This window comes from Plectrocnemia conspersa, unplaced genomic scaffold, assembly GCF_051122295.1.
Source record: "Plectrocnemia conspersa isolate PC_06_02 unplaced genomic scaffold, ASM5112229v1 ptg000003l, whole genome shotgun sequence".
NCBI lineage: Eukaryota > Metazoa > Arthropoda > Insecta > Trichoptera > Polycentropodidae > Plectrocnemia > Plectrocnemia conspersa.
Window position 1 is genome coordinate 15,011,247 of NW_028277167.1, and position 118,053 is coordinate 15,129,299.

The 118,053-nt window shown below is 28.2% G+C and overlaps 1 protein-coding gene across 5 annotated transcripts; it reads right to left on the reverse strand.

The window, feature by feature from the left end:
* Positions 1-8,294: 8,294 nt before the first annotated feature.
* Positions 8,295-111,870, reverse strand: LOC148236727 (homeotic protein distal-less-like). 5 transcript variants are annotated; one of them, XM_088183065.1, is made up of 8 exons: positions 111,577-111,870; positions 95,695-96,394; positions 77,117-77,304; positions 14,390-14,537; positions 12,780-12,991; positions 12,652-12,693; positions 12,423-12,574; positions 8,295-9,146 (listed from the first exon to the last, which is right to left on the reverse strand). In XM_088183065.1, exons 2-8 carry the CDS (start codon positions 95,987-95,989, stop codon positions 9,128-9,130), a joined length of 1,056 nt encoding a protein of 351 aa, XP_088039191.1. In that variant the 5' UTR covers positions 95,990-96,394; positions 111,577-111,870; the 3' UTR covers positions 8,295-9,127. The 5 variants fall into 5 exon arrangements, with proteins under 5 accessions (XP_088039191.1, XP_088039192.1, XP_088039193.1 ...); XM_088183066.1 differs by having other exon boundaries at positions 111,509-111,870; XM_088183067.1 differs by having other exon boundaries at positions 12,780-12,988; positions 111,577-111,869.
* Positions 111,871-118,053: the final 6,183 nt, after the last annotated feature.

The following is a 118,053-nucleotide window of genomic DNA, read 5'->3' on the forward strand; positions in this document are numbered from 1 at the left end:
CTACACTATCGTATTTCAGAAGCTTTTGGACCATTTCACAAATCGAAATTCGCCATACTCTGAAATATAAATTATATAGAAGCGCTTGAACGTGTCAGAGGGGTCGCATTCCCAAGGGAGACCCCAGACGTTGACCCTACGACGTTTGATCCGGTTTTGAACGAATTTTGTTAATAAATAATAAAAAAATATTATTAAGAATAGGCAAAAAATATAAGTAACACTACCACATGTCACGCGAAAGTTTTAGTCCATCAATGGGGCCTTGTGTGTGGAAGCACGCGAATTTTTCAAATGAAACAATGGTTTCAGAAATATAATACACGGTTTATTCGCAGATGGTCCTTTTGGGCCCTCTGCAATGCTTTCAACTGTATGTATTATATGGTACATGCAGGGGGACCTCAAAAAACGGAAACGCCTACCATTTCTTTATTTTCGAAAACACACGGGCGTTTCTTATGCGGCGGTGGCATGTATGTTTAAAAAATTCAACCGTAAAAAAATAATATAAAAATATATTTAGTTTTAAGTAGCAATGAAACGAATTAACGATACGAGCGTCTATAATAGAGTTAAACTATATTAACGGATGCTGCGTCGAGATAACAACACAAGCGGCGTGTCCTTTTGTAATTGTCGGGATAACCAAATAGATAGAGCATGTATGCATTATACAAACATATATTTAAATAAATATATGATTCTATAATATTAAAATAAATACACTATATATAACTAATGATAAATCAATAAAAATGGGGGAGCTTCATAATACTTAAGATATAGTAATAAACAGAATACTATGCTTACATATGCCATTGAATAAATTAGATCGCAATCTTTGCATTTTCTTACGATAAAATAAATACAAGGGGTCCTTGGAGACCCCTGAGCGTCGCTTATTTCCCGCCTTCGTTTCAGTAAAATCTCAAGAATGAATATAAATATATTTTTTTCTTATTGTTAACGATCAAAACGGGTGTTTTTTCGGCCATTGTGCCGTGGGGGAGTGGCGGAATATGTCCGGTTTATTTTTTAATGTCGAACGAACGGCAGCCGGTTATTGTTTGGAATAATGTCAGACTCGATGTGATGAGGTCAGGAATTCAATCTCGCTCACAATATTCTATTATGCTGATATTTTTTATTATTAAGTAGGCATCGTACACACATGATATATGTTACTCATGATACTTTATGATAATAATATATTTATACAATTAAGATACCTGATTGCGGCCAAATAAAGAGTTGCTGTTAAAAATGCATACATGAGTGGTCATATGATATTGCAACAAGAGCGACGTATTATTGACAGGAGAACCGGTGATCTTCCCAACAATGGATTTCAAACCATGGACCTTTCCTGCTCTTTTCATGCCCGCCGCAAAGAATAATGCATGCTGTGTACTACCAAAACAAACGTTTATAAGAGGACACCGCACTAAACCAGAATTTCCAAAACTAATACTTAAATGAATGTTAAAACCTTTTTTAAATATTTTTAAAACACAAAAGGTACGAAGAATCGTATTATAACCACTCATCATTCAATTAGATAAAGCCACAAAGAAAGATGCGTGTAGCACATATAGTCAACAATTTGAAGGTCTAATTAACAGAATGAGATGAAAGAATGTTTATTGATCAAGTTTCAGTTACCAAATCATCGTTGATACGTTGACAGCTACAATGTTGCTTCTCTTTCGATGCCGCTCACCGGTTCTTACTAATCACTCCTCTTTTGCAGTCGTATCAGTTTTTTGTTAGACGTTATAACGCACCTTATAATTATATTTAAAAAAAATGTCACAGATGGTTATAATATACATTTCTACAAATATATAATTAGGATTATTTTGTCAATAAAAGCACTCATTAGCAAAATCGGAAGCAAATCTTATCAAGTGTCTTAAAATATAATTTTAGTAGCTAGTATATCTAAATAAAAATAATCTTATTACCATAAATAACTTATAACTTTGTATAACCCTTTGAGCGGTATCACCGTACATTTACGGTGGTCGATATTTCATTGTTTTAAGCGTACCCCAGATGGCTATATATTTACATAATATAAGAACGGAATAGCGTAGTCCGTAACGTCGCAGACTAGTAACTCTGAGGTTTCTGGTTCGAGCCCCGGCTGCGGCCCTCGAATTTTTATTTATAAAAAATGCGTTACTATTATAAAAATCGGCTCCAGCTGCAGTGAAATCTATTGAATATAAATTGATATTTTACACATAATAATTTATAATTAATAATATAGATGTCACCGACTCCCAGACTTTCAGTCTGGTGGTTAATACTTACTTGTGGGTATTAATTATGTCTGATTGACTTACTCAGTTGATACAGATTTGCCCTTTGTAATGCATTGGGCTTACGCCTGTGAAGTAAGATTTATTAAAAATAAAATAATATAACTAAAAAATTAATAAATAAAAAACATTATATTTGTATAATATTTTTTTTAATTTGATTTATTGAAAATTAGTTTTTATAGAGAAAAATATTAATAAAAAAGTACTAAATAAATTATAATAACAAAAAAATAGTGAGAGTTTCTAAATTGATATAAAAAATCCATTAAAGCCGAATAATATATAATATAAATTAATGACATTTAACAATAAAAAAGTGTTAAAACATTTTTTTAAAACATACTTAAATAAATTAAAACAATAATTTACTATAAATTCAATATAAAATAATAATAAAAAAAACAACAGAAATAATTATGGAAAAAATCATAAAATTAATTCACTACTCAAAGGGTTAATACAGAAAACGACTGTTCATCACTTACAGTGCAAATGGGTATAGCCCTCACTGTCCTTATCTTCCCAAATAACGTCCCCATTTAAAATTCACGTCAAAAACAATAAAATCGTGCCGTCGGCGTCGTAATAGAAACGCTCGGTTGTCTAGTGTTCATATTAAAACTTTTTATAACAATATTAAGATTTATCTATACCGAATTTTGATCAATTGAAGAGCGCAAAAAACAATTATCCTTTCTTAGAAGCCAAAAATTCACGTCAAAAGCAATAAAATTGTGTCTTGGTAACAAGCGTTCCCACTGACCAAAATTCAGTTTAAATTTACTTGAACCAATACGCTCATATCAAACGTCCATAATAATATCGGTAAGAATAGCTATCATATTTTTAAAACTGTGTAATGTCGAAGTGCAGATAAACTATGGAGCAATATACGAGATGCAATGTTTGGCGGTTTAGTTTTTTGTGTAGTTTAGATTTGGGTTTGAACAGCAAATGTTTCGCAAACGTTTCGCAACTGTCAAATTAAGTTTCGTAGACATTTTGGAACAGCGTCAAGCATATTATATATTGGCTAATAGAAATACATATATATTAATAAAAATGTATTTGGACTTCACTAGTGAAAATATAACTACACCGAAAAATACACATTTATGTAACTTTTATACATTGAATGTAAATAAATATTGATAATATGTAAATGTGAGTGTATGTTACTACGTATGGAAAATTTAAAATCATTATTATTACTAGCACCTACCAGATAAAAAACATTTTCACTAGTTAAAATATATATATATATAAACATATATATATATAACGGTGAAAATGTATTCTAATATTATTTGTTTTTTGTTTAGATTTTCATTTAGGGATAACCGAAAAATTCAAGGTTTAGAATCAGAAACGTAATTTTAGCTTTTTCTATAGAGGGGGGGGGGAGTGACAAAATGATTTGAGATAATAAAGAAAATCATTTTATTATAAGAATAAATCGAATAAAAACACAGCGAAATATTTCACAAAACTGCCGTAATGTTGTACTGGTTTCAAAAATACACCTCCAATTGACTATTTCATATTTTTTAAACATTTATAAATTTAAAAAATAGGGTTAATGATTCGTTCATAGGTTAATAAATAATAAATAAAATACCTAATATGTTTATTGCTATTAAGATAGACTATATTAAATTAAGTAATAAATTCTAAAGAATCAGTAATAATGATTTATAAATTAATTTAATAAAAGCATTATTTAAAATAGATATTTATTTTTAAGCATTAATATTGTGATTTAATACAGTTTATTTAACACATAAATAATTATAAGTTACACTGAAATTAAATTAACAAGAAAAATTTGCTTTTGACAAAATAAATTTCACGTAAGTAATGGTTTAAAACTATTATTAATTTAAAAGAATTTTATTCCAAAATATTTTTGTATATAAATATTTGAGAATATGTTGCAAAAAGGCACATCCTTTATATCTCAATAGCTATTTACTGTTCAATATTTTATTTCACCTTTTTGAACATTCACAATGGAACTATGAGTGCGCTCCGTCCACAAAGAGGACAAACAGGGATTTAGGGGATAATCCCATATTTCACGCGCCGACAGAGCCCATTTGCCACAGTAAACATAGGGACACTATGTATTATTTATATACACAGTGAATAATAATATAATAGTCGTTGAATGTGTTTAATGAATACACACATCGAAGCCAATCTTCGACAAAGGCTATATCCAACATCAAATCTTCGCAGATCTCAGATAAGGAGATCAAATTATATAGAGACCATTTATCGTCAATTTAGAAAAGTTTCTGGATCATCAAACAATACGGACCAGTTCATAACATAAATACATCGATTCAAAAGTGGAACATTTATGATTGGCTTTTACGCTAAAATCGATTCTTAGATTTAACGGAAACTGCGGATTTCGATTCCGTTATTTGTACGGTAGAACTTTTCTTTAAGACGTGTGTTATTATCGAGCAGTAGGTAAAGAATTAAAATTATCAATAATAACATATAATATTGAGTGAATAATTAAATGTACATTATGCTCAACACGCGATGGTCACATGCCAATAAAGTAAAAATTAAATGACGTAAGTAAATGTGATAAATATTTTTAATTATTATATTTATCTAAATAATACATGATTAAAAAATACACTGTTTGTGCTCTTTTTTAATCATATATAGCCAAAATATTTTTTTTTTGGATTGTGGTAGATTTTTGAGATCGCGTTTTTTACAGTAAACCGATATTAAGTGACCTCGAAAAAGTGAAATTAAAATTATGGGTTTAAAAGCTTTGATCATCAGAAACGGTGCACCGTTAAAACGTGCCAGGGCCGCACTTATCGTAGGAAAAATGTCGGTGATTACATCGACAACCATTATGAAAAAGAGGATGACAAATAATTGTATAAAAATGACATTGCTATCTTATTACATTTTCAATATATGTGTAAATCATTCGAAGATATCCTTAACAAAAATATTTTAATTAAATTAGGTCAGGAACTTAAATGGTTAAGCCATTTTCAATTTGATCCTTACATGATTTATATTGTAAAATTGTTGTGAAATAAATATATTTTTGTTGATAACGTATGAATAATTTCAGATAGGAATTGAATAAATAACATTATCATTAATTTAGTAATTATTATAAATTACTCTTTTTACATAAATTAATCAGAATATATTTTTTTTAAATGCTAATATCAAACTTATATAATATTTGTAATTTTTTTAATAAAATATAGCTTTCAGTATAAATTGTTTTTTAATTTAAAATTATTTATATAATTAAATTCAATATGACTGAATAAAATAATTCATGTTACATATATTATATTATATAATATTCATATTCAAGATATTGTAGAAGATTTATTAATAATTTCTCTTAATACAAGAGCATTTTATTTTATATTTACTTATAGTACTTTTATCATGCGTTATAGAAGTCTCATTTTATTTTTTAAGCGCGACGCACGCAGAATTTGCAATTATTATAGCATATAAACCTATTCCTAATTTTTTTTTATTTAGTTAATCAATCGTTAAACACGCATTGAAGCAAAATTTTTAGTTTATCAGTAGCAGGTAGCGGTACACTCATTTTTTCATAATAAAAGTCGATTATTCGCACTGAGGCGTCACGTGCATCTTAACGAAAATGTTTGAAATTTTTAACTATTACTCGTGAATAGAAAATTCACCAATTACGAGATGTAATAAAAAAAATCACAATAGTTTTTGTTTTTATCAAAAAAATTTTTTTTTTTTTATATATTGATTAAGTCTTTTTAGATCAAATAACTACACTTATGTTAGCGTTTATTAAAATCTGCAAAACATGTCTGGAATGCACTTTTTTGTATACTTATTACCTCAGTTTTGCCTTTATCTCGTCTTCTTTGTTATTTTAATATCCTGTTTATCTGTGGAAATAGAGTTATGGATAAAAAAATCGAATACGTAATGAAGTGTGAGATGGTTCGCTGTCGGGGTGCAAAATTGCTTTCAACACACTTATGGTCGTTTAATTTGAATTACTTCAAATGTAAATCTGAAATGACGTCCCTGTAAGTAACATGTTACAGCCAGGTATACACTATCAGTACCCACAAAATAAGTAGTGAGATAACAGACTATTAATAACTATAAATTACTATCAATATTACTAACTACTTTTTATTTTAATTATTCATCAGTGAAAATTTATGTAAACCTAATCTAAGATGATCGATCGGAATTATAATTATATAATAATATAAAATTACGCCTTTTTAATTTGGCAATAAAATGCAAGTCATTTAATAAAATACTATTAATCTTAACGAAATCGATATATTAAAAAAATAACCGCTGACTGATCAACTTTTGCCCTTATAAGCTAAAATGACTGGGTTAGTAAAATTATATGATTCCTTTGAATCGCATTAACGAGCGTACTTTAAAAAACATTTCTTAAAGCTGATGGTAAGGAATATATACAATCTGAAGATTTTGGAAGAATATACCTAATTACAAGCGCATGTATTTTTTTCCAAAAATGTTTTTTTTTTCCAAAACACGTTTAGTGTTATGAGTCGATCGACCCACCATACATACGCTCATAAGACTTGCAATATAGTTAAGGTCAGTGTGAGCTTATTTATACATATTTAAAGTTGAATTTTTGTGACAGTATAGAATTCTTAAGCATCCTGTATATGCTTGTTAACAAAATCCAATGTGTCAATTTTTTGCAAAATGGCGACAAGTTTAAAAATTTAAACAATTGTAACTTAGTAGGTTTAAATTTTAACGAAAAGATCGCTAAACATGAAACGTTTAAAACCCTAAACTACATACAAATAAAATATAAAAAAAATAGTTTTTTGCTTCAAAACAAGCGATGTATCAGTTTGATCGAGACTTTCAGAAGAGTTAACGCTCTTAATTGCTAGGTTTTAAAGATTAAAAATTGAATTTTTAGTATCTTATAGAACTACCAAGCACCCCCTATACCTTCTGTATGAAAAAAATATATAATTTTTTTTTACAAAATGACGGTCAATGTAAAAATTAAAAGTGTCATAACTTTGCAAAATAAAATTCTACTGAAAAATGTCGTATCCAAAAAGTGTTTAAAAGCTTAGTTTGCATTAAAAAAATTTTTAATTATTTTTTTTTTAATAAAAAACGAGTCTTACGGTAAATTGACCGGGCCCCCGTTGTGAAAAAAGTAGTGCTAGACACCCAAGAGTGCCGATTGCGTTAGTATGAGTACCACATGTAAGAATGTGAGTATTGGACAACTTGGATAATATTGATTTTTCCTGATTGTAAGACTGTCTGGTGCATAAATAAATAAATAAATATATCATAGTTCATAACAATGCATTGTTTTATATTTTATATCGAATATACAGTGCGCTTAATAAAAATACTTGCCTTGCTTACGTCAAAGACCTTACCTGAAACAGTTCTATCCTCTCACAGAAGGGCGAAGAGCAGCTTCTTCTCCTGGAATCTCCTTCTCTCAAGTCCCAATTTCATATCCGAAGGACGTCGCCAGGGACAGGAGGAGAAAGTCGGCCAGATCATATCCAGACGACCATGGCTCGGATACCACGTACGAAGAATGCGGCCCAGTACGCACGCGGTATACACCCTTTCAATTATTTCACATGGCGGTCTCTTTGATGCGATTCCTTGGCCGATGGAAAAAATTCGCACCGCGAATTGCTCTCGCAAGGAATCTTTAGTATTTAAATGGTACCGAGAAAATACAATCATTGATGACATTTCTGGATAGAAACGACGCGCGCATTTTACATATATGCCTACGCAAAAAAATCTCCTCGGCGACGGTCCGTCATACACAGCATCCTTACATAACCATAACACCACGGGAATTCATTAAAAACGTTCGGGTTGGAGATGTTCGCACATAGTACGCAACACGTAAGAAAAAGTCTTTGGTAAAATTCCATTTTTATTTCTTCACATGAAATATTTTGAAAATTAACAAATTGGAAATGTAAAATCAATACAATAATTCTAAACTGTATATACGTCTATGAAAATTATACAATCATATATATAATATATTCAAACGTATTTTATACCCATATAACTATATCAATAATTATACATATATAATCTTTATACAATTAGCTATACAAAAACATTTACACGTTTCGTTTCATATTTTTATATTTTTCATCATGTCGTCGCTCGAAATGGAAGGGTTTGTCCGATTTAGCTAAATGATACAGATTTTTTAATAAAACTTGGAGATCATAATAAAAAATTAAATTTCGAAAACAAAGACCTCACCAAAAGGCGAGGTTAATACTTTTACATTTGTGTGAACAATCATTCGCATTCCGACACGTCAACTCAACATAGATACCCTGAACGTATACACAAACATATACATATACGCGGATAAATATATACATATTAAATCGATATAAAAATTTGTTACTTTCAATCTCTTCTAAGCTTAAATTTACAAATTTGCACTTTTTCGTTTAGTTGTATTTTTTATTATTTTCCTCGTCAATATAATAATAGTATACAATAATAATAATATAATAATAATTAAAACAATTATTATTGAAAATATGATTTGTGTTAAATTTAATTTAAATTCACGGTAAGTCTTTTTTAATTAATTAATTAATTTAATTAATTTAAATCGTCTATATAGAATATTTGCAGCATATATTCATTTTAAATAATGTACACAATGATCACTATAGTTCGTTTATATCACTATACAGAATGTTTTCATTATGGTTCATTAGAGGTTACACAGCCGGCCATACCCTGTGAAAAAAAAACAGATTAATTTTTTCATCCACCACATTACAGTTATAATCACAGTAACCACCAATATATTTAAAATAATTTATTTTTGTTTTTAATAGTTTTAAACAAATATTTTTGGCCCAATGCTAAAAAATTATCCTTCGGTAATACCAGTATTACAAAATGAAATAAAAATATTTTTTTATTTATTTTAAATCGATATTTTTGTACGATATGTGCGACGTGTCAGAATAAATGGAATACATTTGCTTTATCTTAGGTAAGTCTAACGGTACCAAGCAGCTCCCAATAATTCTGTTACATAACAGAAAAATAACCGCGCCATTGCGACCTACCGGCCCCTTTTTTATTATAGGGAAAATAAAAGTAGATATAATATACGTGAAATTCAGACATATTTTTACCCAAATAGTGAACTGAATATGCTTCACAAAGCATGGATGTTAAATATTAGCAACAAGTGAGTCTCAATAATTACTTTTAACATTAATATAAATGAATAAGTATACGAGAGATCAATAATTGAGATACATAAAAAAAATAATAAATATGCACAAATTAGAACAAACAAATATTCAATTTTCTACGCACTCCTTTCTCATTCTTTTGTATAATCGTAACTGACAAAAAATAATAAGTAATATATTTTATTAGAATAAATTGACAAGCGGTGCTGTTGCTTCTGATATAAGAATTTAGGAGGCATCCAGAAGCGGATGATCAAAGACGATGTTGTACCAGATTCATTGTTCCAAAAGAAGAAAGATTTGGCGCACCTATTTTCAATTATTTTTATAATTAATAAAAGTGTTTAAATTAAAATATAAAATATATCAAAAAAATACTTGCCGGGTATTCGAATGCTTTGGTTTTTCTAATCAATAACAATGAATCATGCGAGCTATACCCGGATTTTTTTTTCGGCCAAATAAAAAATGTCGATAACGGTAATACCGGTATTGACTGTTTTCTCTCTTGATAATACCGGTATTGAAAATAATTGATTATAATTCTGATAAATCTTCACAAATCGGATTTTCTTACGGATGAATAATTGAAAGAAAAGCGCGCATTGTGACATTTATTGATTTTAAGCTGTCATCATAGTTTATTAATTAGTCTCACTACTTATTTATTGGTTGTATTTATCTTGTTGCTAAGCAATATGCTAACGTCAATCATATTGCAATGAAATATTAACATTGAATATAAAAAATATTATCTACACACATTTGTGTAAAATATACTAATTCAATGTGCAATTATTTATCTCATTATATCGATAGCCGGGTGTTAAGAACAATTGGTTACGCTTAATCATGACCTTGCAAAGATTGATAATAATAATAAAAAAGTGTTATTGTATTTTACGCTTAGCATTAGCCATTAAAACAATAAAACCATGAGAGAACGATAATAGCAACATATGTGTGATATCTATAATATAATCAAAAGCAGATTTTTTACATTTTTGCCTTTGAAAAAATTAGAAAAAACCTACATCATAAATTAAATATAAAATATTTTTTATTTAAATTCATCATTAAAAATTTCTACACTAGATTAAATAAACTTATTATAAATAATCGAATTAACAACCAGTGGCGTCATGGAAAAAACTGTATCGCATTATTTGCTAATTGCTTATTTTTATTTGTGTTACTTATAAAGGTTATTAGATTATAAAATTAAATATCTAGATAAATGTCTTGAATTTATGTTATACGTTTGATTAGTGAGCTACAAAAGGCCATACAAAAAAAATATGAATACAAATCAGCTGTTTCAGTCTAAGATGTATAAATAAGTATTGACGCTAGATTAAATGTCTAAAAATCAGTGATATATTTTCTTAATTTTGATCTAATATATGAATTAATCTCCTGCACTTTCAGTATAGTGTATGAAAATACTCAATTGTATGTATTAATTGTTACTTCATTGTAATACATTGTCATGAAATGTAATGCATTGAAATGTAATAAACTTATTTTGGTAAAACTAAAGTGAAAAATAATCAAATTGTCTGACCAAAATCTGGTTTCTGATTGCTTTTTTTTATTTAATATATGTTTTTGATTCATTAGAGTATAAAATTAAATGTTTTACCCTTTCAGCGGTATCGCCGTACATGTACGGCGATCGATATTTCACTGTTTTGAGGTACCCCAGATAGTTATATGTGTATAACTGAAGAAATAATATATAATTTATTGATTTAATGTAAATGATTTTTATAAATTGTTAGCAGTAAATTAAAGAATACGAAATAAATGAGCATAACAAAAAATATTTTAATTTTATAAAAAATATTGAGAGCCTCTGAATTGCTATAAAAAATATTTAGAATAAATTATTGAAATATAATAATAGGAAAGCGTTAAAATATTTTTTACAAATATACTAATACACAAAAATAATAAAATAAATCGAAGCAATAAAACGTTGAAAATCATTGATTTATTTTTCTATAATTTACTAAACTAATAATTAATAAATAACAACAGAAATAATTATGGAAAACTCCCAGGCTCAACTAACAAATTAGCAAATGTATATAAATTAACTCACTACTCAAAGGGTTAAAAAGCTAGATTGGCGTGCTACAAACGTCATTTAAAAAAATATAATATTAGTACAACGTTGTTCTAACCTAAGACTGACTTCAATAAACTATAGATGAACAATATTTTCTAATCTGTGCAGAAGATCAAATAATGAACATGTTAAATATTGATCGTATATGTCACATGTATGTATAATATAATGCAATTAAAAGATAAATGATTTATAGGTTTACAGAAACATATCTAATAACAACTTTCTTGTTACGATTTAGACCCCATATAATTTTTTCTGCTTTGAAAAATCCAGTATTAAATTAGTTACATTGTTTCCAAAAAAACTGTAGTTTAAATTTCATTGAAATAAAGTTATAGTTTATTCTTATATTATATAGTTCATATTATTTTAATAAGCAGAATTATCAGTTTTTTTATTAGTTTATTTTCAATTTTTTAATCAGTTTTGCTCTCAGTGAATCGTACAAAGGAAGCAAGTTTATGTATAAAAATTCTGAGAGCAAAGTGGCATCACTAAGCATTTTTCAAGCAAAAGTAAAGTTAATAATTTACAACTTAGCCTGAAGTCATAAAAATTACTTTTTTTTAAAAAACTAAAATTTTTCTGCTGCGTGGTTTGAGATGCTTTTTATTTTTTTCATTTTGGTGGATACTGTGAAATACGTTGATTTTTGTAAGATGTAAGACTTACGTTAACAATCCCGCAGGTCCCGGATCGGCGGGTTGGTACCAGGAGTACTGAGGAACGTACCCTGGATGGTGGGCGGGTTGAGGAGGACCTAAGGGCGCCCCCAGGGGTGCTCCCGGTCCTGGTTTCATGTCCCACGCGCCTGCCGCTCCTCCCTAATCGACAACAAACAAATTCATCATTAATATTTTAATACAGCAATATTCGATCATCTGCCCGCTAAAAAACTGACCAGTAAATGTGGATATTGGTAATTGAAGGATTCACCGGAATACTTGAAAATAGACAAAACATAGATACATTATGCGATATAATGATTGTAGGTTAATTAGTTTTTTTGTGCTCGTTATATGTATTTACCTTTACATCCCATGGCACAGGCGGAGGACCTTTGACGTCCCAGGGCGCCGAAGGACTGAGTCCAGGTGATAGTTCGCTCACTGGCGTCGATGAGGGCGTCGGCGAATGTCCTCCAGCTCCTGATCCTCCTAATGGCGCACCGCTACCACTGCCTCCAAGGTAATGGTTTGGTGAATGTTGTGACCCACTACTACTTCCACCTCCACCGCCTCCTAGACAAAAACATATAAATCCCTTAGAAAATGATATTTCTGTACATCTTAATCAATAATGAAGTATAAGAAAACGAGTACGGCTAGAAGAATAATATACGGAGGTATGAAATTGCATAATAATATTTCTGGAAAAATCCGCAAAAATAAAAATTTAGCAGATTTTTTAAATGAAATAAAGCACCATATTCGTGCTTAAGAAATAAATTATAATATTCTTAAGTATATTTTTATTTTCTGTTTATATTTATATTGTGTATTATATATATTAAGTTAAAAAAAAAATAGTGTAAGAATTAGTTATATTAGCAAAATAAATTATTAAAATTATTATTTGAACGATTTAGCTGATTTTATCATCACAATATTAATAATATTGCATAGCCTTCCAAGCCTTCCAATTGTATGCGTATTATGAACTGTGACCAGATTATTGCATAAACAAGAATTGCGCCCACGAAAATTGATGATGATATTTTTAAAATAAAATCAAAATAACACCTGTTATATGTATATACGCATTATTTTATATATATATTTTTACATATTTTTAAATATACATATATGTGTATATTGATTATCTATGATCAGAATTTTAGTTGTTTAAAATTCTCCGAACCAATATGCACAGAGGCGAGACCATTATTAATTTTTAATTTATTTTTAAATATCAATATATTGATATTATTTAAATATTTTATAGTACTTATTCATATTTTGAATAATACTTGAAAATATTAAACTAACAAATGAAAGATAAAAAAAATAATTGTGTGATAACGGAACAAAAATTCAATTCAAATATTCATATTAATATAATAAACACAGTTTTACATAAAATTAACCGTAGTTAACTAATTATCATGCAATTTTTTTTCTTAATTTTTTATAATATACTAAAAAATTATGAAATTTAAGTTTAAAAAACCACTATTTTTCAACTATAACGAGCGTAAAAAATAAATTATGTTTTGATTACACAATCAAAAGACTAAAATAATTATAAATTTACTTTATAAACTTAGTTAATATGTAATTTTTAAACAAGACTAAGATATATTTATATTGTTATTATTATTTTTGTAATTAAATTATTATCTGTATCAGAATTATTTATGTACAAACATATATATTTTGTGATATTTATGATTTTGAATTATATTAAAATAATAAACTACCCCTCAGATAGAAAACAAGTATATATTAACAGTTTCCAAATAGCGGAAGACTTTGCTATGTATTATATTTAAAAAAAAATTAAATAAATAACGTGGAATTTTCTTTTAAAAATATTTCTGAAGTAGTATTTATTTGCTAAATGATTAGTTTTATATATTGTGTTTAAGACCAGCTAGTATATAAAATTTGTATTATAAATTAAAATAATTTTTTAATTACCGTGCATTATGTGGTTGCTGTTTGGTGATCCAGCCGGTCCTCCTAATCCCGGCGGATGATGTCCAGGCGGTCCAGCTCCTCCAGGTCCCTGCGCAGCCTTCATCATCTTTTTATATTTACTCCGTCGATTTTGGAACCATATTTTAACCTGATGAACAAAAAAAAACATAAATTAAACAAGAGTCACACATCGACAATTCTCCAACCGAATGCGGGTTGATCAATTACGCAAATTAATTCGATCGAGGGTGGGTCAGCAGAGTTGACCAAAATTCACCAAAATTTTGGTTACACAACGCACAGAGCAGAAACAAAGAAAACTCGTATCGATCCGGCGCCGTTTATTACGCAGTAAAAAATGATGAAGTTTAAAGGTAAAAGAGCGGCAGGGGTGCGGTTGACCCCGACCCGCCATTTCTTTGTTTAACCCCCATGAGTTGGAGCAAATGTATTTTTCTTCTGTCGAGGAGGGTGCATATATAAAATCGCTCATATTCTGAAGAATCAAAAAATCGCTGGATTGGCATGGAATATAAAAGTATAATCGCTTGACCCGCAACGACAATCACCGGTCAATCGAGGGTTGATTTTTTAATGAAATTGGGGGAAAGCGCAATAAGGGTTATTACATAGACACGTGAACGGCAATTTAAGTAATTACTGTGATGATGAGTATAAGTTTCTGGGAATAAATACGATTTTGCGCTCGACATAAACGCGATTAACTATGTATGGCATGTGCACAAGGATTGTATACATAATAAATTATTCAAAGCTCACTTTTCTATGAAATTTTCAGAAAGCAACATCTTTCGTGTTATTTTTATTGTGGTGAACGCAAAAAAATAAAATATATGTACAAAATAATATTTTGAGACTTAATCGCATTTACAATAAAAAAAAAGTTGAGATAATGATTTATGTATCCTTATGTTGTAATATTATAATTATTTAAAATACTATAAATATCAAATTTATTCTCTAAAACGAAAGAAGATCTTTAATAATTAAATAATTTATTTAAAGCCTTTGTATAAATTCAGTATTAAGCTACTTATAATTGTTTTAATGAAATCTTACATTAAATTCTAAAAAAATATCTTAACTTTGATTTTGTATATAATAAAAAAATAAAGTTGTCTATACAAAATAATTGCCAATTATATATTTTTGAGCTATACGTATTAAATGATTAAAAATATTAATACACAGTAAATAAAAACTGCTATTGATATATTTTATAACAAGTATACATTACATAAACTCGTGCGTGCTTTAATTGTGTATAAAATTTGAGCGATTATCTATTCTTTTTGTAAACATAAATAATACATACATGTTCAAGCTGCACATATCTCAAATTTTATATTGTTATGATTCAATTGAGTAAATAAGCGAAATAAAAACGCTACAACGAATAAACGTCATAATTATCCTGAAGAATTGAGCAACGTTTTTAAAGGGTTATTTTTACATAACGAAAATAACTCAAAGGGTGTATATACTTACAACAAAAAAACACAAAATTGGATCGGTTTTTTATTTCAAGCAAAAGTATGGCTACATATACCGAATTTCATGTCATTACAGATAGCAGACACGCTCATATAATAATTGAACTGGTTACAATCCCCAAAACACCTTTTAAATCACCGGCTATCGAATGTCGCGGATACTGTGGATAGGATAGAAAGCAGAATTTTGTAATCCAAAGCCAATTAGTCGATCTTTTGTATTCCATATTGTTTGCGTTCGTCGCCGGTGTCCTGTTCACCCTCTTTTGAGGGAAAATTAGCCATGGGGGTGGAGAGGGCACGACATGAAACTCTCAGATCGGCAGATTATATATGAGCTTTGATCTAATTAGTGGCCTTATGGAAAGGAAACGATAGTTACATGTAAGTATTTCGATCTCGTATACGTATCTTTGCGTATGTGTGTGTTTTATACATCGGTTTTTACGCTACATTTGCGGATTGAGAGCGGATTGTTCAAAGCATTCCTTGGCACGAGAAAAACTGCCGGTGGCATTTCTTTGAAAAAGTCATTCGAAACAGGGTTAACAACCTTGCGAAAAGTTGCTAGGTGTTATAAAATAGAAAAATCAACAGCTTTATAATGAAGCTTTTTTTAAAAATGAGGTAAATCCATGAAACACTGATAAAATGCTTGTGCTTGTTGCATTGCACATTTTTATTACACTATAAGTATATATGAGATTATATTTTATTATATAAATAAGTTATATTGGAATAAATTACGTAAATATAATTAATTGAACAACTAATTACTTAGGCTATTGGTCAACAGATGTCACTATTTCTTATAAAATTATACTTAATCTAAAAAATTTATTTATTGCTATAAACAATGGTATTTTAATTGCATAGTAAGTCAATTTATCAATTATAAGTACATATAAATAATAAACATTGACATAACATATGTATTTAATGATAACAAACAATTTATGTTTAGTTAAAACAAACAATATATTTTTATAATAATGTTTTTTTAATATATCAAAATTTATAGTATTTAAATTTTATTTTACATGTTAATTTCTTGAAGCAAAATATTTCTCTATCTTTTATTATACAGCTAACTAGGACATTTCTTATCAATACTATCAATTAATTATTTATATTATTTGGATGTTTTTTATGGCATAAAAACATATGTTAATCTTTTATAGCGTTTCCATTGGAGCGACACACAAAGTATATCTTAAATACATGTTACTTCATCAATGTTTTATTAGCTATTAGGATTAAATTTTTAAGCTAACAATAGCTTTACTTTTTTTCTACTACTGAAAAATATTATCTTGTTTAATTAATCAATTTTTTGTAGTACAATTTTAATGTTATTTTGCAGCAAGTTGTATTCTTTAATATATCTATATTTTGAGAATCTAGTAATAAATATTCTCGTACTGTTCCTATAAAACTATTTTCTGTAATAATTTCGTCTCACTCAATACAAACATTATCTTCGAATAGCTGCCCAAATATTTGAGTATAAAATTTAAAAAAAAGGCTAAATATATTTTAATATCAAATATATGTATAAGAATCTATTCTGTAATTTATCACATTTAATTGTATAAAAATATATTTGTTCTTGATCGATAGTATCTAAAAATCTATAGTCCGATCTTTATTCATTCAGTAAACATAAACAAGATTTAAGATATTTTTATTTTAAAATAAACTTAGCAATTCTATATAATAAATTATATCGAAAGTTATAGAAATAGACAAAGTTTAAGGTGAACAGATAAATGTATGAAAAAGAAAAGCAGATTTTCATTTTAAATTTAAATTTAAAACTACATAAAAAATGTACCTACAATAAATTGCAAAAAACTTAAAGCCACAATTCGACCGATTTTCCCACACTTTTTCCCATCGCATTTTTTATCCAGTGTCAAAGCAACAAACCCCACGAGTTCTTGGTTCGCCAAGCACTCGTCGCTTTTGGTCACCGAACCGAAAACGGTTCTTTTGTGATTCAAACGCCAAAAACCCTTTCTGAATCACAGATACTAATATTATCATCGAATAGCGCAGTTATTCTCATACGGAACGACATCAATCTTTGACCGGCATAGTCCACGGACGGACACAGATGGGCGATAAAGGACGGAGATTTATGCGTTGAATGCATGGGAGTTCTCGTCAAGAACATGAAAGATTCACGTGTCGCATCCGGTTAGTTTCCATTTTCTCTCAAGGTATTGTCACGCGTTCCGCATGGTGGACCGCACTAAGGACCGCTGCGCACACTAAGCTATCAGCGAATGTTTTCAAACGGTGGGGCGCGACATTTTTCAGCTGAAACTCACGTGAAGATTCAGTACTATTTTTTAATATCGGTATTTATATACATTGAATTGTAAAGTGGAACTTTGTTGTGGTGATCACACATATCAACATTAAAAAAACCAAAAAGATTGATATAAACCAGTTTTTTTATATATCTACGAAGGATGAACAAGTCTTTTTACTAGGGTCCTCGTTTCGTTTGCAATTTTAATAGTCGCAACAATATGATCCCTGTATCAAAACCTAATCTTGTCAAGTATGCATAAGAAGAAACTGTTGCTGAAATTTATTTATTAATGGAAATTACGATATCATTTAAAATAAGGAAGAAGTGACGTTCATTAAAAAATGTAAGACCTTTCCTTGATACTGTTATAGTACTTTTTTTTAAATGGCTTAAAAACGTCTGGCACGGACCAACCCTTTCCTATGCAGCAATTGCAAAACATTTAAAATATTCGTACAATTTTAATTATTAACAAAAAATGCTGTGATAATTTTCTAGAGAAATTTACTGATTTTTGAAATGAGAATTCACAAAATAAAAATTTACGATTTAACTCAGGCATGACCAAAAAAGGGTTAAAGACTGCTATTATATGCATATAACGATTTATAAACTTGAAGAACTGCTCTTTATGAAACAATTATCAAAATATAAGACTATCGGAAACTTGTGTTTCGTGCCAGAAAAGAGAAAAGCTAGATTTTCTTTTTGATCAAACATGCTTGTTTTTTTATATTAGTTACTAAAGATCTCGAATTATATGACTGAACTAATATATTTTAATAAATACTTAAATCATATTTTTTGCTGTGTTTCACCTGGTTTCCTATTGAGAATTAGCAATTTTGACCTATAAATAAATGATACGTAAGCAAATTATCTAAAAATCTATGTAAATAAATAAAATATCTGTATATTAATTACATTGAATTATTTAAGAAATAAATTTAATTGTAGTTTACAGCGTTTATTTTTAATCCACCATTTAAAGGAATTGTTGTTTTATATTTTTATAATATAAATACAATCGAATTAAAAAAAACGTTTTAAAATATACGTATATTATGAATACCTTATTACGATTTATATAAATTTAAAATAAGATTTGCACAGTTTATTTATATTAAAATTTTTCTTTAAAATAACATTGATTTGCATTAAACTTTTTTATAACATATCTTAATCCTCATTTATTAACAAATTATGTATTATTATTCCTCAATGTGTAATTAAGGCTTTAAATAAAAAAATATAAAAATTGCAATATAATAATAGCAACAATTAATTTAAATCATACTTTAAGAAAAAACATCAGATTCAATGAATCAAAGATTCTTTAGCAATAGATAATATTTATACATGAACGATTTTATTGCCTAGAACGATAGAAAAATGGTCAACAGACTGTTTATATATTTATTTAGAAGGTAATAAAAATATCATAGATTGTCAATAATTATTACATTCCGACTAACCTCGATTAATAATTTATTCATAATCATATATTTAATTGTGTTATTAATTATCCGTGTGATTGCGTAAAATACTGAACCTTGCTATGCGTATTTATTAATATATTGATCAGATATTGAGACGGTAATTTTGATGCTATAAAATATATTTTAAAGGGGTTCTTACAATCAACAGTTTGACATCTAGTGTCTCCCCCATCGCCGTATTATATAATGATACTAAAAAATAGACATAATATGGAAGTAAAGGAAAAACAACATATAATTACATCGGTCACAGTTGGATGGGAAAGAGGAGTACGGATGACAAAACATTACACACACACACACACACACACACACACACACACACACACACAAACACACACACGAATACATATAAACATATTCGGTCACGCCATGTCCCGTTTTCACAAGGTGAGCAGAGTAAGTACCCACGGGGCATAGATCAGCGTCAATTTCGACATAATTTCATGGTGTACAGAAGGGAAGATCGATTCTTGGAATGCGATGGAAATGAAGAAAAAGAAACGGCAGTACTTGGTGATAATAACGAAGAGAATTTTCATCCCACGCTATTTAAACGGTACATACATATAATACATACCCTCGAGGATTCATTAGTAGATATCTATTAGAAGGCTTTCTTTAATATTTTCTGCTTGTCATTTTTAAAAGAATAGTTTCAATAATATAATCAACACTTAAAGCAACTTTATATAAATATAAAATATATCATATTTCGTTACTCAAAATAAATATATGTCTGCGGTGCCTCACTAACGCGAGGTACCGCAGCTAATAGGTGTGCGAATGCCGGACACTCGGATTTTATCGATTGAATATTTTTAGTATTTATTATGTTTTTTTGTGTAATTACGTTGCGTAGAAATATACTTAATAAGATATTATTTTTTTTACAATTACGTGTGCGCGAGAGTGAGACAAATTTAAGACGCGTTAGTGATTTTGATTGTCGTGAAACATAATTGTCGAATAATTTTGTAGTAGTACTTTTCACTATCAGTTTAAATGCAGGACTAAAAATAGCAAATGTATCATAGTAACATAAAATATGTTTCTGTAAAGAGATATTTTTTATTTAATTAATAAATAGCTCTATATATAAAACTGAAACATGTCATTCTTTTTTTTAATTTTCGTATGCTTTGCCAAAATTTTGAAAAATATTTTAAGGTGCATTATAATATTAATTACGATAGGTAATACACATTAAATCATTTTAAAGCATTTAATATTTAGAATAGTGCAATAAAATTATAAAAATTAATATTTTTTATTTATATTACATTAAACTATTATGTTATTAACTTTTTCGTTGCCGAGTTTTTACTGTATAATTTACTGTATATTTAAAATATTATTATTTTTCCTGTTTTAAATTCACGACACTTCTTTATAAAATGTTCATAGCATCATTGCCATAAACAGAAGCAAGTTAGTAATTAATTTTAGCAACAGTTTCTCCATTCAAATAATCTCGTACTTCAGGTGAAATTAAGAATTAAAATTTGTTGTTAATCGAATAAAAAAATGCTTCTATTTTTACTTTCTGAATATATCAATAATATAATACTTTTATAAGCTTCATATGTCATCCCTGAAGGCGATGCACAAACGAATGAGATGTCTTATCACAATTTCCTACATTATCATAGCGTTATCAGTGTAATTGCCATTCTTCATCTCGTCGCATCGGAACAGGTCGTTACGGTTAATCAGCGATATTCAAATAACTCGTCGGACTGGTATACTGTGTGCGTACATACAAATGGATCAAAGTGTTTTACACACTTTTACAAATCGGTGTTGTGTTATTAAACGTCGCCGTTAAATGAAGCGAAACTCGGTCAATAAAATGTGAACGTCACACTTTACATTTACTTGCGCGTATACGTAGGTGTACATAATAAATATATACACACCAGCCGGAAGGATCGCAATGATAAGAATCGAACTTTTCACAAGCCGTTCACCCTCTTTTTAGAAAACGGAAGCCGCTAACAATAAAATCAACACGGTGGAGCAATGGGCGAAAAATCATTAATCATCCGAATATGTTCGTGCGCAATTTATCTGTGTGGCATCTGATCGTTTCATAGGCCAATAATTATCCGGCATAATTTTTAATTAGGGTCAGAATCGGCGTCATTGTAGGTTAAAATATTATATTTTTAAGTTATATATTATAGAAATCGATGAAATTTAATAACGACTTTTATGTGTAGTGTTTTTTTCGCAATATGTAATATATTTATGCATATTTTATGTGAAAAACATATACTAATCAATAAATATGTACTCAGCTTAATACACATAATAAAAGGGATGGTTCATTGACCATTAAATGTTACTTATAATCGCAACGTGCTAATGAGTTTTGCATTATTTTGATGTTTAGGATACAAAAAATACTTTATGACATGTTTGATTTCATTGTTGATTATTGAATTCGATTCATAATAGTTTATATTAAAAATTTGTCGATTGAATTAAATATAACAGATACGACAAGATAAACATACATTTAATTAAGAATATAAATGGATCGACTATTTAATTAAAAATAAAAAACATGAAAATTTCTTTGATTAATGTGTAATGTCAGCGTAATAAGAAGCCGGATGGCGATAGTCTTTGGCGATTTGGCTAGTGCGGACGTCCTGGCTCTAACGAACATCAGAGGAGTCCGTGATTCTCGAAAATGTTTCAAAACCCAAAACTGAAATTCCTCGAGAAGTTAATCTACTTACATATTTTTTAAGAATTTTACTTTAGAAAAGGAATTACATTTATTTTATCTCAGTCAAATCTAACGGTACCAGTAATTATTTTATGTAACAGAGAAACGCTTTTTTATGATAGGGATGGCTGGCGAAATGAAAACAAAAACAGGTATTGCATATACGTAATTCTATTTGAATATTTTTATCCCCATTCCGACATATTTTTACCCAAAAATTCCTCGGAATATGCTTCACTAAGCACTGGGGTTAAATATTAGCAATAAATAAGACTCAATAATTATATTTAAATAAAAAATGTATTTCAAATAAATTGCGGGAAATGTGTTTTATTTTCATTAGAAAATTTTGCAATGTATTTTTTTTGTTACTAACTAAAGATTGGTTGTACTAACGAAAAAATTGAAAATATATAAGTAAAAATCAAACTTGATTTATATTGTTTTATAATTTTTTAAGTAAATAAATATGAAAAAAATATTTTTTATTTTTTATATTTTTTTTTGCATAAACTAAATATTATCACATCATTGAGAATGCGCAAAAAAGATTAAACATTTTAAAGACATATTACATCATTTATTTAAAAATGCAAATCAATTATTTAAAAAAAAAATCGCGTATCGAACTAAAATGATTAAATAACCTAAAAAGCAAAAGGCCCAGGTTGGATTCTTGAGAAACCCTCGAAGGGGTGATATATTCCTTCGATAAGTTACAAACTGTCCAAAATTGCTCAAATAACACAAGAATAACCGAGTTAAATCATCCGAGCAACCGAGATCCTACATTTTTTTTATTATTTCTCAATATTCGTATATATGTCTACTTGAATTCCCGCATCGAGAGATGTTGTCACCGTTTTAGTGAAAGGCAGAATGTTAATAAGTGAAGCGGGCAGGACGAAATCAATGCTGTTGATTCAACAAAAATTGCCGAAAATGACTGAAGACGACTTTATTGATAATACGTATTAATCAGACAACTAAATATAACACAAAATCTATATAGTATCGGACGTACTTAGATTGATGATTCAAAGAGCTAGGCACTTGCGTTTTTTAGTAGGTAATTTTGTATATTAGATTTGTGTTTCTAAGATGTTTTTGTATTCATAATATAACAATATATGATTAAGTTTTATCGTATGGCTTTTAAATTTGAGCACAATAGTATTAAATTGGTACGTTGACCCTCAACATATGCTATCAAAATTGGCTTTATCCACAAACTGTGTCCCCTCTTTGAACTGATTCGCCTCAAACGAAGCTCCCCTTCGCAGATAGTCAGATATGAATTTGCGTGCATATCTTTTCGCACGGATACCATTGTCAACTTGCAAGAGAAATGGGAGGTGTGCGTCACGAAGGTGAAAGAGTACAAAAAAACCCGGATAAAAGCGCATTTCGGGCCGAAAAACTGCACGGATCCGTGAGTCTGTCCGTCTGTCCGTCACGCCCGAAAAGCCACGTGAATGATTGTATGAAACGTTTGGCGGAATGATGGGAGAATAGAGAGAAAAAAATATGTAGTACCGTGACCAACGGAGCGTGCCGTCATTTGTTTCAAGTGTAGGCATCGCTGAGGCGAGCTTACCTTTGAGAACCGCCAATATAGGCGACACTACCTGATTTCTGAAGAATTCATAAGTAAATGCGATCTTAAACTGTGATCTTCAAAATTGACCGGATGTGCCTCCACGTCATAAAATAAAACATCTCAATAAATATTCCAGGAAATAAGTGATAATCGTGTACAATGAAATATTCTATTTTTTTAGCATTAATGTTTTTTGTTGCTAAAAAACAGATGTATCAATTGCTTTTTTTGCTATTTGGAAGGTCCTTTAGACAGGAAGTTAGCTTGTGTATTGTAAAATTCTATACAATCTGACACTGTTATTTGAGTAAACGCGAAACAAGATAGCAAGAGTGAATCATGAGATTCTTTCATCCCATAAAGAAGATTCTTTACCTAGTTAAATTTATTTAACAACGGGAATGTATTATTAAATCTTTGTTAAGGAAAATTGCTACTAATATGTATATAAATCTTAAAATATTTTAAAATATCAGTCAAAGGGATAAATGATGAAATATCTAAATAACTTTAATATAAAAAAAAATTTGCGCCAAAAACATACTTATGAGAAGCGATAAATCAATATGCAACCCCTATTATTATACAATAATAAGATTATTTTTAATATGTCACTTATTGCTCTTTTATTACCACAAAATTGAATTTTTGTAACCCGCAAACCATTCAATTACTTTTTACGTATTTTTTAATAATCTATGTGGTTTACAATTTTGCAACGTGCTTTTGTAAAAATATATGTTGTAACAGATTTAGTGAGAGGTAAAATAATTTCCCAATATTTAAATAAACAGCGTATAAATCATAAAATAAGCCAATTTTTTCAATTTAAAAATTGATTATTAAAAAAAAACGGTCGAAATAAAATCGAGGTTGTAAATAGTGTTACTGATTGATTGTATGTTGTAATTAAATTGATATTAGTTGTTGATTGTGTTTACATGGTTGTAACAAAACAGACTAGCGCACGTCATGTTGCAACGAAATATTTACAATAAATAAAATAAAAATAGTAACGCCATAATGTTTCTTCTTTGGAACAATTTAATATGTTTCCTTTTCTAAAAACTAATATGAATAAAATTCAAAAATCGTTTCATAATAAATTTCAATCTTTAACGACACATTTGATTTTAATTTTCCACCTCGCAAAATATCTGTTTAAGATTTCAAAAGATTTTTGTAATTTATTCGCGATTGGTTTAAGACCGTAAGCACTAGTTAAAATAGTATTTTTTTATTTTTGGGATATCGGTTGTATACAAGATAAAGAGGAACGTGAGGAACTGCAGCTGGAATTTTACGCGGGATTGAGTGTTCATTATTTAGTGAAACAACATAGCTTCTACTTTTCATGTATCAGCGTATTAAACGTAGCAGATAGTAGAGATACAATAATGTTAACATTTTGTATCAACTGTGTGTGTGTGCAGAAAATAATTATATTTGTCGTAAATTGTTCAGCAAATTGAACAAAAAAGAAACGATTCCCCCATAACATGTCGATTTGTGTACGCATGCGCACACGCACACAACGCGTAATTAGTATCATCGTCATCATTATTGTTAACTTTTTCATGGTTCCGTATTCTGTGATTGATTCAAACAATGCGAAGCGGCGAAGAACCGACAAATGATCGTTTTGTCAGACACACCGTTCCCTTCCTCATGGGAAGCGCCATTGTTTCTGGCTATGTGTATGTTCGTATATACGTGGACACTGGTCAACAAAGGATGGAACCAATCACATAACAATAACCATAAACGCATTGTTTTTCCATATGAAACGACACAGTGGCCACGGGCGCCGGCTGCACCATATACCTATAAAATATTATATAGATATGTCCATAAAATGTTGAGAGCGACTGCGAGCTTGAACTATGAACCGGTGAGAATCGTTATTTTTAATTAGAACCGTACCGGTTTTTATAACGGATGACGTCAGAGATAACTATTTAATATTTTGTTTTAATTTCTTTCATTCTTGCGATCGTACTGTGAACGTTGTGCTAAGAATAAGACATTATTCGGAAGAGAATACATTTTTGTTTATTATATTATTTTACTGTAGATTAGAATGTGAGTGACGTTTTCCCTCAAAGGAAAACTTTCGAACTTTATCTAGATAGAGGTCTTATCAAAATAAATAAGTTTCTAAAATGCGCTAAAAATAATTGTATTTGTATATGCGAGGTTGGGAAATTTGATAATAAAAACAAATTTTAAGTATCTAATATTTTTTAATAATAGTAAGACTCTTTCAAAATAGCAATACTATCAATTCTAACGTACAAAATGCAATAGATTACTAAAATGTAATTTATTTCTGAGTTAAACTTTTAAATTGTAGTTATAAAAGATAAAAATGTCTTTACGATTTATTTTATATAACTAATTAGATTTTACTTTCTGTACAAGATATGTTAATTACAATATTTTTTTAGATGTTCTTGTTTGACTCTCACAATAACTTATATTTTCCTGTGATGTACACAAAGTGCACATGACATCTAATTATGATTTTAACTTTTTGAGTTTTGATTTTTTTCTTCAACACCCTTAAACGACACAGATCAAAATCGACATAAATATTTTATTAGAAAGCTTATCCATAAATTAGCAAAGCCTGATATTAAAACAGAGAAAAATATAAGAGTTAAATATCTACAAAAACAGAAAGATAAATTTAAAACGCTGCTATCCTACAATAATTAAGTATAATCCAAATCTAATTCAAGTCAATAGTACAAGTTAATTCATTATAAGAACATCAAGATTAAATACTCGGGAACAGTCATTTAAAGCGGACTTTACGATGTCTGAATCTTCTCATTTGATATTATAATTATAATGTTTTATCAATCTTAAATCACAATTTTTTACACATTTTTACAAGTACACTGAGTATACATCATCGGATCATGCGTTATATTTGCATCATAAGGGTTAGAAAATTTTATTGAAAATGCAAAATTACAAGCGTAAGCCCAATACGTTACAATTGAGTAAATTTCTATCTGCTGGATAAGTTAATCAGACATAATTAATACCTACAAACAGTGACCGCTCCGGGCGGCACATGCTTGGAGGCGGAATTTCGCGATGGAAAGACCGTTCGTGTAGTTTGCTTTTTAAACCAAATGCGCTAAAAAATATATATCCACGAATAGCTAGAGCTAAGTTAAATATGTAAACCATAAACAACAGTTATGATAATTTGCTCAAAAATTTAGCCAGATTTGTAGAATCAGTAACAGTCAAAGTTTCACCGGATGTTCCCTTATGTTTGTTTGAGTGGAGCACGTGCTGATAACCATTAACACATTTTTGTTTATGTATATATAGCGTAGCTTGTGGAGAAGGGATGGGGGGATAAAAGGGGCCGCTTTGTTTTATTGAAGACATTGCGTAAGTTTTTTAGGTAGGTCAAATTTTGCATTGGATAATTATATACTGCGGGGAGTATTGTTAAGGATCGCTCCACTGCCTATAATAAATATTAACCACCAGTTTTAAAAGTATAATCAATAGATGTCTTTGCAGCTGGAGCCAGTTTTTATTAATAGCGCATTTTTCAAAATAAAAATTCGAGTCTGCTATCATGGCTAGAACCCGTGGCCTCTGGGTTACCAGTCTAGATTTTACGGACTACGCTTTTCTGAGATTATATGAATTATCATTATTCAAATAAAACAGCATATTAAAAAAAGTTCCACTTAATACGTCTAACAAAAAATAACCAAATTCATATAGAAAACAATTATATTGTAGTAAGATATAAATTTCATTATTTTGATAACTAATTGAGAGGTTAATATACAACTGCGCTGTTATCAAAATATGCTGATATTATACCCTACGTATTGAAAAATCAACGAAGAACACAAAGTTTTCTATATTACATGTGAAAAATATCATTTACAGTATGAATTAAATAAAGTTTTCTATATTACATGTGAAAAATATCATTTATTTTATTTTTTATGGACTGCTTAAATGTTGTTTTTTTTTATATAAAACAGTCCAATTTTTATTTGCGCGAATGATATTGTTTAATTTATAATTTAACAAGTTAAGTACCTAAATACTCAAGTATGGAAAAACTAAATTACTCAAAAGTACCCAGAAATCAAATTACAACCATGTGTAAACTTGAATGTAATTAATTGACAGCAAATTCGCGACTTTTCATAAGATTTGTGATTACTTAAGTGACGATATTTTTTAGCCATCTAATTAAGCAAAAGAAAAGTCGGACTGAACATATATTTTATAGCTTAAACTTGGTTTAAGCCCCAGCTCTTCTCTATTCCTTCTCTCTGTTTTTACAGATTCATAGATAAAAAAATTGCTTTTATAAATGTTTCCTAGTAAGAAACGCATTCAATCTTTAAACCGAAGGCATTTTTACACACGAGTTAAACCTCGATCATTTTTATACTATTATTACCATGGGACACTAAACCGAAGATTTTATTTGTACCGTATTTTATATGCTTCTCATCACAAATATCCAGATCACGCTTTTATTGCGGCAGTAAAAAGTTAATAATTTTATTGCACCCATATATTTTTTTCTCTCTCTCTCGTCGGCATAATATCGTATACGTAAAGCCGCCTTCGTGAAAATCCAGTTTTGTCATGAAAGTAATGAGAGTAAATAAATCCGTAAACTAGTCTGGATTTGATCCAGTAACCGCGGACGACCGCGCAATTACCGCTCGCAACAATTTTTTGATTGAAGTTTAACGGACGCTCGGGATGATTTATTTATATATTATTATAATTTTATAAATAAAATATAAAACGCGCCACGCGTCGTAATAATCGATGTGACGAAATTTATAGGTGGGTATAAATTATAGACGTGACAGATTTATACGGCGCCATATTATTTTTGATTGAACTTGTTCGTCATGCGTGTGTTCTAATTAAGGTATCATTTTTTTCAAGCTTTACTTTAATTGAAGATTATAAAATTGTATACTATATATCTACCTGAGCATCAAATAATATATTTTTATTTATTTATACGTATATTATACATATATATATATATATATATATATATATATATATATATATATATATATATATATATATATATATATATATATATATATATATATATATATATATATATATACAATGAATCAGCTTTATTTTAAAAAATATTCGTTCAATATTTATTAATCATGTTTAATCAGTAACAGTAAAATATTTTCCTTATTTATATAAAATACACGCTTTGATAAAATCCTACTGATTAAATAAATACAATATTTGTCAGTATGTACTGTAGCATTCATTGTGTGTTTAAAAAAAACATAATGAAATTAAAAGTTTCATGTCATGTGAAGACTTTTAAATGTATGTAAATCTGTATCAAATTAAATAATAACTATCTTTTAAATATTATTAATATGTAAATATAATTCTATGAGACATTTCAAATATAAACACAGTTAATAATTCATGGCTTATCAACCTAAAGGTTATGAGTTCATATCCCACATCAACAATCGTGGCTGTATGATATAAATTGAAATTGATATTATATTAGTTTTATGATGATCACCTCAGATTTGATTTTTATTATTTCTTTAAGATCACCTATGAATATCAAGATGATTAAAGTCACGCTAGATAACTATATAATAATAATTAATAGTAATAAATATTTTTCTCAAGCATAAGTTCCTTCGACATTCATATATCTGCTTTTTTATAACATATACAGCATTAAACAAATATTTTATATTTATTATGTACAATAAGCTATACATTAATATGTATATATGTAGAAGAAGTAAAAAAAGACAATAGATTTTTCACTACAAGTCCTTCGATTTATATATACATATAAGATAAATGCCAATGCACCATTGTAATGGGCAAGAGAGTCGCTTGAAAAATAATCAATTAATATTTAATTTATTAATTTACTCGTACTTTCGCATAGCATTAGAACTTTCATTCTATCCACGAATTTTTTCATAATTAATGTCGCATATGTTGAAGCTCTAGTTTTCCTATTATGTAAATATATAATATGTATACTTAAATTAATTATTATTCAATGACTTAAAATAAGTTGTTATATAAAATTATTTTTAAAATTTATTTCCATAGGTTTTGATTTAAAGTTAATTCCATTACTTAAATAACGAACTTATCAAAAAATAAACATTATAACTAAAAATGGTACTAAATAAATATTTTAAAATGTAAGTTTAACCTTTTCGCTGCCATGCTTATTTTGCGCGAGTGTTCCTCAACGCGACTGATATTTCCAGCGCAAAATTTCATATAAACTAAATTTATTATATAAACAATTTTTTAAATCGTATTAATAATAATATGACACAAATAAAATTATCAAAGATCGAAGCGCTAATTATAAACAGTTGTAATACAATATATGGATTTATACAGCACAATCAAGCGAAACTAGAAGCACAATCAGCAAATCAGCTGTTTTAATTTATTTTATATTGATTATAACATATAAAGCATTTTATAACTAAGATAATAATATCAATAACGATGAAATCGGCAAAAAAAATCTGAATCTTTTTTTAACCCTCTGTGTGCTATAATGTTTTTTTTTTTAAATTAACATTTTTAGTTTTTGCTATATATTATTTTAATTAAATTTATTCAAAAGCTGTTTCATGTGATTGTCATACTAATAGGATAACAAATTAATATTTTTTTTTGAGCATCATGACGTCAACAGTTGTTTAGCATATAACTTATATTGACAACCAATTCCCTCTAGTTTTAATAATTGTTTGTATGCCACGGAGCTTTATCGATACGCGACCGTATTCCGAGCTTCCTACGAAGCTCTCGCAAATGATACTACAAGACTTTAAGTATATGGAGAAATGTTTAAAATTATAATCATTGCGAAAATTAAATGTTAATTTTTCAACGCCGCCATGGTTGTCATAAGCAACTTGTGCCTTTGTAATTTTTAATAAAAATTGCTGACATAACGGTCCTATATAACGTAAAATACTTTGGCACGTAAAGGGTTAAAAAAAACATGCGATATGACGCGTCGCGCTAGTGGCGCAATTTCGCATTGAAAGAACTATAGTTGTTTCATTAAATAATGGCATTTTAAACAATTTATAAAATTGTTTATGACAACAGATTTTTTTTATAATTTTGATTTTGATCTCGATAATTAAAATCAGACTTATATTTATTTTAAATAATTTTAAATAAATTTAAATTATTGTGAAGAATATGGTGAAGGTTTTTAGTTTTCAAAAAATATTTAAATTCTATTATTTACACACATAGTAAGATAAGGATTAAAATAAATAAAACATACGTAACTATAACAAAATAGCCCGGTGTATTTTGAGGGCTATCCCTCAGGGTGACCGACCAATCACAGGGCAAAGATTAACACATCATTATCACGCGCTAAACAATATTTTGGAGCACTTACTGTTGAAAATAAATAGATTATATGGTAAAGGTTTGACTATACTAAAAACACTTTCTAATAAAACCTTTCTTCATGTGAAAGTTAATATATAAGTAAAATATTTCATTACCAGACCAATACATAAAATGCAAAAAATATTTACCAAACGATCATGAAAGAAGTATAATTCTAACCAATTTAAGGACTATATTTTTAAGTACTATTCTGCACACTATTAAAACTCCATATTAGTATTTAAAATATTTCCCATTTTCAATGATTATTTCATTTAAACTACAGTGTGTGAAAAATTGCGAATATCACATTTCAATGTGTTTTAAACAAAGCAAGACACAGAATTAAAAAATCATGAATCCGTCCAAAGAATCGGTATTCTAACAAGTACACCTTTTAATAAAGACGTTCGTGAGTAGTATGATATTAAAATAGAAGCGTACAAGTGAAAATATTCAGTATTTAGACTAATTTGAAAAATAAATTTCAACACCATCGTTGTAGCAAGTGAACGGTCAACCGACGCAAAAGTATGCAAATCCTGCCATAAAAGTGAGAATCGAACCGGCGACCTTCCGACGCGCGTTCCGCTGCTTCGGGCCACTGGGCTACCGTGCACATACGATTAATACACACGTAAATACGTGCATACAAGTGTGTTCAGAATACACGCTTGACCATGCCATGTGACCTCAGCATGAAGCAACTCGTGGCGGACGCGCTCAGGAGGAAGTTCCTCATTAACGTTTCTTTTGCGTCCATCTACCCACCAGCGGACGGGCAACGTAAAGAAATAAACATATTCCACACTTGATTTGATACACCGTGTACGGCGGTGTGTGCCAGATACGCCACAGTGATTGCACAATCGAATTTCACTCGGCGAAAATGGTGAATCATTCGCCAAACTGAAAGGAAATCCCTTGAAATATGATGAATCCAGTGACCTTCAAAGAAATGATCGTAGTGGGAAAACAACAAGCCCATGAAAAGACTCGGACATTGCCTAATTCTGTCCATATATATTACAGACTTATAAACTAATATACGTTTAAAATATTACAAAAAAATCAGCAGTTGTTTAACTAAAAATATGTATTCAGTCAACGTAAAACAGCGACATCTGACAGTTGAGAGATTGCACGATTTCACGATTGCATACATATTTCAAGAAAGGATTTGAAACTTTTATTACTAATTCATTTTTTGCGAAAGGAGAAATCGCTGTTGATATATGTACATCACCACTTGTCTCTCTTTATGGCTAGTTTTATAGCAAATTTAAAACAAAAATAAGTTACGCTCATGATTAAGAAATGACTGGAAAGACATATGTTGTTACTGAAAAATCCATTTTTATAGTCGTTTAACTATCGATAATCCTTAAGAATTAACAAACTGTTCTTTATGAAATGTTAATAGAAATATAAGTCTAACAGAAAAAAAACAGAGATGTCAAGTAAATAATGGACTAGTGCATTGATAAAACATAAAGCAGTCAAAGCAATTTATATTGGTGCTGATGTTTCAAAAGCTAATATTAATAATAGTAGCTCTTTCACCCTTTGAGTGTAATATTATTATAAAATATGTACATTTTAGATTGGCATCTTTTAGGCGAACAAGAGTGATGGTGCCTGCGCGAGATTAACAGCCGCTCGAGATCAACCTGCCTCCAGCATCACGCCGTATCCTTGACCGAGTAGCAGCGGCCGGCAATCTCCAGCAATCTGCATTTTCATAACTGCAGACATTGCACAACATCACACAGGAAAAGCTTACCTCGCTATAATATTAATAAAAAAAAACACTATACGTGCGAAAAGTCATGTAAATAATAACGAATTCAAAATAAGATTAACATAAAAAAATATCTTTGAAGCAGATAGTATGACAAAGATTCATCAGAAGTTAAATTAAATCACAAAATATCCAAAATAATTAATTATATGATATAATGAGATCAAAACGTGCAAGGCATAAATGTTTCGTTGCATTGTGAAATAACATGTTCCTGAAACATTTAATTGTCCATAAATGTTTTATATAATACTTAAAGCTGCACGATATATTATAGCAATAGTATTTAGTCAGTGTTATTCACTTAAATTTGAATGTGGGCCGCAAAACAATTTTTTTTTGAGAAAAATGGTATATTCATATGAATAAGTTAGTATGTTTTCATATTCATAAGCTACAACTATTATTTGAAAAATGTATGTTTAATAAAAAATTTCGTAAGAAAATTAGTCATAGTCATTTATTTTTAACAGTAAGTGCATAATAACGTCATTTTAACAGCTCTTAAATTTGTAACCTGTTATTGTTCGAACGCCGTAAGGGATGTGACGGTACATGTAAATACACAGAGCATTATAAAATTGTTTTTTATTACAATTGTCGAGATTATTAACTAAACGCCTTTTTCACTAGAACATATTATCCCAAACTCACTGTGAACTTTTGAATTCAAAAACAATAGATTTTGAACTATAATTTATTTTAATAAATCTTCCTTTGTAACCTGACAGGCGTTAGCCCAATGCGTTACAACGGGGTAAATCTGTACCAACTGAGCAAGTCAATAAGATATAATGAATACCTGCAAGTAAGTATTAACTACATGGTGCAAAAACTAATTTTTGAAAATTTTCGAAAATATTTTTTTAATAATCAATGAAAGAGTTGTAATTTGAATATTAAATATATCGAAACAATACTTGCCGGGTTATTCGAATGCTTTGGTTTTTCTAATCAATAAATATGATGAATCATGCAAAAGTTACTTGGATTATTTTTTTTGTCAAATAAAAAAATAAATATTAGTACCGATAATTTATATCTTCGGTTGTCACCCAGTGCGTAAGCCCAATGCGTTACAGCGGAGTAAATCTGTACAGATTTACTTCGCTTAATTAATATATACAAGTAAGTATTAATCACCTGATTAAAAGTATTTAATAATAGCACATATTTTCAAATAAAAATTTGAGTATGCTGTTGTGCCTCGAACCCGTGGCCTCTGGACTACTAGTCTAGACCTTATGGACTACGCTATTTTGATCTTAATATTTGTATTACAATATAACAAAAAAAATGTATTTTTCTTTTTTTTTAAATTATAACTTAAAAAATGTTTTAAGAAGACATGACTGCCCTATTATGAATCAGTGCATCCAATAAAAATAAAATTTTATATACAGTATTTTGCCGATACTGTAGTATTAAACAATACATCATTTATAATTCAATCTTATTAGGACTGTAATGATTAAAATTTAGATAAAAACGGAAAATCAATACATAGCTGAAATTGTCTCTACTGATTATTAAAGTACTGCAGTTATCAAGATTTTTCTTAATAAATAGGTTTTCATTTTTCATTGAATAAAATATATATTCACTGCTTTATACATTTAAATTAATGTATACGTTAATCATTAACAAGATGTTTCAGAGTAATAAAATAAATTAAACGACCGTTTAACTAAAATGGATAACACTTAAAAACAATTCATTGTTGGCAAACAAACTAGGCGTTCGACCCTTTGAACATCTAAAAAAAAGTTAATGCGGGCTTTTTATTACTGTTTCGTTTTTTCTATGTATATTTACATGTGCCTCGTTCGCATTCTCGAATTCATTATTATAATTTTTGTATCGGAACGTTATTTGTGCACGTCGAAAGCCATCGAATGCTCACAGGGCATGAAGGAACGTCAGCGCTTCCTGGATGCACACAACAAAACTTTATTATTATTATACGAATGTTTAATATATAGAATTTTTATTGCTTGTCCATTCGATGGACACGCTCCAGAGAATCTCCCACAAATATCCTACGCTTTGCATTTCTCATCCGGATATATGATGTAAAGTTCCGATCGGCGAGCTCAATGCGAAATGACGCTGGGAATGTGAGTTGAAAATCGGCGGTTAATTTATTTAACCATCATTTTTCAATCTGCGCGTAATAAACGTTACACAATGTGTGTTTTGTAAAGTACATGAATTATAAACGCATTATTTTTCCATTGTAACCATTGTAGCGCGACACTCGTCAAGGAACCGTGAAGAAGTGTTTTTGACAATATAAAAAATCACTCGAGTGTTTTCTTTTATATTGTACATATATATAATATTTTTTTTAATAATATTAAATAAAATCGAAATATTGTTTTTAAATAAAGGCACAATAGCGTATCGTTACAAACAGATGTACACAGCATATGGCATAAATAACGGTACGCTGTGTGTTAAATAACACGAAAATATGCACATCGCAAAAAATGGTGTATATCAATAGATTTTTTTTATATATATACATTATCCGCAACAGCATAAAAGAGTTGCTTATTTCCGCCCGTTATTCAGAGAGAATAAATAAAAATTCCGGTTCGAATCCCAGTTTCTTATTTCACCGCGGAATTTTTGGGTTCCTTACTTTGAGCGCTGGTTTTTTATACACAGCGTCGAAAACCAATGGCGTAGAACGAATCGATCCATAGTTTTTAATCTATTTTAAATATTGCTTATTGAAAAAAAACAATATTTCATCCATGTTGCGCGCGGGATGTTTATGTTGTATTTACAATTGTTTATTGCACGAAAAAATAGTTATAATAGCCAATTATACTTCGACAACCATCAATTATTTAGTAATAATTGATTTTTTTATCAAGCATACTGAATAATATACGCATTGAGGTGTCAAATAATATCACACCAATAAATATCACCAATTAATATACAAGTAAATTAATCTTATAGTATTTGATTCAATACTTTATATAGTTTTATAGACATTCTTTCCTAGTTTACTTTCATACAAACGAAAAAGAGTATGTCCAATTTTATTAATTGTTATAAAGATCATTTTCTCTGCAAGCTTATTAAAAATTAAACTATGAGAATACTTTATCTATACTCGATTTAAAAATCACAGATAGTATTGGGCTATAAAAAAAGATACAATATTTGAGTTACATATCCCATAAGTCAAGACACGTAAATATGATATAATAGATATTTATTTCAATTAAATTAAGACCGTCGTGACCCAATGCGTCACGATGGTCAAAAAATATATTGTTTTATAACATACACATAATAACAAATATAATAAAAAAATCATTAAATTTTGAAATTAAATGATACTAAACGGACCAGCGTCTCATAGCTGACATTAAATAGATAAATGTGCAATGCCAGCATATTACGGAGCCAGATGGTGACAACCATAGGCGAGTGGGCTACTAAGGACGTCCTGGCTCTAATGGTCATCAGAATAGGACATGATCGCGATTCTCGAAGGCGTTCTGGAACCCAAAACTGGAGAATAGTTCATTGTCGACAGTACCCTTAGTAGTTTAAAAAAATGCATAATGACATACAACTTTCTGTGAGAGCTCAGTGGATGGTATCCCAACACTCCTAAAAAAGGTGTTGAGATACAAGAACAGATCATAACCAAAAAATTCGTTCCTCATAACAAACCGAACATTTTGGAAGATTTACCGCATAAATTATTTACGTATAGAGAGACCTCCACTTACTCTTAAATGTGATTTCAAAATATTTAGTGAAAGTTTTTTTAAGCAAAATGTTCCTATCGAGATCATAAAAAAATTTTGTCGAACAATATTGATAAAATGACACAGTATGGCACTTTTCGACACTAAATAATTTTAAATTATCTGCATACAGCATAAAACTAGAATTCACGTTATTCTTAAATAACGTGAGTAGAAAAGGGCCCAGATTGGACCCTTGAAGAACCTCTAAAGGAGCAAAATATTCTTTCGACAATCGACCGTAATATGTTACAAACGATCGCTCAAATAACCGAGTTAAATCATCCAAGCAACTAAAGTCAGACAATTTTTTTAATAATAACCTATGACAAGCCTTGTCGATTGCTTTCTCAACGTCTACTTGAATTCTCACATTGAGAGATTTTGCACCGTTTTGGTGAAAGACTGACGATTTTTAAAAGTGAAATTGGGCGAAACGAAAGCATTCTGTTGGTCCAACAAAACCTTCCTCACTAATTTTTATTATTGCTATATTTCATATTATAATAAATAAAGCAAAATAAATTTAATTATTATTCCTTATGTACGTTTTTTTAAATGTATATGTATGACTTTAATGAAAATATGTTCTAACAAAACCCTTTATCCTTATTATTGTGAAGTGTATCTACAGATGGCTAAAATATTTTATTATCAAATATGAAGAAATAGGGGATGAAGTTTTTAATAAAAATAAAAATATATAAACCACTATTTACTATTTAAAAAATACTAATCTGAAATATGTATTTTTAAGAACTGATACTATTATGAAATATGAACATTTTTAGAACTTCTTATGAATACATATATTATTTCTTGTTATAAAAAATAACGATTTCTCTATTTCACATATTGCTTTTTCTTTAAAAGTCTCTTTATTTAATATTAATTGTTTAATCTAATATATTACCTTAATTTATAATTAAGGAAAAATATTTTTTTCTGACTGTATTTATAGAGAACAAGTTAGATTGCTAAAAGTAATAATCTCTTTGCGAATTTGATCATATATTTCCTGTTATCAATTGTTAAGTTATATATATATATATAGTTCATATAAGCTACAATATAAAGCTTTATAGCATTTTAATATATTTTAATCAAGGAAAAAACAGCAATAAAAATCTGGATATGATACATAGATCGGTCAAAATAATCGGTATTTTTAAACATACACCTTTTTATTAAAACATTAATTTATGACCTTTACAAATGCCCACTGACTGTGATTTCTGAACAGAGTATAGACTAACAAAATCTTAGACTTACCTTTTTTCACCCTGATGCTTTAGTAACATACACAACTTAGTTTGATTGTTCATTACCTGCGAATAAACAAAAAATAAACGTTAAGTTACAATAAATCACCACATTTAAAACATAATTCATTACTAATTATTTAAAAAAAACATTAAGTTTTTGTAGTTTTTTAAATCAAATACAATTAATTGAATGAGTTCTACAGATCCCCCGATAACACAGTAAATTAGGAACGTGCTATTTGGGTGCGTGTAGTTGGGGAGGACTAAAAAATACAATTTTTGCAATACGTATGTACGAATCAGGCGCGTGTAGTGAGATATCCTCTATTTGGCTCGCTCACACATAAAGTAACTGGTACCTAAATAGCACGTCCCTAATTTACCATGTTATTGGGGAGTCTACTGTTATTACATTTTAGGTGAAGTACGACTTTAAAATGATATTTTTCAAAAATAAGTGTAATATATTTTATTTAAGAACTTATCTGCAACACATATCGGCTTATTTACTAAATAAAAAATATGATATTTAAGTATATACAGTGGTTATTCGAATAAAAACTTTAAACTTGCAGTTAGGATTGTTTTATAAGTTATAAGTGTCATTATTAATTACTCATATATTCATTATAATTGCTTAATATTTTTAATTAGATTTTTTTTATTCATTGTCTTCTCGGTGAATTTTTGTGTTCTTTAAATAAAAATCCAGATATTTTGATATTGATAATTATATTTTTTATCAATCGTCCTTTGTAACTCATCGTTATTAGAAAGCGTATAAAGTTTTTAACTATATCATCTTTATATCTATATACATAAAAGTATGTATTGAAATATATTTGTTGGATTCTCGTCACGGACGTCTCGCGCGAGTTACTTTTTTAGGGGCGTGCGTGACGGGGCGGGCCTGTGTTTTGTGGAATATTGAAAAAAAAAAGAAATTGTACGTACAAAAAATAACTTTCTCATGAAGGTTCACGCAAGATGGATTTTTTTCCGAACTCGAACCCACCCACCGAAATGTTCCCGTTGAACGTTCAGGCACCACCTACATATAAAAGCGGGTAAAAACTCGCAGGATTCGCACTGTCTGATACATTTTATATTAGACAAAAAATTGCATCACTCGTTTCTAGTTTTAGCCGTCAAGACAAGATATTTTATAATATTTGTTGTTATTGGCTAACGCTCTATTGAAATTTGTACGTATCTAATAAATATTAAGATATTCCGTTAAATATTATCGAATAAATCCGGTATCGGTTTATTACTCTTTGGATCGTTAAGGACGGCGCTATATAGCTTGCAATAATTCAAGCTAACGAGCGTGCAAATTCGCTACGTACGTATCATATAATATATATTATATATGGTAAGGGTCCAGGTCCCCTCGTGAACGTTAAAGTGATTGAATTATTACTATCCACGTGGAAAAATCATAGGAGATGTCAATGCAAAAGTCACTCTGGCGATTGATGTGTTTATGGTTTAATATAAATAGATATTTGCGATTATCATAAAACTCTTCTAGTACTACTAAAAATATTCCATTAATAATTTAATAAAATTACAATACATTTAATTTTATTAAATTTCATGTTTCAAAATAGTAAAATCATGAGTTCATACTAAATTAATGAAGGCCGACATTTTCGTTGAAATCATTAAAAATAGAGATTGAAGTATATATTCATATATGTATATAAATATGTACATGTATGACGCAGAGTCTAAAAAGATTAACGAATGTGCTTAACTCCGCCTTGTTATATGGAAATTTTTGGAATTATATTGATATGTTGATATGGCAGGCGCTTAGCTCAATGCTTTATTAATATGTTAATATGGCAGGCGCTTAGCTCAATGTGTTACTTCTCAAAAACTATTTCTCGAAAAAATGGCAAATTGAGAATTTTTTCGAGAGATCAAAAAAATTAATTGCGCCTTTTTTATCAAAAATGTAATTTGAGCGAAAGATTTTAAATGTTTTACAACCACTGCATAAAAATGTAGGTCCGTTCTAGATGTTTGAAAATATGCAGTATTTTAATATTAAAAAAATATTAACAATTTTCTCTACTATTCTCATCAGCCTTATCTTTGCTTTGATAATCTAAAAACTACATTTATAATCAGATAATAAGAAATCGCTCAGAATGCAAAAATGCATGGGGGCGTTCCATAAAATTAGCGAAAATAAATCACGTTTTTTCAATAATCATGATAGGCTTATTTCTATCTTGTTCGAAATATAAAAAATGTAATGAAGCAACATCTGCAATTGACAATTTTCACTACGGTTCAGTACTGGAGCCCGAATTTAATTTGTAATTAATTGAATTAGATCGTTCCGTTTCGGCTCTTTGATTATTTGCGTCTATTAAAACAAATCATCATACTATTGAAGTTTGTTTCAATAGGATGATGATTCAATATAATGACATATTCTATTTACCGAAATTTCTCAAATAAAGAAAAAACATAGAGAAACCAAAATACCTAGCTATTACGGAAAAATATAATCAACGCTATGCATGAACCATCTCATCTTTTTATAATTGTTCATCCGTCATTTTAAGAAAAATTATGATAGCATATTAGAATATAAATATAACTTTATATAGGATTCAACCCAAAGATTTTCAAATAGATAGGCTTGCTAAAGAGGGGGTGGGACAAATTTCAGGGGCCCGACTTTGGAAAAAATCATAGCAAGAATATATTCATAAAAAAAGTAAAAACCGACCTCAAATAATGAATCTAAACTAAAATTATTGTTTGAGATGAAATCAAAATGAATTGTTTAAATTTAATGTTTTTACAGATTGTATTATCAGTAATTTAACGCAGCAAAATAAATAAATAATATATTTAGTTTCATTTGGTTATTCATAAAAGAAAAAATAGTCTCAAAACTATCCCGAAAATATTTTTTAAAATATGACATTTCAGTAAAATCATATCGGAATACATTTTCACCAGTAAATACATATTTTTTCAGTGAAAATATAAGTTATCTGTCAAGTGCTAGTACAATTATATGATTTCAACTTTTCTATATGTAGTACTATATATATTTACATACTTATCATTATTTATTGCAGTGAATATGTACTTTTTGGTAAAGTTATATTTTCACTAGTAAAATCTAAATACATTTTCACCAGTAGATATATATTTTTATTAGCGAAAATACAATTTAACTAATAGGGGCTAATATGCTGCTCTAAAATATCTTTAAAATTCAATTCGACAGTTGCGAAACGTCCATTTGCTGTTCAAACCCAAACCTAAACTAATGAAAGTTATAATATTAATTAAAATTGTAGAACTTTTGCCATAGTCCAAAATACAAACTAACCCAACTCATCTTTCAGGAGAGAATAAGCGAAATTATAAGCACAGACAGATATCGCATCTCACATATTGCTCCATAGTTTGTCTGCATTTCGATATATCACTATTTAAAAAACATGATAGCTATCCTTACCAATATTACTATAAACTTCTAATATAAGAGGGCTGATCAAAGTATATTCAAACCGAATTTTGGTCAATAGGAGAGCGCAAAAACAATTATCACTTCTCAGAAGGCAAAAATTCACGTCAAAAGCAATAAAATCGTGTCGACGCCGTCGCAGTGGGAACGCTCGGCAACGAGCGTTCCCACTGCGACGGCGCCGACACGATTTTATTGCTTTTGACATGAATTTTTTACTTCTGAGAAGGGATAATTGTTTTCTGCGCTTTCCTATTAGACAAAATTTGGTTTAAATGTACTTTATTCGATTCTCACTCTATATAAAGTTCGATTGAATGTACTTTATTCGATTCTCACTCTATAATATTGTTATATAAAGTCGTAATATAAACGCTTGATAATCGAGCGTTTTCACCGCGATTTCACCATTTTATTGCTTTTGACCTAGACTAGAAGTTCTCTGTATAGCAACACTGAGCAGCAAAGAAAACACGACTAATTATCAGTTAAATATTATGAGTAGATATTTTTAATAATTTTTAATGCCTAAATACAATATTTCGCACAATATATGATTTTATAAAATATGTCGCTATTATTATTTATTTAAGAAATTATATCATAGACATACCACTATTCTGATAAACATCCCTAACGATAATTGTGTCTGATCTTACGTTGTGAATTGTGTATTACAAATTATTCCTACTACCTTTCCCTTCTTTCCTTTTTTATACAATGTTCAACAAAAGTTTTATTTTTATTAAAATTTACATGTAATTACTAACAGCTTTAAAAAATTGCATAATTAAAAAAACTTTACGTATGTAATATATGTATAACTTTTATTATCTTGTTGGTTATGTTAGGTCAGTTATGTATAGTTTTTTGTCAGTTTTATAATTCTAGCTTTCCGTTGATTTTTCAACGAGCTACGTAACTCATAAAACCATTCAGTGTTCATATATAATGATTGGTAATGAATGTATTGTTATTATAAATAAATATATATTGGAAAAAGGTATTTTAGAACCTGCATTTACAAGCAAGTTTATGTATAATAAATTGCCCAGAGGCGAAGTGTGCAGTTGCATCGAGCGATTGTTCCTTCAAACAATGTTTTTTATTGTTGTTGTTTATAATTATGAAAATGGAAAATGATTAGTTCTCAAATTTGATTCCCAATTAAAATGCCCATTTCCTACAAAACCAGCCATTAAAGATTCAACGCCTGTCGCCCTCTCGGGCTGCCTTTCTACGGCGGGTGACAATTTTCAAAAAACACGCGAAAATACGTGAAAACATCGCGTGATGTGCTTTGTGCATTTCACGCATGGGGGCGTATGACACTGAAACGTTTCTGTCGGTGTTCCGCTAGAGTGCTCTGCCGGCAGAATTCACTTGAGAAGATGCAATCGCCACGAAATCGGTACAACGATCGCGATGCAAGCGCGAGAATCAGGGTCGACAACGTAACAGCCTAGCTCAAATTTATTCCAAAAGGAAGCATTAAATTTATTAATACGTGAGCGCCTGGCGCCGTTCAACCATGGCGATTTTACCGCCGATCGAACACCATGCTACCAACTTCGACCGCAGGGCGACTTTGCCCCCCTTCCAAGATGTTGCTTCAACGCGTAAACGACGCATGGCGAATCTAATCGACAGTTAACACAGATAAGTTATGATTATCAGCTAGCTTAAGAAATGTCGATAGACACAAATTATGGTATTCGTAGCTTCAACGAATATTGTACTCGTTCTTGAGTACCACAATGATCCAATTTAGATCCGTTGTTTTCTTTGAAAAAATACATGAAGTCACTGTGAAGATAGTCGATCGATTAACCAGCTATTGTCACATTGCTTGCAAGACGAAATCAGGCGGAAGAGATTTAATCATAAATATTTGATGAATATTTACAATGCTCGTCTGAGTTATGCGGAGCACGATCGCTTTATCAATTTATTTTATTTAATTCTTAGCGCCCGCAAATATGACTTCATTGTCAAGAATTCTAATGAAGCGAAGTGCTCCTTTTTGTTACAGGTAATTCAAAGAAATCGTGATGGTCATATTTATAATAAATAATAGCAATTTATTACATATTAAATAACTATACTATTTATCCTTTGATTTATATATTAAAATTTATCATATTTCTCTACAAGAGAAAGTATGGAATGTATCTGTGTTTATATCTACAATATACATATAATATCAAGATCTAACTGATTGATTTCTCGGTGTAGTATGTATAAAAGTTGCTGAGGGATAATGTCGACAATCTTTCTACGCTCAGTTATAGTAAGCTACGAAATATAAGAGTGTCTAACTATTTTGACTATGACAGAGATTAATTTAGAGCGTACCCCTGAAAAAGTGAGATCGACTCTTTTAAGAATATCCGAATACATCGCAGTTGTCAATTTCACGTTTATATAATGTTTACGATTGTGTACTTAGGGACAGTAGGGTCGCGATGGCGACCCTTATTCTTGACCGTTGTGCCCACGACGTCAGCGCTTACGAACCCTGCAAGACACTGTTTTCGTCGAGGTGCGAGAAGCTATATATTTTTTAAAAGCATTTTTATGCTATCAGCATCAAAAATATATTTTTTATAAATTTAAGCAGTTTATCTATATGTGAATATGAAATGTTTATTTAAATAAATAATTAAAAATGTGGAGCGGAATGTGTGCGGAAACATTATTTGTGCGGAATTTAAAATCTATAAATATGACATTTTTTTTATAATTGTAATTGCCAATTTTTATTATTCTCGCACGAAAACGCTATCACGCGTTAACGCGTGAACGGACCATGATGTATTAAGATTGAGAAAATCAAATCATGATGGTTATATTTTTAATAAATAAATAAAAACCTGACTGGCAATTTATTACATATTAAATAACCATACATATTATTTATGCTTAACCTCATTTATACATTAGATTCTTTTAAATATTGCAAAATTTTCAATGAACTATTTTAATATATGGAAAAAAAAATATAGAAGGACATATTTTAAGTTTATAAAATACAACATGCCTGTTTTATAGAATATATCAATATAATAGTTATTTATATTTGGTTGAAATAAAAAATAATTTAATTGGTAAATATATTATTAATAGATTGATTATATATTATCAATAAAAATGATTTTTTATTCCACTTTAATGTACTCTAAATTTTGTAATGGCTAAGATGCAAATATATGATACAATAATATAAATTTTGTTTAAATTATATTTAACCCTTTGGGTAGTGAATTAATTTATACACATTTTTTTAATTAATTAGTATACACCTATGAGTGAGCTAATTTTACGTATTTTTCTATAATTATTTATAGTAAATTATAGATAATATTAAATGATTCTCAACGTTCTATTGCTTTGATTTATTTTACCATTTTTTGTATTAGTATGTTTTAATAAAATATTTTACATATTATTCGGCTTTTGTGATTTATTATACTATACTTATTCAGTGGCTCTCAATTTTTTTTATAAAATTAATTGACGATTGATAAAATATAAAGGACTATAAAATACGTTACACTAGATACACAATATGTGTTTTTTAATATGAAAGTTTCAATTTTAGTACAAAAATACTTATTTACAACAAATAATAAAAAATATGATTGAATGATCTGCGCATCAAATCAGCATGTACATCAAAACCTTTAAATTATGCGCAAAACTTGTTTAGTTGCTTTTTATGGTCTATGTGTGTCAATGCAAAATTTATGTTTAACATTATTAACGAGGAGAATATTCGATCAGATTATGTATAGATAACGATCGTTAATCTAAATATTATACTAAAACTTAAAGAATGCTTTAATGAACTATTAAATACCGATTAAAAATTACACGTGAAACACGAACAGATATGATATATCAGGTAAACATCCCCTTTAATTTGCGTTAATGTTTGTAGATAAAACATGTCGCTGTTAATAATTATATACATTTTATAAAAATAATATATATTGTATTGTCACGTCGAAAAGGCGCACGCATGGCAATTTTGAGATATATCTCTAGATATAATATTATATTAAATTTCAACAATAAGCATATACAAATTTGTTTATGTATTATATTAAATTAATATTTTGTGCCAACCATAACGTAATAATATCATAGAAATGGTTTCACGAACACACATATGCACGAACACTTTAACACGTGTATGCAAATACGTGCGCGCAATTGCATTAAAATTATGGGAATGCAATTTATGTGTATGTATGTATGTATATATGCGTGTCATAGTCCTACTGAACAATAGGGAAAAAATACACAGGTATTTTTAATAGAAAATTAACACATACGAATATAAAGCATAGTATATTGTATGTATATGTGTGTTATGTATAAACTTATGAATAAAATTATAGTCAACTGCTATATAATATAACTGTAAAAGTTAAACCGATTTTCTGAATATCCTCAATGAAATTACGTCCGTTAAGCAAAAACCCAGTATAGGACCGGTTTACAACAGGGTTTTCAAAAAGTGGTATATCGACTTGATCATTTGCTATGACAAATCAATAGGCGTAGATTTAAAATATTTATAGTTCATTAGATATTTTTCTTAATATTACTAAACGTCTTATTTAGACGTATATTTTACTGAAATTATGAATTAGTTAACATCACAATCTGATTATTTATATCTTAGTATTACAAACATGTTTTTTAACATAGCTATTTTGCATTAGATTGAAGGTAGCGTGTTTTCAATGTTATACAAAAAAATGATTAAAAAAACATGGCTGTGTATAAAAAATATGTTGTATATTCGAAAAAATAGTTATTTTTGCGGCAGAAAATAAAATATAATAAATTTTAAAGCATTGCTATTTCCATCTAATATTTCTATAAATAAAAATTAATTGATTATGTTGACAATCAGTGTATTTAAAAGCCTAATGTACTGCTATAAGTGTATATAAAAACGGAATAACTAAACCAATTATAAATATATCATTACTTAACAATTTCAATAAATAACATAATATGTATTTAATTTTCATTAAAATGCAATCAGCTTACACCATAAAACTTTATAGACATATTAATTTCAATTTATTTTTTCGATACAGTCGACTTCGGATATAAAGACGTAATTATTACCGACAATAAAATTATTCATAAAAACGACGAGCAACTCGATTCGCGTATTATCTTAATGTTAACCGCTAATTACACGCGAGTCGAACGAGCGTATCAACACGAAAGGGTTAGAAAAAATTCATTGTTAATATAAACATGTCGAGATATTTTTGACGATGTATTTTTTATGTTTGCATAATCTAACGCATGTCGTTGATTGACACATGAGTGAGTGCAAAAAGTTGCATATAAAATTGAGCACGACTCATCGAGAGACAGGTGCATGTACATATGTATGCACGCAGCGCACCGGGTGTTTCGAAACTTTAGTTGCATCCTTTCAAATTAGCAACGGGAAGCTCATCAATCTTGCTCCGGTAAATACGCACTTCTCGTTTAGAGTCAATACAGCTCTGCAGAGTATCTCGTTTCGAGCGATAATGAATTTCTCTCAATTATAACATTTTAATAACCATGCATACATATGCATGAATTGAAAGTTCCCGGAAGACACAATTAAAAATAAATATTTTTAAAGGAACCCGAGGGACAACACTGACATATTAAATATAATATTTTTAATAATTTTTGCCATCAAAATTTCATGGATTTCTATACTATCAATAAAGATAATAACAATATTTTTCATACGCCTCAAACCTTTTATAGTTTATAGCCATTATAGTAGATATCTATAAACTAGACTTAAAAGTTTTCATTTTCTGTTTTTCAATAAAACGGTAACAAAATATCTCAATGCGGGAATTCAAGTCAACACTTTACATACGGATTTTGAGAAGGCTTTCGACAATGTTTGTCATGGTTTTTTTTTTTAACAACGATTTAACTCGATCGTATATATTAGATTGTAACATAATTCAACCGATTGTTAAAAGAATATTTCATCCCACAGGTGTTCCTCAAGGGTTCAATCTGGGCCCTCTGCTGTTCATATTTTTTTTATTAATGAGATAAATACGGCAGTTACAAATTCAAATTTGTTTCTATATGCAGATGATTTAAAAGTTATTAAATGTATTTTACCTGTTACAGTTCAGTGATTTAGATTCTCCAAAGAGAGACTTTATATTGTCATAGTTAGGGCATTCGAACCGGGTAGAACCGGAACCGAGTACCCTGTTACCCGCCATGTTTTTCATGGAACCGAAAACCGGGTAATTTTTTACGGGTATCCGGTTAATTTCATTTAATTTTTTTTTTCCATTATTTCAAATTAAATGGAAGAGCCGAATTGGCGTTCTTAAGCGACTAGCGTCTTTGAACGACAAAAAAAGATATAATTTCTTTTATAATTTTAATAAAATTTATTATTTATACATATACTTAATATTTTTTATGTGCAATTTGTATTATTATTGCCAAATATGTGTTAAAATAAATATTTCGGTTTTGTACTGTTACACATGTATGTAGTATGTAAGTATATGTATATATGTACCTACCGATGGAATGTAAAAATATTTCGATTGAGTAAAGTATTAATAATTACATAATATATTGATTTTATTTCAATACCTTATTTTTAAAAAAATTATATTAATTATTAAAGTAAAATTAAATATATCACGTCATATTTAATCAAATATTTAAATATAATAAAAATTGGACTCTTAACGGCTTACAAAAATTACTGGGAACAGAACCGGGTACCGGGTTATTTCCCGGACAATACCCGTAGAACCGGGTAATGAATTAGTCCGGGTATTTGGATGCCCTAGTCATAGTGTCATTTTATCGATCCCGTTTGCGATCAGATTACTCCTACGATCTCTTTGTCAGGATTTCGGATAAATAAACTTTCATTAAAGATCTCGAAATCACTTCTTAGAGCAACTAGAGCTTAAATGGCATATGGTTGATGTACTTTTTCAATCATCATTTAATAAAATACTGTAAAATGAGCTACTTAATGAAACACGTTATAATACCACTACTCACTTCCACTTTTCAGTATAAAAAACAACAAAAAATATTGCTTTTGCGGCTCTGAAAACTCAAGATAAACTATTAAAGTATCTATTCATTCATAACTAGTGATAGTGTAATGTGTTTTATTTTTAATAGACCGCATTATCATATATTTTTTGATCTGAGGTTGATCCTTTGGACTTAGACTATGCCTATTTTAAGCAATATGTACATATAATCAAAGAATTAATCTAGTTATTGCATTACAAATTTAAAATAACAGACTTCAGAAAATTCTATGTAATCAACAATTGTTAAATAAAATATAAAAGTATAGTAAAACCCTTGCTCTAATATTTTTTTATCGATTTCTTAGATCCTGATAAAATGTTAAGAACACCAATATTATGTTATATATTTTAATAATAACCATAATTGTGAGCCCAAATATATGTATATGTATTAATATATAATAGATTATCCTAGAAAAACTAATGAATCACAATACATCGTTACTTAAGTGTTACTTATGATGTCATTATTACGCAAGATATATGAAAAAGCTCAAGTATAATGTAGTATTTATATTTTAAAATATATTTTCAAATATATCCTCTGCTAAAAATTTTATATTGTTTAAGATTAACTGTAAAAAAATATTATAAATTTTACTGCTTAGACAAAAAAAAACACATATATATATATCTACAATATAAAAAAAATGCATCTCAATCAAATGTCTCATAGATTTTTTGTATATTAGTTTAATTAATTTGCATAAAAAAAAAATTATAGTAATAATAAACAATAAGAGCTTTTATAGTATTTTAATAAAGTGCGTTCTTAATTAAATATATAATATGTATAGAGAACTACACATTTAAATGCAAGGGTATTTTATTAATAAGAATTATGAAAAATTGCTTATGTATTATTTATTAAAATGATGCAGTTAATAGGTGATAATTTCCTGAATGAGGTTGTATCATTAATATAAGTTCTTTACAATGAACAAATTTAACACATAAAAATAGTCCGTTAAAATATACATGAAAATATAATATCACCCCCGTTATAACCCACTAGATTTACTGATCCGTCTATAGATATAATATTTTTACGTGGCATATATTTTAGTTAATCCATGAACTTTTTAATCGCGCTATATATTACGTACACGCGTACGTTTTCAATTTAAACACAGTGTTTATTGTTGATATTGTTAAATTTATCGCGGCACAAACGTCGAGCAGCGTTTTACATGAAAAAATGACATTTTACACGAAGCCCACGTTGTAATTTATTGCGTCTGACATGTTGTTACCTCACCGGCGGCGTACACACAAAACGTGAGTTGAGTTGCCATATCATAAATACGATTATACGACTATATCTCTCCATATTATACAGCGTATCAAGTTCGATTATATTAGGTCTATTACCATTTCGAGTTTCCAACGGGGCTATATACAATACAGTCATAATAAAGCTCATTACGGTTCAACGGGTCGGACAGGTGAAGTGCATCATTCGTGTTTTGATTTATACATATACCCAAGAAAATATTTTACGTATATTTTCCAAATTTTGCAAATATATTTTTAAATATTAGTGATACTTGTATTGTAAATCCAGTGCTTCATTGCAAAACCAAAGCTTTTGATTAAGTGCAACTAATTGTTTTTAATATGTCCATTATTTTTTTGAGTTTTTGATGTAACGAGCTCAGTTTGTATCAAATTAAAAAAAATTTTGATTATATTAATCCAATATTAAAACGAAAGCTTTTCTACAAATATATAATTACTTTGATAGTTTTATTTGTTGAAGGTAATGTTCAATAGTAACTAGTGTTTTATAAGATATTTCACATGTGAAGAGCGCACGTGTATCATTTAAGATAATATCACGTGCGAAAATCAAAAATGTGACTCGAAAATAATTAATGAGCTCATTTCTCATACGCGTGTCTCGATGGGGAGGAGTTGGTAAAGACGCGATCTGCAATACCAATGGACCGCGCTAAAGATCAAACTCTCAGATACCACGTGGGTGTTGTGTGTGCGTTCTCGTGTGATTGTCTTTGTATTGTTTTTTTATTATTATTGCTGCTTGTATATATTGTAAACATGTATGAGTTGACTAATTAAAGTTTTAATTATTAATTAACCGTTAGTTATTCGACAGATAAATGTTTTGTATATAGAGCATTGATATAAAATTATTATACAAACAAAATCATAATACACTAAATAAGATTATATTTGCGTATGAAAAATTTTAACATAAACATTACATTAAAATCCATTAAAAAAATTACAGAAAAACCCGTGCGATCTCTAATCAAATTTGTGACAATTGATTCAGCCACGCAAAACGGATCACGAACCATATATTGCAGCTTATGCCTGTTAAAAATAATATTAAAAAAACATCTTTATATTTATGGTTTATTTACTTGCAAATAATCATATTTATTAAAGTTTATTTAAAGATGTAATTAATTCCAAATATTTTCATAAAAAGTTACATCAAAGTAAACAAATAAAAAAACAAAGTGATGTTTTTAATAATTTTTAATATCTAATTCAAAAGTAAAAAAATATTACATATCAGCAAAATATTTATAATTCTAATCTATTGCATACAAGATAATATGTAATTAAATCCATGAAATATCGACTCAAAATTAACTTAATATTCTACTGCATAAATTGAGATTTTGATCTATTCTATGAAGAATAACTTTATTACCCGGCATCGTCTGGGATAGATTCAAATTCTTAAGTTTTTCATTTTAATTAACAAATTTATTCCAATATTTTTAGTCTTTTTTATAACCGTATTGCAGTAGAAAGTAATCGGCCAACGACACAACGCTGTTATGCTTCATTGAAACCTATAACAGCAGCACGTAATTGGTCCTCAGCGCGTCGCTGTTCAGCTCAATTTTCAAAAGTTGAAAATGGCATAGTTGACATAGAAATGTAAGACAGAGTGACAAGTGCAAATACCACATCGCTACAGTTCACCGTTTGGTAGGAGTTCTTATGACACATATCGATTCAATAAAACAGAATTTTCTGTTTTATATTATCGATATCTGTATATAAATGCCCTTTTGTTGCTTATTCCAAATAAAAATTGCATAATAAATACCGTAATTTGATATTTAAAGTAACAAGCTGTAAAAAGTCAAAGATGATCTAAAAAGCCAAAACAGTATAAGGATTTTTTTTGTAAGTCAACAGATAAACTGTGTTGAATTAACATTTTCATGCATTATAAGAAATACATATAGCAGTAAGATAAAAGATATTCTTACTACCCAAAAATAAACATCAATTGCCTAAAAATATAGCCGAACGCTAATCTGCACTTAAGTGTACAATCTTAGGAAAGTGTAAATTTAATAAAAATATAATTAAAATCTTGACCTTGCTATCTAATCTGCAAACTAATAAAATCATTTATTAGTTAAGCACCTCAATTCATATTAATATAATGAATAAAGTGACTAAAAACATAAAATTATTAAATGGATCAAAAAAATTCAGTAATGCACCTTGTTCAGTTATATTAATATAATATTTATTATGGATATGTTTTGAAGTTTTTGCTGATTTAAGCAATCTTGATTTTGATAAGATATTGAAGATAAAAGCTACGATTCGCCTCTCGAATTTTCAGTCATAAAAAATTGACTATCCCTGATGTGAAAAAACCATTTACGCATCATTCGTTTTTGATTAAGCCCATTTTTCATATGTCTGTGATGCGCATGTTAATTTTCAGTCATAGTTTATCTTTTACAGCCAAGTATAAACAACGCATTTTATCACGCTCAACGATTTATTTATTTTTGTGAAAAAATTGTGATTTTTAATAAAAGTTTTAACGATATGTTAAAAAGGGTTTATAAAGTGTTTCTTAGACATCTAAGATGACAGGAGAGGTCGGCAGACTAATAAATTAACCATCATTGAAAATGTTAAAAAAATAAGTTAGTGTATCGTAAGATTATTGGAGAAGAAACAAGACAAATTTATTCCATGCCCTCGAAACTTTCATATTAAAATAACATTTCTTAACTTTGTGCTTTAATTTATTTAGATTCAACTTTTTTGTAATGCGCATGTAAATTGTTAGCTGTGTTGGACGTGTAGTTTGCGTTTTACGGCAAAGTATTGATGACGCATTTTATCACGCTTGATTTTTTTATTTTTAAATTGTAGGAGTTTGCAATAAATATTGAATTAAAAAATAAATAAAGTAGCGTAAATATTATCTAAGAGCTTTAGTAAGAATAATATGTCAAAATTAAACCACTAATGAAAATGTAAAATAATTAAGTATATTTTGATTAGTAATCGCCGAATTGCTAATTACGAGATTTTTAATGGTAATTTTATCTTGTACGTTTCATGCAAAGCATGAAGCGATTAGCAGCTAAATTAGTTATAAAGCAACATCGTAAAAAATTGCAATTAAAAAGATTTTTGAAGACATTTGTATATTGTACGATTAATGTAAAGCATGAAACGAGATAGCAGACAATTTTTTTTTATAAAACAGCATCGTAGAGAAATTTTTATTTGGTAGATTTTAAAAGACATTTGTATCTTGTACAATTCATAAAAAGCATGAAACGAGTAGCAACCAATTTTTTTTATAAAACAGCATCGTAAAATACAGATGGGTAATCAATGAATGAAGTCCTTGACGACCTAGAATTGATCTGACAGCCAAGACTAAAAAACACCTGTCAAGTTCGATCAAATGTTGAGCACCTCCTTGCTGTTAATTTATGTATTATGTTAATTTATGCGATTTTTGTAAGGTAATCAGAATTTTATATAAACAATTTTGTACCACTAAAGCGCACTAATTCAAGCTTTTATGATTTTTTGCTTTTTAAGGATATCATCATAATCCAAACAAACCGTATTAATCTTTTTTATGCGAGTTTTTTTTTTTGGTAGATAAAAATTACATTGAAATAACAACTTAAAGGCAATTTCGCTGATTGAATTGTATACTGTACCAAATAGTGTGTTTTATAAAAACGCTACTATAAGTTTATTATATCTGATTGAAGAATAAATAAATAAAAGTAATAAAATAAATATGTTTGAGAATCAGTATATGTTTAAGATTTTTCAAATTGTATTTATATGACCTTTGCACATATAGAGAGGGTCTTTAAAAAAAACGAACAACTCATGCAAAATGAGCGACCTCTTTCATGCGGGTCATATCATAAGCATAGCACAACTAGAGATAAGAGCTAAAAGCACAAAAATGACAACAATGGAAGCTGAGCGTCAGTCGCTGTCAAAATGACATTATTAAAAAAATAGCGAAAACACAAATAGCTGACACGAGACTCAAAGATTGAGAAATTAGCAGTAAAAACGCAAGAACAACAAAAAGACAAGGAAAGCTAGACGAACGTTTGCACCTGCTAGAAGAGGCTGACATTACCCGGTACATGGAAGTTTCAAGGTAAACAACTATTACTGTGTGTTTCTATACATACACATGCATGAATCAGAAAAGACCATTTGTCAATACAAGAAACGTTAGTTTGATAGCGTTTTTTTTTTTATTTCATTCGGATATTTTTTCGAACGTATATGGGTCACGCGAGCGTCCGAAAACTTCCCGAACTACATGTTTAATTCATGGCGCGTTCGCAAGGCGCGGAATGCGTAATTCGAAAACACGTTCGTTTTATATTGATACGCCGGCATCGAAATAATGAAAACGCTTAACGATAAATAGGTTTTTTTCCTCGTCATGGAGTTAATTATTCAAAATCGTGATCGATGACAACACGTCACATTTGTGACACAATAGGCGACAAAAAATATGCATATTGTCTGTCTATATCCACGTTTAACAATGTAAACCATTTTTTCGCATATTTTTTAATAGCTCATTAATAATGCTGTAAAACTATTAGTAACGCACTATAATAAATAAATACTAAAAGTCATTTTATAATAATATTTTTAGTTACTTTATATATTTTTTATTAATTTTATAATATGAGTAACACGACAAAAATATGTAAATATTCACTGTTTAAATAAACAACGCTTAAAACTGATAATTTTTCTATTTTTATATTAAAAAATATAAACACTATTATATAAGCAGTTAATAACTGATTTCTATGACATGTTTATTAACCTTAACATTTTAAAATGAGATAATAAAAAATTAACAGGTACTTATATAATCGGTTGTTTACGCAAAATATATTTATATAATAAGTAAATATTTTTTATGCATTTTTTTTTATATATTTAAATTAGCATTAAGTTTGTTAATATGCAATAAAACTTCCACAATCGTTATGATATCAAATATAAATAAACCGTAAGAGTTACCATTTATATACAAAGCAAAAAATATACATAAACTTTGAAGATTTTAATAAGATCTTCGATCAAATTCAATATAATATATTTATTTAAACATTACACAATATCTCAAACTCAAATATCATTGGAATCAGGCATTCTGATTTTTCGATGTTTTTAATTTTTTGAGAAATGAAAATTCTTAATTCAAATTTTTCCGAGAACTCTCGAGAAATTTTATTGAATGAAAAAATAAATATAATACAGTCAAGTATTGCAGTTATCTTTATATATACATATTATATATTACATATGTTAAATATATTTACTGTTATCGTTTTTTCGTTATTTTTTCGATTCGAGCATTTATTAGCATAGTATGTAATTGAAACATAAAACTAGAAGAATGGTAAAACATATATAATTTATTCAGTCGCAACAGTCAAGAAAAATGAACGCGATTGTGAATCTCCAGGCTCGCAAAAAGAGTGAATCTGAAACACTTTCAGGTCACTGGCATATAATCAATATTCCGAACTATAAATTGCTCTATGTGTCAATAATAAAAATAAGAAATAAAAGAGGACCCAGATTGTATCCCTGTGGTACTCTACATATTAACGGCGATGATTTTAATAACTCGAAAAAGGCTAAAGCTATATTGCCTAATTTTTGAAGAAGTATCTCATGACAAACTGAATTTTAGAATCGAGAGACTTTGGGAGTTGTTGATCTACTGAAGCTTACTAACGATGATTGTGGATATATCTGTACATTGATACACTTTTTATCGATCGGGGTGACTTTCATACATTTCCACAAATCAGAAAACGATGAATTTTTATGCAGAAAAATGACAATGAATCGAAGGAAGCACAGCCCTTTAATATAAAGTCAGGATGTCTGTTTCTGTAGAACTACGCAAATATATGCATTTATAAACGTATTAATACATTTTTTTAATTTGCAGAATATTACCAACAATCTAAACAACAGCACGTCATCTAAAGTTGCAGAAAATATGCAATCACTGATGATCAGATTCAGACCAAATTATAATTAAATGTAAGTTTATTAAGACGCCAAAATGCATTAAAACGACCCTGCATATAGTATAGCATATACTTGTGTATGTATATATGTATGTGCGTGCTTCAAATAGGCACGTTCTGAAGTTCACATGAATTTGTCGCGGTATTTCAAGCGCTTCTACAGGTATTTGCTACTCGTTTTCAGCGCACGCTTTGAGTTTCGCCGGCCTATTTTTCTACTATATAAATTAATTTAATCTTAGGTATCTACGTGCGTATGTATACTTTACAAAATTATATAAAAAAAATAAAATAAGTCGTTGACCGTAAGCCTTGCGAATATAATATAAAATACGCATCCTTATCACTGTGATTATTTTATCTATACATTCGCAAATAAATAAATACACTGTTCCGGGTAATTGGAGTGAACACGCGCGCATAAAAATAAAGCAAATCAGTAGCTAAGCAAACAGAACAGCGCTTCTCGATCTGTAGGTCGCGACCCTCGGGTCACTTTTGCGATAAAATTGTGCGCGATGATTCAGTGCGAATATTTCATACACGTATGTGTATGCACATACTAGAAAGAACCGCTAATTAAACGACTCTTATTGAATCGTCACTAATTACTTACACGAGGATTTTATACAGGCTGTATTAAAAAAATATATGTATAGCTTTTTTTAGCAACAAATTTGAATTAAAAAACTTATTAAAATTCAATATATTAAATATATACGAATTCTAACATATTTTTACAGAAGGAAACTAATTATATAGTTATCTGCGGAAATTGACGTTATGTAATATGTCACAGATATGCGGAATCAAATGTATAAATATGATCTTAATTATTTTTTTATCTAAGTGACCTTTCAGTCTGATACACCGTCTAGGTAGATATGTCTGAGTATGAGAAAGTTTCACTTTTACCTTCGATTATAAATGCATATCGCAAATGCTATGAAGATAAATGCCAAAACCTGCTGCTGCTTGTGTACTATAGAAACGCGATCACTAATTTAAATAGAACATGTTTCTAAGTAACAATAAAATAAGAAACCACTAGTTTTTCTAATATAAATATATGTTTAAAACACACGCTTTTACTATACTGCATCTTTACCATTGCAAAAATACAAACATCATTAGATGTTGTTTATATATTTCTTATCATATTGCACAATACTATTATAATTATTATTATTATTTTGAATATACATCTGAGTAATTAAGATTGATTTGCTTGTCAATAAAATCTAATAATCATTACTCATTGTTTTCTAAGAGATCATATTTATATATTTTTTTTAATTATCAATAGAACTATTTATATATAAATCTTATTTTCTAGCACATATTTTATTTATTCACATGCAATATAAAAATTCTAAAGGCTTACTATAAACGATATAGAGTTTATATAATATAATTTTGGAGTTGCCCTTTTTTTTAGTCAATCACGATCAGGGCCTTTCAGAGAAAATGTGAGGCCCGGGAGCGGAACAACTAATATTTAAAGGCTCCAAAAAAATTATAGAAAAAATATTAAATATTTATATGATTTTTACACTAAACTATTTTGAAGAAGCTTTACGCGCTTTTCCATTAAAAAAATCGGTTATTAGTTCAGAATAGTCTATCTGGTATATATTTGAGTATTGGTAGTTCATTTAGTCGCTCCTGACTTATTCTCAATCAATGAAAGGTTTTAATTATTTTCAGAACACTAAATAATCTTTCACTTTGTGCTACGTTCACAAAGTTAAAAAAATCTAAAGCTCTTTTTTGTGAATTTTTCCATAAAGCATAATTCTCTTTATGTGTAAGAATATTTTCGTGGAATTGTATAAATAAATTAAATCAAATTACGAACTATTTTTTCATCATATTGAAATAATGAGATGAAACCTCTAATAATGTGAGACCCGAGACAGCTGCCCTTCTTGCCCCCCTCCGCTCTGATAGACCCAGATTATAGTCATCACTGAGGTCAGTACATTTGGTGAGTGTCTGAATGAGATAATTTATTTCAACGCCATAGAAGTCTCGCTCCTTCTCAGATAGCCTAATCTTTCTATAACCGATTCATACATAGTAGTTCTCGACACTTCTTGAGAACGTTCATAAAATTTTAACAACCATATAATAAAATAATAACATAGTGCATCTGTTTGACATTTATTTTTATTATATAGCGCGACATTAAACGTTAATTTAAGGACTTAATTAATTTTGCATACGATGAATTTTAATTATGAAGGTGCTCGCGTTCCTGAGCTGGCGAAAAGCGATTTTTAATTGAATATTTATTGACTTTTTCGAGTTTGCATTCGCTGTATGCGGTGTCCGAGCCAAAAAAGTGGTTCAGCGGCGAAGGCAGTGTAGTGCGGAGTGGCAGGACAATGGTTCTCGACCGAAAGGCATTTTATTGAGACATCCCTGTGAAGGGAGCCGCTCTTACTCCGAAACAGTTGCTCCGGCCTGTCTGAGTTATGCGTGTGAAATGCTACCATGAGTTCTGAAAACGATAAAAAAATATTTTCCATTTTCGCCCATAACTTTCTTCGATCGTTTTAAATACAAGAACAAAGCGTTATTATTGAAAAAACGTTAAAAATTGTACGAACTTGACTTTCAGTGAACACACGCAATCCGCGTGTTCGTTTTGTACCAATTTTTCGATCAAACTAATTGAGACTAATGAATTAACGTCGCCGATAATGGTGGCAAAAAAAACAACAGTAACAATCCCATCGCATCTGCAGTGCGTTTTTGCGGTTCGGGTGTGCAGAAAAAGATATTAAATGGAAACGCTCCGGCTGCTTTCTTGAATATCGGTATGATTCAACTCGTATAATAGTACTGTTGTAACTGAATTAATTACATATTTTAATTACTTTTTTATATGAAATAAACTGACCAAATCTAATGAGATAAGATAGCGACTAAAATATGAGTCGAGCAATAAAAATATTTTAAATAAAAATTAAAAATAAAAGACTAATGAAAAATTAGCTTTTAATACGTAAATAAACAGTCACTTAAAGCAATGTAGATAAATAAGATAATTTTATATTCAGTAATTATTATAATCACTGAAATATCACGCTTAAGTGCATTAGTCTAACACCAGTCATGTATGTAAAAACGATAATAATTTTTATAGAAAAGATTCTTGTAAACAAGGGTGAAAGTGAGCCGGAACACTCCAAAATGTTTTCAGTAATTAAAATAGCAGCATTTCTACCAAATATAAAATTTAATTTTGCGTCTCGTAACATTGAGATTAGAACAGACTATTTCTGCCTAAGATTTACATTCTCATATTTGTGAAAAAGCGCTTCTAAAAGAAATTTCTTAGATATCTCTACAAGGGGTAGTACAGGTCGTATACGTATTTGTATTTTAGCATATTTTGGCTAAAAGCGTTAAAATACAATTTAATGTACAAAACTAAGGTTATTTTATTGTTTTGCGAAAGCCAAAGTTATTTAGTTATTGTGCGACAATTTTGAATCACGTATAATTTGCGTAATTATTGTGATATTCCCGAAACTTTGTCAGCGTATAAAAAATTCCAGTCATTTAGGTATGACGTGAAGAGGGAAGCGTTGCTTTACTTGGCATAACCGAGTTCCGAAAGGTAGTAAATTATATGTTACAAAGATTTTACCGCGTATTGTTTTTTTTTATTCCTGTATTTTGTATTAATATAATATACGTATCAGATTTTACACAGATTAATTTTTGGCATCCTTGCACTTGTCATTTCGCATTCAACTTGCTGTGTTTATTATTGCATTACCATAATATTTGTATTTAAAACAGCCCCGAACGGCTATTGTTATGCATTTAAGAATTCTAATTATTTGCAACTATTATTGTTGCGGCTAGGATAATACTCCTATTGCACGAGCTATCCAGCTTTATTACGATGCAATACGTAATGTTTTCGACGACCAATTTATGTGAGACGGTGCGAATAGCTAAACACACACACACATATATGTCCGCCGAGCACCAGGACAGATCTGTCCGAGCTTCGCCACACACGCAAACTGTCTGAACTCGGACATCAGTCTTTTTTACGCGTCTATTTAAAACGGTTGTCTGACGTCTCTTTAAAAAAACATGTCATAAAGTAATAAGACCTTATCACCAAAATCTTATTTTAGACCAATAGTAGCAACTTTGGCACAAATAATAAAGGCGAGCGGAAATGGCCCAGGTCATAAAATTACCTTAGGGACAAATTTAAACAAAAAATACTGTTAAGGTAGATCTGTATATATGTTACAGTGAATGTATATTACCAATGAAAATATATGTTTACTAAAATTTCGGGGAAATCGTATCAGAATTCACTTTTACCAATAGATATATGCATATCTACTAGTGAAAATATAATTTATTTGACAAGTGATTCAATTCCACAATATTTTCTTAGATTAAATTATGATAATAGACTTATAAAAAATAATCATAAATGAGCGTTTCGCCATATATGATATTTACCACTCAGTCGTAAAATTAAAGATACACAACACGCACGTTTGCATTAATCCATTTTTAGATGTCTCGCTGATAACGTTCGCATAAGTAGAATACAGTACGCGTTCATGCAAATTTGCAAAGTGCACTTAAACTGCTCTAATGAAACATAGCAAAAAGTACACGTGTAATTATAAAAGCTTAAAAAACACAGAGACCAGAAACAGCAGCTGCAAACGTTGTAAAATTTGAAATGGTTTAAAGTAAAATATATAGTATGCACATACACATAAGCATGTGCAGTTTGAGTTGTAACAGTATTGGGATCGAGGAACGATGCTCTACGTACGAGTGTGCGCAAAAGTGTTCATGTGTGCGTTTACTCACACTTGTGGGTATTACGTATATGCATACGTGGGCGATGTGTGTGTATGTGTGCACGACGTACATGCGATTGTAAACTAGTTTCCATGATAACTTCATTTCTTATATTGGAGCTGGTTGCCTTGGTACAGGTAAAACATGGCACGAACACGCTAGCGTGATGCGTACGAGTAAAATATGGCACGGACACGCCACCGCGATGTGTACATGACAAGTGTGATGTGGATGTTGAGGTACCATCCTTAATGGTAGAGGAATTGACGTTAAAGCAGTCCAAGAAGGTCCGAAAGCAATTAAAAAGAGCCTATGAAGGAAAAGCGTTCTTTTGGGTATAAAGATGATATTCAGCAAAGTAAAGATACCTCAGAACTTATCTATATGTTTAAAATAGTAGTGGAAATCATATTCCTGCTGAAAGCGCAGTTCATTTAGTGATATGCAAAAGGACTCAAATAAAACTACTGATACTTGTTACTAACTTAAAGATATACATACATTGCCAAAATATGTGAAAATGCAGTCCTTAATTTAAATATAATTTGGGAGTATCCATTGTCGCTAATTGACTTCATAAACCATCAAAAAAGTATTTGAAACTGATTTTTAAGAATCGTTCCTCGTAAAATTGGGCTATGAGAAAATCTTCGCGTGTTGGGTGCTGAAAAAGAGAGCAGGTGCGAGATTTTCTTTATAAATAATGTGAGTTGATCCCAAAATAAAATATTTAAATATATTATATAGATTTAATAGGTTTTTATATAGTTTTGATGACATACCGTACACCAAATAAACACCAAAAAATTAATGTAAATGGCATTAAAGTAATATAAATACATAGCTCAAAAGTATTGCTTATTCTATAATAAATATACATACATATGGTACAATAAATCTGTATTTTTTTAGTAAAGTTATATTTTAACTGTTTCAGTTAAATCATATACTATTAAATACATATTTCTTATAGCTAAAATATAATTTAACCGATAGGCACTTTTGAAACTATGTACTGTTTTAAAATATATATGATACCTAATTTGACAATTGCAAAACGTGTCTTAGGCTGTTTAAATTAAAACCTCAACTTAGCGTCAAGTTGTTTTTGGTTAATTCGTTTAGGATATGTTTGGGTTTGTTTAGCAAATAGCCGTTTCGCAACTGTTACGACAAATGTGTATTTTTCAGTCGAATCATATGTATTTTTATTAGTATATGTATAATTTAATTTCATAAGCCAGTTAAAATGTGTCAAACATTTATTATTATTTCACTGGTACTATTTCAATACCAGTGAAATTGTATTTATTCGCAGTGCGAATGATTAACCCTTTGAACGGTCTCACCGTATATGTAAGGCGGGCAATCTTGCACTGTTTTGAGGTACCCCAGATGGTTATATATTTACATATATAACTAAATAAATAATAAATAAAAAATATTTTTTTAATTAATTTGAGTAAATATTTATGATTTTCATAAAAAATAATAGCAATAAATTAAAGAGTACAAAATAAATAAACGTAACAAAAAATATTTTATATTAATTTTATAAAAAATATTTTTTATAAAATTAATATAAAATATTTTTTGAGCTTCTGAATCTATATATAAAAAAGTTCCACAAAAACCGAGTAATACATAAAAAATATGTAAATTTATTAATAGAAAAGTATTTTAAATTTTTTTTTAAAAAAAAAACAGTAAAATAAATCAAAGCAATAAAACGTTAAGAATCACTATATATTTTATAATTTACTATAAATGCAAAATAAATTAATAATAAATAAATAACAACATAAATAGTTAAGGTAAAATATGTAAAATTAACTCACTCCCAGATGTATACTAACAAATTAACAAATATGTATAAAATAACTCACTATTCAAAGGGTTAAGTACATCAACGGCTCATTAGATCACATATAAGTCAACACTTTTTTTAAATCAGTGCTTTTACCTTGAAATCAGCAACAAAAAGTCCAAAATACAAACTAAGTCAACTCATTTCTCAGGGGAAAGTAAGCGAAAGAATAAGTATAGACAAACGTCGCATTTCATATATTGCTCCATATGTTATAAAAATATGACACCTATCTTTAAATATTTCTGATATAAGAGGGTTGGTCAGTTTACATTCAAACCAAATTTTGATCCATAGGAGGGCGCAAAAACAATTATCACTTTTCAGAAGTCAAAAATTCATGTCAAAAGTAATAAAATCGTCTCGGCGCTCGGTAACGAGCGTTCCCACTGCGAAACAAGTTGCTGGCGCTTAAAGGGTTAAAAAACAATACAATATTATAGCTAAACAATGTCTTGAATTTAATCACCCAAATATGTATAAATACTTTATATTCATTATCAAGATAATAATATATTTATTTTAAGGAAATAGCATCGATTCTGATAATGTTATACCGAAAAAAATCTAACTACGCGACTTTTTTTTATGTTATTTTTCATATAAGCTAATTTAAGAAATACATTAGACACAATTAATCCACAATACTGGTTCATAACGATTTATATTGCTTACAATTGATTAAGTTATACAAAAAATTGAATAAAAAAGAAAAAGTATACTAAATTTTAGGAAAAATGACTTAAAACGCAGCCAATAAGTTTAAAGAGATAAATATATTATATTTAATTTGTTTTGTACTCGCAAGGGTTACTTTTTATTTTTATTAATGTTGTCTATGATTTAAGCACTGCTAATGATTTTTACTGATATAAAGAAAATCATTAAATAACGGAATAATGGACCGTAACTATGTTTATCGAATTATACAATTTAATGGCTAATCGAAACATTTTAAACTAAGATAAATACGATGAAGGATATACCTTGATCCTATTTTAATAGTTCTTACTGACAAGTAATGCAAAACCACCTTCGGCAAGTCGTAAAGTGTAACCAGAATTTATGACCGGACGACTGATAAATAAGACATCAATATAATTTTTCAGGTAAAACTTTGCATATTGTAATAAAAACGGAAATTAACAGTTAAATATAACTCGAGAATCTTAAATTAATTTAGTTTAACAATCTTCCTGTTAATTTAAAACATATATAAGTTACAATAACTAAAAGCATATCTAAAATAAATATTCAGATTATAGAAAATATTATAAATACACGAATAAAAAATCTGATTTAAACCTTAAATTCCATAATCATTAAAATATGTAAAAGTCAATGTAAAACAAATCACATTCAGGTGTTTACAATATTACATATAAGTTCATGTTCATAGATACCGAAAATTATACTATAATATAAATATGCTGTGGTTATAATTGTTAAATTATTGTGAATGTCTCTTCCTTCCCTTATATTTAAATTAAAGTTATGTAGAAATATGTTTTATGCTATTTTCATACAATAAACAGTGAAAACAGTAGGTTAAACAGTTATCTTGCAGCTTTCTTATTCGACATAATTAAAGTTACAGACCCTACAATTTAAATATATTATATACGTGACATTATTAACTATGTTTTATTTTATATTTATTAAATTATATTAGCACTTAACTGGACTAACTACTGGTGTTTGCAATACAATATTAAAAAACATTAAAAATGTATTAATATTACTATACAGTGATCAACTGTTATGCAGTAACATGAGATAGGCGTGGTTTTAGAGTGGAGCCCCGTTATCTTCCGATACAAGCTGGTTCACTATCGCCCGTTTATGAATACTGCTGCTCATTACGGCAGTTTTTTTTGTTTTGTATTTTTACTGTTCCACCGATAGCAGCAATAGACAGGACGCGGTTTTATCCCCTTCGTGTGTGTGTAAGGTTTTTTTGCAAGAAGAGGAACGATATCGGGCTCTACGTTTAATAATTTATGGTTCGGCCGTCCCTTAACTCGTCGGTGCGCGTGAGCACCTCATTACGATATAAGAAACTGGTAATGAAAGACTGGGATGTCTATTAAAAAATTAATAACACAATCTATGTATAATAAATGATGTTTTAAATATTTATGAATACAAAAATGGTGAAAAACTTTTACGTATTACGTATTATGAATTAATATAATATAATACTGATCGTATGTGCTAGAATAGTTGCATCATAAGTTTTTTTCTAATACTCAGATTCTTCAAGAAGAATATTTTTTGGTAACAATAATTAAATTAAACTTACATTAAAAATTATCCTTATTCTAGTAATTAGTTGTAAAAAAATGTTTGATTTAACCCGATGCTTAACAAAATCCGATGTATCTGTTTATGCTACTGTAGCAATAGTTACTAAATACGACTTCAACGCCATTAAAGAAAGATTTAACATCTAAAGGGTAACCGTGTATATGTATTATTATATTTAAACCAGCGCGTTTTAAAACACATTGTGACAGAACCAGCGCGCACAGCTTTTTATTTATATATTTAATATGCTTGGCTTAACATAATTTATTTAATAAAACTACAAGAAATTTAATATAATAACATAATCCTAATATGTTTAGGATGTAAATATTGTATGATAGGAATGTTTGACATAATTGTTTGAAATAATTTTATTGTTTTAATTTTTTATTGAACCATTATCTTCTATGTGTCTCAAAAGTCTAAATTATATGTTTTAAAGACTATTGCAAAAGTAATAAATTTAGAACAATATAAGGATAGTTATTATTTTATTTATAGTATTAACATACATAACTGACATTATAAAGGTTTGTGATTTTTCGTATCAATTATAATTAGGGGATTAAAATAGTCTATACAGGATTGCTAGAAAAAATAAATATCATTTTAATAAAAAGTTTTATTTAAATAACTTTTAAACTTTTTTTTGTATTAAAATTAAAAAATGTAATGCTCAAAGTTAGAACATATTTTTAATCAAATACACGAAACCAATGAAGTTATTTTCAAGTAAAATATTTTTTTTTAGTAATTGTTTTAAATATAAATAATTTTAATAATTACTTATTTTATTACCTTTTAATAAACATATATTCAAAAATTAATGAAAATAATAAAATATAATATATATCTATGTATAACAACATAGTACCAGTTTTTATTAAATACAACATAAAAATTTTGTATTAATAATAAATAATGTAACATAGTAAACTATCGGTTGATAGTCAAAAATAATTAAAAAAAATAAGATATAGCTGTTTTAATTATTTTTTTTAATTAAAAGTAAATAATATAATGCATAAAGTACCAAGAAATCAAATAATTAATAAAAGAAATCACTTACACGTAAAGTTATTCGCTAATAAAATATTATATTTTTAGAAATAACTTTAGATATCACTGAATTTATTATTATTCGTTTAATTGATTTTTTTTACATATTTGTAAAAAAATGAAATTAATAAAATGTATATTGCTATGTATAATAACAGTGTTATTTTTTATTAAATACAACAATATTAGTCCATACATATGTAATAATATTTTTTTTAATTTCAATATATATTATTAATAAGTTATACTTTTGGTTAATAGCAAAAAATAATTACATAAATTTATAACATTGCTAAAAACATTTCAGTCTTTAGTTTAAAAAACTAATTTTATGCAATGTACAAAAAATATTATTTTTAAAAAGGCATATATTATATTTTTTTTGTTTTCCATCGCTTCTATAATCACTGATAAATTAGGATACATACATCACAATGATCACATTTGCATTGGCAATGGAATTAGCATACAGCACGTAAGCAATAAACACATCAACGGCTCAAGTCTAAATAGTAAAATCGAAAAGACATGTGAATTGATAAAGAGCCGACATAATAGCTTGTAAAAGTAAAATTGATAAGCCGGTGAAAAAAAACCGGTTTCATGAATAACGTTTAACGCTCGATATATTTCTGTATGCTTTATATGTTTTTAATGCGCCCGTGAATATTTTTTTATTCTTACATGTGTACGATTTACATATTTCATTCTAACATAACCACTGACTTGCAAAACATAAAAATTGATTTTTCGTAACAAATCCAGAATCGATCATTAGCAAGAACATTAAGTATAAGCCGCTTATGTTATTAATAAAAAAATAATACGGGTTCTAGTCCAAAAAAAATCATGGGGTCTGATTTTTTTCTGCAAAACGACCGTGTGGAAGTCCAAAACACGGTCATTAGCTGACATTAAAAATGGAACATGTGCGAAAATCACAATATTCTGAGTATAGCGTGTACTATGGTGGCCCTTAAATATTTGATGTCCTGCCTCGAGTTGACCACGTAAAGCTGTTATTAAGTAAACCTTTGTTTGGTGAGCACAAAAGGTGAAAGGGGGTGGTATAATAATGATTTTTGTTTTGTAACGTGCCATTAATATACGTATTAAATCTATATATCGTATTTTAACAGCAGGAGTAAATTTTTATGCTAGATATGAAATTTTATTAGTGTTAATTAGATATATTTGCACTGGAAAATATAGAGTGGCTCAGGATGTGCTATGGCTCAAAATATATTTATGAACTATTTGCAAGTTTTGTTATATGATTTTTAGACCCATTGCAATTACTAATCAAATTATGTCTTTTTTGGGAATTTTTCAATATAGAAATATCAGTATTGGCTCAAACAAAATATCAATTTTATATGATGCATTTAAGTAACTATGTACGACAATGTATCTTACAAGTGTAGTATTTTCAACCTTTTTTCTCATATGGAATGCCTTTATACATGTTTAAAGAAGAAGAATGCGCCCATTTGCAATTTTAACTATAATTGTAGTTTATTCGTTAAATATAATTTGTCTGCACGCCAAACTTTCAATGTAAACAAGAGTGCAAAACTTTTTAATAAATTTACTGCTTATTAAAAAAATGTATTTTGTAGCTGTGTGTTGAATTTTGACAAATATTGGTATATATAACTGTTATATAAATGTCAAACGAACCATAAATGACAAACGCTACACGATCTATAAAGCATACATCAATTTTCCTTTTAAGAAAGAATCTTCTATTAAAGACACCTCATATATGAATTTATAAATATGCCATGTGTTAAAGCAACATTATATAGTATGTACAATAACATTCTTGCATTTTAAAATGGAGAAAAAAAATTGTGCTCTACCTTACACTTTTATCAATAAAACTAACACTACAATTGAACTTGTTGATAATATTGATTTTTTACTATTATATTGCCTATATATGTATAATATATACTACATTAATAGATAGTAATAATAATAATAAAAAACACAGAAATTTTAAAATATGCTCTGAAATTAAAAGCTTAAGATTCAATAGAAGTTTATCTTAAAGCTTTTTTAGTGGCTTAATATACGAAAATCTGTATATGCTAAATATAATATAATATAAAAATTATATACAATTTTTTTCAAGCAGTCAATATCCAACTGATTGCACTAATCATTTCAATCTGATAAGATATATTATTATTATTGATAAATAGGAAATTATCTAATTATTTTATGTACTAAATTATCGAAATGTATCTGATTGGTTGTGTGGTGGACCAATCGCAAGAATCGATTCGTCTCGGTCATATATATTTATTCTTGTTTGTCACCTGATAAGCCTTCACACCGGTCAATGTATTTGAGTGCGTGGGCAGAGTGAGAAGAAAAAAAATTCTACATAATGGATGCCCGATGACTGGTTACTTTTTTCAACAAACGCTTTTTTACGTCCTCCAATCACGGTCGAGAATCATGAATTAAATATTTTGTATTAAAGGACGAAAGGGCACGCGCCTTTTCCATCATATCCACCCGAGCTTTTGACTCAGAGCTTTCAATTTGCTAATGCAACTGAATATATTATTGACTTTTTTCGTTGAAAAAATATTATTATAATAAATCGATTACACCACATAAAATATAATTTATGGAATTAACCATTGAGAACATATTAAAATATATCAGTATGTGTTAAGAAAAAAAAATCAAAAATAAAATAAATAAACAAAAAGCTCACAATTTAGATAATTTCATTATCATATGAATTTCTTATCAGTATTTAGAGAAAAAAAAACTATTTAAAACATGTTTTTTTCGTAATTCTATAATAATTACGATATTACTTTTGATGTTTAAAATCGATTGACAATCTGTGTAACATTTCATTTTTACGTTAATATGACGTCATAATTTTTATATTATTTATTTTTAAGTGTAAAAGATAAACTTAAAGTTTAAAAATTAAAGAAAATTTCGGTAATTTCTCACTAAAAAAAAGACCAAAACGACGACAGAAATATTGGTATGATAAGAGGCTATGGAAAGTATGGACGCAAAATATGTAAAGATAAGAAGACCATATTTGTTTACAATGTTACGATTTTCAATGAATGAGATTAAATGAAAAACATTAAAACCAAATTTTGACCAATAGGAGAGCGCAAAAAACAATTATCTCTTCTCAGATATCAAAAATTCACGTCAAAAGCAGAGGTTTCTGATTGATATTATAAATTCAATGCAACATAATTTTGCCAAATAAAGCAATCAAAATGTATATTACTGATCCTATCAAATTACATCTAATATATAAAAGATAAACATTTTGCGAATCAGTGGTGTAGCAAAATTTTTAATATTATAAATCTCATTTATAATATAAATTCACCAAAAATATTTTAGGTAACATATCTGAAAATACGATAGATCTCTATAAAAATAAACTCAATATAATTATTTATAATATCATCATAGTAAGACTAATGAATGAAATAAGAGATACAAAATTATATTAGATATTTAAGAAATTCTAAACTTTCAATTATTATTATTTTAGTTAGTAGTCAATATTCTTATTATTCGAAATAAAATACAAAAAGACAATTTTTTTATAAATTTAATTTCAAGCCGAATATAACAATTTCCTGATTTTCAAAACATTTGCAAGACTCATATATAACCAATGAAAAAAATGACTTGCTTTTAGCTGTTTTTAAATTGTAAATAATACTTTATTAAAAATATTTTTTATCACAAATATAACTACAGATTTCCCCAATGCGTCATAATAGCCATTATATAAAAAATAATTACGACTTATAACAAACGTTTAAAAACACAGTTTTCATGCACACCCAAAATAGATGAGCAACATCCCACATATTTTCCAGCTTAGTTTATATAACACACAAAGACTATTTATATATGATTTAATCTGACATTCCAGACTTATAGCCATTAGAACCTACATATGTTCTACTAAAATTAAAGTTCTTTAGAAAATGTTTAAAAATATATATTCCTATCCTAAATAAAAGCTCTTAAAATATAATTGCCAAAAATGGTATAAAACCTAATTTCAGAAATATAAAATCGAATGAATAATAACATTTGACGCAATAGTGAAAAGTATGCTTCACAATAGCGTCAAATTTAATTATTTTAATTAAAATTTTATTTTGGCGACTTTTGAAGTGGTGAAAAAATTCTTAATATACAGCATAAGAGATGAAATTGCTTCTATGACAACCCAACTTCAAGTATCAATATTACTTGAAAAAACTTTTAAAATTTACAGTTCTTCATTTTTATAATATGTACCGAATACACACATACACACGCATATAATAAGCATACCACCAAATATATTATCTCGATCTATAGCCATACATCAATGCGCGAATAAAACGGAACGCCTTGAAGACGTGCGCTGTTATTACGGCGTAACGCACCACAGTGGGCGGGGGCCTGACAATAAATTCCACACTTATTTATTATACGGACCATTGTGTACACACATACACACTATCATAACCTAAACACATATATACATGAATATTTCCCCAAAAAAATATATATTAAAAAAACGTCCATCCAACCCCATTATTAACCCCTGCCCTCAAGACAACAAAGGGACAATACTGGCCAATTTCGGCTTATATCTCCCAATCAACAAAGCTGTTCTTTCGTCGTGTGTCACAATGATGTGATTCACTTCACCGATTCACTGTGCCGTAGTGAAAAATATCTTGGACGCCATTTTTCGGCATAGGTGGTCAGCACAATGATTCCGCTATTTCGCCCCGGGCGCCACCGCACGATACGGCCTCCTTCAGCTTTTTCGGGCGGAGATAATGTAATAAAATATGTACACACATGGTGAGTGTGTGTATGTGTGTGCGTAAAGGTGGTAGTCAACATTTTTATGCTTTGAATTATTTGAATACTAAATAAGGATAGGATACAAATTCGACACTCTTAAATCGTAGTGGAAATACAATACAAACGATATTTTCTTTTTATTAATGCAAATATAAATGGACAATAATAATATTTTTTTATATACCCTTCTTCATATCTAATTTTTTTTAATACTAGCATACCATATACAATGTAAAATCAAACTAATAAAAAAGAAATCTTAAGATTTAACACTTTTAAAAAATATTATCCATCAGTAAAACATAATTTATTTAATTTGAGCCCAAGTATCAATTTAATTGTTATGATATAAACAATGCTATCTTATTGTTGTATTTTATAAAAACAGCCTATTTTATTATGACGCGTGAAAATATATGCATTTTTTAATAAATAAAAAAATATGAACTACTAAAAAATTTTAAATTAGTTATTTATATACAGCCAAGTTTTATTTTATTAATAGTTTTAAACCCATAACTAACTTCACGCGTTACACATGAATAACCGTGTTATTATTTGAATATACATACATATAATATATATAATTAGAATAATTACTTGGACACTCTCAACTTTCATATTGATTTTCCATCTCTCATACATCTCAAGTTCATATTTTCATAATAAAACTAGGTTAATATAAATGTTAAAAAAACTATTATTTACCCCCCTCTCCTCCCCTTATATTATTGTAACCCCTTCTACTATATGATTTTTTAAATATGATATATTTTGGTTATGTTCAATTAAAATGTTTTTAATTTATTTATAATATTATTTAATTATTCTGAGATAAAATAAATTTAGAGTAGATAAATATATTAACAACAACCCTAATAATTTAAAAATAGTAATGATATAAATTCAATTTAAAAAATAAACATTTCTAAAATTTCAATATTAACAACGAACTTTTATTCAACTTGTGTGTATATTGTAAATCAGTAAAAACCTATACTTTCACTAAAAAAATAATTTAGACACACTCGATCTGCAACGTAAAATTTGCATTCGCAGCTCTAAACTACGTTTACGTGATTTTTTATTATTAAATCGCCAGTGTAATATCCAAGAGCGTAAACGTGGGCATTTCGGTAGCTCTCTCGTGGCCGATTATTAATTCACTACGGTCTATAATTCATATATATATACATACATCAGGCACTGCCAACCGGCGAAATTCGACACGGCTACAAACCATACGAATGTAAAGTGTTTTCCTACATCAAAGTGTTATTTTTTTACGTCGCTCTCCGACACTTTCCTGGCGCGCTAAAACACTCCACGCGTGTCGTACGAATCCGAAATGAGTTAATTATATAATTAATTACCCATGATTTTTTCGCCAAGCGACGCAAAATTGAATTATTAACAATGAGCAAACCTAATTAATTAATACGTAACACCATATATAGGTCTAATTGATATGTGAATCGTGTACCTCTTGAAGATTTAATTAAAATTCTTTCATACGTAGTTCATCTCCGCTTGAGCGGTTCACAATGATAGTTATTAACTTCATGTTACATTCGTACTTATTATATGGTTGTATGACACATATTATAATGTGTCATTTGCATGCCAAAAAATCGATTGATAGCCGCTTTCTACTGCTCCGTTAGAGTTAAATTTATAATAGCTTGTATACAACCCATGATTTGCCTCCATGTATACTATTATTGTTATGTTATAAATATATATCAAATCGAATTAACAAAAGGTGAGTAGAACTAATCTGTAATGTCGGTGTTCTTTGTAGAACAGGTGTTAAGTATAAAAGACACACAAAAGCCTCCCGCGGCGGGACTCGAATCCGTAGTCTAACGGTATCGAAAGCTGACTACCGGGCATAATGGCATTGTGCAAAAGTCATACTTTAATATTAATAATTAATATTAAAATAATGCGCGTTTTTGAAAATATTTTTTTAGACTTGCGCATCGTGAAGTGTTATATATTTATTATATTTTATATTTATATGTTTTACTTTCGATCACGCTCTATCTGCGTATATATGATTCAGAAGCAAGCGTGAAAAAAATGATGCTCTGACAGGCGAGTCCAATTGGTGGATGTGTCTTAGCGGTAATTGCATGGAGAGAGATCGCATTGACTTAGGAAAATGATTAATGATCCGCGGATCATTCGGGATAGACGAAAAAACGCATTAATAGATGCGAGACGATGAGAGGATTGAAAAACCAGATATGTTATGCTGTAAGAAACGACGACAAAGGATAATATATGAGTTTTTACTACCTCTATAAAAAAGCAATATATAAATTTTATATTTATTAACAGGCATTTTAATATAAATTGAGTTGTAAATGTAGCTTTAAATATGAAAATAAACAGTGATCTGATACAGATCAAGATAAAATAAAAGCTTTAAAGCTTAAACTTAATATGCATTAAATTAGCTATGCAAGCTTACCAAGATCTAACGAAGCGTGCATCAAGTTAACATAACCATAAAAAAGCGATCTAATATTTAACGAAAATCACTCAACATTTTTAATTATCGATTATCATAAAAAAGTATTAGTGCGCATGCGAGTATACGCGTGTATATGTATATTTCTCATTACGAAACGAAGAAATATTAAAAAACAGATCGTATCGATACGCCACTGCATGTCATTGGCGTCACGCGCCAATTTTTAATTTACGGACGAACAAAAACACCCACCGAAGGCGTGAGTGTGCTATAAGTTAATTTCGCTTTTGTAAAACAATAATAAATAAATAATAATTTATGAAAAAATATTGACATTACAATGACGTCAACGTTTTACACCTGTCGTCGTAAAACGTCGTCGAAGGAGTAACCGGCCGTTGCGAGTAATTAACCTTTTCGACCTGCCGAAACCGTGGTTTTTACGACGTTTTTGCGCGAGTTGTGTCGTTTTAAAATTTATTACTTTTGCGATAAAAGTGGTAATGCGAGTGTTGGCTTATTAGGGAAATAATCACTGATTAAATTTATTTTAAAAATCATCCTAAAATAAAAATAAATAAATCATTATTAAAAAACACAAATTAAACTTTGAGTTACCAAAAGCTTTGCATTATTCACTAACTCGATATAGAAATCACAGTCAGTAAATACAATATTTGGGTTACAGCCCTATTATTCACCACGTAAGTCAAAACACGTGTATTTTTTACACTTTTATGTAATATTTATTCAGCTAATTTATTTCATTTATGTAATATTTGACACTTTTTATATTTTGAACAATTTCATTTAACTTTACTATGGTGAACGGTATCAACTATCAAAATCTATCAATAATTTAGAATAAAGTTGTGCGTTTACTGAAAATATTTTTTTAGAAAACCTTTTATTTATAAAATAAAAATGTAGAGATCAATAAAATATTTTACTATCAGAATTACCTATAAAATGAAATGAATGAATCATCACAACAACACTCCAAAATCAAAAAAATAATCAGTGAAACTCAATATTTTTCGTTAATATTCGTAAATAAGAATAAACTGGAAATATTTTGGCTACACCCCAATAAATTAGCCTCGCAAGTTAAAACACAATTTCATCAGACTTAACATTATTGCTATAATGGATATATTACTATTTTTATTTGCTATTCTATTTTTCAGTAGAAGGTTTTTGCCAACTTTTCCTCGATCCAAACACTTAAGGAAAAAGCCTATACAAGGCACTTAAATTTAATTATATATCAATTGCACCTGCAAATAATATTATGTTAAATAAAGAAATTTTTCGTTTTTTTTATAATAATACACAATGCGAAAAAATAAATTTTCGAAATCATAAGAATTTCAGACATATCTGTAACTTCGTATTGGATTTTTAGGAATTTTCATCATTCATTTATTTTGAGTTTTTGTAATGAAAATATTTATAGTGAATATAATCGTAAAAAATCGATAATAAGTTCCAGGAAATATCGCGTAAATCGAGGCATAGAATAAAATTTCTAATAAAACGATCGAATAGTATTCTCGTGTACTTTTTAACGTTTCTTTAAAAATTTAGCGACATGCGTGCGCTACAAAAAGCAACTAAGGAAAACGCATGAGCAGTAGGAGAGGTTTCAGATGTAGGTTAAGTGCAACAAAAGGGAGTAAGCCATTAATACATACGTTGATACATAGCATCGCTACATGTGTAGAAGCAAATATATTTGATTTAAAGTATTTATTCGCGTTAAACGAGTACCGCTGTGTATTGTGACTTCCTGAATTTGATTATTGACAAGACATAATTTACAGTTATAACAAATCATTACTTTTTTTAAACTGTTGAAATGGGTGTAACGATTATTATCCTTATAGAAAATCGAGCGATTCTACTGTTCTCACAAGATAAGCATAAAACTACCGAATGTTAATTTTTGAAAAACATTCGATAAACATGACCATGTTTAAAAAATATTTGATGAACACCAAAAAAAGCATGAATGAAATGAGCCAAAGAGTAAAATAAATTTATTTGTGTGAGTGGAGTGGACTATGTTCGATTTTGCATAATCTGTGCAAAATCAAGATAAATAAATGATTTTGGGGTGCACCTTATATTCCGGAATGGAAGGTATTTACTACATTGACTGAAAAGTGAGAACCATGTATTATAAAATAGTCCAGATTTTTGCCTATCAATGGAAAAGCATGTGGGCAAACATTTCGGCTGTAACATCATGTCATCATACGAAAAATGTTAGTAATTTTTTTTCTATTAATTGCATCAAAGTAGTAAAGATAAGAATAAAAACTATATTAAAATATTATAAATTGTACGGAAAATTGTGGAATTAAATCCTTTGCCTGGTCCTTGAATAGTCTTAAATTAAACCGATAAAATATATATTAACTATAATTTTTTTTTAAAATTGCACAACTTCACAATCAAACAAATAACTATAAAGATGAGCAAATGAATATATCATGACGAGTTAGACCACAAACTCATTAAATCTTTTTTAGTGTATTAGCAGTATTAAAGGCCCAAGGAGGTCCAATAAAATATGTAATATTTATAAAGTATGGGGAATATAAGCATTTATTGAATATATACCATATTTTAAATTATTTACGAAATATGACGATATTTTTTTCACTAAAATAATACACCAAATGACATTTTATTTGTTCTTAATTACAACTTGAGCTTAAAGTTGATGAAATTATTTCCAAAATAAATATAGTAATTTCACAATAACTTATTCAGCTTACTATTTTTTGCTAATATATGTAAAGCAGTGTATGGAATGCTTTTGTTAAATGCTGCTAAACAGATTTTTCATACATATTTAGAATATTATTATTTTTAATTTTAAATATTTTTTATTGCAGGTAAAATAATATATAATAGTTGCTGATACTGCTATTGTTAATTTATTTAGAAAAATAAATAATTTTAAATTTTGGATCATAGATGTGTGACACAAAATCTGCGACTAATACATGATTAAAAATTATGTAGGTAGAGTTACTTTATTTGCTACATTAAAATGCCTGTTTTTAAATAAATATAACTAACAGCAAAGCTTAATTACTTATCTTATATATTATTACAAATTGGGTTTCAAAAATCTATAATTAAGGTATAAGGCATCAAGTTTTGTATATGACGTAAATATTTTTGATAGATATTCAATATATGCTTTTTTAAATATCATTGCTACATAAACCTAATACAATTCTGTATTGAAAAGGCTTATATATATTTTGTAATGTTAGATTATAAATTATGTAGAAGAGCGTATCACAAAATATTATAAATAAACATACCTGAGTTTGCGTAAGTCCTAAGCTCGCCGCTAATTCTGCTCTTTCGGGTAACGCTAAATACTGCGTTCTTTGGAAACGTCTATTTAACTGTTGTAGTTGTAGTGAACTGTATATGGTGCGTGGTTTTCTCATTTTCTTCCCTTTGCCATTTACTCGTAACGAACTCTCTTCTCCGATGCTGCATTTTTCTATAAAATAAATTAAAACACAAATTAAAATATTACAGTACAGCTAAACAACACACTTATCAATTGTGGCAGTAGACGGTAGTAGGCAGGCTATATTGAATTTTCAAACAGGCATAATTACAGGTGTGTGCGAGTTCTTAAATATCGATTAGGGGAACACTCGACTAACCATATAATTCACACGAAACAATTCGACGGCGTTGAAATGTGCGCCATTGTTCCAGTTGTTCAAGGCCGACGAATGTGTATATGTGTGTTCATGTTTCGAAATCGCATTTTTTTCTCGTTTTTGTACGTAACATTCCAAAAAAATCGAAGGCGAGATGATGTCCGATAGGAAAATCGGTCCCTAGAGGTGCAACGGTAGAAATCGAAAAATCTCCCTAAAAGAGCTCTAATCTATCTATCTCTTACACGTTATTATTATTATTTAGAGCTTCGAAGAATCTCCCTCGGAAGGACGAACAAGTCGCCGAAGGCGAACGATCCTATCTTCAAAATTAAACTCGAATATGCAGCTAATAAAATTGAGATAAAAACTTCATTGTAATAAAAATCGAATTTTTATACATTTTTTTAACTCTGACTTTTATCACATACGCGAGTACATAAATATTTTGTTGTTTTTTTGTATATGTATATTATTTTTATATATATTTTTTGGACCGGCCGGCTATTGTGTTCGGGGCGGGGCCGCTATAATGTTTCAAGGGCCGAAATGGTGACGCACAAAATAATTAATAAATTAATCATACACAAGTATATCTGATATGTGAAGAAAAATATTTTTTTATATAATAAATCAACTGTTTCAGTAAGGGCTCAGCTCGTACAATTAATGCTAATGCTGACCTGTGACATATCATAAATGTGATTTATAGGGTCTGACCTCTAAGCACCAAGAGTGGTGATAGTTGATTCTGTATTGAAATTTACGTAATAATCGCAGCAGCGACTACCAGTCGCACGCTTTTCAATAAATACCAGCTCTAATAATATGTAATAATAAATAATAATACAATTTTAAATACGCGTATATAATTATATTTTATATATTCACGATACGTCCCATAAGACAATATGGTTGTGGAGATTCTTAACTTAATAAACAGTCAAAGCGTCGGTTAAAGTGTATCTACAATATCTACATTTGTTTTATTTGATTAATTTAATTGAATGCTATATATAATAATAAAATTGTATGTAAAAGTTTGTTGCACATTGTTACATAAAAAAACATTAGAATGTGATAAATAAGATCAACAACTTCTTAGTAAATAGTGAAACACTAGACTAAAATCAAAGCTGTAAATCAGTGAAATGTATTTATTCATAGATTATTATTACAGCTTAAAATCAATAAATGTCTATTATATATATTTGTATAAATATTCATCACGATTATATGTGAGATTAGGAAAATCTAGGAAAACATACTCTTTGTTGATCAATCGGAAATATAATTATATATTAATCACAAATTCTGATTTCTTAGATACAGTACAAATATGGGATTTTAAGTATTTTAGGTATTAAATACCGACTTGTACCACTACTCTATCGTTCTAGAATTTAAATTAATTAACAATAAAAAAGGAGCTTGATTTCAACCACTCATACTATTTTTTTATTTTTTTATAATAAACTGTATTTATACTATTTTTTTATAATATATTGTTACTCATGCGTAAAATGTAAAGCTAAGCTTTTTCTATTGGTTTTCATTTTAATTTGATTGTATTGCATTTTAATAAGGTTTGTTGCAAATTAAGCAAATAAAACCAATGACATCAATAATAGGTGCTGTCAAATACAATTGAATTATTGATTGTAACAATTATAGTTTACTTTATAATATTTCTACGTATTTTATACTGCATTTTGGTTATCCTTATATCATTCTTTTACTCACATTGTCTTTAAATTATGTGAGGCATGAAGAGCGCAGCATAACCATGAACTCTATAAATGATTTATTAACGTTAGTACAATTTAAAATATAAAAATATTGATAGACGGGTAGTTAAATTGTGTCTTTGCCATGCTTTATGGTAATAAATATGGCGTTGTTCGGTAATCGCTGTTGAGCTCGGTTGTCAACTTTTTCATGTTTTATATCAATATTGTTATGAACAGGCAAAATATAGAAAAACAACATTTTTTATCATATGTTTTTACTGATACCTATGATAAAAAGATAAATTAAAAAATCGTTTTATAATCGACGAACCTTATGCCAAGAAGTTATGCTGAAAAATTAAGTAATGTGTCATTGGATAAGTAACTCTTTTCTGAGTTGAGCAGATGCTATGTTGAAAAATAAATATCGAATTGTAAATCTAATAGTCTAGACTTTGTATCTCAAGTTTTAAAATAATACAACAATAGATTTTAAATTAAATAAAATATATAGATACCGTGAGGTTAGATCCGAGATAATAATATTATATTTTATACTATTTATGCATTTTAAAGAGACATTCAGTGCGTCATCGCCTATCATAATCGTCTAGTACGTATAAGAAATTTACGACTCATCGTTAACGACGATAATCGGCAAATAATTGAAGCGAAGCACCTTTTCGGTAAGCGACGCCGTCTCACGTGTTTACATCAAGTTTACATTGGCGATGTTAAGTATGCCTTCTTTAAAATTGTAGGAACCAAAGAGCCGGAGGGTGGGACGGGAAGCCCGCCCACCGCTCGACCCGACAGACCCAAAATAAACCCGAAAGGCCCCAGCAGACCCACCCAGAAATATTATTGTCTACACGTCTCTTGTGGCTCGGTCTGTTACCATACACACGCCGAATATGCTTCGACTGAAAAATATATTCAACGGCATAGTGAAAAAGAGCATAATGCCAGCCGGCCGACTCGAGTGTGTCATCGATCGAGAGATTAATCAAATTTTTCTTGTCTTTAGAAGCGCAAGATTAATGTTGTGGGTATTCGCCACGATATGTGGGGTCTACGAATATGTTCGTGCGATTGATAAAATTAACAGATTATATGGAAATAAAAGTAATTATTACTTCTCACACACTCGATTTGATTTCACAACACCCGTATATGAACAACCTTAATTCATTTTCAATGGACTAAGATTGATGAAATCTAAATATAAAAAATACACCTTAATGAGAAAATTTAATCCATAAATTTATTATAATTCAAAAGTCATAATAAAATTATATAAAATATAACATATTAATGATTTTTATTATGGATTAAAATATAATTTATATTATTTTGTACTGGTTTCTATACAAAAAATAAATAAATAATGCATTCATTATGCTTAGATTCTAATAAAATCAATTTAAATTTGAGAAAAACAGCATATTTCAAAGATATTCACTAAAATATATATATTATACTATCATTCTTTATGTATGACCTACTAAAAACTTGATAGGACATACATAAATAACGATGCAAAACATTATGTTGAAGATTTTATAAATAAATGCATATTTTTATTTTATTATAATATTATATAAGAAAATACTTATTTGCTTAAAAGATTCACAATAATATAAAGTACTTTAAATACTTACAAAAAATGTATTTGAATCAAGCAATGTAAAAGCAGATGTAGCACATTTGTTGATTTAAGAGATTTTTTTATAGACGTTCATTAAAATATTACCAAAACAGAAAAAAACACTTACTGGTTTATAATTATTTTATAGTTAACAAATGAAAATAATAAAACAAAATACAAAGATAAAATATTTTTTAAAAAGCACAAAAGCTATTTAATATATAATGTCAATTCAATTATTTTATTTAAATGACGTTCTTAAAATACCTAAATTAATAAATATAGCAACAACAAGAATCAAAATTATTCTTGAAAGATAAATAAAAATAATTAAGGAATAAGCGACTAAAATTAATTTATATTTCTAATGTTAATTTATTAAAATGCAAGCACGATAGACTAGTGGTATAAGACGGTAACTAATATTCGAAAGATCTAGGTGCAAATCCCAAATAAACCTCTGTGTTTTTATATTAGTGAATTAGTAATTATTATATAATTATAATTCTAATCGATCATCACAGATTAGGTGTTCTTAGATTTTCCTAAGCTCATAAGTAAATACCATAATAATAAATTCAAATCTGGCTAGTACGTACATATTGAGTACAAAAATTCTAATAATGCGATACTTCTGCTCATAATATATATAATATCATATAAGTATGAAATTTAAATATAATTTTAATAACTGGTGCATCAATAAATCTTCATGTTTCATAATTTCTATTGTGTTTAAAAGGTCAAAATTAGGAATAATTTTAATTATAGTTCCAATCGAACATCACAAAATTATGATTTCATATCTTTTCCCAATCTTACGAATGAATATCGTAATGATTATTTTAAATAAGCTTGAGGGGCCCGACTCAAGAATATATTTTTAAAAAAATTGACATCAAATAACGAATCTGAACTAAACTAGTAGTTTGCGATGTATGCATTTTAGATATAAGTTTCCTTTGCATTTTTTATACATACCAAAAAAAATAAAAAGAGTGGAACATTGCCTTCAAAAGCACCCACTTTCTACGAAGTACTTTCACAATTAGTATTTTTTGATACGGCTCCGTTTGTATTAAAATTTGTTTGCAAGTTATTACTGATTTTATTTCTTTCTGAACCTTATAAAATATTACACTTTGTTGGGAGGAAATATCCAACAAATGTAAATGAGTAGCAGTAAATTTAGGTATTTGCTCTGAATTTTCAGAGCGACGAAAAAGGAAGAAGCCAAGAAATAACAATGAATCAATGACAACACCAGCTGAATTATATTATGTTTTTATAGATTTTACTATTGATAATTTGACAACTAGATTTGCTGCAGCAAAAAAATAAATAATGCATTCATTTTCATGTGGTTATTTCGTGACTTGAATAATAATGAAATTCGGGAAAAAACAAAAGAACTGTGAAACAAATATAACGATGATTTTGGTAAAACAGTTCATTTAAAATTAATATGTGATGCAAATATTGAAATAATAATAAATAATATTTTACTCATACAGTTGCAGAATAAAATTATTCTAAATGTTGTTATTGGTTTAAGATTATTTTTTACAATACTAGTAAATGTCAGGGACGTCATTTGGGAGAGGGTCAGGTGGGGTAATTTCCCCTCCTTGAATTTTGCCAGAAAAATGCATGTCATTCAATGAAATTATATGAATCTTAATGAAGTAAAATATTAAAAAAACGACCACTGGCCTAATTTTGCCTTTACCTTAGAAAAAGCTTGTCAGCTTAAATCTATTATAAAAATATTTTTTTAAATATCATTTCAATAGAATTATATCGTTAATAATTTTTACTGGTAGATGTATATATATATTTACCAGTGAAAATATAATTTATCTGGCAGGTGCTAGTAAAATTATAAGATTTCAACTATTTATATATACATTTACATATATATATATATCATTATTTATTTACATGCGATGTATAAATTTTACAGTGAATGTGTATTTTTCAGTGAAGTTATATTTTCACTAGTGAAGTCCAAATATATTTTCAACAGTTGATACTCAATTTGCCAGTTGCGAAACGCCCATTTTCTATTCAAACCCAAACCTAACCTTATTAAAGTTCTAAAAATACTCCAAAATATAAACTAAGTCAACTTATTTTTTAGAAGAAAATAAGCGGAAGAAGTATAGACAGACGTCGAATATTTCTCCATAGTCTGCAATATTACACAACGATTTAAAAAAAATAGAAGCTATCCTAATCGATATTACTACGAACTTTTGATATAATATTATAGCTCAAACTGTATTTAAACCGAATTTTAGTAACACTCGGTAACGAGCGTACACACTGCGATGGCGACGGCACGATTTTATTGCTTTTGACGTGGATTTTTGACTTCTGAAAAGGGATAATTGTTTTTTGCGCTCTCCTATTGGTCAACATTTGGTTTAAATATGCCTCATTCAAGTCTCACTTATTTTAAGTTGTAATTTTGTTATAAAAAACCCAAATATAAACGCTAGTGTTTCCACTGCATGATTTTATTGCTTTTGGCGTGGATTCAGAAAAAGAACCCCCTTAAATTTGGTCAAAAAATGCATATCATTTAATAAAAAAATTATACATTAAATATTTAAAAAATATATATTAATACAATCTCACATTCTGAAAATATCCATGTGTTTGGCAAGCTCGTTGAGAAGCTGAATGGCTCGTGCAAGAGGAGCGTTCTCAAGTATTAACTTTCTGGTCGCGACAAACAAGAATAAGGGACTCGATCGTGACTCTCTAGGCACTCTAAAACTTGCAGCTGAATTTGATATATATTATTTTTAGGTACTGTATATATGTTAATCGGGGTGACATATCTTAATTTAAAACGTTATTTTTCCATGGATTCCTAGCAATTTAATTTTTTAATTAATATTATCTTTGCCATAATAATAAATTAGTAACATGAAAAATTGTTAAATATGGCAGGAATTAACTTAATAGATGCTTCTTTCATGATCAATTTTATATTGCAATGTTACGAGCGAAGAATATGAATTCACATATAGAAAAAAATATTCCTTTCCATTCACAACTATAGCTCTAAAAAAATTTACTTTTAAAAAAGTTTTAGTGAAAATGAAGCCTTGTTATTTTTAACTAAAATAAGATTTAACTTTGATTTATTCTGTTTTGTTGCTTATGCTTATTTTTATGAAATGAACTTTCTAAAATACAGGGTAGCAAAATTATTGGTAAAAAAGTCATGTCTCAATTTATTTAATTATAATTAGTCAAGGAACCATGCTATGCAAATATTTTGTGTTTTTTTAAACACCGTTACATACATATTCAGTAAACTTATTACTTATATAATAAGGATACTATGGATGTAGTATTTATTGGCTTACTTTTTTAGAAAATGGCAAGTCTATTTTCGTCAAATGGGAATTTAAAAAAAATCGATCACACCGCCGCCGCAACACTTTCAGTGGTACACAAAATTTAATAACGTGTCATTTCGAGAGTGGAAAGTTTCGGAAACGCTTCCGCGATATCGAAAAGTTAGAAGAAGGAGAAATAAGAAATCAAACACCCGCGGCGAGTTTTCGTCGGACATAAATCAAGTGGGCCACAGTGTCGGGAGCGTAATTAGGGGTTCCGAGACGACACGTACGGCAAAGAGCGGGACGAAACAAGAAGATGTGAAGTAATAAAAAAATAATATCAAGAAGAAGGAGAATATGGCGTAACAGGATGTGCACGGCGTGTATAATGTGTAATTGATGTACAAATAATACTACCAAAGGCTACCGTTGGGCCCGCGGCCGCAGATTCAATGCGACGACTGTACGTGTACAGTTCAGCCGCAATAAAAAATCTGATAAAATTATAAAACGTCAAGCATACTTTTGGATATTATATAGAATGTGTAGTGTATTTTCACTTGAACTGTTAAAATATAAACAGTTGATCAATCATAGTAACTAATAATCTAGTTCTCTAGTATAATTCAGAGCAAGTACTATTAAATGTTTAATTATCATTACACCTTTCGCAGGATGTGCGCACTGCGCATAATGTGCAATTGATGTAAATGCAGTACTAAAGCTACCGTTGGACCGCGGCCGCAGATTTATTACACCGAGTGTACAGTTAAGGCCGCAATCAATACCGGCTATCGGCCGTGGAAATCCATTGCGGGCCGAAATAAAAAAAAACGTTAATCGCAGCCCGCAAATCGGGTCCCACACACCTCCCGACTATTATTTAATGCCACCGATCGAGCGAATCTAATGCGATTTCACTACGTGTGGGAAATCTGAGTAGAGATTTAGATGTAGCAGTAAGAAATGTGACGGCGAGACGTATTTTTTGGTGTGAATGTAGCTCAAATCAATTTTTTTTATCGATACAATATCAGATATATAGATTTTCGCTTTTATGGTTCGTCCAATTGGGGTTAATACGATTGCTGTTAAAAGTATGAATATTTTCATGTTCTTAATTTAAAATCAGCTACATAGTTAATATATAGGGATGAATTAACTAAAAGCAGTATTCCTATAAAATAAGAGACCCCCAAAACTAATAAAACTTCCATAAAAAAACTATTGACTTATTTAAAATCAGCGCATAATTGTACTACATGTAATTAAGAATATATTAGATATGTAACTGAAACGTAACTGTAAACGTAAATTCAATAACTAAAAATTTAAAATATATTGAATATATTTATTAATGAACGTGTGTTAAAAAAACAATAAATTTTACATAAAAGTTATTATATATGTGAGCAAATATGCAAATTTTACGCACATACTTATTATTGTGCTTACAATAAATTATTTATTAGGAAAATCTATGCTTTTTGTTTGCCTTTGACAATATTTTAGCAATAGAATTTTCCCTATTCCTTAGCCTTACGATAATATTATATTCCTATCCCCATTAGTCGATATATACAATAAATACTCAAATAAAAGGTCGATAAAAGTCAATGCTATGATAGGAATAATTGAATTTGTAGTTTTTCTTTATATGTATCTTTATCATATTTTTCACATGAAAAAATTTCTTTATCACTCATAAATTGAAACCATTTTTTTATAAGCTTTAATTTATTATTAACCTCAGTTTTATTATAATCTAATAAATCACGTTCTGCATTATAAATAAGATCAAACTAGTGGCACTGGCTTTGTTTTGAACCAAGATACGGATACTCCATGTATAGAATTTTTTCCAGAAATTTATCAAATTGTCCACATCGTTATTAACACATTGCATTTTATAAAATACAGTATTTTGTAGTTCATTTTTACCTTCACTTGTACAAATTAATTTGCACAAGAACAAAATTATGTATCTCTCATAAATTAAAACCACAAATCGATTGAATCACTATCAATGATTTCTTCATCGGAATTTTCATAATTCACATATTTAAGATACTTTAGATACATATGAATCCAATAAAACATATGTTCAATACTAAGAAATTTCTCCTAAGATCGAACTGATCCATTTCAATTAAGTCATTAACTTTTATAGTTCTTCTTTACGTTTTCAGATTAATTGGCACTAGAAAAAAATTCGTATCACTTATAAATGTAATACGTTACAGACACTTCTCAATGTTCACTTTACCAGAATTTTTAAAACCCATAAAATATTATATTAATTCCATATTTCATTTACTTTAAATTCATAAAAATATAATAAATATCAATAACCATCATTAAGATTTTTTTTTCTAAGATCCAATTAATGCCACACACTTGATTTTAGGCAAAGGAATAAAAACTATGTATGTACAATATATAGCATATTTTTTCCAAAATTATATTGGGTATACAATGCTCCTAAAAATGTGATATTGTAATTTTTTTGATTAAATAATGTTTTTTTTGATTAAATACAAACGTAAGTTACTTAATTTACATATGCTTTTATTTTGATGAAAATTACTAACATTATCTAAAAAACTGATTTCTGTATTTCTTGAACCTATTTACTTTTATATTATTCTCCAAAAAACATCTGGTTGTAAAAATTATGTAAATATTTTTTACCTTATTACTGATTTTCTTTTATAATAAAAAATAGTGTTTATTACTATAACATAAGAATATGTTAACACCATATGTGACATTAATTTGGACAAGTATTGTTAAAGATCTGTTTTATTATATTTAAATTTATTTATTAGATTCTTTAGCTCAGATAAATATTTTTACTAATAGCGTTAATTTAAATAAATATAGCTTATATTTTTAACTGTATTTTCTAATGTGAAAAAAATATGAGAATTGTGCATTAAGTAATGATAACGAAATTGAGCAGAAAATCTGTAGAAACTTTTTTATTTTATTTCCATATTTTTTTAATATCATTGATACAAAAATAAATTAAACATTTTTTATTAAGCTAAGTAAGTTTAAATCATAAACAGTTTCTTACAAATTGCATGACTGATTGCACATAAAAAAAGCGAAAAATATTGATTTTTCATAAAAAATATGAATGACAAATTATTGATTCACACGTTTATCATTAGTCAAAAAAAAATACAATATTGTGATTCATTTTAACATTAACAATCAATGAACTTGGTATGCAAATAAATATAAGTTAAAAATAGAGTTTATTAAAAAAATTAATTGAAGGAAACATAGTATAAAAAATTAGATACTATCTATTAGTACATGCATATTAAGACACAATGTGAATGAAATCACATAGCATTAAATCCTCCTTAAATTCAGTTAATTCTAAGGTTAGATAATGAAATATACTTTTGTATAAAAACATGCTTCAAATGAGTTTTTCATATCAACGTCCTAGATCTAAAATTTACTTCAAGTTACATATAAGATGGAGCAAAAATAAAAAGTACATTTTGAACGCTCATATCTGATGAACCGTTATAGTTATATAAAAGCTAAAAACAGTGTAATAAAGTAATTTGTACAGGTATCGATTAAAAAAATAAATATTAAAACAAAAAATGTTAATTGTCCTATAAATTCATATAAGCAAACAAAATTTTTATACCCTAATTTACTTCTCAAATACGTATAATAAGGCACAATCGTTTGATCAGAACATATCCACGTGTCTGGAATTATACTTTCGATACTTTGAACAAGAACACACGCTGTACTAATTGAGTACACTCGAACGAAGCCACTACAATGCGCAATCGGTAAACATTCAACAGTGGGGCGATATCGCCACGCGTCAAACACCCCGGACTTGGGGTCCCACAGGCACCCCGCCATGTAGCCTTATTGAATTATTGTTAACGACAATCGACACTAAACTAATTTACAATGTGCACATTACGAATATACACAAATTAATCATGGCCCTGATGGAGAAAAATTGGGGGATAGAGGGGTGGGTCAACTACCGCTTAACTTTTTAATGTTAGTTTATATAACTTAAAATATAATGTAATGTTTACTGTTAATTAAATTAAAATAATATATATTTATGCTGAATGGATTTATGCAGATGTGTATAGCAAAGAAATACTGGATAAAGCTAGTAAAATGATAGAGAAATTTTACATTTCATTTAAAAAAAAAACATTTTTAATTTGTGTATTATTTTAAACGTATATATGTCTGAAAAGTTATATAAATAACAGGCAAATTAAAAACTAGGGTTTTTTCCAATTACATTGAATACATATTAGTAGTTTTAAATAATTTTAATAAGTCCATACTTTAATTTTAATTCATTGAAATGAACTAATGTCTCCTTTCCAATTCTAGATTTTTATTGTGAGATAATATAAAAATATCCAGTAGATAAATTTCAAGATAGAAGGAGTTTTACTTTCAACAAATTTAGTAGTGTAATTTTTTCTTGTGTTTTCAAACTATATATTAAAAAAATCCAGGTTGATATATTCTTCAACAAAGGGTTAATAAATTTTCACATGGCACGAAGTTCGATCGGCCGAAACTAAATAAATCGTCAAAAAAAGCCGCTCACCCCCCTCGATGATGCGATTTTGTGTAATCAGGAAGCGTATTGTCCCATTACATAACCCATCATCACTCGCTGTAAAGCCGATACGAAATTAACCAATCAGAATCGGCGGGGCGCCGTTGGAGCAAAACCGCCCATCCGAAATAATCAGGAGCACGCGTATCGAGTTTTGTATTAGCTTCCCGCTGAGATGAAGAAGTCGGATCAATGCACACGTATATGTATACCTACACTAATATGGAATTAACTCATTGGGTCACGTGGCCGAATCTGAAGAATTTAAAGCGGACGCCTTCGTTTGGAAGATATGATTCAGAAGTAAAAATGTGACACACCTACTCATGCATTTATTTTGGTGTTTTCCTTATTTTACTTATCTTGTTTGATCTTAGAAAAATCATGGCATTATATTTAAAAGCTTAATTTATTTTTATAGACCTCTAACTTAAAAAATACCATACTTTGTAATAGCTTTTTCTGCCAGTGTATAATATATTTTTGATCCCTATCAATAAATTTATTATTTTTGTATTATGAGAACTATAATTTCCAATACATGTAATATTATAATCTAAATAGTTTTGTCACACAAATGCAACATTAAAGCAATTGATGATATAGCCAACTATTTTAACGATCTCTCAAATATCTAATAAGCTCACATTTCCATATAGCATCACCCTTAATGCTTTTCCAAGCATACCCCAATGTAAATAAGCTCAATGATCACGTGTTGAAAATTAGACTCGAAGACACGAAAGGCGGTGAATTTTTCGCCGTTCTAGGGGAGGCTTTCGGGCAACAATAGACTCTAATTCGTCTAACGAGGAAACACCCCCCGGGGGCGGTAAGCAATACGATAACGCCTCGACGAAATTTCCAAATTATTTTTTAACACTCTCCAAGTGAACAGAATTTGCGCGAACACCCACACGTCTCGCGAGACGAGAGAACGTTTAATTGAACACTACTGTAATTATTCTGATGCAACTCAATTGGGTGCAAACAAACGACGTTAATCATATTAATTAAGTGCTTTACAATTAGTCGTTAAGGAGGCGACGTCTATGGGAATCGATCTCTTGAACTTGTGACTTTTTGAGTGTGCCGCCTGTGTGCGAGCCGAACGTGTAATTAATCAATAGAAAAAACTCATAAACCCTCGGACGTTAGCGATGAAAAAAATAATGCTGCTCTCGGGATGAGCTCCTTTGATATTTCGGCGCTAATGCTTCATTCATTGGGAATCTCTGAATGAATCAACTAATTGTTTCGAATTTTATACGGCAACCGTATGTCGAATTCGTATATTGATTATACTGGATTGCTTATGAATAGCAACAATGTTGTGTTCAATGTCAAGAATGTCTCATTTACTTATTTTTACATAAGTAAATACAACACAATATAAAGCATTAAATATGTTTATGATTAATCATGAGACACCTTTTCTACTCAATGGTTATTAACATTTTTAGTATTTTTGTAAAATGTATTTTTAATAACTGCATTTAAAATAAAATTTATTTTATACTATAAAACTAATTTTATACGTATTTTATTTACAGTTACAATTGTGAAATTTTTACGTATTATAATTATAAAAAATTATATAAGTTTATTATTAAATTTATGAATAATATTACATATTTAATTTCAATTACATATTTAATATTACATAAGTAGCCTCAATTTATATTTAAAATATATAAATTAATTTTTAAAATAAAAATATATTTTGTAATACAAATAACCCTTTAACCCTTTGTGTAGTCAGTTAATTTATAAACATTTGTTAATTTATTAGTATACACCTGAGAATTTAAGTTAATTGTACGTACATTTTCATTTTTATTTCTGCTGTTATTTATTTATTAATATTTAATATTGCATTTCTAACAAATAGTAATAACAAAACAATGATTCTATTAGTTTTATTGGTTTGATTTTTTACTGCCTTTTTGTTTAGTACATTTCATAAAAAAATAACACTTTTCTTTGTATATAGTATATACAAAGAAAAGTGTTAATTTTACTTTATTATAATATATAACAAATATGCAAAATAAATTAACACTTTGTCAAAAATACAGAGGCTTTCAATCTTTTTTATAAAATTAATATAAAATATTTTTTGTTATGTTAATTTAATTCGTACTATTTAATTTATTGGTATTATTTTGTATAAAAATCATTTACAATAATTTAAATTTAAAAAAAATATTAAATAATTATAATATTTTTTATATATTAAATGTAAATATATAACGATTAGTAAATATATGACTATCTGGGGTACCTCAAAACAGTAAAAGATCGAACGCCGTACATATACGGCGGTACTCCTCAAAAGGTTGTTGAAGTATTTTTTAAATATAGCAGAAAAATTAGCAATAGATTTTAAAAATCAGATATTCAGACATATGAGAGTAACTCTATATATAAAATATGTATATTAAAATTTGTAGATATACTTATATTTAATATTAAATTAAAAGTAACCAATTTTATTATGATTTTGGTACTAATTTTTGCCTAATAAATAATCCATCAATATTTACTCATTTCATAAATTATTTTGATTTTAAATAAATCAGATTTAAGCATTTTAGCATCTTTTATAAAACTTTGTTTACTATTTTTATTCAACGCATTATAAAAAAATCATTGAAAATATGTAAATTATCAGTAATTATTGAAAAAAAACAGTTTTTAATATGATTATGATACTAATGATATTTATACAAGTTTAAAACTTTACTTAAATTGAGATCTGGGTATTTAAATTTAAATTATATTTAAAACATATAAATTAAATATATAAATTAAAATTAATCTTTTAGTGTAAGAAATATTCAGAAAATCAATCACTTAAATAAATAACGATGGCTTTATAATTTTTCAATAATTTAGAATTGGGCATTAAAAAATAGCCATATTTATAGAAAATACCTAATATTTTTATTCAACAGTTTTATAAGAAAACTCATTATTGAAATGTTATAAATTATCAGCAATAAATTAAAAAAACAGTTATTATTATGATTATGATACAAATTTTTTTAGAAAAATATATATAAATATCTACAATAGTTTAAAAATTTACTTCAATTTTAATGCAATAATTAAGACTTTGGTATATAAGAGTTTTATTAAAATACCCTTTGAGTGGTACCGCCGTACATGTACGGCGGTCGATATTTCACTGTTTTGAGGTACTCCAGATAATTATATATTTACATATATGTATAACTGAAGAAATAATAAGTAAAAAACATTATATTTATATAATATTTTTTTATAAATTAAATAGTATAAATGAACAAATACTATTTTAATTTTATAAAATTTATTAAAAAAAAATCTGAATTGATATAAAAAAAATCACAAAAGCCAAAAATACGAAATTTAATATTAGAAAAATTTTAAATTAATTATTAAAACACACTAATACAGAAAAGTAGTAAAACCAATCAAAACAATTAAACGTTAAGAAACATTGATTTTTATCTATTATTTACTATAAATGTAATATAAATAATAATAAATAAATAGCAACAAAAATAATTATGGAAAAATACGTAAACTTAACTCACTCCCAGGTGTATACAAAAAATTTACAAATGTGTTTAAATTAATTCACTAGTCAAAGAACTAAATAAAAAAATGCAAATAAATCTTGCAATCAAAAATTATCTTTAGTTTTGAAAAATCAGCAAAATAAATAACTATAGCTTTATAATTAAACAATAATTTAGACTTATGCAATCAAAGTAGCCTAATTTATAAGAGAATGTGCTATATTTCTATTCATCGGTTTTATAAGAAAAAATATTAAAAATATATAAATTATTTGCAAATGATAAAAAAAACAGTTCTTATTATTGCTTTAATACAATTCTAAGAAAATATACAATAATATTTACACCAGCTTAAAAAAAAATATTGTATTATTTGAGATTTGAGAATTAAAACATAGCTTCAAATTATACATATAGTATAAATATTAAATATAAAAATGCAAATAAATCTTTGATTGTAAAAAATATTCTTGAAGCTTATTTCATTATTATATTTTAAATCTAAGCGTTTAAAAGTAATATAAAGAAATATTGCAAATTTCTGTTTTACAATTTTATAAGAAAGAATACAAATTAATATAATATGAATGAAAAATAACAGTTCTTATTATGATTATCGTATTAAAACTTTTTATTTATTCTTTATATATATTAATTGTTATTTAGATTAAGACATTTAAAAGAAGCTTTTAATTATATAATATTTTATAATATGCATTTAATATAAAAATCGAATCTAGAACGTTTTGAAGAAAGATATATGAAAACCATTAGCAAAATAATAAACAACTGATTTACAGTTATTGCAATAAATAATGGCGATTAAATGTATATTAATCATATATTATATTATGCGTATTTTTATCAAGAAAAACTTTTTTTTAGAAAAAAATATCACCAATAAATTTAAAATATACTTTTACAGCAGAATTACTTATAAATCATAGATTTTAGTAGTACGAGCATATTGAACCCCCAATGAAATTTAATGCATTAATAAAAATATACACAATTAAAGAATATAACTATAATTTAATTGTTATAATTAAAATGTAAATTATACAACTCACAAGATCGTTAAGATATATTCTAAGTAAATCCAAAATTACTGAATTAAATTAATGAGAATTTTAGTTTAAATAAACTTTGAAGGAATAATATTACAAAAAAATCTAACACTTAATTAGAATACCAAATAAAAAAATATTTATTTTATGGAAAAGTAGATAATCTAATTTGTATAATGTTGTTACCAATTCTTTATACCCATTTCATAATTTGACTCACATTAACGATAAACTTTTTCATTAATTAATTATAATATTTAATAAACGACCATTAGATTCCATCAGTTCTCACGCTAACGTTTATGAATGAAAACAAGAACTATTCAAAGGTAGCCAAAAATATAAAAATCTCTTATCTAATAACACAATGAAAACATAAAAGATCGTTTAAAACACAAACGCGAATGATAATTAATTGAAATAATTACTACTCCTCTTGTAACATAGGTATATCTCGTGCGATTTTGTGCAATAAGAAGACATCGAAAAATGTGTGTATATTTATTTTTAATATAAACAATTTTTCAACCGCATAACGACCTTGAATTTCAACGCTCGATAAAGCAGAGCACTGTTTTTTGATTCACCAAGATCGTAAAATGACGCGAATCGCCCGATACGGATCGCTTTTCGTTTTGTTAAATTTGCATTTGCGCCAATCCGAGCGATCAATCTTTATTAATGTTGGTCATGCTTGGATGATTTTCGTTATTTTTCTAAATTATTTAGGAACTACTGAAGATATTTTAAAATAAATCAAATCTCAGATACATATTTACATATTTATGTATACTGGCAAATTATTGCCAAGAGTCTCGGTACACAGTGCTATTATATATTTCTAAGAACTTGTAGAATATGAACAGCTTATGATTATCATATCGACTTGCGTAGATCTACTAATGAAAAACAGAAAACCTACAACATCTGAGCCAAACATGAATTTGGTTTCTTCAAACCTTTCTGAACTTTAGTGCAATTTTATTATTCCATCAATACTAAGAATCATTTATACAGTTTCTCCCACATCTTTGTCAATATAACCTTCATTCATATTTCGAGATACGTTTTAAAGATACACATCGAAATTCGGAAAACACATATAAACACGTCAACAGGAGTTCATATGAGTCAAATTGAATTACGTATAGATATGCCCGAAGCATATAGTGTAGGTGTGGTGGCTGTACATGAGTCTCAGACCCATCGGGACAAAAAGAGACCCGCGGCTAACTTTGTCGGTCTTTGTTAACAAAGGAGGCCGCGACTGTCCTGGTTTTTGTCCCACTGCCGAAGGGCGACGACTTGTCTTCTGCTGAATTACTCTATCCGAGAACTCGCGGACTTGTGACCCTCTCGGTGTCAACGACAACGGATTAACAACGTTGATTAATTCACACGAAATTTTGGTATACACAAACACATACATACGTATATGAAGTGGTGCATATAATGTGCAAATTTTTTTAATTTAAATTTAAAATACACTATAAATATAAAACACCATCTGAGCTACTTAATTATAAATATTTCACTAATATTAAATGACATGCCAGACTTTTAATAATATCAATAATAACAGATAACTAAAAAATGACACCATAAAATAATTAAAATCTGTCAAATATTATGTATGAAACACATTTCTTAAGTTTTTAACCCTTTAAACGCCAGCGACTTTTTAGTGAGTCAACTGTTATTTCTCTTCACGCGTCGCGTCTGTCTAAAAATATATATATATATATATATATATATATATATATATATATATATATATATATATATATATATATATATATATATATATATACCGGTGAAAATCTATTCCGATATGAATTCACTGAAATGATATATTTAAAAAAATATTTTTAGGATATATTCGAGACTACATTTTTTTAATTTTCTTTGAGGAATAGCCAGAGAATTTCTGGTTTAGAATCAGGGACAGCTTTCAGCTTTCTCTAGGATAGAGACAAAAGTCCAGTCAGTGATTTTTTTAATATTTCGATTTTTCTCGCCAAATTCAAGGGGGCAAATGTCACAACCTACCGCCTCGCCTGATGAAGTCCCTGTGTGAGAAAAGTCATTGGCATTGCTCAAAAATATATCATTAAAAAAACGCCAATGTGCGAACAAGCACTAAATGTAGTATATCATGACTACGACCCCCTTTAATAGTATATTGATGGTACCATGGACAACTATGTTAAAAAAAACTTACCGTCTTTGGGCGGGCTGGCGCAGTGCTGCGCGTAAGATCCGAGATGGTAGCTGGGGTAGTTCTGGTGCACCGGCGGGAATGCGTAGCCGAGCGCCCCCCGGGGGCTCGGGAACCCCCCGCCGTCGGGCTGCGAAGGGGGGAACTGATGGGGGTGCTGGTATCCGCCCTTGAAGGGTCCATACCCCGCCGCCGCCGCCGCCGCATGGTGCTGCAGCTCCACGAAGGCCGACTTGGCCACGGGCAGGCCGGGCGAGTCGTGCTGCTGCTGGTGCTGATGCTGGTGATGGTGGTCCATGGGGGGCTCCGGCTGCGGGGTCCCCGGCGGGCCCCCATCCGAAGGGGGCCCGAACGGGTCCGCGAAGTTCAGCGTGGCTTGGCCGTGGTTTGCCACTGTAGTGACCGTGGTGCGCGCTCGACAACAGTTTGGGGTCAATCAGACCCCGACCAAACAATATTTGAATATGTCAGTTGCTAACGCACTAAACGAATATCATGCTACTATTATTACTTTTATAAATATTTTATGACACGTTTTTCTTATGCTTTAAATAAAAAATATATCACAGCTCAAAGATCGATCTAATTTAAAGCTATTTATTTATTATTTATAGTTTTGATTTTTTCTATTAAATATATATAATAAATATCACAATCGATTCGTAATATTATTTGATATATTGTTATCTTCAAAGACGTGCATCTGTGAACAAAAAAAAAACAATCAGTTAAATAAAATATAAATAATCAAAGAATATATTAATACACATTATATTATAAGCAAATAATGTAAAATTACGTTATCTTAAAATAAAACTGTTAATAGTAAGGTAAATATAACAATATACAGCGTCCCGTAAAAAAAACAATTGAATATTTTTTGTTCAAGCTAAAAATATAGCGCTATGTTTTTACATTGATTTTTAAATGTATTTAAAATTCAATGAATGGCAAGTAATGTTTTGTAAACATAAAAACATACGTCTCAATAACAACTATATATTTTAAAAAAATATATTTCATTAGTATGAAGCTTAACTGACAGTGAATTTATTGAAAGATGTCCCAAAAATAATTTGTTTTAAAAAAACATTTTTTTGTAAAATTAATCTAAATACATTGAAAAATATTTGGAGTCTTAGTTTAATTTCATAACCTTACAGAATGCATTAATCGCACATTTTAGGTTTATATTGACAACAATTTTAATATTACAGAGTCTGTTAATTCGAATGAAACAGTAAATTCAATCCCTTAACCATTATTTTTTTAATATGGTTGGAAAGAAGGAAGTAATAACGATACTATACTTCGTTTCATTTAACAGAGTCACTTTGAGGCTTATCTGCGGTATTTCATTGCTCCGCTTGCGCCGAGCAAAGTTGTCATATACGTTCCAAATACTTCATCCGACACTCGCAGCGCACGGATGTCTTCAAATTGTTATCGCTATACATACATAAATGATAACGATTGATTTTTATTTTAATAGCTCACTATTGCAACAGAAAAAAATATGGTAATATTTCTAATTTTTCTATTTTTTTTTTTGCATTATAGAAAAGAGTAATGACACGTATATCCGCAACTTATACTTTAAATAAAATTAGTGGGACTTATGCCCAAAGTTGTCATCTCTTTTTCACTTATTAATAATGAAGAAATGTATATACATGACTATGTTAAAAAATACGGACTATAGAATATAACGATGCAGATTAATAATTTACATTTCATAAACTATCATAAACTTATATTACTTCTAATCTTGAGCTTAAATCTGCACCTGAACATCTTCAGTAGATCACTGCTCATTTAAATGAAAATAACCACGCGTCTTTAATGTGAGAATCATTTTATGAAGTATGTTTCAAACAATGATGGCATTTCAAATTAAACTAAAACTATGGCAATCTCAGATTAAAAACAATAACTTAATTAACTTTTAAAACCACGTGCGTAATATTTGCTATTTAAGTATATTTAGTACTTCATTCTTAGATGAAATCGACTCTTTGCATGCGAACTTGTGTCTTTATTGGGCTTTTAAGTAATACATGCATGAATAAAAGTTACATAGATAATGGTGGAAAATTGTATATGTAATTTATATATATTAATAATAAAAAGCAGTTTCATAGATGTAATATCTGGTACGCGTATTTTTACACAGAATTGTAACATCACATCGTTAATAAAATACTTCAATAATTAAAATAAATAAAATCTAACCTAATGAAAGTTAAAAAACATATTAGGTCAAATTGGGTTTGGTTGATTCGTATATGTTAGGTTTGGGTTTGAACAGCAAATAAACGTTTCGCAACGTTTTTATAAAAATTTAGAGTAGCATATAATTTCATTAGCGCCTATCAGTTAAATTATATTTTCGGTAGTAATATATATATTTTTATCGATTAAAATGATTTTATTGAAACAGTTATTTCTATACTAGTAAAAATATAACTTACACAAGAAATACACATTCACTGTAACATATATCTTAGTTTTTCTTACAATTTACTATTATGGCATATTCTTTCCTAATTATTTCACTGAAATTCAAGTGAAAATATAACTACTCTGATAATACTTTTTTATATATGTATATATACTAACACATTTTATTTGACTTTCTGATGTATTAAATTAACATATATGCCACATTAATCAACATAATAAATTTTTCAACATAAAATATTGTTTTTTTTAGTAAAATTATTTTTTTATTATATTAATAATTATTTTTAAAAAAATGGACATGTCTGATTCCAGACGACACACATGTATTAAATATTATTTTGTATATAAGACATCAATGGAATACCATGAGTAGTATTAACTGTACTTTTATAATTTATAGCACAAATGCATAGATTTTAAAACGTTAAAAATTTTTTTTTTCGTTAGTAGTTGTCTCTGAACACCTGATTCATTATTAATTTTTGTTTAACGAAAGGTAAAGGTATTCGAACAATTGCTTTAATAACTTATCATATTTTCTCAGTAAAATCAGATTCATGTAAGTAAATTCGCCTCTGACATAATTTTTAAGATAGAGATACATACATATATTAAACATAACATTCTACAAAGACAAATGGCAAATACTTACATGGTTATTGATTATAGATTTTGATACTAGTGTAAATATTCTAACAAAAATATTTTCATGTGATTATTTCTATAGTGAAAATGATTATATTATAATTAGTTATCTCTTTTTAACGATCGTCATTTAATTATATAATAATAGCAATGAGAGAAGTTAAATATTGATTCAATAATTTTATTGCTACATTCACATAAAGTAATAAAAGTTTATCGATAATATTATAAAGGCGCTATAAGGAAACCTGCGTGTTAATATTAATATCTCAATTTCGACGAACTTTCGTATATACTTAGAAACGATGCCCAACAAATTAACAAGAAACGAAAACGTCTCACCGTCGAAATATTTCAAAATCGGACATCCGATTAGTCCTCGGAGTGTAAAGTACCAAAAAACCATGTGAAAACTGCCGACGAAGTCCCTTTTTTTCACAATGGATGTTCCTAAGGTACCACACCTCCACATTTGTTATGAGCGTTTGGCGCCTCGTCTCGGAAACGTTTAAGATCAATTTTTAAGGTATACACCCATCAATCGTTTCGAAGGTGTTCTCTATTGTAGTTCTGTACGAGCGTACATAAAAATATGATTTATTTTGATTTTTTTCCGGTAGGTCCAGTGCATGATTTGAATTGTAGTTTTGGCACACGATTTTTACAAAGTGTGCTTATGATATACATACATTTATTATGTGTCAGTTGAGTCAAGTTTTAAAAAAGCACGAAATACATTCGAATGTTATGTTTTTTGCGCCTCTGCCCCTCCCCTATGCCGCCGAAAGATCGTGAGGGTCCACTTTTTTCGTTTTCGTTTGAAAAATTGTTTTTTTATATTGTTATTATTCTACAAAAGTTAAATTAACCTTTTGTCGAGAGGCGGCTTGCCGCGCAACATCAACGAGAGGGTCGCTCTAATAGTTAACAGTGACTAATTAATTATTTTAATTAATACACATAAATAAAATTTATTTTTAATATTCAATTTAACCACATTTTTTAAAGATAATTATATATTAAATAAATAATATATTTATCTCACGAACCAATCGCACGAGCCTCACGGCTTTATTTAAACTGAATTAGTCGAAAGCGTTTTTTTCATTCGGCGTGTTTTATTAATATTAATGATTTATTTGGAGTGAAATATAAATTTGGTACAATCCCAGTTATTATCCATGTTAAATCCAATAATCACCTTGTTAAATCCGTTATTAATCACTTACGGCACCGTAACTCAATTTGGAAGCATTTTGTCTTCATTGATATCAATTAGTTTTATTTATTGTTTTTAATTTACATTGCAGCTTATTTTTTTCTCTCTCTCCTCTTCTCATCGGTCTTTCTTCTCTTTATTAATTACTCGAGCTTCGATATAAGAACCGACGAGTCGAGCAATAAAATATCGAATGAAAACCGACAGGGGAAAAAACTTAACTAAGCCGTAAAATAAAAATAAACAACCACTTCGAAAAGTTATAAAATCATATATTTACGGTTATTGTTGTATCCTGTCGTATTTGAGTGTTTCGGACGTTAAATGTGTCTATCGGTCGTTTCGGCTTGATTTGCAAGCGTAAAGAAACACTTTTTTAATATTTATGGTTTCCAAACACAATTTAGTTTTAAAAAAAAAACTTGAAAGGGTTGCCTAATATCGTGTTGTGATTTATAGATAAAACTTTATAATTAAGTATATTAAACATATTCTTACTTAATTAATTAAATAATATTTTTATCTTTTTCAAATTGGCTCCATAAAAGCAGCTCTTCATATACAAAATATATAAGAGACATTAAAATTACACGTAATATTGATACTTTTATGTATGACTTAATGGAACTGTTTGTTTTAAAGCACTAGTTATTACATAGAGTATTTCTAAAACAGCAAAATAATTTATTTTGATGTTCTTATAGGAATTAAGTAAATAATTTAGTACCACTTTAGTTGCTGTATCATAAAAACAATAATATTGCAACAATATTCAAACATTTATACTTTTAACTGGAGTCGGTTTTAGTAAAATAATTTTAAAACACAATATATATAAACTTTATTTAATAAAAAGTTTGTTTAAGTGGTAAAATTAAAACCATAACTTATGATAACTTTTAGTATCACAGTTGAATATTATGGATATGCATAGTAATAATCTTGAATTAAATTTAATACATTCTCATAACCCTAATTACTTTAAATTTATGGTATACATATACAACAGATTTTTATAAACGAGGTGAAAAAATATTTTTAAGAAATCCAGATGATCAAACTTCATTTATTTATTTACCTAAATAAATTTAAGAGCATCGTGAAATAAACAATACATTGTTTTCAATACACACAAAAAATACAATACATAGTAAAATATCATAATAATAAAATTAAATTATAAGAAATGGACTAGCTTGTAGTTGACATTGAATAAATTAAAGTGCAATGCCAGTATATTAAGGAGTCGGATGGCGACAGCTATAAGCGAGTCGGTAAGTGCGGACGTCCTGGCTCTAATGAGCATCAGAAAAAAACGCGATCGTGAATCTCAAAGACGTTTCGAAACCCAAAACTAGAACTCTTCAGTAGTTTGAAGAAATGCTAAACGACCTACAATTTTCTGTCCGTATTTCAACGCTCCTAAAAGCAAGGCGCTGGCATATAATAACGGATAATAACGAAATATCCTCTTATTAATGTATCTCTAACTTTTCTAAACTTTTTTGATTAAGAGGGAGTAGTTTGTTATTCGTAGATTCAAGAATACTGCGAACTAAAATATAATAGAGGACGCAAATAACTGACAGATTGTCAAAGTGAAACCCGTACCTCATAACAAAGCAAATTTATTGCAAACGTCGTTTACGTGTAGAGAGAATTTCGACTTGCTCTCAAAAATATTTTTTTGTTGAAGTTTTTCTTGCGATATTTTATTTAGGAATAATCTGATCAAACGGGATCAATAAAACGCCAATTTAAAAATTGAATTTGAGGAACACCCGAAGGGTTGAAATATTATTTTTACAATCATCCGACATAAAATAGAAACTGTCTATGGTTGCCCAAATAACTTGAGAATAACCGAGTTAAATCATCCGAACAACCGAGGTCCAACATTTTTTTTAATAATAACCTATGTCGAAGGCATTCTCAAAATTCATAAATGCAACGTTTATTTGAATTTCCGCATCAAGAGATTAATAACATATGTCTCTAATAAAAATCAGACTGGGTCAATGTGTTTATGTGCAAAGTTTTTATCAACCTTTTATATAATATAATAATATACAAAATATATATACACCCGAATACAAATAATAAAAATTAGATTTCTTAGCTTTTTATTTATTAAATAATATAGGCGTTAGCCCAATTCATTACGGTGTTAAAATTATTACCAACTACTAAGTGGTGAGACATCTTCTGAAATCAAAGTAAATCAGTGACATCAATTTTATTTTTTATAAACTAGTATTACTCCTTACAATCAATTTATCACTCTGCGCGAGCTACCTCGATTTTATTTAATTATTCATCACGATATTCATCCTCGTTTTTAGGAAAATCTGTGATAATCAATCGGAATTATTATACAATTAAATATTATAATAACCACTAATTTCGATCTTCCAGACACGATTGAAATTTATAGAACAGTAAGATCCATATGATATTTAAACTCAGGTTTTTCCAAGTATTAGTTACTAGTCTTTGGCAAAATTTCTTGAATGAATAGATGCTAATCAATCCTGAATAATGTTATTAGCCATTAATAGTGTCAATTATATTCAATCATTAATAGTGAACCGCAAAGATAGCTAGCGTCGTTATAACGAACAAATTCGGTCGCTTTTGATGCCATTTCGTAGCCGAGTACTCTCAGAGGCCACTCAAGCATGTTCCACGTCAGATTTAATGCTTCCACTGCGGCTAAACAGTGGATTTATTCATTTTTTTCCATGTCGCCTGTTTTATGTGCGTGCACAGAATATGCATAGAAACATAAAATTAACGCACGCAATATCTTCATTTGCGTGAAGCGGTGGACTTTCGCACTGTCGAGGGGAACTGTGTGTTGTAACAATTCGACGGATGGACTTTTCTTGTTACCGAGGCTGCGAGACGAAGGCCATGACGATTAGGAAACCAATGAATCACGGTTGTCGTACTACCACTACGCCTGTTGACTAGATATGTATCTTTGCACGAACAAAAAGTAATAATAACCATCATTGAATTTGATGATGATATTTTTTGCAATAACGAGTGATTGACATTCTAAGAAAAAAATACATTGTGATAAATTTAACTTTGCGAAAATTTGTCAATGCGCCTTGAAAATAGCATAAATAAATTGTGTGTACAAGGTTATACGGAGACATAAATTAAATTTTAGGTCACAAAAACATCAGTTTTTTAAAGTAAAATTGAAAATATTTTTAAGCACCCCCAAATATCGCAATTTACATATTCATATAGTTGTTCTTACATTTTTTTAAGTGTTCTCTATAAAAATACTAGACTTCAAAGACATATCTTCGTACCAATTTTGTGGGAAATTATTTTTTTTTCTTAAAAATTTGTCAAGTGCTTCTAGATCTTTTGTGAATTGTATTTAAATTACTCTACCCTTATTTTTACATAAACTATTGAATAAAAGACATGTAGTTGTATCCTTTTACAATTTTTGAAAAATAATTTATTAATGCAATGCTGTTATATCAGTGCAATAAGATAAGACGCACCTTTACTATTAATATTATGTAAGGTTTTTAAATGAAAGGTTCTAAGACCTAAATTAACTTTTTGGTTAATTTATATGATAAACAGACAGATCTGCATGTAACTGATAAAGTAAGTCGCGAGTAAAAAATAATTATATAGTTGTTTTTTCCCTAGATATCGACAAATGTGTTAGTTTTATAATATTATTATACATATTTTTTTTTCAAAACCAAGTATCTAAATTAATAAATTAGTAGTATTCTCATATTTTAATAAAATTGGTCGGGTTTTAAAAATATGTGTTTTTTATAAAATACAACAATATTTGATCAGATCATACAAAAATATATAAAGTTTGCTTATTTATTTTTTAAATAAATTGTGTAATAAAAGTATACACAAAATTGATACTAAATAAATATATTTATAATAAAAATATTATTAGTATTCACTAAAATATTTTTTGTGCAATAAACTACTAAAATATATTTTTTGTATGCTTTATTGTATTGCATAATTAATTATAAAACCTATATAAATCCGTATTTTACTTTATATTTTGTGGATTTTAATTTGTCGTTAAAATATATTTTAAAGCATTAAAATTTTCATTATAACACTATGATTAAAATTTTACGTTATATATATATACATATCGTAATGAAGTACGATTTTACCTTTTAAAAGCTTAAAACAAATATAAATTTGCTACATTTTTTCTGTCTTAATTTTGCATTTTACTTTAAAACTTTTAAATATGCATTATATAACAATAAAATAAGACATTTAAGAAATAATTTCTTAAACAGATGTCCAATTATCTTAAAACCAAGTATATGACTTATTCTGATTTTATATAAACTAATTTATATGTTTATTTAGAATGCCTTATATACATAAAAAAATAGAGTAAAATTAAAATTGCCCCAAATTTTAAAGGACATAAAAATATTTTGCTTAGGAAATAAAATAAAAATGTATATTCGGTTTTCTTTCAATAATTTGCTTTCCATTACTATTTTTTTATCATTATTTTTAACGTAGTATTTATTTATATTATATATAAACTAAATTTATACATAAATATATTATTTGTAGTTTATTTTAAAAGCAATAAAATTATTCTTTAAATAATATTATTCCTATTATAGTGATTTAAAAATTATTTATATACAATTTTTCTTTAGAAATATTTTTTTAAATATAATGATACAAAGATCATAAATAAATGTTTAGTATTTTTTTAATTAGAATATTAGGTATGTATATATTTTTAAATGATTATAAAGCTCAAATATATTATCATAACATCTAAAAGTTAAGAGCTATTATCCCACCCTATAAAACACATGTCCCATACTTAATTGTACGTACACTTTTAAAGAATATTACACGAAATTATTAAATTTTCATAGGCAATAAATCTTATCTGGCCTTATCACACGTGCATTAATTTACATATGAGTGCGTAATTATAACGCGAGCACAAGAAAACTCACTTAATTACGATATTATCCGAATATATAACGAGTTATCTGTTTAATATGCATGTGCCGTCTTAGACACACGACGGCTAAGTATACGTTTTAGACGAAAAAGAGCACACCCGATGGAAGCTCATGCATATTACACCAAATAGATAAATATGCATCGTTTTGTCTTTGGAAAAGCGCAGGTAGATATACGCCAATGTCACCGTACGTTCAAGATCGTGAAACGTTATAATTATAAAACGGTGACTATCAAGTATTCCCACGCCGGTAATGGAAAAACTGGTTGTCGGCATATCGAACTATCCTTTTTATGCATTTTAAATAAAGCTTGTACGCGGCTGGAAAAAATATAGTGCTGTGGAAATTCGATAGATAAAAAATATTAATACAAATAAATCTTAATGCATTTATATCATACAATCCGACGATTCGCGCTCGTTGATCGCATTTGAAATAGAACTAACAATATAAAAAAAACGTGTTATGGTAATAGTAAATCATAGAATAAATTATTTATGAACTACGTAATATCTAATGTTAATCATGATTTGCATACAGCTTATAATGTATGTGTGTTTATAATACAAAAGATGTACCCGTTACTGAATTATATTTTTCTCAGAAATTTATAACAGAATAGTCATTAATACACAGTGGCAAACTAAAAATATTTTATAAAAATTATTTTTATCAAATTTAATATTATATAAGACGAAATAATTTTAAGGAAAAACCTAATTATCCAAATTTTCAGATTAAGAAATTAATCAGTTTAATATGTTACAATCATAAATTAGCAGTATCTTATTGACGCGATACAAAATTAATTTATATTGCCAATTAATTGCGAAGCAGCATGCAAAAAGTGCATATTTTAACATATATATTATTTTATTCAACCTGTTTTACAGAGAAGCCTGTAAAACGCACAATAAATTCTATCTGGGTGTAAAATTCATGTTCTATTTTTAATATATGTATATACTATTATTTATTTTATACAATATTCATTTACATAGGTACGTACTATGCACTTACATACAGACATGAATTTTATTATATAAAAAATATATATTTTATGCGCTGGTCATTTCCTGTGTCAACATATTTCACATATTCCTGAGCACAATCAAAACGACATTAATGTTTAATGACATTTTTTGCTACATCAAACAATCGCACATGAAAAAGCGTGTGAAAACGTCATAGAACGTCTAAAAAGTATACAGAAAATATCAATGTTTTATATGGACAAAAAAATATGTAATAAAATAAATTTCCTAAAAGCTTTTTACAGCTTATTATTTAAACTAATACTTTACTTAATTATTTAGAAAGCAATAAATTATTCCTTCAACTTTATATTAGCATGTTCAATTGTGAAATGTTTTTTTGTATTTATTTTTAATTAAAGAAATATTATTATTAGTAATGAATTTAACTAAAATCTAGTTTGTATTATATTGTATATATACATATTATTATTATTTTGTCACATTTTTAATTGTAATTATCTGCTCTTTGATAATAAGTTAATCCCACATAAAAAACCTTTTTGATAAGTATAAACTATATATTTTTTTATTTTATATTATTGATATTTAATCATGAATCTTTTTTTTGCATATGTATAGAAAACCTATTATATATATTTTGGGTTTGCCAATCGCTCAGCGGAAAATTATTTTTTGTCCTGCGTTCTGACCGCAAATGTTCACCAATGACAAAAACACAAAATCACATTCGTGCGTACAAAAAATCATGTCAATTTCAGTCATGACATGTGTGTGTATGTAATACACAAGAGAGCGAAGGATGTAATTACGTGCGAGGTTACAATATTAAAAAAATTGTCATCAAACTTGCACAACCACTTTTGTCAAAAACGTCGGCCATTGTCGCACTACACTGGGAATATTCAGTATTCCATTGTGAAGACACATTATATTTCATACGCGATACTTCGCTATACGCATTTTTTTCATAAAGCGCGAGCCAAGTAAACAAAACGCCGCTACAACAATCGACCACAAAGTGTATTAATACAATTTAATTGGCGTATCACGTATAATTCAATGTGTGCTTTAATATTATATGAATATTTAATAGATGCAATATTAGAGCAAAAAATACAATCAACACGCTTGTTTGATTCACTGCCAAAACAGTTAATTATTCACCAAAACGTGTACGAAATTATATATAATACATATACTCAAATTTTAAATCGCTAGTTTCACATAAACGATTCTAGCAGAAAGCAGTTAAAATCAATTATTTAATTACGATGGAAAAAGAAGGGTGATCAATGATCCTTGTCGGTTGCGATCCATATGTGACGCTCAAAATATCATAGATCATTTATTAACAATACAATAAAACTACATTTTATATTAATTGCTGCAGAGCTATTAAGCATACACTATCAATACAAATGTATTTATAAATTAAAACTATCATTTCAATTAAATTTATAATACATATTAATCACGGTCATAAATCGAATTGTTAATCAATGCGATTGTATAGTATTATATTAAGTAAAATTGTATCAAATTCTAAATATACTAATCTCTTGACTCGCAAACTAACAATCGCACCGTTTAACCAAATTAATTGTTATAAATAAAACATGGCCGTAATTAAGCGTTCAGTCAAAGCGAGATGGCAAGATAATCGGCAATAATTGTACTCTAATTAAATTCTATTATTGTTTTTGTCGGTAAAATGCAATGAGAGCTTTGACTCTTTGTGTGTGCGCATTTTTTCACTAAGATATGTTTTATATGACAATATAGTATTTAAAGTTGAAAAAAATTGAGTAAAAACATTTAGTATTTATTTGGAAATGAGCAAACTTGATGAATTTATTAGATCGACTACATCCGGTATAATACGACAAATATACACTCGTGCAATTATGCTAATAATAATTCATTAAATATTATGGTTGTTTATATTTTTTACTTTACCTCATCAGTTGTTTTTTGCGATACAAAATATTTACACATTGTGACAAATTCCGATGTTTTTTAATATAGAATTTTATCAATGAAATACCTATAGAATTTTATCAATGATTGTTTACTTCCTAAACAATCTTACACAAGAAAAAACTAAATTAACGCCACATATATCATTTATATAAAATCAACTATTTCAATGAATTTGATAATACTCGTAAAAAAAGCAAATACTTCTAATTATACACCGAAAAAATTTCAAAAGCGAGTTCACGAAAGTGTAATTTTTATTATATTAATTCCTAAGAATAAAAATGAAGTTACACAACATTTATATACGAAGAAAACTGATTTTAAAGTCCATATATATCACCCTGTTTTAAAATTAATTTATATAAAATCAGCTTCTTTTAAGAATTCAATAGGAACTAGTAAAAATCAAATTATTTTAACTATATGGCAAAAAATATTTATGGCGAAGTTTTTTATTGTTTCAATATGTAATTTCATAGTAAAAAGGCGATATAAATTATAAATAATTTTGCAAAACGGTTACACATAAAAATATCTTATTTGTTACTTTGTCAATTTGTCGCAAAAAGTTGTTTTATTTCTTTAATAGTATTTTTAATAGTAAAATAATAAAAAACCGTTTACACAAAAAAATACTTTCGTAAACAAATTGATACCCTATATTTATACACTACGACGGCTTATTTCAAAGCCAGAATATGTCACTTATGTTTTAAATTGTTTTTTGTATATGAGAGGTAATTATTTTATTTATATCGTAACTATTAAGAGAAAATGGAACAATGTGTCATTTTTGTAATAATATATGAAATAAAAAATAATATTGCACTCCGATTAAAATTAAAATAAATGCATATGAAAAATCGTTTCAGAATTAATTCATATTTATCGAATATTATAAGGAATTGTACTGATTTTAATAATAAATAAATAATTTTGATTATATGGCAAACTATACAGTGTCATTTTTGTGTTACATCATATAGGATGTCGGTTTGTTTTAAAACTCACATTTGTCATCCGGTTCTAAAATTTATCTATATATTGTAAAAAATAGCTATTTTAGCTAAATAAACAATTAAAATAAATAATAAAATCGACTCTATTGAAAAATGTGCTAAAAAAATATTTACATGGCGAATAAAATATAAGGGACGAACTCAATAAGATGTCATTTTTACATTTTATAAAATTTCGTTATACATAAAAATTAATACTCAAAAAAATATTTTATTCTTATAGCAAATGTCATCCTATTTCAACATTTATATGTATAAAATTGAATATTTCATAGAATTCGACAGTAGTTAAATAAAAGTAAATAATTTTATTCGCATGGCAAAAAATATGTAAAACGAACTCAATAATGTGTATTTTGTATTAGTTAATGAAATTCATGATTTTCCAAAATTATTACTACACATAAAAAATAATAATGAAGGAAAATATTTTAGATAGTACGTTATTTTATTTTAAACCACACATATGGCACTCTGTTTCAAAATTGATCTATATAAAATTGAATCTTTCGGAGAATCAAACAGTAGTTAAAGAAAAGTACATTAATTTATTTATATGGTAAAAAAATATAAAGGACAAACTCAATAATGTGTCATTTTTATAATATATCATAAAAATTTTGTTACACAAAAAAAATAATATTCAAGAAAAAAAATGATATAGGGCGTTGATTTATTGCAAGCCTATATATTTCACTCTGTTTCAATATTTATCTATATAAAATTGTCTCCTTCGGAGAATTAGATAGTACTTAAATAAAAACAAATTATTTAACTTAAATAACAAACTCAATAGAGTGCTATTTTTATATTATATCATAAAAATAATGTTTAAATATCGTTACACATAAAAAATAGTGCTCAAGAAAAATGTTTTATATAGGTCGTTGGTTTATTGGAAGCCTCGCTCATGTCACCCTGTTTCAAAATTTATCGTATAAAATCGAATCATGCAAATAATTCAACAGTAGTTAATTATAAGCTAATTATTTTATTCACATAGCAAAAAAATAAGAAAGACGAACTCAATTAGGTGCATTGTTATAATAGCTCATAAAAATATTCCTTAAATATCGCTACACATAAAAAATATTACAGACGAAAATCTTTTAGATAGCACGTTATTTTATTTCAATATAAAATCTATTCTTTAGAAGAATCATACAGTATTTAATGAAAAGTACATGTTTTATTTATATGCCTAATACATACACATGGTGTCATTTTTTATTAGTCCATATAAATATTCTTTACACCTGAAAAATAATACTAAAGAAAAATCTTTTATATAGGACGTAGGCTTATGTTAAGTCTTACATTTGCCACCCTGTCTCGAAATGTGTATATAATATAAGAAATCGACTCTTTCGGAAAATTCGACAGTAGTTAAATATTTTTTTATTAATATAACGAGCTTAATTATATGTCATTTTTATTATATCATAAAAATATTCTATAAATAGCGTTACACATAAAAAAATACTGATCAAGAAAATATTTTATATAGGACATTGCTCTATTTTAAACCTCACATTTGCCACCCTGTTTTAATATTTATCTTTATAAAATCGACTCTTTCGGAGAATTTGACAGTACAATATTTTATTTATATGGTGAAAAAATATGAACTCAATAAGGTGATGTTTTTTATTAGTTTCAATATTTATCTATATAAAATCAACTCTTTTATATAAGACAGCGGCTTATTTTAAAGCCCAAATATGTCACTTTGTTTAAAAATATATTTAGATTAAATGGAGTATTTCGAAGCATTCGACGGTATGAAAGCAAATTATTTTATTTAAATGGCGAAGACAAACTCAATATGGTGTCATTTGTGTATTATTTCTTATATGAGACGTCGGTTTATCCAAAGCCCAAATAAGTCACATGGTTTCAAAATTATTTTATATAAATGAGGCAAATTATTTTAATTATATATCGGCGAACTTAAAAAAGTATTTTTTTAATATTTTACCTCAAAACTTAAAGCGTAAGTACTGTATGAAAATCGATACATAGTCTTATTAAATAATACGAAATCTTGCACTACTGTCACAACCATTTGATTATATATTGATTTTTATTTTTAATAAAATTCTACCACTCATTCTAAATGGTAAATTATTTTGAAATGTACATTTTTTGAGTTCGTCCATAATATTCCGAACAACTTTAAAATCACATATGGACCTAGATTTTCCTAATATCAGGAATGAATATAGTAATGATTAATTTAAACCGATCTAACTCGTACATATTAAGTACCTATTAAAAATTCTCGAATAATGAGCTATTTCATCTCATACACATAATTGGTAATTTATTATAATTAGCACATTTATCAATAAAGAGTATCGATTTGCTAAAATATAAAACATATTAGATGGCAAAAATGACATAGGAAAAATTTAATTATTATTTTTTAGTCATATTCTTAATAGTTACGAATGTGAATTAAAAAAAATAACTTACACGATTTTTAATCTAAGCACAATATCACGTCGTCCTACACACAATCGTCGCACCGACACCGCACGTACCTTATTGTTTATGGAATCCGCCACCGCAATGCAATACTCGTTCAATCCTTGTGCGTTCGATTTTTTGTTTCAATTCAATTGTCGTTCAACTACACTGTTGTTTATTCGCACACAAGATATCACACAGCACACTGAATCACCAGACGACGACGGAAAAGAAACAACTCGAACCGTGCGTATGTAGATATACGATAAACATGCAGCAAGCAGTCAGCGATCGCGCAATCGCCGGAGCATCGCCGGCCGCCGCGACACGACCTGCGCGCCGACCACTTAAACACTTAATGACCGGGTTGCGCGGCCACACCGACGCGCAGCGCCGCCGCCATTCTATCCCTCCTCTGATTGGAGCGCGCGCGACAAGCTACGCCCAACTAGCGCGTGATTGGTCCGCAACACCCCCGGCCGCAGGCCTTCGGGCAGGCGCGGAGCGACGCCATTGGCGCACCCTTCCCTCCCCTCCGCCCCGTGCTTCGCCGCTCCGATGCGGAGCGACACACTGCAGCTCCGAAGCGAGTGCCGAAAAACGCAACTTGCGAGCTCCGTTTCGTGGTGTGGTTTTCCATTGTGCTTGTGCGTTATGACAGCGCAGTCTGTGCAAAGGGGGTGTTGGTGTATTACGTATTAAATTTCATACTAGAATTTCCACTTGAAATAAAAAATGCCAAAAAAAATCGAAAGTACTATCTCTGTGCATATTTACTATATTTCATATATGAATCTTATCAGATTTATTTTAAACAGATCGATACAAATTATTTCATATTAATTGAAAGCGCGATGGTGGTGCCATAAGGTATGTTATAATTCTCGAATCCTTCACAAACCAAAATTTTATATTTTTTGCCTTATTGGACTAAATCTCATTATAAATAATTTAAAACATCTTGTTTATTATCAAGATATAAACAATTCATAAGTAAGTATATTTACCTTCAACGCTTTCGCCATTGTATATATATTTCAAGTGGAAAACTTAAGCAATCCTTAATATAAGTCAAGTTAAACATTGTGCTCTTAATACAATATTTTTACATATAATAATAATAACATTGCTCATTTAAATAAATAATCACTTGTGTTTATTATTTTATATAAACCCTTAATAATTTAAATAAACTAAGATAGTATTTAAATTAAATTAATAAATAACAATAAGCTGAAAGTGTAGAATATATAAATGTATGTACACAAAACTGTGCGACGCTAGTGAAAATTGGAGCGCGTGGCTTTGAGGAAAAGTCATGGAATATTTATTTTGTTACGTTAATAACTTAAATATTATTAGTTTTTAAATATTTCATATGTTTTAAAAATAAATTTAAAATACTACTCGTTAAAAAAATATAAAAAAAATTGATTAACACTTCATACATTTTTTAAATATTTTTCATTACTGGAATTATTATATCTTTTTTATTTTTTATCTAATGAACTTAGCTGAGATATTTACAAAGTTTGATATATATTCAATTAAACTGTGGTAATTGTTGCGCCATCAAAAGTGTTTTAGAATTGCTACATAAGACTGAAATAGGTAGTATTTCATTATAAATTAAATAAAACAAATATGTATTTAACAAAATCTAAAGCAAAAACTGCATTAATAAGATATATTTTATGTTTTTAATATATTTTTATGATAAGGTTAAAAAATGTATTGCCGCATTTTAAAACAAAGTAATGGATCAGATTAGCTAATAAATTATATCCAGGTATTAAGAAGATTTTAGGAGTTTGATATGAATCTAATTAAAACTGCGGCTGTCATAAGTAGTATTTTAATATAAATTACATAGAATACATATATATGTATTTTTAGTTCTTAAAAATGCCATAAACTATATTTCATGGTAAAGTTTAAATTTTCTTTTGAATTGCCGTCATTTTAAAATAACATATTGGATCAGATTAGCTAATAAACTAATCTTAGGTAATAAAATGATCAATTTTTAATGAGAGTTTATTATAATTTTCTGCGACAGTACCTCAAAAATGTTTTGAATTTGCGACATAAGACCCTCTAAATTGCATTTTTATGAAATAGAATAAAACAAAGATGCATTAAAAATTATTATAGCAAAAACCGAAAAAAATGAAAAGTATTTTTATTTTGGTTAAGCTTTGAGAAAAAAGGTTAAAAATTATTTTATAGCATTATGATATGAAATACTATTTTTTGCAAAGATTTTATTTTTACAGTAGCTATCTTGTCCTCAAAAACAATAGGCGTTTTAAAATTGCGACATGCGTCTTTATTTTTACATTTTTGCTATATATACAACGAAAATGCATTTAAAAATTTTATCCCAGAAAAAGCCGCATTCTAGTTTCAGTTTATAACTATGCTATATTTTTTAAACTTTTCCATTTCTCTCGAAGCTTTTTCATGGTAAAATTTTTTTTGTCTAACCGCCATTTTGATTTAATGAACTTCTTATTCAGGACATTTATAAGATAATTTTTCAAAAATATTTAATCCTGTTCTGTAAAACAAACACCCTATTAGAATTGCAGCATGAATATACTATAGATGTATTAAAAATATCCTCTTGGCAAATGTCGCAAAAATCATAATAATTTGACGTTTAAAAATATTTTATAGTATTAGAGATTTATTTTTAAAATATACTACATTTCTTATAAACAGATTTATAATTATTTTTATTAATATATTAAACAATGTGGTAAATTGAAGTATTATATATGATATTTATAAGCCAATATAATTATATATATGAAAACCTCTGCAATTTTATAGCAATTCAATAATATGTATCAAAAGAAAATTAAGCTAAAATCAGGTACTATTTAAATATGAAAATTAAAGTATTTTGTAGTTTAAATATGTACTATAAAATATTTTTAAGACCTCTATGGTTTTTTGACTAAGTAACAATTATTTTTTTATTATCTGCCAATTTAAAACAAGATGCCAAATAAGACTAGTATAATAATTAAACTGAGATATTTATAAAATATTTTTTTCAGAAGAGAATACAGGAAATTTAATTAAAACTGCATCGGTTATTGTACAAAAAGTGCTATGAATTTGCGACATAAGACTATAAAATAGTTAGTATTTTAATAAAATTATAATACATCAAAGATATAACAACAAAAAATTACTCCCAGCAAAAGCCACAATTAGATAAATTGTACATCTAAATATATGTAAACGTATTTTATTTTTGGTTTATAAATAATCTATAAAATATTTTTAAAACCTTCACCCTTTTTTATTATTTTTTTTAACTACATTACATATTTTAAAAGACTTAGCTGAGATATACATATATGTACATAAAAGCAATTTTACAAAAAAGATTAATGTCAATCTGATTAACATGATTATTTTACAGATATTTTGTATTTGGTAAATGAGATCATCTGCAATATGTAATATTTTTATATAAAAATATTATAACCAAGATAAATTATAAAAGAAAAAATATATAAAACTGTAATATTAAATATATAAATATGCTATAAATATAAGTTAAACATTTGCTTTATTTGTAAATAAATTATTACTAGAGTTTATAATAAAAGAAAAGTATAAATCTGATCCTTAAAACCGTTATATCCTATAAATACAAAGATAAAAATACTGATTGATGCTGGTTTTGAATAATGTTAATGTAATATAAACTGTATTTTGGAATTGCGTAATTTCATCGCAATCTAACAAAACAAAGATAAATTTTAAATAAGTCTCACTTATTTTTTAAAGTAGAATAAAATATGTTATCAAATCCATCATGAAGTAAATGATTTATGCTTCTTTTAATCAAGTAGTTTAATTAATAAATGTATATTTAAACACTTATTATGAAATAAAAATGATATATAAATATCAATGTAATCGTTTTGTTAATGGCTTATAATAGTAAGGTTGTATATTATATTTAAGTGTATATATATATAAATATGTACATATGTATGTACGTGTATGCGTACATACGTATGTAGATGTATTAGAATTTACATATTGCATACATATATAACACGTCTCCCGACAATGTTTCAAAGGGTCTTGATATTATTTTTATTTATCAATCAAGATATGGTATAATTAATACCCTCCCGCTGTGAACTCTCCAAACTTCTTTTTCAGTAGCGCAACACAAAAGAATTTTATTCACTCGCTCAGTGTGTCTACCTTTTTGAATGAACATTTTTTTTTTTGTAATAATCCGATACAACTTTTTACATCATTAAAACGTCGAACTTTCGATCCGAGATTTTCAAACTTGATATTACATAAATATTATAAAGTAGGCTTTGGCGTAATAGCGTTTTGTATTTTATATATGAGGAATTATCGCAAGCTTGATAGTATTATTAATAGCCCATTTAACTGTAGAGTTTGTATAACAATATACGCATATGTGTTGCGTATATATAATGTTCAATATATGAATAAATTGATCGTAAATAACGTCATAATGTACGCGGCGTCATGTAACCGATTCGTATAACAAACATCTCAATTGAAGACAATTAGAGCAAATTAAGTAGCGAACACACGTGGCTTACACGTTAATTGGAAATAGTTGTCCAACAGGTGAATATCACTTTTTAATGACCGTTACAGGTGAAATACCTGCTAGCAGTGAGAGAGTGCGATTGTGAGCAAATTGCTTTTTGTCGTACGAAATCAACTAATATTTTATTTAATAAATACTTGAAGAAATATTAAGATGGGAGTAGATATATGAAGATACATAAAAAGCTTAGTACATGATCTATGTACATGATTCAAAGAGCAGTCAATTTTAGAATAAATTAATAAATAGTGTAAGCTGGACATGGTTTACATAAATATACAACATCAATAATGGCGGAAACTGCATGGTACAAGAACCTGCAACACAAAAAGGCTGGAGCTTAAAGAAGTTCATTTTTTATAAATTAAAAATATAATAATACGTAAATTATAGATTATTTATCACACGAAAACATATATAGCAGTATATTTCACTGTTGAGTTATAATTTTAAATTTTTAGATATATGGAAAACGTGAAAAATTCACTGTTTTAAATTTATATTTGCATTCATTTTATTAAAAAATAATGAAATATTAATTTATATTAAAAATTATTAAGAAAAAGTTGATCTTATTTCAGAAAGAGTCAACAGTAATTATATAAATCTATACTAATGATTAATAAAAGCCAGTCTAAAAAAAATAGCGCTAATTCTGACCACACCATTGTTGGCCGTTAACTTCATTTCTTGGCCTTAACCGTCATGCTAAAAACTTTTCAGTAATACTACATAAATATATATATGTATGTTTTGACAATACATTTACGTTTGTACCTATATCAATACATAACGACAAGTGTAAAATATTATGATGAATTAGATATTCAATTTTGAGTTTACCACCATTGAAAATAAATACTGTAAATTTTAAATCTAATAATAATGAAATATTAAAATACATTAAAATATTTTTTTATTTTATAAATACGTGTAATAATTTAGACAATACATAAAAAACATTTACCAATCACTGTATTCAAATTTACTTATAAGCAAAATTTAAATTAAAAAAATGTTATTCTGAAACATATTTATAAATATAGTTTATTTACCAAAAATTATATCAGTTTTGTTTTACAAATTCAAAACAATCAATTGAAAACTTGTCATGAACTTTAACAAACACATGTTCTGAGATAAGTATTAAAACTGTAATAAAACTAACTATTCTGACCGTTTCGTTCATTAAATATATTAAAAAAATGCATTTTTTTTAAATTCTTTATAAAATTCAAGCAGAAATGGTTCGTCTTAATATCAACGTTTGCAACATTTTACAAATGCGTTAAAAAGTGCTAAAAATATAAGTTTAACAGTGGAAAAACATTGTTATATTTTAATTATAAAACCAGTTTTGTTTTTAAATATCTTACCGGAACGGCGTTCCGGCTTACTTTCATCTCTATTAATAAATAACAATTACAAAAACACGGCGCAAAACAGAAAATTATATTTAAATAAAATGACAACTTATGAGTAAAGTATCTAAAAAAATCTATCTCCGGGAGCAAATTAAAATATTTCAGTTAAGTAGTGAAGAATCTGAATTTTCTTTTTACGTAGATAATTAAATCTCAACATTCAGAAAAAATTTAAGCTTAGGTTCGTTTCTTAAATATTAATAACATTTCTATCTTTAAAGCTACTACAAACGTCTAATAAAACTATTAAGAATATAATCTATTTATTAATAAATATTTCATTAAATAGTCAATAAAAATATAATATACTATTTTTCTTAATAATATGTATATATTTTATAAAAATTTCATATCTTAAATTATTTAAGATATTATTAAACGATAAATAATTATTTCCTAATTGGCTAATTTTTTAATCTAAAAAATATGAAAAAGTCTATGATATTTAAGGAATTCACTAAAATTATTTTTTTATTTGTTTTAGCCATTATCTAAATGAATTT

Coding starts and splice junctions, on each gene's coding strand:
- LOC148236727 (XM_088183065.1), bottom strand. CDS start 95,989: ATGGACCACCATCACCAGCATCAGCACCAGCAGCAGCACGACTCGCCC. Junction 77,305..95,694: donor CGCCAGCCCGCCCAAAGACG/GTAAGTTTTTTT, acceptor TTTATTTTATAG/AAAAATGCAGCATCGGAGAA. Junction 12,694..12,779: donor CTGTGCCATGGGATGTAAAG/GTAAATACATAT, acceptor TCTATTTTCAAG/TATTCCGGTGAATCCTTCAA.